Here is a 144,179-nt window from a genome sequence, read left to right on the forward strand (position 1 = left end):
GTACCCCTGAGCAGGGTTAGTTATTTCTTGGGAATTTTTCTAGGAACTTCCCGGGAAAAACGTAAGTGTGAAAAGAGCTGTATTCTAGGTACATACCGCAATCTCACTTGGAAAATTTGTTTCTTCACTGATTAACACCAACAAATGAAAAATCAAACTAAAACCTATGACGGCATGAGGGGTAACATTGGTAAGCATTTATTCTGAAAATAACTGGAATTTACTATTAATTTTGCTTTTACCCATACACCTGTGTGTGTTGGCATTGTACTCTCAATACTTTCCCGAGCTCTGTGAACAAAATCACAGAAATGTAATACTCGGGTGGGATTCGAACCTACGACCTTTGCGATTCAAGAGTAGTGTCTTACCAACCAGACATGACTAGATTTGGTTATTTCCCCCAAAATATAAATTATTGAAATGTTTTAGTTCTCGTAATAATATGGTTCCAAGGCAACAGACTTCAACAGACGGAAAATGCATTTACTTTATTGATTAAAGACTTTGGACACCTTTGGTAATATTGTCAAACACCAGTCATCCTACTGCAGTGTATCTCAACGATATGCACAAAATAACAAACCTGTGAAAGTTTGAACTAAATTGGTTGTCGAAGTTGCGAGATATTAATGGAAGAAAAAACACCCCTATCACACGAAGTTGTGTGCTTTCAGATGCTTGAATTCGAAACCTCAAAAGCAAATTGTGAGGTCTCGATATCAAAATCCAATGTTTTACATGAAAAGTACTTCTTTCTCGAAAACTACGTTACTTCAGAGGGAGCCGTTTCTCACAGTGTTTTATACCATCAAAAGCTCTCCGTTGATCGTTAACAAGTAAGTTTTTATTCTGACAGTTATTACCAAGTGTCCAGTGTTTTTAAACATACCCGTCGTTTCAAAGTTTAAAATATCAATGTGTTTACACCCAGATGATTCCCCTCTGCCAACCCTCGCCAATTCTTTCAAGTTTTTCTATCCCAGGGTTTAGCAACAGACAACCTTGTTACCCCGCATATAGAGATAGCTTCACAAAAGGGCAAGAGGTTATCATGCTTTTCATCTGTTAGGTCAATGGTTAACAAGAAGCCAACTTACGGTGGGACATTTTATCTTCGTGTAATGCATCGATATCTCAGCCACATACTCCAACCACTTCATGTAATGTTGTCCAAAGTTTAATTAATTTGCAAACTGAAGAATACTTCGAAATGATCTTCAGTTCCCGAAATCATGTACGGACATGTTGACAAACTGAGTTCCTTATTCACTGTTCACTAGGTACACTCTGGACAATGGTGAACCTATGAAACCCCCTGCTCCGTCCAAACAGCTCGATGTTTAGTTATAGACCTTATGCTCATGACGTCATTTCAGTAGGGCGCCCTCACCTAGAGGTCAAAAGGAGGTTGTTCATGGGTCAATCCTGTGCGCCGCGCGTACAAATCTGTGCGTTGTGATTGTTTCGTCACCGTTTTTCCACTAAGATGGCCGCTGGATGACGTCAATGCATAAGGTCTAAAGTTATCTGAACTATTATAATATGTGTATATGGAAAGGATATGTGTGGCAACAACAAGTAATGATTATCTCTAAATAAGTTGGACTGGTTTTGAAAAGAGCCGTTGGTTTCAACTCGACGTTTCGTCCAGTATACTCTGATCGTCTTCTGGAGGAAACTATTTTTTTCTCAGCTATTTCCATCAAGTTTCAAATCCTACTTATTATATAATCTAAATTCACTGATTAGTACCTTCGTCTCAACGTTTAATACATGACTTAAAGTAACGAATATAAAGATTTTGTTACTAGGAAGTCTGATTTATCGTTGATACAATTTCCATTTGGTGTGAACAAAATATTGTTATTACGTCAGTGATAATGCTTTAAAGTCATTGGACACTTTCGGTAAACAGTATTGTCCAAAGGCCCACACTTCGTGTATCGCAACTTATATATAAAATAACAAACCTGTGAAAATTTAGGCGTAATCGGTCATCGGAGTCGGGAGAAAATAACGGGAAAACCCACTCTTGTTTCTGCACGTTTCACGGTGTAATGGAGGTGTTTTAAACAAATTAGTAATTCTCGCTATCGAGAATTGATAATCGTTTAAATGTTTTCTCAAAAAGTAAAGCATTTCATGGAATAATATTTCAAGAGAAGTCTTTCACCATTACCTTCTGTAAACCCTGTATAAGTCATTTGTAAATCTGTGAACTTTTTTTTTTTTTTTTTTCTGTTCCGAAAGTGTATAATGGCTTTAAGGAAGTGCCACCAACTTAGTTTTGATTTGTTGATAATAGAATAATGTGCTCGGGAATAACCCCTGACGAAATAAAACCCAAATGAACTAAATTACCCATTCACTTTATATACGAATGTAAAATATATTATATTTGGAAGATTGTCTTCAATGTTTCCTGACTGGATACTTCAAACTTAATTTTGATCAGGCTGCATATAGTGTTGTTTTGACAATTTGCTATTTTTCACAGTGCTGCGGCTTAAAGGCAGTGGACACTCTTGGTAATTACTCAAAATAGTTATTAGCATAAAACCTTTCTTGGTGACGAGTAATGGGGAGAGGTTGATGGTATAAAACATTGTGAAAAACCGCTCCCTCTGAAGTGTCATAGTTTCCGAGAAAGAAGTAATTTTCTACGAATTTGATTTCGAGACCTCAGATTTAGAACTTGAGGTCTCGAAATCAACCATCTAAACGCACACAACTCTGTGTGACAAGGGTGTTTTTTTCTCTCATTATTATTTCGCAAATTCGATGACCGATTAAGCTCAAACTTTCACAGGGATGTTATTTTATGCATAATGTTGAACTACACCAACTGTGAAGGCTAGTCTTTGACAATTACCAATAGTGTCCACTGCCTTTAATTTTGATAGGGTTGCCTATAGTGTTGTTTTGACAATTTGCCTTTTTTTCACAGTGCTGCGGCTTGAGAAAAAGCCCCAATTTTGAGCCTTTTTCCGCCACCTTTTCTGCTTGTTTACAAAGTCATCTTTCAAACTTTAGATAAGCGTTGGAACCAATTGTGACAAGTCTTTTGTGTGTTTTATCGCTCCGCAATCTGAGTGAAGAGCCCACTTCGATATATTCTGAAAAATGGTGGCACTAGCTTTTACTTTGAGTGACAACTTTTGGACTTTTATACCACTCCTCCTGTTTGGAAATGCCCCCCCCCAAAAAAAAAAAAAAAAAAAAAAAAAAAACACAAAACAACACCAACAACATTGTGCTTCCTTTAAATGCAAATATGAAAGAAAGCAAATTATTTCCTTCGGTGTACTTGTTTGACTATAATGAATAAAATATGAAAAGTACCGGTGGTTTAAACCAACTTGAATGACATAATTTAGTCATAAACAAAAGGTTTGGTTATACATATAGTTCGTTGAAGCAGTATTCTAAATAGAATATGCCTCTAGCTACCTGGCCACCTCGGTGGTTTAGTTGACCATGGGCAATGCTCTAGTACTGCATGGGTCGTGGGTTTGAATCCCGTCGAGTAATATTTCTGTGATTTTGTTTTCAAAGAATTCTGAAAGGTACTGAGTAGTGCTAACAGACACATAAGTGTAAGGGTAAACCCTTAATTAATTCGTTATCCCAGGTGCAAATTTGACATATTTTATTGAGTATTGTTAATAGTTTACGATGTGTACAACGGTTTGGCAACGTACATTAAACTCGTCACATGTGACGGAACTTTACTCCAAACTCCCTTCACCGAAAGATGTCAGTAACGCATTGGGTGAATGGGAGAGGCTATTGCTTTCCATACAGCAAAACTCATGTCAAATACCGTCTATTGATTCAATTTCAATTCAATTCGATTCATTAAGGTTTATTAAAAATATCACAAAATACACGACAGAAGTTAAAAAGACTTAAATTGGCGTGTTTATACATTCATTATCGTTAAAAATTACAAAAAACAACAAACTCTGACTTAAAGAGAGAGAGGAAAAGCTCCAGGCATGAATGCACAAAAAATATAAAAATTTGATTAAATCTGATAACAATTTGATAAAACTGATAATTCATTATTATTAAAAATTACAAAGAAAACAAGCTCTGACTTAACAAGGAGAAGAAACTGTAGGCATGAATACACAAATGTAAAAAAAATTGATAAAATTTTGATAAAAATTTGATAAAACTTAATCCAACTGTTAGAGATACTTGTTGATGAAATCACCGATTATTATACAGTCTCACTAATGCTGGAACACTAGACATTTTATAACTCTGGGTTCTCATTAGGGGCAAGTGAATGTTGTGTGAGTTTCTCAGTCCAGTGCAGGAGAGTGTTTGGCGTTCAGGGGGGAACAAATCTCGGTGTCGTGTTGAGTATGTGATAGATTTGGCAAAGTCTGTAAGTATTTCAGTTCTTCTTGATGCAAGGGAGGGAATACCAATATCTATCAGGAGATCCTCATTATGATGCCGGTCAGGAAACATGACGATTCGAAGAGCTCTTCGTTGTACCCTTTCAATACTAACAAACTGGTGACTTGTTGGATTACTGCTCCACACAGGAGCGCACAACTCAAGTAGACGACGGATGTACGCAGTATATATGTAGATAAGATCACTAAGAGGGACACCGTTCCGCTTCAATTTGCTTAAGATGCACAATCGGCGAGATGCACGCGAGATCATTTGTTGCACTTGAAGATCCCACTTAAGATCAGATTGGACTATCACACCAAGCAGCCGCATTGAAGACACAGATTCTAAAACTTGATTATCCATTGTGATCACAGGAGTAGGGATGTCACTGTGCAGCCTTGGGTTTCATAGAGTTAGTATGGCTCCACTATGACACAGCATCCATATGGGTTTGTAAATCAGTGGTACGTGACTTGTGGGTGATGTAGTCTGGGTCAACCGACAAGCAAACGGCCCGGTGTTCTCACACGTGGTCTGGATTGCTCAAAGTACACTTGATTCCTAACTCCACCATGTTTTCGTGCAGCGACATGACTGACGTTATATTGGTGTAAACCATCAATGAAATACAAAAAATGTGTTGCAGTTATTCTTGGAACAGTTTGGGCTTTTGATCGATGGCGAAGCCACTGAACTTGTGATAGATATTTGTTGCGATGATGGCGTCCGGAACGACCGGAACGAAGCTGATCTGTGTCGCCGTGTGTTTGGGGTTGTGGTGTACTACCAGGCAGGTAGCTTCATCGTTGAGCGGAACGTCCGCTATTGTTGTCAATGAGAATGGATACGATAACGTAGCTGTAGCAATTAAGCCAGGAGTTACTCCAAACAATGAACTCATCGAAAAAATAAAGGTATCGTATATTTTGGTTGGTTCAAACTTTATTTCTCTGAAAAAAACCTTAGGTAGGCTTTATTGTTAAAGGCACTTCAGCCGATTTCACGAAACGCTAGGATTAACCCATCCTAACTTTTATAAAAGTTAGGATGGGTTACTCCTATAGGATGGGTTCAATGCATCCAAATGTATATGGTTACTGAACAACCTAATTAAGTCGTCCTAAGTCGTAAGATTAATCATTAGGTTAAGTCGACGGCTGGACACATTTTGTAATAGTCAAAGATGAGTGTTCTCACTTGGTGTATCCCAACATATGTATTAAATAACAAATCGGTGAAAAATTTGGACCCAATTGGTCATCGAAGTTGCAAGAGAATAATGAAAGTAAAACGCACTGGTTGCACACATTTGTGTGATGTCAGATGCCCAAGAAAATGCTTCAGCTGAAGTCTTTTAGAATTTGAGTGAGAAGTTACCTCTGTCAAAAAAAAAAAAAAAACATACGTCACTTCAAAGGGATCTGTTTCTCCGGCACGTTAATCCGGAGGTCGTTGGTTCGAATCCCACTCTAGTCAATTCTTTGTTCAACCCCAAAAATCATTTACAAATTTACCTAGTCAGTTTCCCTTGTGGTTTATATTGATAACGTTTTATATCAACAACAGCACCCCATTGCTCATTACAAAGTAAGTTATTGTGCTAATAATATTTGGAGAAATTACCCGTAGTGTCTAGTGCCTTTATAGAGAAGGTACAGAATGTTGCGAGGACAATTCTTTACGACCATAATATGGCATATTATTCGATGATAATTTGAGCCCAAATTTTCACAGATTTTTGTGTGTGTACATGGTGGGATACACCAGGTATGATTACTGGTTTTTGACAATATTATCAAAGGTGTCCAGTGCCTTTATTTTGAAAACGTCTGAGTGATGGAGACAATTTTCAGGATATTGAATTTTAAATTATGTCAATTTAAAGTAAAAACGCTCGCAATAAATTAAACCCAAGGTCATTGATAGTAATACTGACGGGAATCATGGCGTACACACGAATCTTTGTCGTTCGCGTGTGACTGCAATAACGCGCTCCTCGTGGGGTAGGGCGACCTTGCATGCAGTAAACTGTCATCACCCATCGGTCCATTAAAGACACTGGATACCATTGGTAATTGTTAAAGACCAGTCTTCTCACTTGGTGTATCTCAACGTATGCATAAAATAACAAACCTGTGAAAATTTGAGCTCAATTGGTCGTCGAAGTTGCGAAATAAAAATGGAAGAACACCCTTGTCACACGAAGTTGCGTGTTTACAGATGCGTGAATTCGAGACCCCAAAATCAAATTATGAGATCTCCAAATCAAATTCAAATGTATTAGTGAGAAATTACTTCTTTCTCAAAAGCTATACGTTACTTCATAGGGAGGCGTTTCTCATAATGTTTTATACTATCAACCTATCCCCATTACTCGTAGTCAAGAAAGGTTTTATGCTAATCATTATTTTGAGCATTTACCAATAGTGTCCAGTGCCTTTAATTCACGTGTAGGTGGAGCAGGTCGTCAATTTGTAACTTCATATCCCTTGTGACTTTTATAATCTTCAAAACATGCGGCTTACATTAGGTCAAGTTCGAATACACCGTAATTTATACATTTATGGCACAATAATGTAATTTTTAAAGCTATAATTTGGGAAATGTTTATAAAATACCAGGGGATTGGTCCCGCAGAACTAGATGTTAGATTAACGTTATATAGTTCGACACGGCAATCGAATCAGCTGTTGCAAACTGCTTACCAATCAAAAGGACATATGGTACAAATGCAACAAGTAGTTAATGGCCCGACATTTCGGCCCATCAAAGTCTTTTTTCGTGAGTAAACTTCGTTAGTTTTCTAGAAAGAACAGTAATTTATATGTTCGCTTTGTCAGATACCATTAAAATCTGCTTTTCAATAAAACGGGAAAAATTGTTTTTGAGAAAAGTAAACTGGTGACCATCCTCTAAGAGATTTTACACGGTGTAAGGAAAAGAAGAGAGGGGGGGGGGACAACCTTGAGAAGATCTTTACGCAAGGATGTGTTGCAGGTAGTCCCCGACGTGGCCGTCAAAAACTTCGTTGGACAGACGGAATCAAAGAACTCACGGGCTTATCAATAAACGTTGCTTATCGATCTGCACTGGATAGACAGAAGTGGAACTACATCATAAACAGGGTCACAAAGGGTCAGCCATGACTCATAGGACGACGACGAAGGAAAAGAGGGGCGCCATAAACTGTTATAATTATATACTTTTGAGAATGTGTCTAGGTTTATACTCTACTATGTACCGAGGAGTAAATTTTCGGAATTCTGGAGACTGTTCAGTTCGGAAAACTATACTACCTGGGCGGAACTTAGGAAATCAGCCGGTATATCATAGTAGATCGAGGGGGGGGGGAACTTTATTACTCGTTATTAACGAGTAATTTATTAACTATTACTTTTTTATGGCCAAATAGACATCGTATGATACCGGTTATTAACCATTGTGCTCTCAAAATTTGCGTTTAGTAATAAATTACTCGAGTCAAAAATGCACCTGGCCGCGCGGCTTTTTCAGCCGAGAGTCAAAACGGCTTGTCTATTATAATAACCCCTTGACGCCCGTGACGATATTCCCCTAATTGAATTTGAACACAGTTCTTCAGCTTTGGCAAACTGTGGGCGCTATTTTCCACATCAAATAGCCGCCACTGACGTCACGATTCCTTTGTCGCGCGGGTTTGTTTGACCCCGCGTTTATTCAGGGAGAAAAACAATTTTTACCATGTTTTAACGTGAGGTAAGAGACTCGTTATGTTTTTTGTATGTTTCCTATGGACTCCAGCTATAAGAAAACTGTAATATTTATATTTGAGATCATCCTTTATTGGCTGTTTAAAGTCACCTGGAAGTGGTATTTTTTCAAAATATAGCTTTTGTCACTAATATACGTGTTTTGATGAGTGGAATGTGAATAAACAGTTAACTAAGGTTTTAAAAAATCGTTTCTTATGTTATTTACAAATTTAAGAGTAGACCCCGACCCGAGAGGGCGCTGTTCGTGACGTCAATCGAGGCAGACTTTGCCTGTAATGCGTAGAGTAAACACAATTGCAAAGTACATGTACGGACCAAGTCGTGAGTTTGTACGTTTAAAAAAATTAATGTTTTTTGTTTTTCCGGCAATGCCGACCAGGTGTATTGCTGCTGAATGCAGAAAAACACTTTTTGAAATGTACCAACTCACGACTTGGACGTACATGTACTTTGCACGTGTGTTTACTATACGCATTGCAGGCAAAGTCTGCCTCGATTGACGTCACAAAAGGGGTGACGGAGTCAGCCACCCAAACACTTTAATATATTTTTTAAACATATAAATCGTGACAAACAATTACTAAAACAAATTGTTTTATTGTTCGTAAGCATAAACTCTTATGTTTGAAAGTAAAAAAATTCTATTTCCAGGTGACTTTAACCTCACTGGTTTGCTTGGAAGCCACTATACCCAGCAGCACGTCGTTGTTCGTTCCTATATGGACAGGGTTCTTGTCATTGTTCTGAAACGGCATTTATTGGTTCTCGTTTCATTGTACAAACGATAGCAAAGGGTATAATGTTCTATAATTGGTAACCTGTACACACTCTTATCAATAACGGTTAGCTGGAAATGAGCGTGTATTTACTTTATCATGTCATTAAGGACATCATTATTAAAAAAAAAACCATGTTGACGAGATGAGATAAAGCATGATAAACAAAACTGTACATATTAACTACAATTTGACAAACGGTAAAAAATACTAAGAAAAACTGTAAAAGTAAACTCGTGCAATACCGCGGAGTCAGTTCTTAAACTGGTATCAACGTTTCGACTAGCTTGCTGTAGTCATCGTCAGGAGACTAGTCATTACGCAGCATGCGTTTCTTATTATTAACACCATTAAAAGCCTCAGGCTCCTGTCTCAATTACCCAAGCGTTTTCAAGTTAAAGGCACTCAACACTATTGGTTATTACTCACAATGCCCGTTAGCGTAAGAAGTGACTTTGGTAACGAGCAACGGAGAGCTGTTGATAGTGTAACACATTGTGATAAACATGATGTATCTGTGATGTATCTCAACATATACATAAAATAACAAACCTGTGAAAATTTGAGCTCAATTGGTCGTCGAATTATGAGGTAATAATGAACGAAAAAAAACACCCTTGTCACACGAAGTTGTGTGCGTTTAGATAGTTGATTTCGAGACCTCAAGTTCTAAATCTGAGGTCTCGAAATCAAATTCGTGGAAAATTACTTCTTTCTCAAAACCTTTGTCACTTCAGAGGGAGCCGTGTCTTACAGTGTTTTATACTATCAACCTCTTCCCATTACTTGTCACCAATTAAGGTATTATGCTAATAATTAGTTTGAGTGATTACTTATAGTGTCCACTCCTTTAAAGACTTCAGGCCTGAAGCCTTTTATTAGGCATTAGGCACACAAATATGTGTAATTATTAAAGGTGTCCAGTGCCTTTAAGCCCAGGTTGCATAGACCTTGACAAACTTCACGATTGCTCAAACAGTAGTGTTTGAACACCCTCAACTGGATGGGTTCAAACATCCACATTAATCAAAATTATAACAACAACCATTTTCATGAGGCGCCTGACACTAAAAAGTATCAAAGTCGGCCCAGTTTTCTGGCAGACACATTTTGCTGATATTAACTCTAGTTATTTTACTCAACAAAATGGCGTACCTTATATTCCACTCATTGTATTTCACTTAAGTCACTATTCATTAACTTCAATATTTCTTCTAAAATTCTATTGCATGAAAAGGTGTTAAGGATAAGTGGCACTTGAATAGAAACTGTCAAATTTTGCGATATTTGAAGCATAATAACTTACTTGGTAACAAGCGATGGAGATCTGTTGATAGCATAAAACATTGTGAGAAACGGCTTCCACTAAAGTAACTTTCCACTAAAATATTTGATTCCACAACCTCAGATTTAGATTTTGAGGTCCCGAAATCAAGCATCTGAAAGCAGACAACTTCGTGTGACAAGGGTGGTTTTCTTCCATTATTATCTCGCAACTTTGACGACCAATTGAATTCAAATTTTCACAGTTTTTTTTTAGTGCGTATGCATTCAATCACCAATGGTGTTCAGTGTCTTCAACCAACTTTATATGAAAATATTTTTTTTCATGCATCAGTTGATGTTTAGTGAGGCATCCGTCCTTCTTTACCGAGCAACCCACCACCGTCTGTTCTTTCGCAATGTCACCATCTTCGTACCCAAGACCTGGCCACACCACTCCAGCTACCATTCCCAAAGCAAGTTGGTCTACGCAAACTCAGACGTCGTCATCGAATCATCAAGCGGTCGCAGTGCATCGCCACCTTACACTAGACAGCACAGAGGGTGTGGCAAAGAAGGATCCAATGTAAACTTCATGGATTCGTTTCTACTGGATCCTAACCTCAGAAATAATTATGCATCGCTTGGTAAGGATTTTATTTGATCAAAGTGCTTTAATAAGTTCTACCGAAGTATGTTGTTGTTCCCAAAATAAATTTAATAAGTTAACAAAATAGTGTTGGGTATAATTATTTCGTTTCCTTGAAACAATAATATTTCGACAACTTAAAACAGTGTTTTGCTCCCTAGTAATGATTATTATTTTGTAATCCCGAACTAAAAAATCTCATACATTTCCATCGGTGATGCTCAGATAGCTCCCTTAGGGGTTATTTTTTATTCATCAATGACACTTCAACCACACATCAACAACATCGTTCGTCTGTCATCATACCACATCAGGAATTGTGTTTGTTTTTCTTTGTTTTGTTTTTTGTTTTGTTTTGTTTTGTTTGTTGTTGGTTTGAACAGCAGGTTGGATACGTGCACATTACAAGTCTTATTATTATTATTATTATTATTATTATTATTATTATTATTATTATTATTATTATTATTATTATTATATTATTATTATTATTATTATTATTATTATATTATTATTATTATTATTATTATTATTATTATTATTATTATTATTATTATTATTATTATTATTATTATTATTATTATTATTATTATTATTATTATTATTATTAGTATTATTATTATTATTATTATTATTATTATTATTATTATTATTATTATTATTATTATTATTATTATTATTATTATTATTATTATTATTATTATTATTATTATTATTATTATTATTATTATTATTATTATTATTATTATTATTATTATTATTATTATTATTATTATTATTATTATTATTATTATTATTATTATTATTTAACAACATGATTTCCAGTAAATGAAATACCATTTTGGTAGATTTAGTGTTACCTTCTGTTAGTTCACTTTGCTGTTGGGTCTTCTATATTCATGGAGTCGTTTCTTCTAAAAGAAATGTCATTTGCCTCCGTTAGACATGTCACAATGGAGTGTTCATTGTTTATTTTGGTTACTTTGGGTGTTTTCTTTTGGCGGGTGGGGTTTAAAATTCAACAGTTTAGTATCTCAAACATTGAAAACTTATTGATTTTGTTTAGGTCACATTTTGCTGCACGAATGGGGCCATTACCGATGGGGTCTATTCGACGAGATCCCAACAGATGTAAATGACCACTTCTTCTTCTCCAGTCTCACCAAGCAATTTGAAGGCTCAAGGTAACCAGCATCTTAGAAATAGTCAAAGCATTTAAAGGCAGTGAACACTATTGGTAATTACCCAAAACAATTATTAGCATTCAACCTTACTTGGTAACGAGTAAGGGGGTAGAGGTTGATAGCATAAAACAATTTGAGAAACGGCTCCCTATGAAGTGACGTAGTTTTCGAGAAGAAAAAAAAAGTAATTTTCATCTAATTTAAATTTAGAGACTTCAGACTAAGAAAATAAGGTTTCGAAATCAAGCATCTGAAAGCACACAACTTCGTGTGACAATGTTTTTCTTTCTTTCATTATTCTCTCGCAACTTCGACGACCGATTGAGCTCAAGTTTTCCCAGGTTTTATTTGTTATTTTATGCATATGTTGAGATACACCAAGTGAGAAGACTGGGCTTTGAGAATTATCAATAGTGTTCAGTGTCTTTAATTGTACAACCTACATAAGGCTGGTTTAAAGCAGAAATAAATTCAGTACAGTATCGTTATCTGCGGTGCAAACTCCAATAAGTTAATCAGATATAACCTATGAATTATGCATAATGAATAACTGCATACAAACTAGAGGAAGGGAATCCTGCCTAAGGGAATAGCATACCTTTGATTTCGAAAAAAAAAAACGTTTCGATCGCTTAAATCCTCTACAAATGTATAGTACAAATAACATTTGGACCTTTCACTTCAAAGTGGTTGCATTTGTTGAGATATCGCCGAAATACATAGCGGTTAAAGCAATCGCACAACATCGATAAACAGTACAGTCCAAGGCCCACACTTCGTCTATCGCAACTTATATATGAAATAACAAACCTGTGAAAATTTAGGCTCAATCGGTCATCGGAGTCGGGAGAAAATAACGGGAAAACCCACCCTTGTTTCAGCACGTTTCGCCGTGTCATGACATGTGTTTAACAAATAAATCTGTTATTCTCGATATCGAGAATTGATATTGTTTTAATGTTTTCTCAACAAGTAAAGCATTTCATGGAATAATTTTTTTTAAGGGTAGTCTTTCACCAATACCTTCTGTAAATTTTTGTTTTGTTCAGAAAGTGTCCAATGGCTTTAAGTCCACGCAGAAAGAATAATCTTGCAGTAACGCTTCTCAGATTCAAATGTTAGAACATACCAACTTATATATATTTTAAATAATAACCAAATTACTTCGAAGTGAAATGTTTTATACTGGAAAGCTGATGTGAGCTTCTTATAACCAAATGTTTTTATTGCCATTTGTTTTAAGAGTGATAACACAACGTTTACTTTCTTCAGCAAGGAACTGGCCAAAAGCATTAACATAATTAATAGGATTTGAAACTTTGCATGGTGGAAAAACGATATGGAAAGGTTTGCGGTAACACCATGTATTGACTATCTCTATAAATGAGTTCTGAAAAGAACCACTGCTTTCAAGTGGTTCTGAAAAGAACCGTTGGTTTCAAGTCGTTCTGAAAAGAACCGTTGGTTTCAACTCGACGTTTCGATCAAAATGCTCTGTCCTATCCCGGAGAAAGTGCACTCTTCAAATTCCGTGTTTTATTATGGATTGTTTTGTTTTGCTCACAAACTTATCGTTAATCCATCGTTCTCAGATGCTCTGCTAACATCACAGGCAATTCTATGAAGTTAGACGGAATATCACAACGGGAGTGTTACGGTAACTCTAGTGTTGGGTACGAGGTTGACTGTCGCTTCGTCCCCACAGAAAGTCAGCACGAAGCCACGTCATCCGTCATGTACGGACTGGGAAAATATGACACTGTAAGTAAGGGAAGGGGCCTGCGATACATTTAGCTGGGAGGTTAAAGCACTGGACACTGTTGGTAATTACTCAAAATAATTCCTAGCAAAACAACTTACCTGGTAACGAGCAATGGGGAGCTATGATTGTATAAAACATGGTGAGCTATAAACGCCTCCCTCTGAAGGAACGTAGTATTTGAGAAAGAAGTAATTTATCAGTAAAATATTTGAATTGATTTCGAGACCTCACGCGTGAGGTCTCGTAATCAAGCATCTGAAAACACACAACCTCGTGTGAATAGTGAGTCATTTTTCTAAGCAATAATTATTTGTACACACTTACTGATCATTATTATCTTTTGTGAAATCGTGCCTATATTTTTGACATTAAATAGATCACAGATTTCTGCGATTCAGACCCGACAAATGTGTCAACCTTACACAACCACGAGGCATCCAACCAGCACAATCGACTCTGCGACCGGCAAAGCAACTGGGATGTGATGAAGAAACACACCGATCTCAAGGGTAAAACAAAATAAACTACGCGGCGCTGTATGATTTTTAGATGTCAGTAATTTGTGTGATTTTTCATAATGTTATACTTTTAAAATACATCAAATGACAAGGATCTATATGTCAGTTATATAAAACAAGTATTGAGTGGCTTTAATTCGTGAAATGGAAGGAATATTATCGCTCGGTAAAACTTGGACTGTTCTATTTCACTCGGCTTCGCCTCGTGAAATAGAACAGTCCAAATTTTGCCTTGCGATAATATTCCTCCCATTTCACTCTGAGCCACTCAATATTTGTGTACTATCAACCTCTTTCCATTATTCGTAATAACCAAGTAAGGTTTTATGTTCATAACTATTTTGTGTAATTACCAGTAGTGTCCACTACCTTCAATAGTCTGAGGGCCTTCTTCTTACGAAGTTCACTATGGTAAAAGTAGGAAAATATTAGTCACAGATGAAGTTATATTTGAAAAAAGTATGGAAACATATCGAAACAAACGAATTTCAGCTTTCAATTCAAATAATTGAAAATAAAACAGTTTTTCGAGGACAAACTCACTGCAGCCATGTCTGTAAAATCTCCCCTATTGTTGAATTGGTGTTGGAAACATATTTCAAAAACTCGACTCACGTCTTTATATAGGAAGTCCGTTTATACTTACATACGATGCGAATATTGACGGCATAACTTTGCAACGAATTATTCGTTGAGCTGTGTTTTTCTACTTTTTGTTCGTTTTAGATGGCAGCAACCCCCCGCGTGAGTTTAGAGATGAAAGTGAATTGCTGCCCACATTTAACATCGTACAACAAAACGACAGCAAGTTGGTCCTCTTGTTGGAAACATCTCGGCAGATGCTGGTATAACTTTACTTTATTTAACCTTTAAAGACAATTGCAATATTGATTTGATTTGAAGTGTCTTGGCCCAGCGTGTGACCGCACCGGATCCAAACTATGGTGTTTCTGATCAGCAGAGTGTGGGTTCGAATCTCCCAGTCTTGACATAATATGTGTTTTTAAGTAAGTTAACCATTACTTCATCTTTCGGATGGGATGTACAACCGTTGGTCACGTGTGTTGTGTAACGCATGGGAAAGAACAAAGTGTACACATCGAAAAGAGAAGGGGATCGCCCCGGTGTTCCTGACTGTGGCTGCTGTATGCGCCGTAGCAACTTGTAAACCCTTTATTTAAGATGTTACATAAACTGGGTTTCAGAATTAATCACATCATTAACCCAATTTTCTGAAAGTTTGTATATACTCAGCGCCTTGAGTACTTTGTTTGGTAGATACGTGCGCTATATAAGACTTCAATATTACTATCTTTAGTATTGAAGGTGGTGTCACTGATTGGTAAATACTTCAAATACCGATTACCAAAAAACTTACTTGGTGAGACGCCCTGCAGTTGCTGATAGTATAAACTATTTTGAGTTGGGATTCCTTTCGAAGAAGTTGGCATGGATAATCTATTGCGGCATATGTTTGTTTAGTATCGAGTAATAAACTGCAACTGAGCACAAGGAAAATATGACTGGGTATTAGTTATTTGGGATTGAACATAGACAGATTTGCTTCAGCGGGACTAGAACTAACGACCTCCTGATATTGCGTGTCGTGGTCGAGCGGATATGAGCACCGAACTCAGGTTCTGTTGTTTATGTTCAGCAGAGTGTGATATTCTTGGTGAATATTTTTTTTTTCAGGGAGAGCCATTGGAGAGAATGATGAGTGCAGTGACTGCTTTCATCATGCAGGAGGCCCCTATCGGTGCCTCAATCGCTATCATGCGCTACCACAACGTGGCTGACCGTCTTATTGATGGCTTCGTGAGAATACAGTCGGACGAAGACCGTCACACTCTAGTCAGTGTACTACCAACCCATACGTATGGAGCCACGTCTGTAGGGGACGCGCTATTCAAAGCAACTGTGGTAAGACTAGGTTCTTTTAGACTGGTGCCTTTCCTTATCCGCAAGACAGGTACTTGCTTTTCATAACCAGTGATTTCATTGGATACAATGATGTCATTGGATAGACGTGCAGTGACGTAAAACTTTACGTATTATCTGTGTTTTGATTGGTCAGAGGTGATGGTGGTGCAGCTTACAAACATCACCTCGGACCAATCAAAACGCAGAAGCTTACTTTCGGTCGTCTGCATGCAGTGTCCACATGTGTATTATGTACAGTATACTTGCATTAAAATGGGTGCGTTCGATAAGCTTCCCTGGGTCGACCCCACAGTGATCACTCGGGTGAGCCCCTGACAAGGGCTAATCAAACGATCACACGCGCCATCTCGTGGTGACGGCATGCACCTCAGATCACCCCCAAGTGACCCACTCCACAAGCAGGGCACTGGGGGCTGACCCGGGTGAGCCCCGCCAAAGCTATTCGGACGTACCGGGGCAGACTGGGGTCGACCCAGGGAAGCTAAACGAACGCACCCAATGTTGTAATTTAGGATTCGGACTGGTTGTGCAATGAATGTAGGTGAAAGGTGATTATGGATGGGGATTGAACTAGGCTACATGCCACTCTCGGGCGTTATACCCGAGCCTCGCAGTGTGACGTCAGATGTATAGGCTACAGTTTTTATGCTGTGGTCAAAATCTGAAACAAATGTCATGTGGTGACGCACTCGGGCCTTTTGCTTCTTTTGGATCCGATTTTGATGTTATTTTGAAACTTATAGAAGGGATTCTTACAACAAATACCTAATTTTATAAAACAAATTTGGGAGACTTTGGAACGCTATAGGTGGCTGCAAGCTTACAAGGTAAACTTCCATTGTTTACGTATATAGGTCTGAGCATGTGCACATGACCGGGAATAATGGAATTTACCTTGTAATAAGTCTGCTGCCACCAATCGTCGTAAAAGTCGCCCATTGACGTAATTATCTAAGTTCAATTACCACTAAGGGCCACCATACTTTTTAATAAATATCTGTACTAAAATTTAAAATGTTGTCCATTATGTTTTATTTTACAGATGTTGGAAGATTATAGCGTCGATACGACCGGTGACCGCATTCTTATTATAAATGCTAACGCAGGGAACCAATTCCCGAGTATTGATTATACCAAATCTAAAGTCTTGTCAGCCAATGTCATTGTGGACGCAGTGGTCATAACGCAGAACGCTGAACCGGAGCTGTTTACAATAACCGAACTAACAGGTGAGTTTCACAAATTAAAGGCAGTGGACACTATTGGTAATTGTCAAAGACCAGTCTTCTCACTTGGTGTATCTCAACATATGCATAAATTAACAAACCTGTGCAAATTTGAGCTCAATTGGTCGTTGGGGTTGCGAGATAACTATGAAAGAAAAAAACACCCTTGTCACAAGAAGTTGTGTGCTTTTTATATGCTTGATTTCGAGACATCAAACTTTAAACTTGAGGTCTCGAAATCAAATTCGTGGAAAATTACTTCTTTCTCGAAAACTACATCACTTCAGAGAGAGCCGATTCTCACAATGTTTTATACTACCAACCTCTCCCCATTACTCATTACCAAGTGATAAATAATTATTTTGAGTAATTACAATAGTGTCCACTGCCTTTAAGGATAGTCTACGGTGTAGTGATCCCTGTTTCTCATTGTGTTTGATGGCAATACCAGAGCTCCGTAGAAAACAAACATAATCGTGTTGATACAAGTTTTTGATCACGTTTTTGGCCATGACATGAATCCCTACTCATAGTGAATTAAGATGTATGTAGTATAACTTACATGTAAACGTTTCAGCTATATTAGTCGTCATGTTTTTAAGAAATAAGTTGAAATCACAGAGCAGTGTTTTCAGGAGAGTTGCGTCAATCCATTTCTCATGCTTAAATAAATTGGGTGACATTGTTTCACTCAGTTATCACTATAAACTATAGCACCTCATCAAGTACTATTTGAAGAGAAGCGCTCTACCATTATTATATCCAAACCGTGTAAGCTTAAAGGCAGTGGACACTATTGTTAATTACTCAAAAATCATTATTAGCATGAAACCTTACTTGGTAACGAGTAATGGGGAGAGGTTGATGGTATAAAACATTGTGAGAAACAGCTCCCTCTGAAGTAACATAGTTTCGAAGAAGTAATTTTCCACGAATTTGATTTCAGAACCTCAGACTTAGATTTTGAGGTCTCGAAATCAAGCATCTGAAAGCACACAAATTCGTGTGACAATGGTGTTTTTTCTTTCAGTGTTATCTTGCAACTTCGACGACCAATATTGAGTTCAAGTTATCACAGATTTGTTATTTTATGCATATGTTAAGTGAGAAGACTGGTCTTTGACAATTACCATTATAGTGTCCAGTGTCTTTAACGTAAATCTCTAGTTGTTTGTAGTTTTTATCGTACAATACCTTTAAAACCTTTTACTATATGGGAAGGAGGAACTGTTTACTACGACACACCTGACTCGGGCTCAGTCGGATCCATGGTGGAGGCAATGAAAAGATCCCTCGACCGGTATGACGTCAGTGATGACGAGAAACGGTTCCAGGTAAGAGTTGCCTGTTTCATTTTTTTTTTTCCTGAAGAGGTTTAAAAACTTGCTGAAAACTAATTTATTTAAATCATCATACACTTAGCTTGTTACAAGTCTTGACTTAGAATATTCATTGTATATTTTCTTTATTTTGTTCTATATTTCTTTTTTGTTGTATCGGCCTATGTTTTGTTTTTGTTCTGCGCCTCGGAATGGGGGTCTTGTTCACTAGATAGATAGCGCATTATAAATGCATTATTATTATTATTATTATTACAATTGAGAGGTTTCTCTTTAAATCACAAAGCAAATACAAACATGTGGGAAGGTTCCATTAGTTACTCGCTCCTCGGTAAGCCAAAAAAAAAAAAAATGCAGGGAGGGGTGTAAAAAAGCCTTCTGCCGTTAAGACACCCGGAAGCTCCAACGAGCAGATACCGCTGTTGCAGGAGATTCTGTGTCCAGGATGATCTCTCCCCCATTATGGCGAACTGGGCACAAACTTTTTCTGGTAGCGCCCTCTTTTGAATTCTCCTCTAACCCATATTTTCTTTTGATACGGGGGGGGGGCAATAATTGTTTGTTTCGTACCACTTGCTGGCCACGGGGTCTACGGTGAAGGGATCCGGGAAGGCGCCCTTAATATGCGTGTCTACGATGGCCAGCGTGTAGTACGAAACAAATAAATTCACACGGGGGACAGAGTCTCCGGTGACATAATTTCCTGGGACACCGCCACGTTGTTGAGAAGGGTTTACTGGATGTAACATTTTGTGCCTCAGATAAATTTATATTAAAATATATGCCAGCACCTTAAAGACACTGGACACTATTGGTAATTGTCAAAGACTAGTCTTCACAGTTGGTGTATCTCAACATTATGCACATTCAAAATAACAAACCCGTGAAAATTTGAGCTCAATCGGTCGTCGAAGTTTCGAGATAATAATCAAAGAAAAAACACTCATGTTACACGAAATTGTGTGCTTTCAGATGCTTGATTTCGAACTCATTTCAAATATTTCGGTGAGAAATTGTTTCTTTCTCAAAAACTACGTAACTTCAGAGGGAGCCGTTTTTCACGATGTTTTGTACTGTTAACAGCTTCCCAATGCTCGGTACCAAGCTTTTATGCTAATAATTATTTTGAGTAATAACCAATAGTTTCCAATGCCTTTAAAGCCATTGGACCCTTTCGGTTCAGAAAAACAAATAAAAGTTCACAGATTTACAAATAACTTACAGGGTTTACAGAAGGCAATGGTGAAAGACTTCTCTTGAAGTATTATTCCATGAAATGCTTTACTTTTTGAGAAAACAGCAAAACAATATAAATTCTCGCTAACGAGAATGACGGATTTATTTTAAACACATGTCATTACACGGCGAAACGCGCGGAAACAAGGGTGGGTTTTTCCGTTGTTTTCTCCCGACTCCGATGACCGATTGAGCCTAAATTTTCACAGGTTTGTTATTTGATATAGAAGTTGTGGTACACAAAGTGTGTGCCTTGGACAACACTGTTCACCAAAAGGGTCCAATGGCTTTAAAACATAATTAATACTCTGGGACACAACCCGTTCCCCCTCTTAGATAATTTGGACTGATCCAGTCTAGGATATCAAGGTGAAATTGGAGAAATGACAAGAATGCGCCATGAATTGGTGTTACCAGCCGTCATTCAAGGGTTTTAAACATTAAACAATTCTGCAATTGTCGATTTTTAGGTTTTGGGAGCTTCTCTGACGGTGCTTCCTGAGGGGTCTGAAGAGAAACTTGTTTACATTGATTCTACGATTGGGAGAGACACACGGTTTGCAGTGTCGTGGATTCTTGATTCACCGGGTAAGCAGATCGCTATTGCCCCCGCAGAGTAGTAGGGGCCAACTTTCATAGAGCTGCTTAAGCTTACAAGGAGCCTAAGCACAACCAAATTCTGCTTACCAGAATAAGATTACCAGTCAAACTGCTTTTTCACATGTACAATTTATGACTGGTATCCTGCTCATTTGTGCTTAGCAGAACATTCTTAAGCAATATCGTCTGCTTAAGCAGCTCTATGAAATTGGGCCCAGATGTTTTTTGTAAGAGTGTGTTAATTTGTTTTGACGGTTAATTGTACGCATTATAAACATTGCCACTTGAGGCTTAACAAAATAAATCACTGAAGAAGGAGTTTTGCCGCATTGAATGGTACTTTTAATTAAAGTGCAATTAAGTCTTTTTGTGTGGTTCCAAGGTTAAACCCTTGCTAGAAAGACTTTTTAGTATAGCCTGATGGTAGAAAAATTACATTATCTTGGCTGCAGACGTTATCTCTAAACAAAATTAAATTTTCAAATTGCATAAGCGGAAGACTTACTATGTAAATTTCCATTGTTCACGTAGTTCTGGGCATGCGCACGTTACCTGTAACAATGGATGTCTGCTGCCACCTTGCGTTCCAAAAGTACCAAAATTGAAGACACTAACAAGGCTTATGTCATCTCATTCAGTCGCTGTTTGATTCCAAAGAAGATTAAAACAATTCAGATGTCCTGCTTCTTAAAACAACTAATGTTTACTTTTTCTGTGTCATAAACAGTCGTTGCTCCCGTCGTTACGTTGATCGACCCCAGTGGAAGTAGTTTGACCGACTCGTACCCTGGGTATTCTAATAATACCGAGCTAGGACTGTCTTCGTATCACGTTCAGGGACATGCATTGGTGAGATACAATTAAAAAATTATATGAATTAATGAAATATAATTGTAATTCTATGAATAATAATGAAGTACAAGTCGAAGAGGGTCCCGCCCGCTGCTTGGTTTTGAACCCTCCCAATACTGTTTGGTCAAAAAACTGTATGACCTCAAAAAAGATGGCCAGGACTTGTGTCCGGGCCTTTATATACGGGCATCGCCCCATGGACTTATTTGAATAACAATACAACCTTTGCATGTATTGTGTGATCCGCATGCCATCACGTAGGAAGGAATGCAATCCCACTGAAGACAATGTTATGAAACAGAATACACGTTTGCCATTATGATGTATAGACGATGTGACCTGTGGCATCACATGTATACAAAAGAGCCACGTAACCTGGACTTTCTACAGGCACGATTTGTACACAGCCTAATGGAAGAAAACATATACTCTTATATTTTATGGAGATTGCACTGTCTAATTCTTATCAACTTTTGATATGATGAAAGGGGGCACATCTCAAAACTTGTCCAGCTTTTACTTTCATAACTCTTGGATTTATGTGGAAATTATGACACAAAATTCAAACTTTCCCATATGACCAGTGCAGTATCTTGCCTGCCTGAAATGCCAAAGAGTGTACAAGGTCACACTTCTTGTAAACAACGGTCACTTGCCTATAGCTTATAACGTTGTCGGTGCATTGAAAAGCAATCCGTAAATACTAACTTTAATGTCCTTGTTAAAAAACAATATTATTGGAGGCATTTTGCATGGTGAGGTATCAATATTGTGTTTGCGGTAACACCATGTGTATTTCTACTCGCCAGGTAGAGTTTGTTCTTTAGAGAACTGTCTTTCTATATTATATATTGATAGGTATAGAAAACTGGCTTATAAGCTTGTAGGATCTTTACTGCAATACCACGGAGTGAGTTCTTAAATTGGTCTCAACGTTTCGACTAGCTTGCTCTAGTCATCGCCAGTAGACTGTAGAGATAGAGAGAAGAGGGCCTACTTATGCTAAAATAGTTCTGCTATTGGTTATCCTTCATACGGATGAGAAAATGGTCGCAAGGGAAACAAGTTTGTTTTCGCTTTTTGGTGGCGTTTGACCATAAGAATATACACATACCTACACCATCGTACTGTTTCCAGCAGACCGTTTTGTATTGTATTGTGTCATTGTTTGTTCACAATCACTTGAGACAAAGAAGTTTCGTGAACAGACTTTTGTGCAAGTAAGAAACTTGGAAGTCTTAACCAATCACAAACCCTTGTATTCCAATATCGAATACTATGGGTTCGTTCGATAGTTTCGCTGGGTCGACCCCGGTCTGTCCCCGGTGCGTTCGAATACCTTCGACGTCATTCCTTTTAACTTTTACTTCTCGTTTGTTTTCATCTCAAAGCGCATATAGGGACTTCTCTGTGATTGTGATATGCGCTCTACAAAAAATGGTTCATTATTCTAGGGGCTCACCCGGGTCAGCCCCCAGTGCCCTGTTTGTGGAGTGGGTCACTTGGGGTGACCCGAGGTGCATGACGTCACCACGAGAGGGCAAGTGTGATCGTTCGATTAGCTCATTGCAGAGGCTCACCGAGTGGGCACCGCGGGGTAGACACAGGGAAGCTAATCGAACGCACCCCATAACGGCCATTTAGTGGGAGATACTGTCAGAAAATGTAACATGAACTAACATTGCCAGAGCGCTCTCTGTGTGTGAGTAACTTTAGTGACGCCTTGAAAATACTTGACCATAATATACCCACAACTATTTCATCTCTATCAGAACTTAACTATTTTGTTCTTCATCTACCTGACAGGAAGGTCCATGGAAGGTTGTTATTGGGAACTCAGACGCCTCCCGGTCTGTCGAAATTCACCTTTCCGTGACGTCAGCCACAATAAATCCTGACGTGCCGCCTATAACCCTGACGTCAGCTATGAATGAGCTTAGCAACAACTTTCAAGTCACTAATGAACCGTTGACGATTTATGCAGAGGTCAAGCAAGGTTACCGGGCAGTGGTTAACGCTGACGTTACTGCCTTGGTATCGATACCGAAATTACTCGATCCAGTCGAAGTTCGGTTACTCGACAATGGAGCGGGTAAGTTTTCAAGATGTAGTGTCAACATAATTTCTCCAGTTGATCGCTTTGTAGTGTTTGTGTTTCGCATTGGTTTAATTTTTTAGATATTATATTTGGTTTGGATGATTCCTTTACTGTCATGGAATAGAAAGAGCATGGGTACTAACGTCTAAGTATTCCTGTTAAATAATCAGGAAACAAAAACGTGATAATAACATGGACTTTCCTCGCCAGTCGGCTACCCTATTAAAAGTAGATCAAAATCACCAGATTTTGTGAAAACAAATTGTAACCAAATATTGTTTGTATAGTCTTTCATTATCTAAACGAAAACAAACAAAGCAAACAGGTCATTTTGTTTGAAAAAATCCTTCAGCCGTGTACATTATTTCAGCTGCGTAGTAAACACTTCATACGTCAATTTGGATGGGTTTTTATAGGTTTGTTTTTATACAAATTCCCTGTGTCAAAATATGCTAATCAAAACAAGCAAATAAATGTTGTAAGGATTTGTTTTGAAAAAAAATAACGGCAGACCCTCAGGTGACAAAAATAATTCAAACAGGTATGAAAAGTTTTTCGAACCTTGTTTCATCCTTTGAATTTTTTTGTGTACCTCCTTCGCAACCAGGTGCGGATATAACAAAGCATGACGGCATTTATTCCGGATGTTTCACGAACTACACGGTGGATGGTTTGTATGGCGTGGGGTTAAAGGTCGAGAATGACGGTGCGGCTGAACTTATTGACTTTCCGGCATCGCTGTCCCCACCACGCACTGTCGGTTCTGACAGCAACAGTGGTGAGTCTACGGGTAAAGCACCTTCATGTTATCCTACACGTTTCTGTTTTTGCTGGTCAAACTGAAAACACGCCAAAGTATAGTGGTCACTAATAATAGGTTCTTAGTGCTTTATCACATCCCCACAGGGGCGTATCAAAGTGCTCATTATCTTTTTTCTGCAAGGTTGAGCCAAGTTTGAAAGTATGAAACCTTTTCTTTTTAAGCACCATGTAATGGTTTACAAGCTGTTGTTCCACAATATGCTGCCGATCAAACAAGAACACCAGGTCGAACCCTATAATCTCTTTTCGATGAGTGCACTGTTTTTTTTTACGTGCGTTACACAGCACACTGGACCAACGGCTTTACGTACCATCCGAAGGACGAAGCATTATACTTGCTTCAGGACACAGGTATCACAACTGGGACTCGAACCCACACTCCTGATAAGAAACACCAGAGCTTGATTCCGGTTCTCCTTAATCGATAGGCCACGACATGGCCAGTAATTTTTTGTTCTCCTACTCGCCAGTTTCGTATACATTTCGAAAACAATGCTGTTTTTTCAAAAACGTTTTACACTGTAAAACTGCAGCATTTCGTGCACATAAACCTGTGCATAAATGGTATTCTAACTGGAGATTCCGAGCTCATGAGTCATACTGCCTCAAAGGTCAAAGGTCATGTCGAGACAGAACTCGAAAAATCCCGCATGTGTTTTTGGTCTACTGGCTGCAGATTAACCAAGGCGCACGCGGCACACCCGAATGACACCACCCGTAATGTACAATACTAAGTAGAACAAAAAGCGCGAGGGGTAGCAGGTCTTTTTCGTGCGTGAAATCTGGGGGCCGCCACTCTGTGCGCCTTGGCTGACGGCTTGCTGCAGACCAACAGGGCAGCGGAGATATTAACCTTATACCCATCACAAAGACTCCCTTTTAATTGTTGTATTTCAGCTCAATCTGAAAGTACGTTACAAAGGCTCAGGGCTCGTGCCGTTGGCAATCCAGCGCCAATTTTCAAGCGTTTGGTTTCAGCTGGTGCCATTAGGATGACCGGTGTTCCACCCAACGGCACAGACGAACTACCCCCTGGAAAAATAACAGATCTTAGAGTTGTCGGTACATCGTATAAAGATAAGACTGTTGAGCTTGAATGGACTGCGACTGGGGATGACTTTGATAGTGGGAAAGGTTTGTAGTTTTTTTTTTTTTTTTGAAGTCGCCAGACACACAAGGCCTGAAGGCTACTACAAGGTGTGGGCTACAACCTTATTTTACGGTAGCGTTGCCGCCAACTCGTGGACCGAATTAGGGTTCTTGACCAACTTTGCAATCCCTATACGGATATAGGCTTGGGTATAAAAGGAAACCTCCCCAATTTTGTGAAGCAATCATGGTTTAAGGACACAATTGCTGTCACGACCGGGACTCCAACCAACACTATACTGATCATAGAGGCCCTTTTCGAAACCATGGCTAGGGTTTGGGCTTTGTTTAGGCTCAGCCAGTTATTTAGAAGACGTGTGCTTTTCCAACGGGGTTTCAATCACAAGCTAAAGCTCAAAGCCTTGGTTTTTGAAAAGGGCCATAGCTTGTTTGACCAATAGATGGATTGCACATGACGTCATTGACCACCACCTTTGACCAAACGTACACGCATGCAAGGCTATCATTGGATAAGAGTCATCCATTTATACTCTGCTCTCTTGCTATCATGGAACAATTTCAATGAGCTGAAATAGATTGTGCTTTACCAGAGAAGGTTACCAGTCAAACTGCTGTGTCACATGTACAACTTGTGACTGGTATCCTGCCCATTCCTGCTAAAAGCAGAATACTCTCAAGCAATATATTTTGCTTAAGCAGCTCTATGAAATTGGGCCCCGAGCGAAATCAAATTTTTCAGTCAAGATGACATCAGTTCGCTTTTATAGCGCGTCAGCCCCTTCAATTCAATGGGAGGTCTGAGGCCCTCGGTGGCAGCAGACTTGCCAGGTAAACTTCCATTGTTTACGCAGTTCTATAACGTGCGCATACTTCTGAGAACAATGACTTAACCTGGTAAGTCTGCTGCCACCAAGTGTCCCATAAAGCCTCCTGATGATATTTATAAATCATTGCCTTGATTTTTCTCTCCCTGCAGCCAAGCTGTACGAACTTACCCGTGGGGCTAATGTAGATGCATTCCTCGCAGGCACGGGGACGGTTCCTATCCTGCAATCAGACATTAAATATGGTAACCTCGTCGACCCTAAACCATCGGGTTCGACGGAAACATTTACCGTCCTCGTACCCATCGACGCTGGAGTATCGTCATTTGCGTTTTCCGTCGCTGCTGAAGATGACGTCGGCCTGAAATCTCCCCCGTCTAACGTTGTGTTCGTCACAGTCCGAGAATACATTCCCACAGCTCCGTTCCCAACTACGCCTGCGCAAGACGCCTCGAGCCCGATGACGACCGAGCCAACAGTCACAATATCGATACCGTATACAACCGTCAAACCGATACTCACTCGAACCGAAGTAATTGTTATAGGTGTAATCAGCAGTGCCGGGATTCTATCAGCAATAATCATCTCAGCGGTATCGATTACCAAATATTTGTTGAACTCAAAAGTTGTTCCTTCACGACCGGTATCGAAGGCATCAATTGACAGTACTCGTCGATTTCTTGATAAAAAGGATTGGGAGGGTGGTTCGATGAAGATTGTTGATTTAGAGGCGCAGGGTATGGAGTCAGAAATCTGATTTATTTTATGGGTTTTGCTAAATTCTATTGAAAAATGTTTGTGTGTGCAATGAATACCAAAAAAGACAAGTTTGAAGTGAAAATGTTTTGTGTTTGATGGTCTTTTTTAAACTTCCACGATTTGGCAATTACCAAAACGTTGCCATTAAAATGTTTTGTTTACTATAAGGCAATTTGGTGTTTTTTTTCGTGTCAGTGTTTGGAATTTCATTAATTTTGACTGTGTGGCGATTGCTGCTTATCTACCTGCTTAGTAATTAGATTAAAGAACGCGCTTAAAGGTGCTATAAACAAGTTATCAATTATTAATAAATTATAATACATTAACTAAAATCATTCCACATTGTGACTGCAACATACTCTATTTGTATTTATTTTACTAATTTAATCGGAATGTACATTTTGTAGTATACAAATTATCTCTATCAAGTAATATATGTGCTTGTCAATTACTGCGCGCTGCGGTCAGTGTTAAAACTTGAAAACTTGTCTACGTTAATATTAATAACAATGGAAAATTAAGCCATTTTTGAGTGTACGAAGTGACTTATAAGTTAAAGTAGAAATGCGGAATAAATGTCAGTGACTTCAGTGTTCATCTGAATAGGGGACTATCGGGACGCTTGGTGGCAGCAGACTTACTATGTAAAAGCCATTGTTCTCGGTAATGTGCGCGTGCTCAGATCTAACATAAACAATGGACATTTACCGAGTATGTCTGCTGCCACCTAGCGTACCAAAGTCTCCTATTACAATGTATTATAGATATTTCCTCTGTTACTATAGTCTTAAATGGTTAAATAAAAGTAATAATACTGTACATTATGTCGCGCTTTGTGTAGTGACTACGTTTGTAAGTGTCAAGCAAGGCAAACGGAGCTAGGTTTTGAATGATGAGACCTATTCCTTTTACATAGTTTCATAAATGTTTAAAGACACTGGACACTATTGGTAATTGTCAAAGACCAGTCTTCCTACTTGCTGTATCTCAACAAATGCATAAAATAACAAACTTGTGAAAATTTGAGCTCAATCGGTCGTCGAAGTTGCGAGATAATAATATAAGAAGAAAAAAAAACTTGTCACACAAAGTTGTGTGCTTTCAGATGCTTGAGTTCGAGACCTCAAATTCGAAATCTGAGGTCTCTAAATCAAATTCGTGGAAAAATACTAAGTTACTTTGAAGGGAGCCATTTTTTACAATGTTTTATACGATCAAGCTCTCCCTATTACTCGTCACAAGTAAGGTTTTATGCTTCCTAAAAATTATTTTGAGTAATTACCAATAGTGTACAGTGCATTTAAATAGCTAGGCAATGAAACCAGGAACACCGGGGCGAACCCGTTCTCGTTACGATAAGGAATCTGGGTTCTTGTACGTGCATTATATACAACGCACGGGACCTACGGTGCCACGTCTCATCTGAAGGACGTTTTGCAGCTATACTGGTTTAGTGTCTGCGGACACAAGTGCCACGACCGGGGCTAGAACCCACACTTTACAATACCTTAACATTTGTTATAATTACACGACCCACTGTAGGCTACCACCCACAAGCTATCACAAATAGAGGGCGCTATATCAAGACAAACAGCTGGTTGGCTGAATTGATGGATGTCGCTATACAGGTACGGCTGAAGCTCCGCGCCATCATGCGTTGAACCATAGTACGTCCTTAGCAATACCGTAGCAACAGCTGTAGCCGGAGCTGTAACCGCCATAGACTGGGCCCCTGCCTTTACCCGCAAGGATAAAGACAAGTCCCTGCCGCTAAATCCATAAACGTGCAGTGACATAGATGCCCAAACAGTCACCGCTGTGACGTCTGCAATGGAATTTGACTGCGTATCTCTGGGTGCGTTCGTTTAGCTTGCCTTCCCTGGGTCGACCCCGGTCTGCCCCGGTACGTCCGAATAGCTTTGACCGGGCTCACCCGGGTCAGCCCCCAGTGCCCTACTTGTGGAGTGGGTCACTTTGGGTGACCTGAGGTGCATCGTTCGATTAGCTCTTGTCAGGGGCTCACCCGTGTGAGCACTGCGGGGTCGACCCAGGGAAGCTTATCTAACGCACCCTGTATGTGAAATGAGGGTGGGTCATACACGCTAATTCTTGATGCAAGTCTATAGCGTTATTCACGAGCCTCGAATGTGACGTCAGATGTTCAGACTATAGCCGCCATAATTGCAATAAACGTCATTGGCCGCCATCTTTGATGAATTTTGAACGCGTGAAGAGATCATTGGCTGCGAGTCTTGCGCAGTGAAAACATGCCTGCACTTTTCTGTTGTTTTACATCAAAGATGGCGGTCGATTACGCGTATTGCAATCCATCTATTGATATGAACATACTTTTTACTCTGTATCGTGACTGGATAACTGAATATAATTTATTGGAATGTACATAACACATAATTAAATAAACTTTTTGTTATACATGAACATTTTGCACATGAAAGCATTATTGTGCACATAATTAAAATAGTCATAATGAACAAATACTTCAAAATTTACCATTTAGGGTGATTGCATAATGTACAAGATTAAATGCATTTTTGTATTTAACAATATACTTTTTGTTCACGAAACTAATTCCATTGGGTTCAATGTAAATCTACCAAAGAAAGCACCTTTATTTTGAGAAGTGGCTAATCCCAAAAAAGTTCTCTCTCAAAGTAAATTCACTTTTAATGTGACTTGGAGATTTTCGATAAACTGTAGTATGAATTTCATATGAGTAATTGTACTCAGTATGGAACTTAATCAGACAAATTGTTAACAACTGTTTTTGTGTCCTATCTCGAATATGTACAGGGTTCAAATAAAGGACCTGGACACTATTGGTAATTACTAAAAATAATTATTAGCATAAAACCTTTCTTGGTTAGGAGTAAATGCATTATTATCTCGCAAGTTCGATTACCGATTGAGCTCAAATTTTCACAGGTTTGTTATGTTATGCATATGTTGAGATACCCCAACTGTGAAGGCTAGTCTTTGACAATTACCAAAAGTGTTCGCTGCCTTTAAAGACACTAGACACCATTGGTTATTGAAAGACCAGTCTTCTCACTTGGTGTATCTCAACATAATTATGCAAAAAATAAAATCCTGTACAAATTTGAACTCAATTGGTCGTCGAAGTTGCGAGATAGTAATTGAAGAAAATACAACTTTGTCACACGAAATTGTGTGCTTTCAGATGCTTGATTTCGGGACCTCAATCCGAGGTCTCGATATCAAATGCGAGGGAATTACGTCTTTCTCGAAAACTACAATACTTCGGTGGAGCTGTTTCTCACAGTGTTTTATACATTCAACAGCTCCGCATTGCTTGTTACCAAGTAAGTTTGTTTTCTTACAATTATTTTGAGTTGAGTAACAAATAGTGTCCACTGCCTTTAGAAAACGGCCTTTTAGTTATAAATTTTAACAGTTCATTCGATGGTAACTCTTACGAACAACGTGTAGAGCTCTAAAACAGAAATCACTTTAATGCATGATATCTGACTAAATGATTTGATAAATGCATACAATAAAAAGTATAATTGTATTCCCATACACATGTGTGTTTGCTACGCTGAGAAAAATATACACACAAAAACCCAAACAGTTCATTATTCGAATTGGTGCATTGATCGTTATTTTCACAAGTACAGAAGCACAGAGCTTGATTAAATCTTCACAAGTCAACAGCTGTGTAGACTTGTGGACAAGTCGTTAAAATTCTGTCGCGGTGATAGCGTTCCGACTCTATTCCGAACCTCCCCGCGAGTTTCTCACGAGACTGCTGGCCCGCGAGACTACGTCTCTCACGACAACACGTCGGCAACCAACAGGGCCCAATTTCATGGCACTGCTTACCGTAAGCACAGAATCGGCGCTTACGGAAGCAGGGGATTCTGTGCTAACGGCAAGCGTATTTCACGGGTTAGCAGCGAATTTTGGCTTCTGCGCTTGCGTAGTCCACGTTACTAGGCATTCTACGCTTACAAGGCTAGCGCAGAAATTCGGCGCTTGCACGTAATCATGATCGTTTGTAAGCGCAGAATTCGGCGGTAAGCAGAGCCATGAAATTGGGCCCAGTTCGTGCTAGAGCAGTGATCTCGCGAGAGCAGTATTCGATCGAATTGACAGGTGTGTGGTAGGTTTTGGAAACAAGAGGGTATAAATTAAACTGCTTATTGTGTATTATTTCAAGGACACTGGACGCTATTGGTAATTGTCAAAGACCAGTCTTCTCACTTGGTGTATCCCAACATAAGCATACAGTAATAAGCCTGTGAAAATTTGGGCCCATTTGGTCTTCGAAGTTGCGAGAAAATTATGAAAGAAAAAACGAATGTTGAACGAAATTGTGTGCTTACAGATAGGAATAAAAGACTTCTGGTTAGAAGTCTTTTATTATCTGAGTGAGAAATTATCTTATTCTCAAAACCTAAGCTACTTCAGAGGGAGCCGTTTCTCACAATGTTTTGTACTATCAACAGCTCTCCATTACTCGTCCAAGTAAGTTTTGTTATGATAAAATTTGTTTCGAGTAATTACCAAACGTGTACCTTCCCTTTAAAGGCAGTGGACACTATTGGTAATTACTCAAAGCAATTATTAGCATAAAACCTTTCTTGGTGACGAGTCTAATGGGGAGAGGTTGATGGTATAAAACATTGTGAGAAACGGCTCCCTCTGAAGTGCCATAGTTTTCGAGAAAGAAGTATTTTCAACGAATTTGATTTCGAGACCTCAATCTTAGAACTTGAGGTCTCGAAATCAACTATCTAAACGCACACAACTTCGTGTGACAAGGGTGTTTTTTTCTTTCATTACTATCTTGCAAGTTCGATGACCTATTGAGCTCAAATTTTCACAGGTTTGTTATTTTATGCATGTGTTGAGATATACCAACTGTGATGAAGGCTAGTCTTTGACAATTACCAATAGTGTCCACTGCCTTCCAAGTTCCTTAAAAAAAAGCCATTTTCCCAGGACGAACGTGTGCGGATAATTACCCACGTTCGTCCTGAAAAAAAAACCCGCCACACACCGGGTTCGACCCAGGGAAGCTAACCGAACGCACCCATTGACTCGGGGCCGGGTCTACCAGTAAGATTTGACGCATTCGATATCATTGATGAGTGACTTAGTGAGGCAGATGACCAGACATTCCAATACGATCAGTATACCTCCAGCTATACCAAGCGCAATGGCGTTGGTAATGAACCAACTCTTCATTCCTTCTACACACCCAGTGGTAAACACTTGCTGCCGGATGACGTCAGCCGAGGCATCCGGGGAAAGAGCCTGGAACCCACACTGGTAATTGACCACGCCATCATCGTCTGGCATACAACACGAGTAAGGCACGCTACAACGTGAGATAGCCGGAGAATCACAACTGAAATATCTGTGTAGAATGAAAATCAAAGGTAATATATATATGTTAATTTTTACAGAAGATATTGATAAATTTGTGACATCAATAATCATTAAGTTGCACAGGTCCTTTTCGAAACCACGGCCGAGGCTCCAGATTCCAGTCTAGCATGGCCCAGCGGTTGTTTTGACAAATTATTGCGCGTGCTTTGCGTACGTGCTCAGGGCTCCAGACGAGAGGAAAACGGAGCCTGAAGCCGAATCCAAAGCCAAAGCCGTGTGTTCAAAAAGCGCCATATACATGTAGTGGCTTCTTATCGTGCGCTTAAATTCGTCATTCGGTGACGCTCATGCACTCAATCATACATTATTATTTTTAATTTCAAGTATTAACTTGTAGCTTCGAGACTGTTTTCCTTATAGCACCATCGGCCAACCAAACCACCAGGGCCCAGTTTCATAGCGCTGCTTAGCGGCCGATTTTGTGCTTACTGTGCAATTTATATTTCATAGCGCTGCTAATCGTAAGCACACGAAAAGGCATGCTAAAAAAAACTTTCGGTGCTTACCGCACGAAAACAAATGACGTCACAATAAAAATTCACGGTAAACACGCAACATGGCCGCCCAATTTTGTCTGCGAACCTGTGAAATACACTAAGGCTTTAAGCAATTTTTTCTGCCACAGTAAGCCTGCAAATTTGCTTACCGTTAAGCAGCGCTATGAAATTGGGCCCAGGAACGTCGGGGCGAAACCCTTCTCTTTACACAATTAAGTGCACTGAGTTCTTTCAAAGTGCATTACACAATCCACGGGACATGGAAGCGGCAATAATAGTTAAAAGGTCTCTCCAAAGGTCTGTACCGACAAGGAATCAAACCCAGAGGCTCGAGTAGTAGTGTCAACCACACGAGTAGAAAGTTGAGTTCTATTGTTGTGCTACTCACATGTTTTGCTCCCAGTCTTCCGGTCCCTTTGCCGACCCACAGCATTGAAGACTTTCTTGTAGGGAATCCATAATAAACTGCGTGTCAGGATCATCTGAATTGAACAACAAATGAATATTATTAAGCACAGTCAAAGATTATAGAGCGCCGCAAGGCGCAAGATGCGGAACTGAAGCTCTATCTATTGTTGGAACGTGAAATGCGCATGGGCGCCATTTCAGCAAGTGGATGTGTTGTTTCCCATTGATAGGAATGGTCATTGTCTGCACTGATCTGCACTGATCTTTTGTTGTATCAAAATGGTGTCCAGTGGGATTTGTGGGTGCGTTCGTTTAGCTTCCCTGTGTCGACCCCGGTGTGTGGCGTTTTTTTTTTCCCAGGACGAACGTGGGTAATTATCTGCACACGTTCGTCCTGGAAAAACAAAACGCCGCACACCGGGGTCGACCCGGGGAAGCTAAACGAACGCACCCTCACATTTCTGCCCGAGTTCCGCATCTTGCGCCTTGCGGCGCTCTATTATCTTTGGCACAGTGTACTCAGTGAGTTAGTACATTGTGTTTGACACATAAGTTTTAAATATTTAAATGGGTACCTGCGAGGGTAGAGGTTTATATTGTGTGTGGAAAAGGCTTTCGAGCGCCACGGCAGCTCGGGTTGTATTCTCCCCAAGGGAGCTGAGAAAAATGAAAGGGATGTTATTGGCCCTATGACCAGGCACTAATGTAAAGCCGCATTGATACGGTTATTGTGAAATGCGCTATATAAGAATTTGTTGTTATTTAATATTTTTATTGGAAAGCCGTAATTTTGGAAACGGCCGTAGATTAAAAAGGAAACATAACGAGAGGGCTGACCTTTAGAAAATACAATGCCATGTCCGAATTGGCGGCTACAGCTACTGTAAATTGTCAGTCTTGGTGCAAGACGTCTTGGTGTATAACAGCGCCCACATCGACCGCCCCTGTCACTCACCTGACTTGCCCCGCGAAAAACGTATCCTTGGGCCAAGGAAAATGAGAAACATCTTGCACCAAGACTACCTAAAACCGCGTGTTTCGTGAATTCTCACCGTCTCTCTTTTTGCAAGACAAACAAGTAATTTGAAGTTAAAAACCAGAGGAACACTGTACCATAATATTCCTCTATCGATTTATCCAGCCACTTCTCCAAGATTTGAAACACTGCGTCCTGGTAGAAGTACGCCAAGACACCGAGCGTGATCTCAGCCAGGAAGATGAGGATGAGGGAGTAGACGAAGAACTTGAGCATGCACGTATTCTCTCTCAGTGCACCGATACAACCACTGGTCGCTAGAATAAAGATTATGGCACCCACGATGATAAACCCGTACATGGGATCGAAACCAATACCTGCAACCTGTGGTAATAAAATAGAGTAGAAGGGACATTTTCCAAATGATAGTCTAAACCAGATTTTAAAAGGGGCTCTATTTAAAGCCAGTGGACACTATTGGTAATTGTCAAAGATTAGCCTTCACAGTTGGTGTATCTCAACATATGCATAAAGTAACAAACCTGTGAAAATTTCAGCTCAATCGGTCATCGAACTTGCGAGATAATAATGAAAGAAAAAAACACCCTTGTCACACGAAGTTGTGTGCGTTTAGATGGTTGATTTCGAGACCTCAAGTTCTAAACTTGAGGTCTCGAAATCATACTATCAACCTCTCCCCATTACTCGTCACCAAGAAAGGATCCATGCTAAGGTTTATTTTGAGTAATTACCAATAGTGTCCACTGCCTTTAAGGGGGTGGACGGCATTTTTGAGTAAGTCAAGTTAAGTCAAGTCAAGGCTCTTTTAAAGTTACAGGGGCTATGTCGTCATGACCAAATCAGGCATGTGGCTGTATGAAGAGCGCCCGCAAACGTGCAGCAACTAGGTGAGAGTTCATAATTCCATACAGCAACAGGCATAATTTGATCAAGACGACACAGCCCTTTAATAAATTAAATTTGCTACGTACCTCAGCTATGACCTCGATACTGGCTAACGCTTTCGAGACCACTCCCCATATTCCGAAGCCCAGCAAAAAAACACCCAACAACCAGAAGATGAAATTTAGAAAGAAGATGGTGTATTTGATGCAATGGCTGACTTCGACGCCGGGTGGGGCGCGTCGAAAACGCCGGAAGGACTGCTTCTTGGGCTGGCTTCTCTGTTGTTGTCCTTGTTTGCCAGCTGGCTGTTTGGATCTCTGTTGTTGTTGTTGTTGTTGTTGTTTTGGTTGTTGGGCGTTCTTTTGTTTCTGTTGCTTTGGTTGTTGACCTTGTTTAGGCTGTTGACGTTGTTCTTGTTGTTGTTGTTGTTGTTTCGGCTGTACTCTTTGTTGTTGTTGCTGTTGTTTTGGCTGTACTCTTTGTTGTTGCTGTTGCCGTTGCTGGGCGTGCTGCTGATTTGCATAGTGTTGTTGCGCATGTTGCTGTTGTGCATACTGCTGATTTGCATAATGCTGTTCCATTCGTTGTTGATTAGCATGCTGCGCTTGTGGCTGTTGGGTGAAAGACAAGTGATTAAGATTCCATCTAAATTAAAGGCAGTGGACACTGTTGGTAATTACTCAAGATAATTATTAACATAAAACCTATATTGGTGACGAGTAATGGGGAGAGGTTGATGGTATAAAACATTGTGAGAAACGGCTCCCTCTGAAGTGCCATCGTTTTCGAGAAAGAAGTAATTTTTCAACGAATTTGATTTCGAGACCTCAGATTTAAAACTTAAGGTCTCGAAATCAACCATCTTAACGCACACAACTTCGGGTGACTAGGTTGTTTTCTTCTTTCATTATTATTTCGCAACTTTGATGACCGATTGAGCTCAACTTTTCACATGTTTGTTATTTTATGCATATGTTGAGTAACACCAACTGTGGAGGCTAGTCTTTGACAATTACCAATAGTGTCCACTGCCTTTAAGGGTATTTTTTGATCCCCTCTTTGCCAAAGTCTTGTCGTTGCTGACAAAGTTGCATAGTATGCAACTTTGTTGTATGTCTATATATAACACTTTCGTACAACATAGTTAGCTGTGCTGATAATCTCACATTGGTTAAACAAATCAACATTATTCACATAGCCTAATAATTTCACAAGTTGCCTTATTTAAATATTCACATTTTCTCATTCAAATTTTAAACCCATTGTTTAAAAGGTTATTTCAAAGGAATAGCGATTAAGAGGACGATTCAAGCTCTGGTGATTCTGAACAGCAGAGTGTGGGTTCGAGTCCAGGTCGTGACACCTATATCCTTAAGCAAGACACTTAGCCATGATTGCTTCGTAAAGTTTGGGAGGCAGTGCTTTCTGCTCTACCAGCCAGGCTTCTGATGGATGATACCCAAGCTTACATCTGTATATGGACTGTAAATGGGGAACCTTGTTTCAGCCCATTGAGAGGGTGGCAACGGACCCGGACAAATAGTTGATTTGTAGCCCACACTATTAAGTGGCCTTCAGGCCTTGCGACTTGCATATCAACATGGGAGACGTTTGAACGCTAGGTGGCAGCAAACTTACCAGGTAACTTTCCATTTTTTACGTAGTTCTGAGCATGCGCACATTACCGAGAACAGTGGATTTACCAGGTAAGCTTGCTGCCACCTAGCGTCCAAAAAGTCCCCCATTATCCCAAAAGTCCCCCATTATTAAAGTCACCTGGAAGTGGTATTTTGTCAAAATAAAGCATTTGTCACTAAAATATGTGTTTTGATGAGTGAAATAACTAAGGTTTAAAAAAAAATTAGTTTCCATGTTATTTACAAATTTGAAAATAAGCCCGACCCGCTGTTCGTGACGTCAATCGAGGCGCGATGAATCGTATGCAGTGCCAACACAAGATAGTGACGCTTGGCGCAAGCTAAAAACATGCCCTCAAAGTTGAAACAATACCCGATTTTTTTTTCACGTTAGGCAAATGCTCCTTTAGGTTCGTTACGTCTTTCAGGTACCTTCTTCGACTTCCCCACTAGCTGGAAAAATTGTTGGGATGGCGTCATGTTTTAGAAAAGAACTTTCTCTTCATGTCAAAATGTGTAGTGTATTCCGGATTCTCGAAGCACGACGGCTCGAAGTGTTTGCTGCACAGCGCTGGAAAAGACTTGCAAACTGACCCCATCTTTAGTTGTTTTGCTTTATCCAGCAGCAATATACCTGGTCGACATTGCCGTAAAATGCAAGAACAAACCTTTTTCGAAACGTACACACTCACGACTAGGACTTGAATGTACTTGCACGTACGTGTTCGATGTTCGATCGAGGCGAAGTGTTCCTTGATTGACGTCACAAAAGGGGTAGGCAGAGTCACGCCCACACAACTTTTTTTTGTTGTTACATATAAATCGTTAAAACAATTACTCAAAAAAATTATTTTGTTGTTCAGAAACATATACTCGAATGTTTGAAGAATTTTTTTTATATTTCCAGGTGACTTTAAAATAAAATAAAAACAGAAACGGGAGTACCAACCGAGAGTTGAGACTGCTGAGGTGGACTCTGTAGATAGTAACCTTGCTGCTGCATTTCAGGGTATCGCATCTGTTGTTGTACGGTGAATGGAGCCAAGGCCCCATCATCATCACCCCTCGAAGGTTGCACAGAGTGTTTCATGTTGGGCCAAACTCCCTGTATACAGTCAACAAAAAAATACCAAGTAATAAAGAGTTGTAATGACATGATGCCACAATGACTTTTGTTAAAAGACCATTGTGAACTTCAGGGTCGCTAAGTGGCAGCATACTTACCAGGTAAGACTATTGTTCTTAGTTATGTGTGCGTGCTCTGAACAACGTAAACATATAGACCTTTTCGCAAAAACTCGATACGCGCATGGAATAAGGTGCATGCTGGTCTAGCTAGCGATCATGTTTAATCGCTAGCTACACCAGGGCCCAATTTCATGGCTTAGCTTACCGCCGAATTCTGCTTACGATCACGATTCCTCGCTTACGTGCAAGCACCGAATTTCTGCGCTAGCCTTGTAAGCGTAGAATGCCTAGTAACGTGTAGTACGCACGCTCAGAAGCCAAAACTCGCCTCTAACCCGTGAAATACGCTTGCCGTTAGCACGGAATTCCCTGCTTCCGTAAGCGCAGATTCTGTGCTAACGGTAAGCAGAGCCATGGAACTGGGCCCTGCATGCACCTCATTCAAAAGTAAGCGCTAACTTGCGCAATGGGTATTGTGAAAAGATCTGTTGTAAATTCAACTTGTGAGTCTGCCGCCACCTTGCGTTACAAAGTATCCCACTGCAAGAATAATGATTATTTAAACCGCCAAAAAGGTGAGAAATCTCAGAAATGTGTAGTCCCTTGTTGGGACCTACCCAAAGAGAATGGACACAATTCAATCACCCTGGGTTGATTCTTCGACTTAACAAAGTTCCAATAATTACCACGCCTATATAGAATTCCCGTGCACATAAATCATAAACATATCTTTTCCTCGAGGATGTAACGATATGTTTTTTTAAAGGCAATTGGTAATTACTCAAAATATTTATCATCATAAAACCTTTCTTGATTACGAGTAATGGGGAGACATGGATGGTATAAAACATTGTGAGAAACAGCTCTCTCTGAAGTGACGTAGTTTTTGAGAAAGAAGTAATTTTCCACGAATTTGATTTCGAGACCTCAAGTTTAGAATTTGAGGTCTCGAAATCAAGCATCAGAAAGCACACAACTTCGTGTGACAAGGGTGTTTTTTTCTTTCACTATTATCTCGCAAATTCGACGACCGATTGAGCTCAAGTTTTCACAGGTTTGTTATTGTATGCATATGTTCAGATACACCTACTGTGAAGACTAGTCTTTGACAATTACCAATAGTGTCCACTGCCTTTAACACGATTTTCAGTTCAAAACAAGTTTCTAAGCCATTTTATTTTTCACATAATAGGCTTTTAAATAATGATTTGTAACACGACGATATCCGGTATCCAACGCGGCGTATTACTGCATGTTTTAAGCATTTAAAGGGACACGTTGTCATGGACTAACACGGCACGCCATTTTGGGAATTTTTTTTTGATGCCACAAAATAGCCGACCTTGTTAGTTCGCAAAGTAAAACAAAACAACGTGAAATTTCGAGGCTAATATTGTGTGGATCACTGTATTCTACTTTTCAATCAACTTTCTAACCATATGCATTTCCCAACAAACGGTTACAAACACTTTTGTACAGACCAACTCGCCCTATCCAAGGCAACATGTCCCTTTAAATGCCTGATATGCAGTAATGTGTCGTGTGCTCAAAAGCTGTCATTTGCAGGTTTCGACCCGGATATGACGTATCTAGTATCTCACTGTATGCGCTGTGGGCGTATCATGTTTACCCATTATAAAAAGACTACACTGTAAAAAAAATCTTTGTTTAGAATTTCAAGTCTAAGCATAATTTTCGTAGGCCTACTCATCTTTTTCATGTATATATATATTACCTTAGGTCTAAACATGTTCAGGATCTTGTATGTGTTTTAGATGCTATAAACTATCTGTTTAGCAGGGTTACATGATAAGCATGTTAATCATTTCAACATGTTGAACAAATTGGTACAACATTCACTTGTGTTTAAAGGAACACGTTGCCTTGGAACGGTCGAGTTGGTCTTTGAAAAGCGTTTGAAACCGTTTGTTATAAAACGCATTTGGTTGGAAAGATTTTTTTTAAAGTAGAGTACCATGATATAAGCCTTGAAGTTGCGTGGTTTTCATTGTACCTCGTCAACTAACACGGTCAGCCATTTATGGGAGTCACACTTTTGACTCTCTTAATGACCGACCGTGTTATTCCAAAAAGCAAAAGGAAAACCATGCAATTTTTAGGCATGTTTGTGTGGATCATTGTATTCTACTTTTACAACATCTTTCCAACCATATGCATTTTATAAAAAAACAGTTACGAACGCTTTTCAAAGACCAACTCGTCCGATCCAAAGCAACGTGTTCCTAAAAGGGAAGGTACGCGTTTGGCAAAACAAATATTAACTTAAAAACTGACTTGGTAACTACCTTTGGAGAGCTGTTGAAAGTATAAAACATCGGAAACGACTTCATCTAAAAAAGTAACCTTAATTTCTCACTAAAATAATTAAAGACTTCTAGCTCGAAGTCTTTTAATCCCATCTGAAGCACACAAATTCGTCCAACAAGGATGTTTTTCTGTCATCATTTTCTCCCAACTCCGATCATCAATTGAGTTCTAATTTTCTCAGGTTTGTTATTTTATGCAAATGTTGAGATACACCAAGTGAGAACACTGGTCTTTGACAATTACCAATAGTGTATCTTCCCTTTAAGCTCCAAACAGAGTAACAGTGCAGTGTAATGACCGGCTTTGGTAAAGCCCTTTGCATTCGGATAGGGCATTTTGGGCTAAAAAAACATGAATATGGTTTGAAAGATGTTTAAAAAGTAGAATATATTGATTCACTGCACAAACAACCCTCGAACAGATTTTCCTCTTACTTTATTTACGAAATTACGGAACGTTTTAGTTCATGAAGTAAATGGCAAACCGAATGATCTCGAGGCGCATGTTTGGTTCAGGGAACACCTTTTTCTGCCTATTGAATCGACACTTTAAAGGCAGTGGACACTATTGGTAATTACTCAAAATAATTATTAGCACAAAACCTCACTTGGTGATGAGTAATGGGGAGAGGTTGATGGTATAAAACATTGTGAGAAACGGCAACCTCTGAAGTGCCATAGTTTTCGAGACAGAAGTAATTTTCCAATTTGATTTCGAGACCTCAGATTTAGAATTTGAGGTCTCGAAATCAACCATCTAAACGCACACAACTTCGTGTGACAATTTTTGTTCTTGCATTATTATCTCGCAAGTTCGATGACCGATTGAGCTCAAATTTTCACAGGTTTGTTATTTTATGCATATGTTGAGATATACCAACTGTGAAGGCTAGTCTTTGACAATTACCAATAGTGTCTACTGCCTTTAAATCAAGTCACGTGATCAGTACTGATTGCACTACTCAGATCATTTGACGACTTCACAATCGAGGTCGTTTTGTTTTGGGCGTATCCAAATAAATAAATAAACCATAAACTGTTATCGCTGGTTGTTATTTATTCCGTGAACCACCAGTGAGACAAACAAACGGTATCAGCTTGTTGACTGGTAACACATAGTCCACTCATCCAGGATGTTGAAACAGGAATAAACTATTAAATAGTGTCACGTTTCTATAAGGTATAGTTGGAAACAACTTGTTGATTTTTTTGTTTTATATTTTCGTTTAATGCAATTTCATCTCACCCAGGCTGCTTTTGGTAAGGAGATAACAAAAGGAGAAACATTATTAGATGTTAAGAATATCTCAGGATCAGAGGGTATGAGTTGATATTCCTCTTAGAAAGGCGAGTCGATCCGGTGAAGACGCAATTGAATGTTCAACACCATGGATTGAAGTGAATTTCAGGATATGTATAATACCGGAAGACCTTTACCACATCTCATTTTACAAATAATGATATAAGTATGACAATGTCATAATATATCTCTTAGTGGGTCAATCTAAATGGACCTTAATTTGAAGAAAAAAAAATCCCTTTAAAGGCAAGAACAAACCATACAAAAACAAAACTGAAAGTATAACAACGTGGAAATAATGACACAAATCAACTTTTCAAGGGATGGAAACAAAGAAAGTGAAATGTTCATATAATTACAACATAAATTATCATGGAGGTTTCCAGGTACAAAAACAACCTACATTGACAATCTTATCTTAGGATGACACACCATATTATGGTGACATGTTTTAAACATGTTGATTTTGTCATCCATTAATTATGCACGATAACTCAATATGAAACTAACTGCATAATGATCTCATTGTCAACATGTCAAAGCTTTTGAACAGATTGATTTGTCTTTTCCTTCCAGTATGGGAAAGTGATTGATCCCGAATGACGAAACCCGATCAAAAAGTCATTAAAGTGGCCGGTCAGTGGCACTGTGCATGGAAAAAAATGAACTCTTACCCAGTTACCGGAACTGCGTATAGATAGAGTTTTCAACACAAAGGAACAGGAGGTCTGTTTCACAAAGAGCTAGACATCTTAGAAACTTAAAATGACACATGGACACCTTTGTCAAAGACCAGTCTTCTCAGTTGGTGTATCTCAACATATGCACAAAACAATAAACCTGTGAAAAATTGAACTCAATTGGTCGTCTAAGTTGCGAGATAGTAACGGAAGAAACATACACCCTTGTCACACGGAGTTGTGTGCTTTCAGATGCTTGATTTCGAGACGTCACGCGTGAGGTCACGAAATCAAATTCAAATATTTTAGTGGAAAATTACTACTTTCTCGAAAACTACGTTACTTCAGAGAGTACTGTAGTCTTAACTCTCTCTTTTTTTTTACACAAAAAAGGCTTCTTCTTAAATTGTCACAAATCTTTCAAAATACGACTTTTCCATTTACTGTATTTTGGGGCCCTCCCTCTGTATGAGCGCGCGCATGCGTATGTTGTCCTTGAAGGTGAGTCCATTTTTGTCATGTAGTCGTACTTTGTACACTGCTCATGACCAAATTCACCCTTTAAATATTTGGTTCTAAAATCGCAATGAAGTCGAGGATAAGTCTCCTATTTTATTGAAGCGATCACAAATAAGTCAAATTTATAGTAACAGGTGTGAAAACTATTTAGTTCCGATCTCTAATAAAGAAACATGAAAGGTGGACTATTTTATTATTGATCATTCAAAATGTTAACCTTCTGATGAAAGCCCGGAGTGTGAGTATCATTATGTTGATGAACGTATGGTTGACTGGCCTTGTTTATTTCTTTGAGGATATTTATTCCTAACATCTACAAAGTTTTATAATGAGTTTAACTCATTGTCGGGTATTTGTTTGTTTATGTTTTTGGTTTGTTTGTTTGTTTGTTTATTTGTTTATTTATTGATTTACTAACTCAGTTCGTTTTATTAGTTCATTTACTTTTTCTTTCCAAACTCGACTTATATACCCAGTGGAAGATGTTTCTTTCAAGTCGAATAAAAAACAACTTAATGTCCAAAACCAATGTCTTCCTACACAACAACACCATGATTGAACAAATGGTAGGAAAACGTCCCCGAAAATATGTCTGCGTTTAAAAACACTATTTTTTGAGAACAAGAAATGAGTAATACAATTCGTTTAAGTACATACCCCGATGTTTGACAACAGTGAAAACATGAAAGGGGATAGTCCTTTTTTCCTCTAGTGTTTCCTGTGACTGATTGACCTTAAACTTTCACCCATTTGTCATTTCTTGTATTGTTTCAGATAAAGTGCAGAAACTGGGCCCAATTTAATTGAGCTGCTTATAAGGCACTGGGCACTATTGGTAAACTCAAAATAATTAGCATAAAAACTTTATGGTAACAAGCAATGGAGAGCTGTTAAATGGTTTGAAACATTATGGGAAAGGGCTCCCTCTGTAGTTTTCGAGAAAGAAGTAATTTTTCCACTAAAATATTTGAATTTGATTTTGAGACCTCAGAATAAGAGTTTGAGTTCCCGAAATCAAGCATCTGAAAGCACACAACTTTGTGTGATAAGGGTGTTTTTTCTTCTATTACTACTCGCAACTTCGACGACCAATTGAGTCCAAATTTTCACAAGTTTACTATTTTGTGCATGGATACACCAAGTGAAAAGGTGTCCAGTGGATTTAAAGACCCTGGACACTATTGGTAATTGTCAAAGACCTGTCTTTTCACTTGGTGTATCTCAACATATGCATAAAAAAACAAACCTGTGAAAATTTGAGCTCAATCAGTCGTCGAAGTTTTTTATTCAACAAAATGGCCTAGTTAGTTCGCAAAATAAAAGGAAAAAACACACAATTTTGAGGCATATTTGTGTGGAAAACATCTTTCCAACCATAGGCATATGCGTTTCGGTTTTTAAAAGCTTTTCATAGACCAACTCGCCCGATCCAAGGCATGGTGTCCCTTTAAGCAGAGTTCAGGATTCTTGATCAGTTCTGATCCAGGAATTTGTTTAGTGTGCTGAGTCAAAACACTCTCGTCTCATAAACGTTAGCACCTGACGCATTTACCAATGGTTGTTTTTTAAAAGATTATTGCATGACATTTGGTGTTAAAAAAGCCCATTGAATGAAATTGTCCAAATGCAGTAAAGGTTAACGTTTTGCCGTTCAAACAATATGCTTCGGCAAAATACGGAATTTCTACTACATAGTGTATGCTTCAAAGAATTAATTTCTAATGTTGACCTTTTATTAAACAAATTGCTCAGATGTCAACAATATTGTTCAAAATTTTAGTTGAAGCCCCCACCCCCTCCCACCCAAGTAGTCATTTGCTCGTCTACCACTAAGCAACAATGGCCCCTACCGGTTATACGGACCAGCTTTCATCACAATAATAAACCCCTTTGTTTTTATGTGTAGGCCCTACACTCAGGCATACAATCGATTATAGAATTATGTAAAACAGCAGAACAAGTATGTTAGAGTGTCAATTACTAGAAATATGTTGCATTGTCTGTTTTTTATGTTAATATCATTATCCATTGTGTTTTAATTAACAAAACGGACTCAACTGAAAGTATGATAAAAGCTTACCTGTGTTAACAGTGTAGCACCCAGCACCAGCACCGACGAGGAAGTCTCTTCGTGAAATAAAACTCCAGACAACCGGAAAAAATAACCTGGTAACTGTAAACCGCTTACAGTACTGTTGTATAGGATACAAGGAACTGTTTGATTTTTAATAAGGCCACAGGTAATAAGGTTACATGTAGTACGACAGCGCCGTTCCTACCATATAACAGTGTACAACTCTACGTGTGTTTTACACCGTTGTTCTTACTGCTTGATGCCAGGGGTCAGTTTATTGCTCCATGGTTCAACATCGTTCCCATTCTACTTCACGCACCAGTTTGACCATAAAGCAAAAATGGTAGAATTATAACAAATGTCACGATGTACTCCTTGTGTACACGGATCATCATATTATTATAACAGTCCACTGTAATCAAGTCGATGTTGGGTTGAACAAACATAACGGGCAAAGTACAACACTTCTACCACGCAATACCAAGCCCCGCTGTTAATACGAATATCTTGATGGGTTAATAATTAACAATGGATGCCCGCAGAGGTGTGTGGTATTGCTATGCGTTGCCATGGCTACATAGATACGTTAGTATGCGTCTCGTGGAAACATCATTGGCGGTAGTTGGTAGAGTGTATGCGACGCTCATCGTCTAGTTTACAATACACACGCCATTAAACCTACTTAAAAAGAAGCAAATCTAAAGCGGTTCATGTGTTAAGGGGACTTTTTACACACTTGTTTTTTATGCTGGAACGTCGACAAAGGAGCCAGGGAAAGAGCTATATCGTGTTGGTTTCTTAAGTGCTACTCAACACCAAAACAAGCTTCTCTTTTGACTGAGATTTTGTCGTGAACTTGACAACAGGCAAGATGTGTTTAAACTTGTCAACTTAGTATTCATTACTTAAACCATCCATGTATAATATCTGTAAACACCAACGGTTGTCTTATTATCTAAAGGAATACAAGTATGAATTTGCGGTCAGTGAATATACATCTAATTAAAACAGATATGAACGGGACAAATTATTCAAGTTATTTAAGCAACTTATTGTTCAATATTATACTATCCATGTATAATGTCTTTAAACACCCAAGGTTGTCTTATTCTCTTAGAGGAATACCAGTATGAATTTGCGGTCAGTGAATTCACCTTTTAAAACAGATACAACTAAACTTTGAACGAGACAAAATACTTAAGTTAACACAATTGTTTTAAACAAAGAAAATAGTATATCAAGACTTTCCCAGTACATTATCAGCGCATACCCATGTCCAAATGCGCACGATTGGCTTACAGAGGCTATTATGAAAGCAAAGACCATGCAACACTGGTGAGCGATTTTTGTTCGTACCACACGCTAGCCATCGCATACACGCATAAGGTATGGGCGCTTTCCCGGACCCCTTCACTGTTAACCCCCGCAGCCAGCGTGTGATACAAAAACAAATCAAAAATTGCGACCGGTGTGATGGCCTAGGATGTGTTTCCCGCAGCTTTTCATTTTATGAAAATAAAATGGGCTGAAAAAAAGTTGATTCAAAAGAGGGCGCTAGTCACAGAGGAAATTGTCTTCACAGCCGTATGAATTATGTTCAAGCGGTTTCCAAGATGCATCGTGGTAATTTTGTTCCGATGGCTGTTGTGGATGCCCTATTTAATTGCAGCAAAGAACTGTCACTATGTTGTGTTTCTTGCGGATTTTCATTTGAAGAAAATAACATGGGATGAAATAGGTTGACTCAAAAGAGGGCGCTAATCACAGAGGAACTTTTGTTTACAGCCGTTTGTATTATGTACTAGTGGTTTCCATGATATTAATAATTGACCGTTCTAATATAGCGCTTTTCACGCCCGAGGGGTGTCTCAAAGCGCTTCCTATATTATTACCCCAGGGCCCAATTTCATAGAGCTGCTTAAGCACAACATTTTGATTAAGCAAAAAAATCCTTGCTTTGTAAAATCAGATTTTTGGCCAAGACCGCATTCAATTGTTACGCTAAGTAAACAACAGCCAAATACCACTCACAAGCAATGTATGTGGCATGAATTTTTGGCCAGTAACATGTGTAAAATAAGCGTGCTATTTTCGTGCTTAAGCAGTTTTGTTGCTTAAGCAGCTCTATGAAATTGGCCCCTGGTCACTGGGCCCCTTAAACCATTCCAGCTCCCTGGTGCGGAGTGTACAGCATGTGCGCAATATGGGGTACTCGGCTTAATCAATCACAAGAACCATCTCTGCCCTCACAGGTACCAATTTAACCCTGGGTGGAGAGAAGCAATTAAAGTTAAGTGTCTTGCTCGGGGACACAAGTGTCACGACCGGGACTCGAACCCACACTCCGCTGAACAGAAGCATCAGAACTTGAGTTCGGTGCTCTTATCCACACGGCCACGACACCCCATCGATGTTTTTGTGCATGGCCTATTTCATTGCAAAGAACTGTCATTATAATAAACCCACTCTAACATTATAATAATCAAAGAGTAATAATTGACGTCACTCCTCGAAAACGATCTTTCTTTTCTGTGTGAGTCTCTTACTTGTGCTTGTATGGTAACGTAATTGAAAACACGGTTAAAATCTGGATAATACAACTGCAAGGTTTTCGCTGCATAATAGGTAGCGAGCTTCCACAAATCAGAGAGCTGCATTCCAGTGCGTCACAGGTTGCTGTATTCACCTGATTGGCTTAAAACTACGTCACCTTCCTAGAAAACGGGGTAGTGGCATTTTGCCGTAGGTCTGTCTGAAATCCAGCAAAGGTTGTCAGTTCATTGCGTTTTTGAGAATGGATGGAGCAGTGCGTTTCATTTATCTGGCAGCTACAGTATCAGGTAAGATCTTTATTATTTATAAGAATGTTTAGAGATACACTTACAGACACTGGACACCTTTGGTATTTGTCAAAAAAACATTTATTCTCACTTTGTGAGCAAATTATTGAGGGTTTTCCGAGACAGATTAATTCCGTTTTAATTATAAGTTTTTTAAATTAACTTATCAATAATTTAAGATTTTAACTGAGTTTTAAACACTGACACAGACGCGCTGATATAGCCGTAGAGCTTGACTGTGCGATAACTTTACATTATTTATAGATGCTATGTCAGATTTTTGGCCGATTTGACATACAAATTTTGATTTAAAATTCAATAGGTATTTTGATGGGGGTCGAGAAAATTACAAACTTTCATTTGAGCCATTGCTCGAAAAAAGTCCGCCCATTATTAGTAGCAGTGAAATAAAGTGCTCAAAATGAGTTTTTGTCGGGATCCCGACAATATAACACGTGACCAATTCTTAAGTGTTTTATAAGAAACGTTTTCAATTTGTGTCATGGTTCCTGACCATTAAAAGTAAAAGTAAAAAGTAAAAGTTAAACTTGCTTTCGTTAGAGCGGGTGATACTCTTTGAAATACCGTTCACTCAAAAAAATCTATTTTTTAATGTTTGGGGCCAAAAATTTGACAATCATAGCATCTTTAGTTCATTTGAAAAACAATCCTATGAACAATAATTATTTAACTAGTAATCATGGACCTGTTACATGTTTATTGTGCAGTGTTGCAATTGATACTATTATGTCAGTCTGCCATAGTGTTACGATGCTGTTGAATGTCAGTTGATTCTCCCTTCAATCCTAGGTAGCAATGATTGTGAAGGTTTGAACATTATGTAGTGATTTTTGTAAAGGAATACGTTGCCTTGAATCGGTCGAGTTGGTATTTGAAAGGCGTTTGTCACCGTTCTTATGAAATACATATAGAAAGATGTTGTAAAAGTAGAATACAATGATCAAATTTTTGACCACCAAAATGGCCGACCGTGTTAGTTCGCAAAGTAAAAGGAAAACCACGCAATTTTGAGGCAAACTTGTGTGGATCATTGTATTCTACTTTTACAACATCTTTCCAACCATTATGCATTTTATAACAAAACGGTTACACAAGCTTTTTATAGACCAACTCTACCAAACCAAGTCATCGTGTTCCTTTAAAGGGTATATGTACCTTTTCCTAACAAAAAACACAATGTCCACAGATTTACATTAAACTTACACAGTTTGAAGATTATGATAGTAGAAAGCTTCCCTTAAAATTTTACTTACTGGGGTGCTGTAGTTTTTGAGAAATGAGTAAAAGTAATAATTTACGTCTCAGTTTTAGCATGTAAAAACGTATTAACCAGTTATGCTATGGTTTTGGTATAATATCATAACTGGTTAAGGGGATTTTACATGCTAACATAATTTTGGTCTCATGAGACCAACATTATTTTGTGACTTGTTTTACTCATTTCTCAAAAACTACACAACCTTTGTTAGTCTTTTTTTAAGGGAAGCTTTCCAATATCATTATCTTCAAACCCTGTAAGTTTAATGTAAATCTGTGGACATTTTGAAATAGTACCCGAATCCTTTAAGCTACAGTCCAATAGCTGCAAGAAGAAGGGTAAGAAAAAAAGAGAAAAAACACTCGTTTCATATTAATAGGAGGGTCTTATTATATGCCATTTAATGTAAACTGCTTCCAACTTGTACCGCTCGACGTAAACAAATGTAGTTTGCCTTTAATGCTGTGTACTGAGCGCAATGCTTCAGTAGGACATAAATTGCGTTAACGGTGAGGCGGTGTGCCCCTTTAAGTGCTCTGATTTTTCCAAAATCTTTTGCGCGCCGATAATGCGCATTCATCGAAGTAGAAGAGTGTCCTTATAACAGGCACAATAGGCATAATAGCGCAGAATTCGGCGATAACTAGAGCCATGGAATTGGGACACGCTCTTATTAAATCTGACCAATCAGCGACTAGCACTGGTATGCTTATTTATTAAAAGTAGTTACAAATAACAAACGGTTAGCTCGGAATCATCAGAAACACGTTTTTTTTGCTGCAAGGAAACTGATGGAGTTGAGATTAAGGATTGCGATCTTGGTTGTTTTTTTTTTTTTTTTTTTTTTTCTTCCTTTTTTTCGGGGGGGGGGGTATGAGCCATTACACAATGAAAAAGAAGAAATAATATTTGTCCCGGAGGTCTTAACTGTTTGTAAATTAAACCAGCACCAAGCCAGAACGTGGCTTCTGCAAATGATTGCCAAGAATGCTGATTAAAAAAAAGACACCACAATGGAGTCTATTGTTAATCTCAACTCCATCAGTTTCCTTGCAGCAAAAAAAACGTGTTTCTGATGATTCCGAGCTAACCGTTTGTTATTTGTAACTACTTTTAATAAATAAGCATACCAGTGCTAGTCGCTGATTGGTCAGATTTAATAAGAGCGTGTCCCAATTCCATGGCTCTAGTTATCGCCGAATTCTGCGCTATTATGCCTATTGTGCCTGTTATAAGGACACTCTTCTACTTCGATGAATGCGCATTATCGGCGCGCAAAAGATTTTGGAAAAATCAGAGCACTTAAAGGGGCACACCGCCTCACCGTTAACGCAATTTATGTCCTACTGAAGCATTGCGCTCAGTACACAGCATTAAAGGCAAACTACATTTGGTTTCTGTAGTCTTTAAAAATAAGGTTTGTATTGCCATTCATTTTAAGAGTTATATCAAACGCTTGCTATTCTGATGGTGTCTGCATTATCAGGTATGTAATCAAACTATTTCATACGTATAAGTTTAATAGAGGATACATTGATTTTAAACTATTGTAGAGGTTGTTCGCGCTTAACGACACAGTCGCAACATTGTGTCAATCTTGATGACACTTGACACTTTTGAGTACTGATCAATGTATACGTATTTCTTTTCAAATTTAAACTGTCGCGTCGGGCAGTTGAATTAAAGGCAATGAGACAATTACATTATTTCAATCAGAGTATCAAACAAGCGTAGCTCTTTATCAAATCGCTAACAATACAATGGTTCATCTTTCTGAGATATTTCCGCTTTAAGACATGTCTGTAGCATAAAGTTTGATTCCTAATAGAAGTAAACTATCACAAAATAAATACTTCTACAAATATTATTTTGTACTGTGATCATAGTCTGCTTCTTGCTCCCCATAATAGAAACACAATAATAAGTTCACCCGTAAAGGGTGACGACTTCGCTGGAGAACGCAACCCCCATTTCCTTGACGCAGGTGACCGCAATTATAAGTCGCTTGACGTTTCCATGCCGTGCGATTCCGTCTCTAGTCGTTTTGAGGTCGTCACAATTTTATACGACCCGCACACACACAGTTTTGATGTCGGCCGTTGAGTCACGTCATCGTCACCGCAACCCACCGCCAGCCGCCGTTCCTTGCGTCCAGCCAATCCGCTGCCAGCCGTCTGATCTCGTTTCTTGTTGCCGGGCTCCGCCGGGTTTTCCCTCTTTTGCCGTCGCTTTGCCGCCAACGTTTTGGGATGTTCAAGTTCGTCACCTTCCGTTGGTTCTCTTCCGCTACAGTGTGAGCCAGCCTTTATCACATAAACATACAAAGTATATTCAATTGAAAGAATTTGGGTACTTTTCACAGCACAAAACACAATGTCCACAGGTTTACACTAAACTTATGCGTTTAGTGTCTGAATAAACAATGAAGGAACGAAACATATTTTTGATGGAACGCAAAACGCATTAATTTCACCAGCCTGAACCAAGAGTGGATTACAACTTCAAATCTACGACACTGTTACATTTCAGGTGTTACTCTAGTCTCGTCTCATCAAGCTTGCTACAACGGATCGAAGTATGATGTCAACTCTAACAATCCACACCGCTGGGTCTTACCGTACGAAGATCCATGCGAGTATGCTGCTGTACTCGGCGGACTGACTGCTCCAAATGTGTCATACCAACAGGGGGCGCCCTACTACCTGAATAAGATCGCAGTTAGAATGCTTGAATTCTTCGGATGTCAAGATGATCGAAAAAGTAAGAAACGTTGTCGATTATGAGGGTAAATTTAGCCCACAATATCATCTATCTGTAAAGGTTTATTGGCATTAAGTATTTAATAGTCAATGCCAATAAACCTTTACAGAAACATAATGCAAAATGAGGAAATTGCCGACACTTGACACTATTGGTAATATTGTCAAAGACCAGTCTTCTCACTTTGTGTATCTCAACATATGCATGAATTAACAAACCTGTGACAAATTGAGCTCAATTGGTCGTCGAAGTTGCGAGATAATAATGAATGAAAAAACACCCTTGTTTCACGAAGTTGTGTGCTTTCATATGCGAGAGAGCTGTTTCTCACAATGTTTTGTACTAACAGAAGCTCTTCATACTCGTTACCAAGTAAGTTTTAAAGCCAACAATTATTTTGAGTAATTACCAATAGTGTCCGCTGCCTTCGTGCCTCAATTTTTACTTTGAAACTCGGGTACACTCAGATACGAAAACTCGAGACTTTCGTTCCGATTAAGGTTTGGCACCCTCGGCTATTAAATAAGGTCGTTCCTGCCAATATTGATTGACGTTTGTCCCTTCAAGCCATTATACACTTACGGGAAACAGTATTGTCCAAATGCCCACACTTCGTGTATCACAACTAATAATTAAATAACAAACCTGTGAAAGTTAAGGCTCAATCGGTTATCGGAGTCGGGAGAAAATAACGGGAAACCCACTCTTGTTTCCGCATGTTTCGCCGTGTCATGACATGTGTTTAAAATAAATCCGTAATTCTCGCTATCGAGAATTGATATTGTTTTAATTTTTTCTCAAAAAGTAAAGCATTTCATGGAATAATATTTCAAGAGAAGTCTTTCACCATTACCTTCTGTAAACCTTTTAATTTATTTGTAAATCTGTGACTTTTTTTTTAAGGACCGAAAGTGTATAATGGCTTTAAAATAAAACCTTTCTATGTTTCGTCTTTGCAAATAGTTTTTAAAAGAATTGAGGGAACAACGTCACTTGCTTACTTTGTTTGTCACGTGTCCCATTTGAGGGCTCCGTATATGGAAATAGTGAGCGTCATGAAAATGTCTATAATTCAGGTATGTTTTATTTACAATTTAATATGCCAGGTATTGAGTGTTCTACTCCAGAGCCTTTGGGTCTTGAAGATAGAACCATTCCTGATGAGAGCATCAGTGTATCGAGTTCGTATTTTGCCTGGAGCGGGCGTCTGAACGGAGTGGCTTGGGTTCCACGGTATGTATCAGTCGACATATTTTATTTACCAAGAACACTCTCAGGTCAACAACTAACTAAAAATCATGTCATTGATACACACTCAATTACATGATAGAACTGCTATAAAGCTGAACTAAATAGATCAACTTAAAAATAGCAACGACAGTTGGAAGGATTGAACTGCTTAAGTCTTCAATACACTTTTAAAGGCAGTGGGCACTATTGGTAATTACTCAAAATAATTATTAGCATAAAACCTTACTTGGTAACGATTAATGGGGAGAGGTTGATGGTATAAAACATTGTGAGAAACAGCTCCCTCTGAAGTGACCTAGCTTTGGAGAAAGAATAGTTTTCCATGAATTTGATTTCGAGACCTCAAGTTAAGAACTTGATCGGTCTCGAAATCAAGCATCTGAAAGCACACAACTTCGTGTGACAAGGGTGTTTTTTCTGTCATAGTTATCTCGCAACTCCGACGACCGATCGAGCTTAAATTTTCACAGGTTTGTCATTCTATGCATATGTTGAGATACACCAAGTGAGAAGACTGGTCTTTGACAATAACCAATAGTGTACACTGTCTTTAAAGGGAGTGTGGACACTATTGGTAATTACTCAAAATAATAATATCAGCATAAAACCTCACATGGTTAGGAGTAATGGAGAGAGGTTGTTGGTATAAAACGTTGTGAGAGACGGCTCCCTCTGAAGTAAAGTAGTTTCGTGAAATAAATAATTTTCCACGAATTTGACTTCGAGACCTCAAGTTTAGAATTTGAGGTATCGAAATCAAGCATCTGAAAGCACACAACTTCGTGTGACCAGGGTGTTTTTTTATTTCATTCATATTTCGCAACTTCGACGACCAATTGAGCTCAAATTTTCACAGGTTCGTTATTTTATGAATATGTTTTTGATACACCAAGTGAGAAGACTGGCTTTTGACAATTACCAATAGTGTCCACTGTCTTTTATCCTCAATAATATTCTTTGAGGATGAAAAGCACCTGCATTCACGCCACAACTTGTTCAAGTAGGTTTTAAAAAGGCAACATTTGGATACTATCTCGTCTTTTCGGTTTTAAGATACACCAATATTTTTATGAACAAGTCTGCCAGCATTATCTGAAAATTATTTTTATTTTGATAATATACTTTTTCATGTAACAAATCGAAGCTTTATTTTTGAATAAAAAATCCGTAATACATGTTTTTAAAGCTTGATTAATAACCACTAAGTGCTATTTTTATTTAAAATTTAGTTTTAAGTAACAATAATTGCATTATCATTTGGTGTACTTTATTGACATCCTTTGTTACAGTGGTTGTATTCTCTGTTGTGTTTTGAACAAAGGTTCGATGCTAATTGCTGGTTGGAGGTTGACCTTGGTGAGAGTACAGTGGTGTCTGGTCTCATCACACAGGGAGACGAAACTATTGAGAATTGGCGTGTGACTGAATATAAGGTGAAGTACAAGAAGATGTCGTCCTCTGACTATGAAGACGTCAAAGATAACAATGGAGCCATTCAGGTACATACACATTTGTTAGCAGCTTAGTGGTTTCTGAGTTAGATTTTTAAAAGAGACTTGATTTATGTTAAGATGTGCGACGGTATAAAGTGGACAAATTGGTGGCTTCCCAGTGTACAGCGAAATGAGATGGTTATTGTGAAATGGCTATAAAACTAATAAGAAATTGTTGTAATTATTATGGTTACTATTGTTTTCCCCCTGTTTATCAACTTAATTAAATTTATCAAAATAAAAAGCCTCTATTATAATTATTTTCTTACACTTTATACAACGTGAACTTAAGAAAACCCCATTAATTCTAGCAATCAAACATTATTTGTTTTACTCCTTTAAAAATTCAAGCACTCGAAACCAGCGAAACTACGCATGAAAGTACACTTAAAACTACTTCTTGATGGCCAGTTAATAAATAAATAAATAACTAATAGATAAATATCTTGCAACATTGCGCTTTGTTGTTGATTTTTTTTAATTTTATCTGATTTCTGTTTCGTTTGATAAACATGGAAATGGATGCTAGATTGGTCTGAACAGATTATTTTTATATAATTTCGAGTCGAAAGTGTAACACTCCATAACGTCTAAACACAAATATTACAAACTGTAATAAAAAACTAAACATACGTGGTGTAAAGTAATACTTCAATGTTTTCTAGAAATCCCGTCTATGTATCACTACACGTACATATTTATTACTTGCAGGTGTTTGAAGGTAACATTGAAGATAATGAGACCCCAGTCACCAATATGTTTGATCAGAGCATCATGGCAGTAATAGTGCGTATCGAGCCCGTAGCGTTTATTGACCTCGTTTCTCTACGGCTAGAGTTGCTTGGATGTCACATCAACTGAAATCAAATTGGGTATTTATAGCATTATAATAAAAAATACAATTTTTTCGTAGAGTATTGTTTCGCTTTTCATTTAATAATGCTCATTATAAAAAGTAATGTTGAAAACAGCACGTTCTCACCAAATCAAATAAGCCCATGGTGGCGCCAAGCAGGGTAAACATGGGTTGTGTGTAATTTGGCACAATTTGAGGGTAATTTTGACACAAATTCTTGGTTATATCGACCCAGAAATGGTTCAGGCACCACAGGAATCGAATTCGGGTTAATTGTGAAGTTTAATACAGAAACAGTAGCCTCGTACACATCTGGTACTGGTGTCTCTTGACGGAAATCTTTGGGATTATTTCAGTAAACGACACATTAAACGAAACATTTACACAGTTGTTGTTATTTACGTGGAAGGTATTCTTTTTAAATTGTTGTTTTATAACCATGTTTCAATGTTTAAACATTTTGTTTCGGGAATTATTCGCTTGCTGGAACTGTTTGCGTAATAAACTGCTCACAAAAAGTAAGGAAACTTTTTTCAATCCTGTGTATTTGTAATTATTTAATACTCTCTTGGTATATTATGGTATATATCAATGCAAAACTAAACTATTGTTCCTCTTTAAAATGATACCACATTTGCAATGATTACATGTTGCTGAACTTGTCTACACGAATAACAATGAGGCAAAGTCACAAACCAAATGTGCCAAAATTACCGTTGTCTGTGAATGGTCAATAGGTAATGCTCAATAATCAAACCGATCAAGCTTTTCAGAACCATATTATGGTTTACATAAAGATTTGCACCAGTGAGCTCATCAGACACAATTATTAACCCCCATCTCTTGAAAAACACCTTGTTTGATGGGTATTTGCAAGACGATATTCTGCAGCTGATTGCAGTCCCATACTTGCAGACACTTGGACCAAATGCCATCTTTCAAGATGACAACGCTCGCCCCCATCGAGCCCGACTGTTGACTGACTACCTGAAAAATGTTGGGGTGCACCGGATGGATTGGCCCATAACAGTCCAGACCTGAATCCCATGGAACATCTGTGGGACCAGCTTGGCCTTGCTGTCAGCGCTAGAACCACCAACACATCAACTGTGGCTGACCTAACCAGGTTCCTTAATGAAGAATGGAACGCCGTTCCTCATCATCAGCGCATCACAAGACTTGTGTGCAGCATGAGAAGAAGGTGCCAGACTGTCATCACACCCATCCACTCGTTACTGACCTTCTTGTATCAATAAAGTGTATTAAGATCAGTAAGTTGTCTTGCTCCATTCCAAACTTCTTGTCTCAATAAAGTGGATTAAGATCAGTAAGTTGCCTTGCTTGTTTGTTTGAATTACAGTGTCAATTTGATTGTTCACACAGTCACACCAAATTGCTAATTTTGGCACATTTGATTTGTGACCTTGTCTCATTCTCATTAACGTGGTCAAGTCCAGCAACATGTAATCATTGCAAATGTGGTATTATTTTAAAGAGAAACAGTTCAGCGTTGTAATGATTTGTACCATATACAAAGAGAGTATTAAATAATAACAAATATACTGGATTTAAAAAAGTTTCCTTTCTTTTTGTGAGCAGTTTAGTTAAACCGTTGCTTATATTTGATCATCTTCTATAGACTTTATGCATTGACGTCGTCCAGCCGCCATCTTTGAGGTCAAACGGTGACGAAACAATCGAAACGCACATATATTGGCCAATGAACAGCCTCCTTTTGACCCAATGCGGGGGCGCCGTACTGAAATGACGTCATGTGCATAAGATCTATTGTTGTTTCATGTCTTAGTTGTACTTCTTCGTCATTGGTTTGTGAGTCTACGTAAAGTCTTCGATATGAGTTGGGAAAAAATAAACATCAAATTAAAATCTTATAACTTTCCTTTAAGTTCAAAATCTTTACATGCAGTGCGAAATGTTTCAACTTTCAAAGCATCTCATGACATCATGTTGAAGAAAAATGGGTCTGTACCATTTTACATGGGGATGTTTTGGATCATGCCTTATTTTTCAATATATTATTTAGTCATAAAGACCTTGAAATTGACCTTTGAATGGACAACTGTATTGGTTGTTGAAATCAAAAGACGTCCTAAATGTCTCGTACTTTGAAAAGCAAGATCGAATAAAAACATTTCCGATATAACGATGTCGAGACCACTTTTGCTATTATTAGTTGTTTTGAATTTAGACAATCTTTGCAGTGGAAAAATGACAACTATACACAATTTAAAGGTTTCCCCCACTTTGGTAAGGACTCTGTTGCAATGTTATGTTCCCATATCAACACCAAAAAGGAAAACCAGTCAAAGTTTCTTCTTTGCTCACTGACCCCGAAAACCGAGTCGATTCTTACAAGGCTTTTGTTATGGTATTTAGAGTGTAATAGAAAGTTAATTATACAGTAAGGTTTGTTCTTGCCAGGTAGAGTTTGTCCTTAGAGAGCTAATTATATAGGTTTTCCCGGTCAAATTCGGCAAAAGAGCAGTCAATTTCATTTCCATGCGTTCGAATTAAAGCTGTTTTGCCTCTCCAGTTGTTACTGCGTTTCAAATTCAGAATTCGGCCATTCAATTTCGTTTTAGGTCGAGTCAAATTTCTTTAGCACTCTGTTCAATTTAGCGAAGCGTCATTCTTTTTCGTGACACACACGCCTCAAGAAGCGTCTGCGAATTTGAATGCTGCTTTGATGAATTGTTAAATTGAATGGTTATTTTGTTTAATCGAATGACGTAAAAGTAGATTTGACTAGTCTTAAAATTAAATCGAGTGACTCTTTTTTTAGTAGCATTCAATTTCGTGCGAAATAGAATAGGCTGGTGGTTAAATTGGCTGCTCATTTTCCGAAATTGACCGAGAAAACCTATATTACGCGGGCGGATGGTGTAGAAAGTTGTTCACTATCGCGTTGAGTATTATTGCACAGCACTTTGAAGCGGCCTTGGATTTTCAACATCTAGGTATCTTTTTCCCAAATAAGATTGTGTTGTACCTTAAGTACCTACAGCCGTTGTTTATTTTTGTATGACTATTATAACAATTGTTTTCCTCTCTAAGACCCAGTGCACAAAAACAGAGGGATAAAACACTTCACGAATAAGGTTGGCTACTGCAGCAGCGTGCAGTATTAAGTTGGAAAGAAATCATAACTTCTCTTACAATTTTAATATTGAGGTCATACTTTTTCAAAGCTAATAACCTTTGCAGACGTTGTTAGAGACTTCCGAGTCCGAGTCACACTGTGGTTTATCTGAGGATAGAAATTGAGAGTTTCAACTCTTCCGATGGTGGGCCATCGGAAGATTAAGGACAACTCTTACAAGCACTCCTTTTTTAGCTGATTGTGGTGTACTGTTGCTGTGCAATAAAATAATTATTGGATAAGAGATGCTTGACCGAGTGTTGGTTTTTATAATTACCGTAGGATCACGGAGGCCTGAATTCTTAAACCTCTTAAAGCCAAAATGCATATAGAGACTCGCCCCTGAAATCCATCAAAGGCTTTAAGTCAGGTTTGGGGGCATGAGCCAACACTTCAGTGTACATTGTTTAAAGGCAGTGGACACTATTGGTAATTACTCAAAATAATTTTCATCATAAAAACTTTCTTGATTACGAGAAATGGGGAGAGGTTGGTAGTATAAAACATGGTGAGAAACAGCTCCCTCCGAAGTGACGTAGTTTTCGAGAAAGCACACAACTTCGTGTGACAAAGGTGTTTTTTCTTCGATGACCGATTGAGCTCAAATTTTCACAGGTTTGTTATTTTATGCATATGTTGAGATACACCAAATTAGAAAACTGGATTTCGACAATTACCAATAGTGTCCACTGCATTTAATCTCCAACATTTAAAAAAAGAGGGTGCAACATAAAAATGTACGGAAGCCTCATCAATATTGTTTCTCTCTCTTATCGTGTGCATGTATTTTCTATTGCAAAGCTTTTTAATAACTAATGTAATATTTTTAATTATGTCGAAATTCAGCGGTATGCTGTGATGGCATTTTAAAATAAATAAACCAATTTATCGTGTGTGTACACAATAAGGGACAAAAACAATTATTCGTTTTGCGGGAATACGCTTCCTTAAAATGAGAAACAACTTCTCGTACCTTGAACCAAAATGCTTTTCTAGATCAAGAAATGAACCCAAATTAATCGAGTAGAGTTCAATATTCTTTACGTATTAAGGGTGTCCCTCTACGGACGAAGTTAATAAACCATTTCGTCAAAACAGTTAACTCGTTCGTCAACATGGTTAACGAAAAGCTAAAAACGTAAAACTTTGCCAAAGTGAACATTTATTCCCCCGCACCTCGACAGTTTTCAAACTGTTTCCTATGGTGGCTTTAAAGGGACATCGCAAATATATATTGGCGTCAATATTGGCGTCAATATATATTTGCGATGTCCCTTTAAAGCCACCATAGCTTCCCTTTACACAAAGTTCAGCTTGTTGATCTCACCATTTATGTTTCCGTATTTAACTAGAAATGTTGCCAATTAATAAACCATATTGGTACCGTAATAAGTCAACAAACTGAATTACGTCACCATGACGTCATTATTTGGAGCCCATGTATGTTGAGCAAGTGACACATTTCTTAGCCTACCCCTCTATAGTTTTATCCATGGCATACATTAATTGCACAATGCATTATTTCCGGTTAGCAACAGTTCTCTTGACAAGATCGATTCTGGAATTGACCTTCTTTACGATTGTTACAATCATATTACATAAACGAGTACCTTGACAACCTAAGAAGTCGCGCAGTCTGGTAACGACTTTATCCAGGTAGTATGGCGCCCCCTGTTGGTGACACATTTGGAGCAGTCAGTACGCCGAGTACAGCAGCATACTCGCATGGATCTTCGTACGGTAAGACCCAGCGGTGTGGATTGTTAGAGTTGACATCATACTTCAATCCGTTGTAGCAAGCTTGATGGGACGAGACTAGAGTAACACATGAAATGAAATAATACAAACGTGAGACCGGTGGTGTTGTAACAATTTCTTTTTACAGTCAATCATATCACACGAACCAATTATGTCCAGCAGCCACTGCGATTGGTTTCTTATGAGGCACTGTCAAAAAAGCTGGTGAGAAACTGGACTGCAAATGGATGGAACTAATAATTATGTTTTGCTGTTGCAGAAAAATGTTTCGTTCTTTGAAAATGCCAAGAAATTGTATTTCCTAGATCTCTGATAGAATTTCCAAAAGTGCGTTTTGCCGTCTTCTTTTCTTGTTTGTTTACTTCAATGGAGAATTTCGTCCGGAAGTTTAACGTCCTTGCATCATGACGTCTAAAACAAACAACAACAACAAAGTAGCAATAGTTTCCCCGATATTTTGAGCAAGTTTGCAAAACGATATTATGGTCCTCGGCAATTGATCTTAACTGCTACTGAAAACATGTGTTTGGGTCCAGAAAAAAATTATAATGGTGCTTTGGCGAACGAAGCTTTGTAGTGGCTACTTATACCAGCAAAGTATCTCCACGGTACAAGTAAAATTCTGTCTCGTCTGCTTGAACGGAAATGTTAAATGTTAACTTTGCTGATTTTCTTTTTAAAAGTTTTCAATAAAAAAGGAAATCGAGTCGTATGGCTATAAGTAGACTTCAATTAGGGACAAAATACTTATCCAGAATACCCCTATCCAGTGCTCTTCTGGATGTTACGTCATAGTTGGGAACTCCGATTTGCATAGCTGCTAAGTTGCAGGGTGGAGGTATAACAAAGCAAACTCCCAGACATGACGTCAAAGCATTGTCATTTTGACGCATGCCGTCAACGTCAGAGAGGTGTTTTTTTCAAAACCTTGATGTCGGGGCCTGATTTTTAATCGTAATTACGAAAAATTCAGACGTGTAGGCATATCCAAATTACATTTATTATGGTATATGCAAACACATAATCAACAAGTTAAAGTATCATTTCCGTTAAAGCAGCTGTTGAAGAACTCTGCAGCGTGTTCAGTGGCGCCATACAGGGCCATAAGGTGCAAATTTCATCTTCTTAGAGACAGTGGACACTATTGGTAATTGTCAAAGAGATAATAATGGAAGATGAAACACCCTTGTCTCACGAAGTTTTGTGCGTTAAGATGGTTGATTTCGAGACCTCAAATTCTAAACTTGAGATCTCGAAATTAAATTCCTGGAAAATTACTCCTTTCTCAAGAACTATGTCACTTCAGAGAGAGCCGTTTCTAACAATGTGTTATACCATCAACCTCTCCCCATTACTCGTCACCAAGTAAGGTTTTATGCTAATAATTATTTTGAGTAATTACAATAGTGTCCATTGCCTTTACAGGCAGTGGAAACACTTTTGGTTACTAGTCAAAATAATTGTTAGCATAAAAACTTATTTGATACCAAGCAACGGAGAGCTATTGATAGTATACAAACATTGTGTGAAACGGCCCCTCTGAAGGTTTTCAAAAAATAACTTGATTTAGAGACTTTAGAGAATTAGACTTGTAGGTCTCAAAATCAAGCCATCTAAAAGCACACAACTTCGTGTGACAAGGGTGTTTTTTCTTTCATAGTTATCTCGCAACTTCGACGACCAATTGAGTTCAAATTTTCACAGGTTTGTTATTAAATGCATATGCTCAGATACACTAAGTGCGAAGACTGGTCTTTGACATTATTTTACCAAATAGTGTCCAGTGTCTTTAATGACAATAATTTTAAAAACAGGAGGTCAACCCAGGTTAAGTAACTCCGAATGTCTACCAGTGCCTCAACTTGCAGGTAGCTTTTTTCATGGAAGTGTTCCGCGGTTAATTCTAGTCTGACGTCAAGCGATTATGAGTAGAGTCCCCTTTAATAATAAAAATAATTTGAGAGGCTAATCATCCTTACTCGCAGCTAAGAGCTGAATTGCGAAGGACGCGGCTACAACGTGTTCGAGAAGCAGGCGTGCAAGGGCGCCTTTGGCTGCCAGCCGCATCAACCCATTATGACCACGGAGCACAGCCAGGATCGAAAGTGTTTAATATTTCCCGAGGAAGGAAAACCAGATGGTATGGAAAACCCTCGCGGCGCAGAAGAGAACCAACGCACAAATCAACTCACATATTATGACCCTGGCTGGGAATCGAACCGGGGTCACATTGGTAATGCTACTCTCACACCTGGGCGAATATCTTGCGAATACGAATGTTTGAAATTCGCGATGAATTCGCCCAAAAGTTGCGATTTGATGTTCCCTGTCGTCCTTAACCTCTCCTTACCCATATCTTACGCATAATACGCACGCTTTACCAACAGTACCAATGGCTTACCAAATGCTTACGCAAATCGATGGCGAATAACCGTCTTCACAACATTCGCTGAATGTACGGAAGCGCTTCGCATTGCTGCTCTCACAGAGTGGCGAATGTTCTTGCGAACATGAACATTTGAACTGCGCGTATAATTCGTCCGAAATGGCGGTTGGATCGTGAATATTTTCATCTCGGTCTCACCCCTTGATCGTCCTCGGTCGGCCCTCTCCTTAATATCTTACGAATATATTACGAATGCTTACCAACGCTTGCCAATGCCTTTACGAACGTTGCAAACGCTTACGCACGCGTTACCAACATTACCAACGCTTACGAAGACACGGCGAATGCTGCGAAGTTTGAGCGATTGTCAAATATGTCATTCCGATAGCATATTCGCTAGCATATTCGCCGTGTGAGAGCAGCATAAAGTGACCGATCTTCGTAAGGAGGTGGAGAATGACTTGTGAACGTAGTGAATTTGTGGCAAATGTTGCGAAGTTTGAGCGATTGTTAAATATTTCCGTTCGTAAGCACGTTCGCTAGCACATTCTCCCTAGTGTGAGAGTAGCATTAGATGACAGCGCTTTACGCACAAGCCAACAATGCCACCCATGTCACGCATCTCTCCCCAAGCAAAAGCTCTTTGAATTCGGCGGTATTTTTTATATTTAAAAAACAACAACTACACCCTTTTCATAATTACCTGATAATGCAGTGACCATCAGAATAGCAAGCGTTGTTTCGTCCATCTCGGCAATGCAAAACACTTTAACTGTTCCGCAGAATGTACAAATGTTTATATACTATGCTACTATGCTTTGACTTCATCAGCAATTGAAAACATTTTGACATGTATTTTTTGTTTCGCCATCAAGTCGACTTTACGTCATCGAAGATAATTAAGTCCTGAAGCATTAATGAGGTAAATCTTAATCTGTATATAAAGAAATGTCTAAATAAGGACATTTGCATCTGATCAGAAGACAACTAGGCAAACTAATCTCACGGTAGCTCAGTTTAAAAAAATGAGTGAGCCGACGACGGGCCACAATGCTGTCTTAAACAGAAGGATAAAGAAGAATCTGTATTGAGTTTATTCTATTCTACAATGACCAGTACTTTAATAAGATTATTGACAATACATGAGTCCGATAGATGAATAGAGAGATGACATGACATAACCAGTGGCGCGGCCTAAAAATAGCACTGGATATCATCATATCCAACCACTGTTTAATTTTGTACTGCAACATTATTTGAATGGTCACCCACGGAGCCAGGCATTCCGTAGTGTCATCCATAAAGGCATGCTGGACACTATTGGTCATTGTCAAAGACCAGTCTTCTCATTTGGTGTATCTCAACATATGCACAAAATAACAAACCTCAATTGGTCGTCGATAATAATGAAAGAAAAAACACCCTCATCACACGAAGTTGTGTGCTTGCAGATGCTTGATTTCGATACCTCAAAATCTAATTCTGTGGTCTCGAAATCAAACACGTGGTAAATTACTTCTTTCTCGAAAACTACGTTACTTCAGAGGGAGCCGTTTCTCACAATGTTTTATACTACCAACAGCTCTCCTTCACTCGTTACCAAGTAGGTTTTTAGGCTTAAAATTATTTTGAGTAATTACCAATAATGTCTACTGCCTTTAATATGGACAGATTGCGGTTCCAATGTTTACAAGTGATCGCGTAACCTGAGATGGGTATAGATAAACACATCTACAAAGTAAAGACTTGGGAAGACTCGAACCGATGGATCATAATCGGCTGTAATTTCGATAAATGATCATTTTAACTCAAAACGAACCCCTTTTTTTAAAGTTGAATGTTGTGACACTGATTTAAATCATATTTTTTGTTTGATAAATTCAGTATTCTCATACAAAAGAGGTTTGTTTTGAGAGTATGGTTAGACTCGTAAACTACCGAGGTTTGCGAGAGCCCACGCGCCGTGGTTTTTGCGTTGTGCACTGTGTGAAGTCGGGTGTTCCAAAGGAGACCGCGAGGTTGTGGGACTCTAGCCGTGACAAGCAAGACACTTAACCATTGCTTCGTCATTTGGATGGGACGTAAAGCCGTTGGTCCCATGTGCACTTATCGAAAAGCGAAGGTGTTCGACCCGGTGTTTCCTGGTTGTGGCTGCTGTATGCGCCGTAGCACCTTGTAAACCCTTATTAGGAGCTAACTAATTGGGTCTCAAAATTCATCACTGCAATAACCTATGTTTCTGAAAGTTTGTATTTACTTAGCGCCTTTCGTACGTTGTTTGGTAGATACGTGTGCTATAAAAGACTTCGATATTATTATTATATTAGCTGACAGCTTCGCTTTCTGATAATTTCAAATAATTTAAGGGTGGAAATATTGAGATTTGCAACTTCTTCAGGAGATTTGTTTTAAATTATTGCCATCAAAATCATAACAACTAGGGCAATGTAAAAACCACACTTTCCGTGCTATTATTTTGTCGGAGGTCCGGACCTAACGGAAATTTTGACCTAGGACGAGGGCTACATCATCGTGTGAGAGCAACCAAAGATGACATCAACCCACTCCTTTCGATGGTTTGTACCCAAACGGTTAAAGGGTTGCCTCTATTGGTCTACTGATCATACACGCACTGACTGGGTTCTGACGCGGTTGGTTGGTCAAAATGGGGGTGTTCTCTCTGACGCATTTTGTGCACTGCAAGATATACAAACAATATCCATAAAGAGAAAATGATCTAACCCATGGGTTGTTATTATTGCCTTATAATCATATCAACGGTCGTTGTACTGTAGACTATTATTGAACACCAATCCAGCGAGCTTTTCAAACCACTTTTTAATTTCAGTCTTCATTGTTGTTTTCCCCTCTCAGTAGTTCAATTTCAACCAACCAATAATTGGTAGATAATTGTGAATGCGTTTTGTAGTATTTGTTAACCCAGACGTATACGTTCTTCATTAGACTCTCTTGATTTGCTTCTCCAATCATGGAGGTAGTATGAACAAGCAACAATGCGAGCTGCTATGATTGGCTGGCATGATGCATCAATCCCGTGTAATGATATCGAAGTCTTATATAGCGCACGTATCTACCAAACAAGGTACTCAAGGCGCTGATGAGTATATGCAAACTTTCAGAAAGATAGGTTACTGCATTGATGAATTCTGAGACCCAATTATTTAGCACATTGGGTTTACAAGGTGCTACGGCGCATACAGCAGCCACAGCCAGGAACACCGGGGCGAACCCCTTGTCTTTTCGATAAGTGCACTGGGTTCTTTAACATTACACATTTCCTTGTATAGAGCACGGGTATTTTGTTTTTTACCAAGCAATACACAGTGAACCGACATTATCAAAAGTTACCATCACATCTTCGCCATGCAACTTCACATAAACAATTCAAAAAACTACTTAAGACTCACTTGTACAGAAATACTTGACTCGTTTACTTTACTTTACATTGGAACATCTTGGGTTTGGATTTCTTTCTTTGTTGCATCTTCTGTAGGCGCTTTGTAACCTTGGGAAAAAGGCGCCTCATATAAATGCTGATATGTATGTATGTATGTATAGGACGAAATTCCCTCTGCATTTGTGCACAGTAAAGTACAACTGACTCGTTTTGTAACTGGGGGTTTGATTGCAAAAGTTACTCATAGAGCCAATTTTTAATTTTTCTTCTTCACAAGAGGCAAGACGGCCTGACAAAATTTGAAACATTTTAAAAGAGGCGTTAATAAGCAGGCTGCCCAATTTTACCAAAAATAGTTTTCGCAATATTGTATAGCTTTAGAAATGATTGATTAATTGGTACTCCGCCTCCCTTATTTAAAGACACTGGACACTATTGGTAATTGTCAAACACCAGTCTTCTCACTTGGTGTATATTGCATAAAATAACCAACATGTGAACATTTCAGCTCAATTTGTCGTCGAAGTTGCAAGATATGAGAGAAAAAAACACCCTTGTCACACCATGGATGTATAAATTATACGAAGGTGTTCTTGTCACACCATGGATGTATATACAAAGGTGTTCTTTCAAATGCTTGATTTCGAAACCTCAAAGAGGTCTCGAAATCAAATTCGTGGACAATTATTTCTTTCTCGAAAACTCCGTTACTTCAGAGGGAGCCGTTTCTCACAATGTTTTATACTATCAACAGCTCCAAATTACTGGTTACCAATTAACGTGTTATGCTAATAATTATATTGAATAATTAGCAATAGTGTCCTCTGCCTCTAAGCTGTGATTTTTATAACAAGTAACAACGTTTTATTTGATCATCAGTTACCTTTTGTTGTACCAAACAAGGCAAACAGTTACATAATCGCAATAATTTGGCGTTATTTAAACCAGTGTGACCAAGGCCCAATTTCAAAGCGCTGCTTAACGGTAAGCAAATTTGCGTGCTTGCGTGCTTGTGGCAGAAAAATCTGCTTAAGCCTTAGCGTATTTCACAGGTTTGTAGAAAAATAGGGCGGCCATATTGCATGTTTACCGTGGATTTGCATTGTGACGTCATTTATTTTCGTGCGGTAAAGCACCGGAAAGTTAGCATGCCTTTTCGTGTGCTTACGGTTAGCAGCGCTGTGAAATGGATATCGCACAATAAGCTCTAAATCGGCCGCTAAGCAGCGCTATTAAATTGGGACCAGGCTTTTGTTCCTACCAGGAGAAAAAAAGTGGGTGGTAGCTACCTAAACCCTCATTTCATGTTTTAAAACCATAGATGAACTGTAATGTCCATTCATAAACACCTAATACAGTTTATTCAATTCTAATTGGTCGAGATGGCATCACGTGGGGGTGTTTAAACAGATGATATAACACACAAGAGTTTAAACATGGACGTGACAGTCGTGCTAGCACGTGTGCTTATAAGACAGTTTTATTCATTCCTATCTTCGAGAGCATACGCCTCTCTTAATATTTATGCATGACGTCATAACTCGTACCCAAAATGAGGCTATGGGCGCACGTTCCCCATCACTGGCAGTGGCTGCGCCCATCGCCTCGTTTTGAGTTCGCATTGTGACGTACCTCATGCATAAATATTAAGAGAGGCGTATAGATGGTCGAGAGAAGCAACGTCTGGAACACCTGTGCCACATCACGCGATACGCGCAACGCGCACCTCAATCTCCTTAATATAAGGAGGTTTCACCCGAGGGCCTACCATTTCATAGCTAGAGGGGTGTTGTGTGGAAAGAAATCATTGAACAAATATAATTATTGTGATTTTTTTTTTTTTTTTTTTTTTTTTTTACTTTTGGACCAAAAAGTGTGATGTTTTTTGACCGAAAAGGTATTTATGAATGGGAATCAAAGTGTGTTGAATAGGTTTTAAACTAGTGGTTTAAACCCGCCGAGGCCTGGTTGTTGATAATTTTACCGAGACGAAGTCCTCTTCACCACACTTTGATTCCCTTTATTCAAACAAGCAGAGCGTTATCTGTAGAGTCCACCATGGTAAAAGATTAACAACATAGTATTACAGAAAAACATGAGCTGTTTTCATTATTTAACTTTAATTTGACACCCAAGCAACTCCAGACGTAGACCAACACCAATCTCGTACGCTACGGGCATAATACGCACTATGGTAGCCACGATGCTCTGATCAAACATATTGGTGACTGGGGTCCTAGCATCCTGAATGTTACCTTCGAACACCTGCAAGTAATATAAATTAATCATTATACAGTCAATCAATGGTGATTCCCAGGCAGGTTGGGAACGACACTTTTAATTGAGTACAGTTCTAAGTCGGCATCTATAAACAAAGAAATTTGAGCCAATAAAAACAAGCAGTTGTACAAACCCGTGTTGTTTGCCTCAATCATTAATGTTTTTTGTGTATGTGTGTGAGCATGGAGGAAGAAAGAGAAGGAGCTCGAGTGACCAGCAAAACCGCAGAGTAACAAAAGAATACACTGACAATGCCCCTGTCTGACCAGTGGAAAAAGATAGGAGACCTCCAGCTGGACGGCCTAATTACGAGTAGGATTAGATCTCTTTGTACAGAACGTGTGGTACCGCCGCTCTGCACCGTTGCCTTGAATTGTGAATGTACATGTTTTCATTTACCGTTTGTGGTGTTTCACTGAAACATCGTGGCATATTTTTACTTTTTTTTGAATTTCCGGTCACTAGCGGTGGTTAAAATTGTGGGTATTAGCACACGAGGGTGGTTGGTATTCAATTCTGTTTTTCGATTTGGTGGGCACAAGTGTACACAAATTTTATCAGGTTTCAAAAAAGTTGTTTTCTGTATTATATCCATACAAAATACGACACCATGGTTGAGTGAAGAACCAAGTGCGCACGCGCAAACTCACATACGCGAGGTCGCCCATTGTCTGTATAAGGTATGTGGGTGATTACGAGGGGGTAGTTAAACGACCGCGGTACCACGGGTTCGACTTTTGAAGTCCCTTCGTTGGAGCACCTTCTCTTCCTTCATCCATGGTGTGAGTAGGTAAACACATTCAAACCGGGCACCTATAACAAAAGAGGACAATAGGGTCCACGGTTTGGGAAAGGTCCACAGTTGGAAAAAAGGTCTACGAAACCAATGGGAGCTGTTTCAAAAAGGTGAAACACAAGAGGGACAATAGGCGGTCCGCGGTTGTGTGCGTGAAATCGATCCCAACTTATTTTAGGCGTTATAATATTTGTATGTACCTTAATGGATCCATTGCGATGTATGACGTCATAAAAGTCCGAGAAAGGTAGCTTCTTGTACCTGACTCTGTATCGAGTAACACGGTAGTTCACACCTCCCTGCGTGATGACACCAGACACCACTGTACTCACACCAATATCAACCTCAATCCAGATACTGCGTAGGTACCTTTTTTCAATTAGTATCAAACATAACGAGAATGAGTCAAACGATATTGTAAGGATTGATGTTTTGCTTCGGTATGCTGTTTAAACAAAGGGTGGACTAGACGCTGCTGTTGTTAAAGCCATTGTACACTTCGGAACAGAAAGAAAAATAAAAGTTTTACAGATTTACAAATAACTTACAGGGTTTACAACAGGTAATGGTGAAAGACTTGTTTTGAAATATTATTCCATGAAATGCTTTACTTTTTGAGAAAACATTAAAACAATATCAATTCTCGATATCGAGAATTACGGATTTACTTTAAACACATGTCATGACACGGCGAAACGTGCGGAAACAAGGGTGGGTTTTCCCATTATTTTCTCCCGACCCCGATGACCGATTGAGCCTAAATTTTCACAGGTTTGTTATTTTATAGCAAAGTTGTGATACACGAAGTGTGGGCCTTGGATAATACTGTTTACCGAAAGTGTCCATTGGCTTTAAAATATTAAACTGAAATTGGGAACAATTAGGTGGTACCAAACCTTTCTACTATTAGTTGATCAGACTTATTACTGTTTGATATATCCCTGCAAGTGTCGTGGCTGAGCGGTTAGTAATTCAAACTCTGCTGTTTCTGATCAGCAGAGTGTGGGTTCGAATCCCCCAGTTGTGACACTTGTGTCCTTAAGCAGGACCACTGCTTCATCCTTCTGATGGGACGTAAAGCCGTTGGTCCCATGTGGTGTGGTGTGTAATGCATGTACAAGAACCCGGTGCGCTTATCGAAAAGAGAAGGGGTTCGCCCCGGTGTTCCTGGCTGTGGCTGCTGAATGCGCCGTAGCACCTTGTAAACCCCTTTTTTTAAGGAACACGTTCCCTTGGATCGGTTGAGTTGGTATTTGAAAAGGGTTTGTAACCGTGTTTTATAAATTGCATATGATTAGAAAGATGTTTTAAAAGTAGAATACAATGATCCACACACTTTTGCCTCGAAATTGTGTGGTTTTCCTTTTACTTTGCGAACTAACACGGTCGGCCAATGGGAGTCAACAATTTGACTCCCAGAAACGACCAACCGTGTTTGTCGACGAGGTAATTAAAAAACCACGCAATTTCAAGTGATACTTATGTGGATCATTATATTCCACTTTTAAAATAACTTTCTAATTATATGCAATTTATAACAAACGGTTACAAACGCTTTTCAAAGACCAACTCGACCGATCCAAGGCAACGTGTTCCTTTAAGGTACTACATAAAAAATGGTCTCATAATTCATAACTTCAATAACCTATTTTTCTGTTGAGTGTAGCGCCTTGAGTACATTGTTGGTAGATACGCGCGCTATAGGGAACTTCGATTATTATCCCTGTTCGGATAATTTGGAATTTGGATTTGGTTGTCTTCGTTTGACTGATACTCACCGTGGCCACCAAATATCCCCATTCAAGCGCCCTCTCCCTACACCAAGCTCACTCGAGACCTTTATCCTAGAATCAGGAATGCTTCCATCTTCAAGACCTAAAGGCTCTGGATCAAAACACCCTTCATCTGGGAAACGCAATAAATAATGCATTTTGTTCAAAAAGAGTAAAGAAGAATGTCTGGAAATGACAGCTTTCTCCCGTACTGTTAAAAAAACAAGTCTGATATTTGTTTTGTCTTTCCCTCATTTTCCCCATTTGTATTCTGGCTCCTTTTGTTTTCCTTTCTATTTTTGATGAAGAGCGAGGGGACATGGACATCCAAAGCCCCCCCCCCCCCCCCCCCCCACCCCCGGAACAGCGTCTGGTGCCCCTTTAACTTTTAGACTGGTTTAGACTGTTGAATCAGTGCTACTCTATGGTTGCAAAGCATGGACATTAACGTTCGAGAAAAACAACTTGACGGTTGCTACACCAGAATGCTACGCCAGTTGCTTGGTGTCGGGAGCGAAGAACATAATCAAACCTCTATCTCGGGTTCCCCAAGCTTAGCGTCAAAAGCTACTAGAGTGAGGTTTGCAGGGCACTGCTATCGCCACCCTGAGCTTCCAGCCAGCAAGCTTGTGCTCTGGGAGCCCAAGCAAGGTCAAGCCCAAAGAGGTCGTGGCCGTCTGACCTATGTCGATCTGCTGAAAAAGGACACTGGTTTTGTGACAGCTGGGGAAGTGTCCACATGCATGGGGGACAGGAAGACCTGGAGAAACCTCAGCCGTAATATCATTGACCGAGGACACCACTCGAAATAGAAGAAGGTTTGCATGTTGGCCCTTTAAATACATTGCAAATCATCTCAGGATGGTATGCCTGGAACAAGCGGGTACAAGAACTTTAGGTGAAATCCAACGTGCTCCATTTCTTTTTACGGCAACCAAGTTAGCTAAATCCTTGAATAGAGTTAGCTGTGCTTGGCTTTACAAACAAAATAATTAACCTCTGTAGGGGTAAATTTACAGATCACTAACAGTTTATAATGAATATGCTTTTCTCACTGACAAGCATATTATTTTTAAACAGTTGAAGCAACTTCAGTAAATAATTTGCTAAAATTTTAGCGAAAGGCTTTTTCAGTGACATACTGCCATGTATGCAGACAACAGTATCGTGTATCAGTGTTATCGGTTCTAATAGGTTTGGCACACGCTGATTAGCGCACTGTGAAAGTTTTGGCCTCGGTGGATGATTTCAAGGTCATGTTGGGATGACCTCTACAATGGTCATGTTGGGATGACCTCTGCAAGGGTCATCACACTTGAAAAGCTTGAACAAACTTGGTTTAGAAATGCCGATGTGCTAAGCGGAAGAGTAAATGAATTAATCATGATTAACATAAATGATTACCTTCACAATTGAAAAACGCCCTCACTTCAACTGGGTCCTCGCTGAGGAAGAAGTAATCCAGACAGGGCGCCCTCTCTCGGTTATAAGATGTTGTCATACCACCAAGGCGTATAGCAGTACATTTACATGGATCGTTGAACAGTAAGACCCAACAGTGTCGGTTGTTAGAGGTGGGATGAAACGCCGATTCGATGTAGCAAACTTTATGGGACGTGATTAACGCAACACCTAGAAATAACACTCATATTATGCAGTAGGCCTACTGATAATAATAATAATAATAATAATAATAATAATAATAATAATAATACTATCGAGGTCTTATATAGCGCACGCATCAAACAAGGTACTCAAGGCGCTGAGTATGAACAAACTTTCAGAAAGATAGGTTATTGCAGTAATGAACCAATTATCTAGCACATTATAAGGGTTTACAAGGTGCTACGGCGCATACAGCAGCCACAACCAAGAACACCGGGGCGAACCCCTTCTCTTTTCGATAAGTGCACTGGGTTCTTTTACATGCATTACACAACCCATGGGACCAACGGCTTTACGTCCCATCCGAAGGACGAAGCAGTGTCTTGCTCAAGGACACAAGTGTCACGGCTGGGAATTCGAACCCACACCCTGCTGATCAGAAACATCAGAGTTTGAATTCGGAGCTCTTAACCGCTCGCCACAATTCCCATTGTTTAAAGGTGCTCTCAAAGGTGGTCTCAATAATTCGAAAACGTTTACCTGTTTTTTAAAATTAACCTCGTTTTGAGCGTGCCGACTGATAATATGTCAAATTCTGACATGAAAGCCAAGCCAGCACAATGTAATATACACCCAACAAACAAGGAGCAGTACCCGTAATAACCCATTATAATCACTTTTTCATACCCGTGGCAACATTAGTGAGGTTTAACTACGTTACGGGAGCAAATACGTGAACGTGAACGTAAACAAATTGTGTTGTTTCTATAGGTGACGTCACTACTTAAAGTCTTTCTCATGCTCACGTATGACGTCTACGTGTTAAATCCACGTATGCTTACAAACGTGAGATTTAAACAACACGTTTTCTGTGCAGCTAAACCTCCCTTATATATTCGCTACCCGCGACGCCACGAACTGATGAACACTTTGAACTGACGAACACTTTGAACTGACGAACACTTTGAACTGATGAACACTTTAACTGACGAACACTTTGAACTGACGAACACTTTGAACTGACGAACACTTTGAACTGACGAACACTTTGAACTGACGAACACTTTGAACTGACGAACATTGATATCAAAAGTTGCAAGCGAAGAAAATAGAGTTTTTTATTTGAAACGTTTTTTGAAACTCAAGCGTTTTTACTAAATTCCATGGTGTTTTCAACCATTTTTGTTTAATATTAGGACTTTAAAAAATTCAATGAAGTCAATTCAATTCAGATGTGGGGTTGATGCTTAAAAATGTTCAATGAAGTCAATTAAATTCAATTCAGATAATTCCACAACTTTATTCACTTCAGATTAGGCAAGATATTGGACAGCTTATAGGGCTTCATAAATGAAAATCACAACAAAATAAGGGTTATTTGCAACCATAAAAAAGCATTCATAAATACCCCAGACAGTTTCTACTCCTACTGGTGGAGAGCGCGTCACGTGGGGGTGTTTAAACGGTTGATAATGACCAGTGTTTATAACCGGCTGGCTTCCGCGTGTCAGGCGCGCAGATTAATATCACAAGGAACGCAATTGATAGCTATTAGTAACAGTGCGTAATCTACTTCTAAGCGCACGCGCGTAATCTATTTCTAAGCGCGCGGTTGTACACACAACCCACGCGCAACAGACTCTTCTCTAAGTTTTTGAAGAAAATATTTTAAACCTGGAATTTTCAACTGTGTCTGTAGTTGTATTTTGTTTTCGTTAACAAAAGGGCATTTATGAATGGGAATAAAAGAGTAGTGACTCGTTCTTAAACGTCCGTTTAAAACCTTGCAGGGTCGTTGCCGTGCGCTACAGGCCCTCACCTTCGGCTCGGGCCTTTATCACACGGCAATTCTACCCTGCCGGCTTTAAACGACCGTGTAAGAACTCGTCGCTACCCTTTTATTCCCTATTCACTATTACTCTACTTTTTGAGTTTTCGAAACTCTCATTGATTAACTCCCTTTTCCATGTATTCATGGCAGTTTATTACATCAATCTGCTAGGAATATTCACAAGTAATGTATACCTTTTCTAAGAAAAAAGACAAAGTATGGCCTACCTGACAAAGCAGTCACAATCAAGAAAGCCAGCGCTGCTCCGTCCATTCTCGTGAATCAAACTTGCTTGGATGCATATATCGTACTTGCTATATATCGTAGCCCGGTCTCTATCGTTTAATATTCAAGAGCCTCGAAGTGTGACGTCAGATGTTCAGGCTAGGTGTGTCTATGACGAGCGTACAGTGACATCGGACTAAAAAGATCTGATGTTTGTAATCAGCAGTGTTTGGTTCGTTTACTAAATTCTCTTAAGAACAGTTCTTCAGATACTCTAGGTTTACCTAATTAACGTTCCCATGCTTGATTACGATGATAACAAAACTGGAGTTATTATAAAAAAAAACATAATAACCTGGCCAACAAGACAATCAGAAATTTTTCTTGATTAGGAAATGGATAGTATATAAACAATGGTTCGTTAACTGCAAAACAGTTCGGGTGTTCACATTTCTCAGATGGATGGAACAACGCTTGCTATTTTGATGGTTTCTGCATTATCAGGTATTTATTTTTGTCAGGAGTTTGTGTGGTTTTTGTTTGGTTAAAAAGAAATCCCTTCGAATGATAATAGCAACTTCTTTGCTAAATACAAAGGAAACTTGACACTGCTTGTCTGAACTCTTATGTGTAGGCCTACAATTGTTTAGATGCTCCTAGAGCGCGGTGTGAGGCTCTGGTATACATTTTGGGGTTAACAATGGGTTGACATCTTTGTATGAAAAAATATTCAGGAGCCGCGATCCCTTTTGTGAAGGGTCGTACATACATTGGAAAACTCTCGACTTTTTATTACTCGTATAATAAGCCATTGGTTGTCATGGTAGTATTTTTTATCAAGAACGTCGAAAACATCCACGTTTAGTGAAAGATTAAAGCATGTACCTACCGCATCTCTGGTCATAGAGGGCGTAAGTCACATGAACTCAAGTGAAATATGTTAAGGCCGCCTGCTGGCGATCTGAGCAGATCACAATGTTGTTATATACTTTTAATGATTTCTAATAAACGGGTGAACTTCAGACGACTCAATTTCGAAAGTTTCCTTACTACTATATCTTTCTACAAGTACTCTCTTAATAAAAATGAGTGAAAATTTCACTCTCTTGTCCGAGTTGTGTCAGGTCCACTCTTTTGAGAGTTAAAGTCAATCTCTGTTACTCTTTTTGAGTGAAACTGGAACAAATTTCACTCTAAATCGAGTTGTAAGTATACCCGTCTTTCACTCTAAAAAGAGTTGGTCGCCATATGGCACTGCAAGAGTGGTATGGCGGACGAAAACGAGTGGTTTTCACACCTTTACATTTAAGATGCTATGTCAGACTTTTGCCCGATTTGATCTAAAATTCAATAGGTATTTTGATGGGGGTCGAGAAAGTTACAAGCTTTCATTTGAGCCATTGCTCGAAAAAGTCCGCCAATTATTAGTAGCAGTGAAATAAAGTGCTCAAAATTAGTTTTTGTCTGGATCCCGACAATATATCACGTGACCAATTCGTATGTGTTTTATAAGAAACGTTTTAAATTCTTGTCATGGTTCCTGACCATTAAAAGTAAAAGTTAAACTTGTTTTCGTATAGAGCGGGTGATACTCTTTGAAATTCCATTCACTAAAAAAAAATCAATTTTTTAATGTTTGGGGCCCTATTACCATAAGAGGTGTCACAAAAAGACACACTTGTTCGATCTGAGGCTGCGTTAAGGAATGTATTGTGAAATAAGTTCATTGAGATAGCCTGGTGCTAATCCATGAAGTACTTTACATGTTAGAAGTAAAATGTGAACTGAATATACGCCCTTGTACTGGCAACCAATGAAGTTTCAGTAAAACCGGTGAAATATGATCGAATTTTGAGGTCTTAGAGAGAACCCTATATAGCTGCCGCATTTATCAGGGCATTTTGGAGTTTATTAAGATTTTGTTTGGAAATAATTGGACAAAAGAGCATGTCAACTATCTAAACGAGATAAAACAAAGGCATGTACCTAGATAGAAGCTGATTTGTCACCAAGAGTTCTCCGAAAACTGTTTAAGTTTTGGAAAAAAGCTCCTTGCACTAATCAGAGATGCACGACTAGGCCTTTAAAGCCATTATACACTTTCGGTAAACAGTATTGTCAAAGTCCCACACTTCGTGTATCACAACTAATATATAAAATAACAAACCTGTGAGAATTAAGGTTCAATCGGTCATCGGAGTCGGGAGAAAATAACGGGAAAACCCATTCTTGTTTCCGCGCGTTTCGCCGTGTCATGACATGTGTTTAAAATAAATCCGCAATTCTCGCTAACGAGAATTTATATTGTTTTAATGTTTTCTCAAAAAGTAAAGCATTTCATGGAACAATATTTCAAGGGAAGTCTTTCACCATTACCCTCTGTAAACCCTGTAAATTATTTGTAAATCTGTGAACTTTTTTTTTCTCTGTACCGACAGGGTATAATGGCTTTGACTCATCAAGACATACCCAAAGCTCATCCGTTTCAGAAGGCGCACTATTCACCCACACCAAATTTTCACCTTGGTTGCTATTCAAGTGACTTTAATTAGATCGAGGAAAGAATAATTTGATTTGTTTCCAGATTGAAATGAACGTAACACTAAGCATAACCTGAGTCGAAACTACAACTACATCAAAGTAATACCCCACTTTTTGGACGCAGTCGAAAGATGAGGCCAAAAAGGATTGTATCCTGCGTTTTGAAAGCGATCGGACATTTTTAAAGTTGTCGTGCACCTACAAAAGTGAAAAACTAAAGTGACGAACTTGTCTCAAAAATACCTGCACTGCACAAAATTCGTTTCGGTTGTCTTTATAATGTCTGAGGAGACACCATTTCTCGATAATCAAAGAATTGTTTTCCAGATAAAAAAAAATCACCTGCCACCCAGTCCACTCACACCTCAGATTCTCAAACTAAGAAGCTTAATCGCAATGACCATTACTGCTGAAAATAGGTTCGTTTTATTTGATCGACTGTACGAAGAAAATGTATAAAAAACACAAATCTCAAGCTGTTTTAAAGCAATTGGACACTTTCGGTAAACAGTATTGTACAAAGGCCCACACTTCGTGTATCACAACTTATATATAAAAATAACAAACCCGTGACAATTTAGGCTCAATCGGTCATCGTAGTCGGGAGAAAATAACGGGAAAACCCACCCTTGTTTCCACACGTTTTGCCGTGTCATGACATGTATTTACTATAAATCCGTAATTCTCGATATCGAGAATTGATATTGTTTTAATGTTTTCTCAAAAAGTAAAGCATTTCATGGAATAATATTTCAAGAGAATTCTTTTATCATTACCTTCTGTGGACCCTGTAAGTTATTTGTATATCTGTGAACTTTTATTTTGTTTTCTGTTCCGAAAGTGTATAATGGCTCTAATAACGTTTCAGGGGTTATTGTGGTTTCATCCTATCAAATCTGCCATGACGGATTAGAGTGTGACATCACCTCTAACAATCCACACTGTTGGGTCTTACCGTCCATGGATCCATGCGAGTATGCTGCTGTACTCGGCGGATTGACCGCTCAAAATGTGTCGCACCGACGACAGGGGGCGCCCTACTACCTGGATAAAATCGTCGAAAGACTGCATGTGTTCTTCGGTTGTCAAGATAATCGTAAAGGTATGTTTTATTATGGATGCAATAATCGGCAAGAAAATCCTTCCCAGAACCAATCTTGTCAAGAGAAATGTTGCTGAAGGACGGAAATATTTAACTGAAAACTGTTGATTAATTCTTTTGGTCGCTACTAATGTGTACATTTTAGTTTGAGCTTCCGGATGAAAAATTGTGGTCATATGAGAGTATGAAATGTGACACTTTGACTGAGCTAAGTTGCAAAGACTGAATTTACATCATGCAGTTATAAGATTAAATTTGTTAATTATTATTCTTAATGTAAGTTCATGCCTGATTAAGTGTTTGCTTGCAGAGTAATTATTTGTGTAAATAGAAGTTTTAATGGAAACCTTTGCAAACTTAGTACATACTCGCTCGGAATACCAATAAATTCAATCAACTGCACGAAACGTTAACCAAAGCTCAAAATGCATTCGAGTACACTTTTACCGCGTGTGTTCAGTGGTAAGGATCTCGAAATTCGACGAATGATATGATGATGAGGCCACAAAACAATGGATTTATTCACAATTTCAAGCATAGTTTTTACTCTCTCTGAGTTGGTTGTTTTTCCCAGATGAAGAGTGTTTTGATCCAGAGCCTTTGGGTCTTGAAGATGGAAGCATTCCTGATTCTGGGATACGTGTATCAAGTACTCAAGGTGCCGGGAGAGGGCGTTTGAATGGATATGCTTGGTTGCCCTTGTGAGTATCAGTCGAACCTATGGTAACAATAGGGACTTTTCGTTTTCTGCGACGGATGGTTCTGCGACGGTTGTTCAGCTAAACGTTGTCGTTTTCAGCACAACGAAGATTCATCCCAAGTACTGTCGTAGAAATTGAGGGACGACCGTCCTCAAAGCCGACGCATGCGCGGATGACGCCAAATGTCATCTTTACCGTCGCAGAACCATCCGTCGTCGAAAACGAAAAGTCCCTAATAATAGCTACAAAGACAAACAAATCAACATTTTCCCGAACAGGGATATATTATCAAACAGTAATAAGTCAGGTCAACTATTGGGTAAAAGGTTTCGTTATTATGGCCTGCGTCTGTCTACTTGTTCTTAAATTCAGTTTAATATTCTGACAACAGAATCGTCTACCTACCCCACCTCTCTGCTGTCTATAAAAAGCAATAAGCCGAAGAAATACATGGTTTTGTCTATTCGAAACATTCCTTACAATAGATCTTTGTCATGCTGCCTCCATCTTGGTCATGCTCCTCAAATCAAATAAAAATAATGAATGCTAGTAATAATTTTGCAAATAGGAACCAGACTATTCTGTTCTTCAAGCCTCGGTTTGGTTACATTGATATCAATGGGAGAAGTTCAAGATGGCTGCGCCATGGGAGAAGTTCAAGATGGCTGCGCCATGATAAAGGTCTATACTGTTTGAATTATTTTCGTTATGTTTGATACCAATTAAATAAAGGTACGTAGCCTATTCCTGGATTGAGGTTGATCTTGGTGTGAGTACAGTGGTGTCTGGTGTCATGACGCAGGGAGGTATGTACTACCGTGTTACTCGATACAGAGTCAGGTACAAGAAGCTACAATCCTCAGACTTTAATGGAGTCAAAGATAGCTATGGAAACATTACGGTAAATACATTAATTTAGGCTTAAAACGTGTCTAGGCTTGATGTCACACACACAAACAAATTATCTTAAAGATGCAGCTTAATCTTAAAATGGTGTGAGCAAAGGTTTTGTGTCTGTAACAAATATTGTAAACAGAGAAGTAGAGACCAAACCGGCTCTTCTCAGAGCCAACACTCAAACAAAAGAGATTTACATATGGCTAGCTGTTCCCGCATATTTACTATTATACACATATTGACTGGCAATGAGTTAACTAGTATAAGTCTATTCCCCGAGGGACTTTGAGTGACCAGACGAGCGATCTATTTCCTGAGGCCGAAGGCCGAGGGAAATAGGTCGCTCTTCCGGTCACTCACAGGCCCGAGGGGGAATAGACGTACACTAGTGACCGAGTTATGCCAGTCAGTATGTGTTTTATAACACAGCTCGGTCTTAAATGTGAAACAAAAACAGAAATCTGGAAGAGAAAGGAAGTTTGTAGTTGCTGTTCACGGTTCAAGTCAAGAGAGGGTGCTGTAACCGGGCACTATTTTCAAAGACTAGTGCCCGCTATGGAACTAGTTCCCGCAAAACACGCGCGCGCGATCACTAGACTATATTATAACACACCTCTTGCTTGTTCTGTATTCTGGTTGGCTGAAACCAACCAGAGATGTTTGTTCTTATTTCACATTTAAGACCGAGGTGTGTTATAAAACACCTACTGACTAGCATTAAATTCGGTAACTAGTGTACCTCTATTTCCCCTCGGGCTTGTGAGTGACCAAAAGAGGGGCCTAATTTGGGCCCCTCTTCTGGTTACTCAAAGTCCCTCGGGGGAATAGACGTACACTAGTAACCTCATTGCCATTCAATATGTGTATATTAGTTCTCTCTATTACTCCACACAATGCAAACCTTCAAACAATACTAAGAAAAAGTATTAAAGAGTAAGCATCGACTCCCATATAGTGCAATTCCAAGAAATGCTCATATCGCTTCAAACATTATTACCTCTGGCCAACGGGCTATTTATATTATTCAATCTAATAGCTCCCTTGAGAGTACACAGCCTCTGCTGTCAAATTTGTAGCCCACTAAGCTGAATCAAATATCCGCCTCTGCCTTCACATCTACCCTTAACCTTAATGTCGCGACAGGGATTCGAACCCACACACTACTGATGACTCAGCTAGCAGAAGTTAAATCTGATGTAAAGACAACCCCACTTGGCCATTAAACACCACAAAAGCAAACTCAAAACAATCCCCAAACGATATCTGTATAATACAAAATAATTACAAGTTTATACACCTGCGGCCGATTTCACGAAACACTACGATTAATCCTATCTCGAGTTAGGATGAGTAACCCGTCCAAACTTAGGATGGGTTCAATGCGTCCTACGTCTTCAGATAGGGAACTTAACTCGTCCTTAGTCCTAAGATTAATCCGAAGTTAGGATGAGTTTGGTGAAAAACGATTCTGTGACCCCGATTCTGTATACACCAGATTTGACAACTGATCAAATTGCCAGTCTGTCTGATTTTGTTCTAATGCTTAATTTGTATTACATGCAGGTGTTCGACGGTAATATTGATGATGCTAAGATCCCAGTCACCAATATGTTTGATCAGAGCATCATGGCTACCATAGTGCGTATCGAGACTGTAGCGTACAAGCATGGCATTGCTCTACGGCTGGAGTTGCTTGGATGTTACACTGAAGTTGAATAATGAAAACAGCTAGTAATTGTATTGTTTAATTGCTATAGTATTTTAACTTTGTGGACACTGGCAAAACATCTTTACACGAAAGTATGATGATCAAAAGATTTGCCAGTCGTGATTAAAATACAATTATTCTTAAAAATATTTTATTTTTTGCATTTGGTGTTATTCATCACAGGACAGAAAGAACAAAACTCAAACCATGAAAACACCTTTATCGGCAAGAAGATACCACTCAATTTTACTCAATTAACAGCCCTCCTTCAACTTTACGGTGATGTATTCTTTGAAATCAACACATGAAGTATGGTACTGTTGAATGTGTATTTTTAACCCATATTGTTGCTATTTTGTTCAATGACATGTTTCTATGCTAGCATTTTAAAGACCTGCTTGAACGAAAATGTCAAGTCGTGAACTTTGCTGAATTCCATTTAAAATGTTTTCAATGAATAAGGAAATCGAGTCATATGATTATAAATAGATTTTGATTGTGTAAAAAAACAATCATTTTGAATACCCTTATCCAGTGCTTTTCTGAGAGATTTGCGAAAAGCCCCATTACGTAATCAATCTTAAAACGTCATAGTTGGGAGCTCCAATTTATAAAGCCGCTTTGTTGCAGCGTGGAGGTATAACAAAGCAAACTCCCACAAATGACGTCAGCGGCATTGTCCTTTGGCGCGCGCTCTCAACGGCAGAAGTGTTTTTAGTTTTTCAAAACCTTTAGGTTGGGGCCTGATTTTTTAATCGATAATTACGAAAAACAAGTGTCAACATATCAAAATTACACTAAAATGGTCAACAAGTGCATTGTAAACAAGTCTAAATACCATTTCCGTTTAAAACCTTCCGCTCAGGTAGCTGTTTAAGGTATAAGGTTTATGTTCCTCTTCATTTTTTTAACGGCAACACATCTTGGTTACATGGACTGTTGGTAACTAACGATTGCATTTACTGATTGTGTTGGTTGCACAAGACTGTTAGTTTCTGTTTTACGTTTCAGATAATTGTATAGATTTGTATACATTCATTGGCTTCTAAAGAAACAGAATGTGATTTAGGAAATTGCTTTGCAATGATAACATAGTTTAACTGAACATAAAAAGGTCTTGTGATAATTTCATCCGCAGTCGACTTGTCAAGTTGTTTGTGTTTTAGAGAACCTGTGTTTTTTCAGCCTAGTGATGTTAGGTTATTTTCTGATTTTAAAAGAAGAAAAAGGGAGATAGACTTTCGTTAGGCAATTAGCGGTGTATTTCATCCCCAGTGATCTAAAGGCAGTGTACACTATTGGTAATTACTCAAACAAATTATTAGCATAAAACCTTTCTTGGTAACGAGTAATGGGGAGAGGTTGATAGTGTAAAACATTGTGAGAAACGGCTCCCTCTGACGTGACGTAGTTTTCGAGAAAGAAGTAATTTTCCACGAATTTGATTTCGAGACCTCAGATTTAAAATTTGAGTTCTCGAAATCAAGCATCTGAAAGCACACAACTTTGTGTGACAAGGGTGTTTTTTCTTTTATTATTATCTCACAACTTCGACGACCGATTGAGCTCAAATTTTCACAGGTTTATTATTTTATGCATATGTTGAGATACACCAACTGTGAAGGCTAGTCTTTGTCAACTACCAATAGTGTCCGATGTCTTTAAAGCCCGAAGAATAACTAAGCCCATGATCCGTTGGTAATTATTGCAACCATGCAATAACTACAATTCCACTACACTACAATAGGCAGCGCTGCGCTTCATATTCGCTAACTCATTATATACTTTCTATCAGCTAATCAAGCATTCGAACCGGCCGGGTTCATCAACGTTGAAAACAAATTAGCTTTGTTAGCTTATCAAAGGAATAAGTGATTGGAACCTTTGGTTATTACACCTGCTAAACAATAATATCGTACGGTTGCGCTAACGGACGCGGTACCTTTATCACATTGTGCTAGCGTTATGAAGAGCTAAACACCTCATTATTGTATCGTTCTTTGGATGGGACGTAAAGCCGCAGGTTCCGTGTTTTGTGCAAACTACACGTATCAGAGCCCAGTGACACTTGACTCACACTCTGGTGGTTTCTAAAGGACAGAGTGTTGGTTCGAGTCCCAATTGTGACACTAGTGTCTTTATCTGTAAAGACAGGTACTTGCTTTTCAGAACCATGCTCCATCTTCCTCGAGGTTTCAGCTGTGATTGCTATAGCAAGTATGACAACGTTTTATCTGATGAGGTTTACCTTTTGTTTTACCAAACATGACAAACATTTACATAGTCGCCATAATTTGGCGCCAAAAAATAATTCCAGTGAGCTAAAAAAAGGTGACATTTCCATCCTTTGTTCCAACCACCAAGAGACAACAACTATTAAAGCCATTATACACTTTCGGTAAACAGTGTTGTCCAAGTCCCACATTTCGTGTATCATAACTTATATAAAAAAATAACAAATCTGTGAAAATTTAGGCTCAATCGGTCATCGGAGTCGGGAGAAAATATCAGGAAAACCCACTCTTGTTTTCGCGCGTTTCGCCGTGTCATGACATGTGTTTAAAATAAATCCGTAATTCTCGCTAACGAGAATTGATATTGTTTTAATGTTTTCTCAAAAAGTAAAGCATTCCATGGAATAATATTTCAAGAGAAGTCTTTCACCATAACCTTCTGTAAACCCTGTAAATTATTTGTAAATCTGTGATTTTTATTATTTTTCTGTACCGAAAGTGTTTAATGGCTTTAAAGTAGGTGGTAGCTTAACCTGCATTTCAACTATAACTTCCATTTTCCCATCAAACAAGCCAAGTGTTATCTGAAAAATCCACCATGACAAAAAGATTAGCACAAACAATCTGACTCTGAGAAGAACTATGTTTCTCAGATTGTGTTTTCTTCGGCGCAGACGTATAACCGTTCCGTATTTGGGGGGATACCACGCTTTGAAGTAAAATTTTGTAAACGTCTACATTACAGAAATAAACCAATAAAAAAAAAAAAAGGTATACACTCCTTTTAAAGGGTCTTTGTACTTTTTCCAAACACAAAACACAATGTCCACTGATTTACATTAAACTTACACAGTTTGAAGATTATGATAGTACAAAGCTTCCCTTGAATTTTTACTTACTGAGGTGCTGTAGTTTTTGAGAAATGAGTAAAACAAATAATTTTCGTCTCAGCTTTAGCATGTCAAATCGTATTAGGGTTTAATGCGTAACACAGTAAACCGAATTAACACCGGGAAATATGCATAATTATAGTCACGTTGCACAGTCGGGGCTAAGCGATTGGGATTGTCAGGGCGAATTCAGACGTGGTTCCATTGTTCTTTTCAACCAACGAAAGCAACGCATTTCGGGGAAAGGGTGCTTGTCATTCTGAGAACCGTCATTGAATATTCTGCCACCGAGGAGTTAAGATAGATTGTATAAGTGCGCAAAATTCGGTACCTTCTTGGCAACTCGCTGGAAGTGGGAACCGCATTGAAGAAATCTAAGGGATACCTGATGATGAGGGCGAAGATGGGCGGCTACAGAGAGTGGTGAAGCCGATGGCTTACTAGCCGGGCCAATCGGTCCATCGGGTGAGTCGCTACATTTTCAGACCTAATGCTGGGGCAAGTACAGCCCCAACAGTAACGCTAGTAGGTAACACGAGTACCGTGAATACGGAAAGGTTTCAAACATCTAGTGTGTATAAAGGGCCAATAATTGCGAACATCCCACAGATAAAATAGTCACGATATTTCACGGCCTTTGTAGGTTACTCAGGGTATAACGGGCCAACATTCTCAAAGCACGAGTACAGGTACACAAGGACATGAAAGGGCGAACAATCATAACTTTTCTGGCAGCTTGCCGTTTAATATGAAAGTTAGTCAGAGCTTGTGTTAGTCAGGCCAATCAGGAATAAGTAACCCTAGTAGTTTAGTGTACAAGTTGGCGAACTCTAGTCAATATTCAGGGTATTCCTTACATAACAGGGATGGGGCATGTAATAGGTTAGGAGGGACATCATCTTCAATAGAACTGGGTGGTGCCCAACTTTCAAATGCAGGGTGCAACATAAATACAGTAGGGAGCAGTAGCATGTAGGGGTCCATTGATTGCAGAGCGGGCTCTTGAAGCATACCGACGGTGAATAACATGCAGCATATGAATTAGCCATCAACTCCCTTTAATCCATTGATATCGGTTTGTAGCGAATTGGGCGAGGGCCTACCGCTAACCTTAACATCTTAAGATTATTCATAGCGAGTTTGTGGATTTCGCTGTGATCTTATAAAGAAGAGTGATCCTATAGTAGTACAAATAGCGGTCAAGACACAATAATTTTTTATGGCTGTTAACGAGGGGGTTCTATAATATGGAAGGAAAATAAACACAGGCGTGCAATTACTTCTATACATACATGGACCTCTGCATTTTTGACTTATGCAGCAGTGTATTTGCGAGCTCATCTCCATAGAACACCTAGAATTGTTGAAATATTGTCAGATTGTACGCACAGAGAGCAGCAGCTCGTCCAATAAAGGGGGATGGCGCACTTTTAGAATGAGGCAGCAATTAACACCAGTTAGATCATGGGCATTAATAATTGACGATGAATTATGGGCATTGCACGTCACAGCACCATGTGTTCATCAAGCTCTAGAACAAAGTGTACATACAGAATAGAAGGGCAATAGCAAGTTTCATTATAGCCTTTCGGAATGATTGATCATTATTAGGCACTAAATGGCCAGCTTCCATAAATCAAGTGGTAGCCTATTGCATAATATTAAATTAAAGACCTTTGCATCTTCTTCCATTGGTACATACGTATCGGGTATTTCATATGTTTAATGAATAGGGTATGATGGCCTTAGCTTTCGATCCAAACCGGACATAGTTCAGAGGAATAAAACAAGTACAAACAAATACATATCCATTTATAGAAAAATAGAGGGGAAAGGGATTAAGGGAAGAAAGAAGCGGGAAAGAAAATAGCGGGAAAATAACAGCCAATCAAAGTTTCTATTTCAGAAACAATTGGTGGCTATGAACCAATACGAGTAAAGTGGCGAGGACAGAGGATGTTTCGTATGAAAGGATGGATTACTGGACCATAAAAGTGGTAAATGCATTGTTCGTTAATAATGCAGGGAAACATGAAAGGGTAGAATTAGAGAACAAGTTGCATCATGATGCAACTAACAATGGTCAATTAATAGAGAAAAGCAAGATCAAAGGTACGATGGTATTTATAATAGGTATGAGGGACCTGTGGAAAAAAGAAGGGGGAGGGGTACTTACATGAGATATTTAATAGATGTTAAATTTGCATCGGGATAAAGAATATTAATTTTTGGTTTTACCCATATACACCGATGTGTGTAGCACTGTATACTCAGTACTTTCCCCGAGTCCTGTGAAAAAAAATCACAGGCATTTTACTCGGGTGGGATTCGAACCCACGACCCTTGCAATTCTAGAGCAGTGTCTTACCAACTAGACCACCGAGATTATGGGTAAAACCAAAAATTAATATTACATGAGATAGTTATAGTAACAAATATATAGGAACAACTTAAAAAAATTCATTTATACTTTATTTACAGAAAATAAACAACATACAGTTCTCAGGCAGAAGTGAAGTGGGGGGGGGGGGGGGGTAATGGGAAGTTATTTAACACCAGTGTTTATGTTTAGTCCAAAGGGTTTGACTGTCTTGAGTTGGTGAATCCAGTGTGATCCTCTATGCTTGCAGTTATATTTCATATGTTCATAAATTGCACAATTGGGAGGACCCACGGGTAGTTTCATTGTTTCTAAGATGAAAGAGTTTTGTAGACGCTTGGACCCTCGGCAAGATTCAAGATGTCCCATTACATTTCCAGTGCTGAGCAGTCTTGTTAGTATTTTACCACCAGTCTGCAAAATATTGAATTATTCGGTTGAGTCCCGGGGCGAATTAGAATAAATCTGCTTTATACTTGTTATGTATAAAGAGTTACACGGTTCAATGGTTCGGCGGGAACATTGAATAGGACTGGGTGCGGTACCCATGGTAAGGCTTAGCTTGCTATGCTATCAATATACACGTTAAAGTTTTGTAAATTTAGTCTTTTCTTAGTCGTTATATAGTTTAAGTATCATCGGTAACAGTAGATCAGGTGTACGTTTCCAATATCGGTTGGTTTTTCGTATCTGGCGGTCAACACAGCACTGATGTTCCATGGCAATGACACGTTGTGTCGTAAAAATGTCGGTACACAATGTAACGAACATTGTATGCGGGCTAAACCGTAAAGCTTCCGTATATGAAAAACAAAGACTCATGATTAAAAATGATCAGTTGATCCGGTATATAAGTTACAGGGTGTAATTATTGTCAGTGAAAACAAAAATTCGGTGGTTACAAAAAGTAACAAACATTATAATGTGGGACTAAACGTAACATAGTATGTACATGAGATGAGAAGACGCATGATTAAAAATGATCAGTTGATCCGGTTATTGAAGTTACAGGGTGTAATTATTGTCAGTTAAGACACAAATTCGTAAAGTGGTTACAAAAAGTAACAAACATCATTATGTTGGACTATAACGTAATAGAGTATGTACATGAGATGAGAAGACGCATGATTAAAAATGATCAGTTGATCCGGTTATTCAAGTAACATGTGTAATTATTGGCAGTGAAGACAACAACTCGTAAAGTGGTTACAAAAAGTAACAAACATTATAATGTTGGATTAAAATGTAACAGAGCATACACATGAAATGACAAGATGCATGATTGAAATAGGTTCAATTACAGGGTGTAAATTTTACAGTGAAGACAAAAATGTTCGATGCAAACGTAGAAGAGTGTGAAGATGAAAAGAGAAGATGAATGATTAAAAAGGGATCAGTTGATCCGGTTGCAGCATAGCTTGCAGTCATCTTCATCCGGTTGCAGCATAACTTGCAGACATACCATATTTGACTTATATGACCTTTATCAAAGTAGCATAATTATTGTTTAAAGTATAATCAGTATATGAAGCTCTGCTTTTCTTGGTTGCCCTTTTCGGTTATTCCGAGGGTGAGTGAGTTTACAACTCATGCTGGCAAATTCCCGGGCGTTGCGTATTGGTTATACTTCCTTTAATCAGGAAGGGAATTTGCAAGTAGTTCTAAGATATTCAAAAACGGATCAAGTGGGTAAAGTTCAATCATTTCTATTGACAGGAATGCCAATACTTCACTGTTTGTACATTTAGGGGGGACCCTTTGTCAGCCAGACAAGTTTATCACATCTTAATGCAGGGATTAAGGCCATCAGGTAAACCCCACACGCTTTTTCAGTTCATAGTTGCAGGATATGTTTGGAGTTCGGGAGGAACCAATCAAAAGTATGGGGAGATGGAAGTCTGGGGCACTTGAATCCTACATTAGGCCAGACTTAATGTTTTCAATTGTCTAAAAGGGGTTAGCTAGTAGTAAGGTCATAAATAAGCAGTGTAGAGCAACCGCTTTTTTAAATAGCATATTGCTGTTTAAGATAAATCATCATTTACAAGATTGGTGAATGTTGAGTTGGTTGGTAACATTTTCAATTACATACAAGACTGTGACAAGATAAAATATTAGTCAGAACAGATTACCCAGGCTGTTTTTCTTTGATTTTTTTTTAATACAGATGTTTATCGGGGACAGTATCATTCGCCACAACAGCGGCACAGTGGTGGTACAGTGACATGGAAAGGCGTGTCTGGGGCACGTCTGGACGGCTGGGACTAGGCTCAGGAGATTCCTGGCAAAAGGCGAGGTCCCGACGACAATAGTGTTACATCTAAGGACCAAAGATATCTTGAAGGAAAATTCGGGACAGATAAGACAGGGTAAAAGGGAGCCTAAAAATGTTCATCAATCCGAAGCAAGAATCCTACCCTACGGTTAATTTGGTCAGACATTTTGCTAAGGGCGAAGTATCAAGGTAAAGTTAAAGGAGGGCAGACAAACGCTGCACTTGGGATTTTAATATGTATGCAAAGAAGATACTTCGGGAGATGCAAAACGCACATGTTATAAAACACCCCCATCTCATTAACCCTTCCCGGAAGGTGCGTACTGGCAAGACATGATTCATTTGGTCCATCAAAATTTATCAGACGGGTTGAGGTTCTCCACTACACACTCGGACAAAGTTTTGTAAAAAAAAAAAAAAAATGGGAAAATGTTTATATCAAAATTTGCTTAGGCGGTAAGTTTAGGTTGTTCCTATAAACAAGAAGCTAATAGGCATGGCAGCCTGTGAGGAAGTGGTAAATTAATTTATGTGAATTGATATGGATAAATATGGTGGTAATAAAATGATGTGATTGTATATAAAGAAGTAAATTAATTTGGTACCTTCTTGGCAACTCGCTGGAAGTGGGAACCTCATTGACCCGGAGTTTTCTCCAGTCAATGAGTGTATTTATAATTATAATAATTGTAATTGGTCTGGTACCTTCTTTGGCAAATCGCCGAGAAGTGGGAACCTTTTGCGGATTGGAAATTTACCGTTCGCAAAGTGAGGAATTGGGAACCTTTGCGAATTGGCTGCAAAGTATATTTATAATTGGAACTGGTATACTTCTTTATGAGTGGATATCACTGGATGGAATTAAATAAAGGGAAATCCCTTATATTATTATGAATTGGCGTTTTACCACGGAGTACGGAATAAGTACGGAATAAATTAACTCTTGGCAGAGTTCACTACAACAACAAATCCTTGTGTCTGTGTATATTTATCAGGTGGTAAGTCCGTTTAAAACCTTGCAGGGTCGTTGCCTTTTATCAGCTCGGGCCTTTATCACACGGTAATTCGACCCTGCCGGCTTTAAACGGCCGTGTAAGAACTTGTCGCTACCCTTTTATTCCCCTATTGGCAAGTTTGTTTCACTTTAACCTTGCGATGTCCCACCCATGACACTTCACGGCTGCCATCGGTTTCTGCAGCGTGAAGTACTTTTGGAAAACGTGTAAAACACATTTGCAATATTGATTTCATACTTTAACAAAGCTTTTAACATTTCAAGACGTGTAAAGACAGTAAATACAAACCTGTCAATTGTTTTTTGTTAACTCTTTTATGGTTCACAAGCGTACATCAACAGTACTTTCTAACCGGAGATTCCGAGTGTGAGTAATACAAAGGGTCATACACCATGTCAATCTGGCATGCATAGGGATATGTTAAAGGGATCATTGTTTATACTAAACTAATTAACGATTGTGTTTTCTGTCTACTGGCTGCAGTATCGGTGGGCCATCGGAAGAATAAGCAGAATCATTACAAGGACTCTTCTGCCGCTGTTTGCTTACCGAGTGTTGCTGTAAAATTAAAAGATTCACGTTCATTAAGAAGGCTTAAAAAGTGTGTTATTATGTTTGTTGGCATACTGATGCTTTATTTTAATCCCAAAACAGTTAGAGCTTTGCCTCTGGACCCCACCAGGGGAAGAAAGGCCGGAGACTATTTCTCCAATACGGCAAACTGTGTACAAACTACTTCTGATAACGCCCTCTTTTGAAACATACATGTATTCTTTCAGCCCACGTTGATTCTGTTGATGTGTCAGACTGGGCTCCTGTCTTTATCCGCAAGGAAGACAGGTCCCAGCTTCTCAGATCCAGTGATTCCATTGAGAACGGTTGAAGATAATGGTCATATAAAGCTTACTTTAAAATATTTCTTGCCGAGGCGCTGTTTGAGTAATGAGTAAAACAATGTTATGAAAGTGAATTTTTTTTTTTCAAGCTAAAATAATGTTGGTCTCTTGAGACGGAATTTATTTTGGTGACTTGTTTTACTCATTTTCAGTGCCCACAATGTTTCAATGATAAAAATACGGAGCCCCTAAAGGGACAGGTGAAATAAGTTTGTTCCCTCGAAATTATATTTCTTTCCCCTGAAATGCCATTTCTGTCCCCGAAATACTATTGCGTTCCCCTGAAATCACGCTCTGACCTCGCCTTTTTTTTGTTACTTTGGGGAACCAAATAACGGTCCGAGTGAACAAGTTAATTTGAGTAATTTGTTAACCAATAAAAAACAACTTTTTACCTCTTCCTTGAGAGCCTTTGTTTAACAAGCTGAGACATGCGTGCGGTTGTTTGGTGTGTGTCGGCCTTTGTACCCTAATTTGCCAATGTCTGATTGGGAGCTGGGAAAAACCACTCTTATACGAAAAACAAGACTTATTGAGGTATAATTGGGTTTCATTGATATGCGTTTAGTGTTTGAATAAACAATGAAGGAACGAAACATATTTTTTATGGAACGCAAAACGCATTAATTTCACCAGCCTGAACCAAGAGTGGATTACAACTTCAAACCTACGACACTGTTACATTTCATGTGTTACTCTAGTCTCGTCCCATCAAGCTTGCTACAACGGATTGAAGTATGATGTCAACTCGAACAATCCACACCGATGGGTCTTACCGTACGAAGATCCATGTGAGTATGCTGCGGTACTCGGCGGACTGACTGCTCAAAATGCGTCATACCAACAGGGGGCGCCCTACTACCTGAATAAGATCGCAATTAGAATGCTTGAATTCTTCGGATGCCAAGATGATCGAAAAGGTACAACACATACTGATAATGTGGCTAAATTAAGCCCACAAGATAAAACATAATAAGTTAATGCTATTATACCAAACTGAAATGAACTGCAAAATGAGGCAAAAAAATGCATTAGTGTAGGGGGCATATTTTGTTGGTGGTTGGGCTTTATAGACTGATGAATATGTTAGATTCGGCAGCATGTTATACCCTATCGGGAAACCATTCGCAGTAGATTCTTAAAATTCGCTTCACTCTGTTTGAATCCTTGGACGTTCCAGCCATCAGCGACAATTCAAGGAACGTGCTGACTGCATTCGAGGTGAATTCGAACGGCATTCTTATAAAGCTTGGTCAATTTGGAAGAATTCAGGGAACAAAATTAAATGTGTTCGTCACGTGTAGCCTCGGGCGCCGTACTCATGCGTGAAATGCGTCTCAATGCATAACAATTTTCTACCATTTATTATTTTAAATCCCAGGTATCGAGTGTTCTAAACCTGAGCCTTTGGGTCTTGAAGATGGAAGCATTCCTGATGAGAGCATCAGTGCATCGAGTTTGTATTTTGCCGGGAATGGGCGTCTGAACGGAGAGGCTTGGGATACAAAGTATGTATTACTCGAGACGTTTGTGTATTACCATACACAAATTTCGGTCACAAAAACAAATAAAAAACCTGCCAATGATATAAACATAATTAAGTTAAAGCTTAACTAAATAGAACAACCCCCACAATTACAACAGTACACTTTTCTTTTCTTTAATTAAAACATGTAATATTGCATAATCTGTTGCACCAACAAACTAAAATCTCCAAAAACTTAAGTTTACAATTATTGTTGCTGTGACGGGGTCCATGGCGTTTTGTACACTCGAGGGGGAAAATGGCACCCGAGGCGAAGCCGAGTGTGCCATTTCCCCTCGAGGGCGTACAATACCCATGGACCCCAGTCACAGCGTGCATCAATTGTTTTGTTATACCTTTGTATATTTGTTATTCCTCCTGAAGTTCTGTTGTCATCTTCAAACATTATTACGACGGACATTTCATTGTTTAATAGGCAGACGAACAAGAAACAATTCCTTCGAACCCGCGGTTAATTGTTTCGTACACAGCGCTGGAAATCGACCAACGCTGGGAACGATCAAGGTGATGTACACCGGTGTACGACACTTTTCATGTTACCCGGCCCGTCGAGCCATGTAACATGCGTTTTTGTTGCACGTCACATGATTTGTTCTCGACCAATTAAACTTCACAGTTTTTTTACCGAGGTATAACTATGTTGTTTGTTTAATTTCTTTGAGGATAAAAAACACTTGTATATTTTTTATAAACAAGTCTGTCAAAGACTAGTCTTCACAGTTGGTGTATCTTGACATGCATAAAAATAAAAACAAACCTGTGAAAATTTGAGCTCAATTGGTCGTCGAATTTGCGAGATAATAATGAAAGAAAAAATCACCCTTGTCACACGATGTTGTGTGCTTTCTGATGCTCAAGAGGTCTCGAAATCAAATTTGTGGAAAATTACTTTTTTTCAAAAACTACGTCACTTCAGAGGGAGCTGTTTTTTCACAATGTTTTATACCATCCATCTCTCCCCATTACTCGTAATCAAGAAAGGTTGTATGATGATAAATATTTTGAGTAATCACCAATAGTGTCCACTGCCTTTAAGTATTTCCATGGGAATATTGTTCAGTAAGTTTCTGTGTTGTTGACGTGGACTGGTTGACGTGGACTGGTTGCGTTTCTTTTGGCACGTCAGGTGAGCAGCAGATACGTTTCAGCTCTTGTCCACAGCACATAAAGCACAGCAAAAAGTATAACTCCACCAAGTCCACGTATGAAAGACGTGATAAAGGCAAACAAAACCACACACGACAAAAAAACCACAGGAAACCAATAAAAACTACGACGAAAAGACATCAACGGGAAGAAATAAAACAACAAACTGGGCAAGCTAACGTAAAACGTAAAACACTTTGACTGTCCGAACGAAAGTATTTGTTTTCATACTTGTTTCGTAAGTCCCAGAATACGATAAACAACAATTTGTTAAATCTCTCTCTCTCTCTCTCTCCATGAGAAAAAAAAATGTAGCTTGTATACTGCAAAAAAAACTTGTCTTTTAAATTGAACATAATTGGTATTTGTATGTGATATTTGTATGTGGTGTTGATTTTAACGTCAGTATCGTCACAAGAAGGTTACGAAAACGGGCACTGTCGTAGTGATTAAAGACTAAATTTCTGAAATCTAAATTGGAGAAGAAATACGTAATATTGATCGGTACTCAGAAGTAAAGTCAAGTGTCATTAACAATGACATAATGCTGAGTCTCTTCCTACCATTTTCTTCAACCAATCTAAAACAAATCCATATGCATTCTTATTACAGTTATCCGTAAGAAATAGTTTGAATTCATAGTTAGAATAGCCGCTCAAAACGGGAATCTGTCGCCATAGTACACGTAAAAAAACAACGAGTATATTTTGTTCATGTTTTTGTTGCGGATTGTTATTTTTTAATGTACCAGGTTTTCACCATGTCTATTAGAGGTATCATACATGGATGTAGTTGGACATTATTTTGTTAACCACCATGCTCCAAATTAAGAGAAATGGCGATTGTCCATGGGTGCAGCTATAGTTAATAGCGCCCTCTTGAGCATCAAGTTGAGGGTATTCGTATTTGTTTTGCGAAACAAAACTACAAAGCTCACTTGACGCGAACGCGTACGGTTCGATATCTGTATGCGTATTCTTATCTGCGACTCTGCGAAACCTCTCTATTGATTCACTTGCCCCGCCGCTTAGCGCACCAGCTCTTCATAACGGTCACCTTCGCAACGGTCACCCTTGCTCGTTTTCATGTTTTCAAGTGCGTGCAAATGGCTCAACAGCGTAAATGACAATATAGTCACATCGTTATAAACAATGCTTTAATTGTGGCAAAATAAGTCATTAAGTAAACAAGTAAACAAAAACAGCTATAGAGATACAGAAACACAGGAATGAGTTGGGTCCATTAACACCTTGCTGCCATTAAACAAGTCTAAAAGGAAGTAAACATTTCACAAGTGATAGTGATATCCAAGGAGCCTAAATAATGGATTTGGGAAGCATTGTTATGTATTTCTGATTGAATGCATTATTTCATATCCCAGGTGGTGAGTGTTTTGATCCAGAGCCTTTGGGTCTTGAAGACGGAAGCATTCCTGATTCTAGGATAAGAGTCTCGAGTGGTCTTGGTGCCGGGCGAGGGCACTTGAATGGATCCCCGTGGCTGCCACACTGAGTAGTATATACCTTTCATTTGTTGATAAACAAACCGCCTTGGTTGGCATGGTCGGCCGAATGTTAGTCAAACATAAAATCGTAAAAACAGATGTTTTTACAAAATAAATTTCCAACGTTCAATTAAATAAAATACCTCTCATAGTTGGTTGTTTGTTTTAAACAAAATCAAGAAATGTTGTTATGTTGTTACAAAAATAGCGATCTTTTCTTTATTTGCATTCATGGCTTTCCATAGTTTTCCAATCTGGGTTAGCAAAAACTTGGGCTGTGACATTGCAATATATACAAATCAATATCAATCGACAGACCTTATGCATTGACGTTATCAAGCCGCCATCTTAGAGGTAAAACAAGGACGTTACAAAAATCAACCTTCTTTTGACCTCTTAGTGAGGGCGCCCTACTCAAATGACATCAATACATAGAAATTGGTGATAACACAAAGACAACCAAATCATGTGTTATCAAACAGTTATCGGTTGGATCATCACTTATTAAAAAAAGGGGGTTTGTAAATGGCCTTGGGTCGGTAAGAATATTTATAAATTCAATGTAATATTTTAAAGGCAGTGGACACTATTGGTAATTACTCAAAATAATTATTAGCATAAAACCTTTCGTGGCGACAAGTAATAAGGAGAGGTTGATGGCATAAAACAATGTGAGAAACGGCTCCCTCTGAAGTGCCATAGTTTTTGAGAAACAAGTAATTTTCCACAAATTTGATTTCAAGACCTCAGATTTGGAATTTGAGGTCTCAAAATCAACCATCTAAACGCACACAACTTCGTGTGACAAGGGTGTTTTTTATTTCATTATTATCTCGCAACGTCGATCACACCATGCCACCAATTGAGCTCAATTTGTTATTTTATGGCATTATGTTGAACTACACCAGGTGAGAACACTGGTCTTTGACAATTCCCAATAGTGTCCAATGTCTTTAATAAGATCACTTTCTAATCTATATCTTTGTCTACTTATAATCATCCTGAAGGAAAGTGAGTTATAAGAAGCTACCATCTTCGGACTTTGAAGACATTCTAGATCGCAAAGGAGGATTCGGAAATGTACAAACCGTTACATGAGCTTGCATGGACTTGGTGTCACACACGTCTTGTGTACACGCCTGCTACAGTATAGACTTGTGGACAAGTCGTTTATGGTCCCACGCGGTGAGATAGTCGAGTTACAGCGGTGCTCTCCGCGCGAACTGCTGGTTACGCGACTACTGCGCACTGCCTCTCCTCAGCGAGTAGAAGTCGGCACCAGCAGTTCACGAGAGAGAGCAGTGACAACTCGTCTATCTCACCGCGTGGGACCATTAACGACTTGTCCACAAGTCTAGCTACCGTTACAGCTCCCATTGGTTTTTGTTCCAATCCTTTTAATTATGTAATGTTGTCAATTTTGATTGACTTTTTGTTCCAATGCTACTTCTATGTTTCTTGGTGTTGCAGGTTTTCGAAGGCAACATTGAGGATTCTAGCTAGGTTCCCAGTCACCAATATGTTTGAAGAGTGCATCGTGGCTACCATAGTTCGTATTGTGCCTGTAGCGTACAAGTATGGCGTTGCTCTGCGGCTGGAGTTACTTGGATGTTACAATGAAGTTGAATGATGCAAAAAACTAGGATGTAAAATAGTTGTGTTGTTTTACAGAACCATTGGTTTGTAATACAATCTGTTTGCACCATGTGAAAGTCTGACCCCGTTTGACCTTTACTTTTTAGAACTTCGATTTCGCATTTATCTTCAACAGCGCCCTCTCGCGAAAGGTTCTGATTAAAACCTGTTCGAGTTATGTTTAAAACAGTTGCACAAAATTTAGAAATATCAATATATATATAACTAGCTAGACGCCATGATAACGTCATAAGTTTTCAAATGATTATGCTTATTCAAATTTGTTTGGTTTCAAGCTAGAACATTATTACGAGATAATAGAGAAAACGATCACAGCATTATACCACGTGTTCTGACAGGGTTGCATGGCATATATTATAGCTCAGTTGGAAGAGTGCTGACACGTTAATTCGGGAGGTCATAGCTTCAAATTAATTTTAACTATAATAGAGCATTTTTCTTTGTAAACTCCCACTACACTAAGCATAAAACAAAGTAAACACATTTATTTATTTATTTATTTATTTATTTATGTCAAAACAAGCAAGAAGAAATGTGTTCCCATAACCTAACCTAAATTCCTTATTTCTGCGATTCCCCAAATACAATGAAAATTGGCAAAATTTTAAGCCTTTTATACACCAAACGCATTAGAGACGGCGGGAAACGGCATGACAGACGTTGTGAAACTGAATGGATTACCGCCCTCTATTGGCTCTCTTATCGTGTTGAGATGATCCACAAAAAAATAAGGCGTCTTATTAGACCTTGCCCTTGGCTACACAGCACACAACCTACCTATATCACACAACTGGAACTTGAACCTCTTCGTGTATAGGCAAGAGCAAATTTGCCGACATTTTATAACGACAGACTTTCGTGCTTCTCTCATCAGTTCTCTAACAGGGGTTTCTATACTCTGAGGGGTTACCACTGGGTATAGCCTACAACCTTCTCAATGCCACTTAGATCGAAATGCAACCTATAAGTTTAAATCTGATACAACTATGGTGTTAGGTAGCACTCCCAGAAACCAGGACAAGCCTTCACTTGAATTGATTTATTTACATTGTACTGCTATTTAAAGGCAGTGGACAATAATAATAATTGGTAATTACTCAAAACAATTATTAGCATAAAACCTTTCGTGGTGATGAGTAATGGGGACAGGTTGGTAGTATAAAACATTGTGAGAAACGGCTCCCTCTGCAGTGACATAGTTTTCGAGAAAGAAGTAATTTTCCACGAATTTGATTTCGAGACCTCAGATTTCGAACTTGAGGTCTCGAAATCAACCATCTAAACGCACACAACTTTGTGTGACAATGGTGTTTTTTCTTTCGTTTAATATTATCTCGCAAGTTCGATGACCGATTGAGCTTAAATTTTCGCAGGTTTGTTATTTAATGTATGTGTTGAGATACACCAATTGAGAAGACTGGTCTTTGACAATTACCACAGGGTCTTTAAGAAATGCCATATATAGTTCCTCAATGAAGCTTCACTAGTTGTGAAGGCTAGCCTTTGACAATTACCAATAGTGTCAACTGCCTTTAAACTGTAATTTGTATCAAAATTATAAATACAATGTTTTAAGAAAACTATAATTAACAATGCTAATGACTAAGTCGTTCAATTGACAACTATAGTGCAATCTTCTCCTTCCATTTTAACCTCGTTTCTGGTATGTTATTAAAACTATTAATTTCTTTGAAGTTTACTGTTAATAATAATAATTCATTATGTTTGGTTCAATATTATCGGCCATTTTTACATTATCTGCATACTTCTACAGTCTTACTGTCTCTTTTGGTGAATGTATTTATAAATATACTATTTTTTCTCTTTGTACCGTGTTTTTTAGTTGATATTTGTTAAATAGTAATAAATTATTATTGTAAATATAACTGATTCAGCCTTGCACGGCTGCAATGGGATTTTAGCATAAACGTACTATAAATCGTACCTCTATGTTCAAGATGCACAAAATAAATACTTGTACTACAACTATGTGTGATGTCGTAGTTAGTTTCTTGAAGCCATTGGACACTTTCGGAACAGAATGTGTTTTTTTTTAAGTTATTTGATTTTTGTTTTTAAGTTCACAGATTTACAAATAACAGTGACTTACAGGGTTTACAGAAGGTAACTACTTCCGCGAAAAGAAACAGTGCAAAAATAAAAAATGACGCTGTTGTTTTGTCACTCATAAAAATTCTACCTTCATGGTCAAAACAAGGACTATTGCGAAACATTTTCAGCAGGCCTTATTTCAAACGAAACTAGTTATATCAAAATTTACAACACTCACTATTGGGTTGCCAAAGTCAAAAATTATAAAGGCGAATTTACTATTATTAGTGAATTGCTGCCATTTGCATCTGCTTGACATTGACATTTTGTTTTTATGACATGATCATGTGACATAGGCATATTTATTAATAATATTGCGAACAAAATAATTGAATATACAAGCCCCTTGTATTTGCAAATAGGGGAATCAATGTGTGGTGAAATTTTTAACTAGTGGTTTAAACCCAACGAAAACAACTTTGCGATCCTGTAAATTATCTGGTTCAATAGACCCAGTAAGCATACTAAGTTATTAGTGCACACCTACCGGTATTTAAAGCCAGTGGACACCATTGGTAAATGTCAAAGACCAGTCTTCTCACTTGGTGTACCTTAACATATGCATAAAACAACAAACCTGTGAAAATTTGAGCTCGATTGGTCATCGGAGTTGCGAGATAACTATGAAAGAAAAAAACACCCTTGTCACACGAAGTTGTGTGCGTTTAGATGGTTGATTTCGATACCTCAAATTAATTCTAAACTTGAGGTCTCGAAGTCAAATTCGTGGAAAATTACTTCTTTCTCGAAAACTACTCCACTTCAGAGGGAGCCGTTTCTCACATTGTTTTATACTACCAACCTCTCCCCATTACTCGCTACCAATACCAAGTAAGGTTGTTATGCTAATAATTATTTTGAGTAATAACCAATAGGGTCCTCTGCCTTTAACTCTCTAATTCCGAGAAAATAAATGATGCAAACATAAAATGACGTTGTTGTTTTTGTTTTGTCAAAACAAGTACTATCGTGCGACACAATACCGAAAAGCCTTTTATTTTTAAAAACAAAGCTACCAATTAATTGGATCAAAATTCACAACTACTGTCTCCACCCGTAGGCCTACCCGCGAGACGCGCCCAGCCAATTATTTTCGCCTACCTTCTCTCCGAATCAGAAATAATTGCAGAAATATGCTACAGACGAACCTTGCCAGCCGCGATCGTTAAGCCATTTCATTTTCATTTCAGAGAACCTAAAATTTTTTTGTTTTTGTTAATTACACCGACTCAGAACCCACTGGGTGAAGATCACCTCGAAACGGACGGGCGAGAGTTGTTTACGAGTTTACCTCTATTGATCACTGCACTGACTGGGTTCAGCCAGTGTGTGTTGTTTTTCAGAGCAGCTAGCGGTGCATGACGGGTATTTTTGGGACGGGGAAAACATCGTACAAACAACACACACTGTGTGCATGCATGCAGTAGTCAGTCACAGAGCTCTAATATGTACGGACGATAATATGAAAGCGCTTGTCATCAGCTAACGCACGGGGAGCCCAGCGGTAAGATGGCCGACCACACCAACACGTTGCTCCAGTGTTCGCTCAAAATTCGACACGGCCGAAAGGTAAGTGTTCTCATATTTCTTCACGAATCCCGCATTTTTTGAAAGGTTTGGAATGTGGCATGGTAGTAGGTTGTTTTCTTGGCTTAAACTTACGCGGATGTCGTTCTGTTTTTAAAAATTGCAGTGGAAAACACGGTGGTGTGAGCTGACGAAACTAAGCCCTGTATCCGGTGAGTAACAAACAACTTTAAATTAGTCACACAACAAAAGCATGTTTTCGCTGTACCGGCTTTTCAGAAATCGGATCGTTAAAATGAAGGGGAAAAAAATTATCGTCTGTTTAAAAAACAAATACAGTTTGCTTTCCACTCTGATACTGTGATAGGGGCATTCTTTTAAACTTCTTGAAACTGAGTTTTTCGCTTGTCTTAAAAATAGGTCTACCTACACAGTCTTGTTTTGTTGTTGTGATGAAATGTGGCATTTAGCTTTCGGTTTGGCTTTATTTACCCAAATCACCTCTTTCTTTTTGTCAGTCACATTGTTATGTGTTTTATCTTGTTAGCTGATCTGCTGAAACCGTCTACAGTGGGTTTCTCAGCAAGTTGTTGTGTCGGACACTTTCCTCATTTTTGTTTTACATACAAAATAATGATGCTGCAGTTCTGGTAGTTGTATTTTCATGATGGATTTTCTTTGATAGAAAAATGATATTTGAAGGACTTTATGACAATGACTTGAGTTATTTTCAGTCATGGGACACAAAGCAACACCAAATAGTAGTCTATTTCCACACGCAGTGTGCAAGTTAGCGTTGATGTATCCGGCAGGATATTTTGCTGACTTAAAACCAATGGAGATGGAGATGGATGCATGAAAAGTTTTAGTAACAAAACAGACAAAATTATAAATAAGATAATTTTTTCTCTACAATTGTATCACAATGTAACACAAATTTGGTTGAAAGTCTACTGAAAAAAAAAAAAACTTCTTTTAGTTAAATTGTGGATTTCATAAAATGTCACTTCACCAAATGGAAGATCTAGTTTTGTTGATCCCAATCATTTTTCTAAATAGGGCAGCAATGTGTCATCCCCCAGTGGATTGATCTCTATCTGGAAATGACTGCAATATTTAGAATGGGGTTTAAAGAATTATCAGACGAGTAAACTAGTTTCCATAATGTGTCCATTTTGTGTTGATTTTGATCTTTTATGAAATGAAAGGTATTCAAAATGTCTAGTGTTAGCCTGAGGTTCATGCATATATATGGGTTATTGGTTTATCAAATTCTTAAGAAGCAAATAACACCACGGTTGTTTTTGTAAAGGTTAAATTATCACAAGATAAGTGATGTGAGTTACTCGTGGGTGGCGGCTTAATTAAATTAAGTTACACCCGGTAAACATTAAGCAATCAATTTAAGTATTATTGCGTCAAACCATATTCGAGACAGCTTTTGATGGACGTCAACTGTTGCATTGTTGACGTATGTATCTGCCAGAGTTCAATGGGAGATATGGTTAAAAGTTCAATCCATCTCGTTGTGGGTATATGTGTGTAGCAGGATATGAACATAGCTTTGCTGTAAATTAACACCTCACTAGTATTAAGTAATCCCATAACTTCAATATCAAACAACAGCATTGGTATTTTAGCCTGGTTATGGCACAATGACAATGTTACACAGATTATATTCATCAGTATTTATGAAGCTGTTTAGTTTCAATAACATAGAGTCTTTTAGAACTTGAAATTACAAATTGACCACTGGCCAGTAAAATTTTACTCCGGGCCAGGAACCACACCCACAGTAAACAAGTCAGACTGCAGTCTAGTGTTTCCAAACAGGTTTTTAGAGAGTTTTATTATAGCTTTTCTATACCAAACTTTCTCCCAATACTGAAGCAAAAAAAAAGTTCTTCCGAATCTGATCTGATACTTGAAATTCAGAACCCTAAACAGGTTTTTTTCTATGGACCAAATCATGGCATCAAAGTCCCTGCGTCAGTGCCCTGTAATTATACAATTAGGCTTTGTAGACCCGCCTTATAACGTGATTTCCAGAAATAATAACAATTGCAGGCTGGTTGTTATTACGATGTTTTTCCATCCAACCCCACATTTGTGATCCCCCCTTGTGTGGTCCACACCCGTACAGTTCCCCGCAAATCCTCTTCCGACATCAATAACAATAGGCATCTCAGAAGGCATTGGGGGGCAACTGCTCTGGAAGTTGTTGTTCACATTGCTGCACAGCATCTGCCGTAAACTACATGCCTTCTTCCCTTTTTTTTTACCCTGTTGTTTTTTGTGAGGAAGGCGGTTTCAATAATGTGTTTAAGTCTACACTATTAAATGGTGGTGAATTCACCAGACAAGGCAGTTTGTAATGGGGCAATTATTGCCTAGTATTTAGGTGAGGGTGAATGCACGCCGTAATGGCTACCATCCTGTGCCCCATCAGACTATACCACTTCATGGCCTGACCATGGGAGAGTTGTTTTTGTCGATAGTGTAAGCGGGGAACAATTGAGACCATTTCCTCACACCCTCGGACAAAAGAAACCCCAGAGCCGGTGTGTTTTTTGTGGACATTCGGACACAAACAACCTGCCCTAGACTTGCATGTGTCTTTCCAGCGTTGAGAATAGAGTCACTGGACTCATATTGAATTGTTTGAATGATAAGTGGAGGTCAAATTACCCGGAGGGACTGCATTTAGTTTACCTGACTTTCTTTACAAAGCAACATCAAAACAGATTTATGTATTTTGTGTGCACCATTTGGTTGTGTTGGTTTGCAAACAGTGTGCAATTTAATTTTTCATTTTTAATATCCTTAGCACTTACAGTACATACTGCAATAAATTTCAAATCAACAGTTGAAAACAGGAACATTTCTTTGCTTGGAAAAAAACAGATTGTGTCTAAGTGGAAAATAGCAAAAACTAATAAATAAAAATCTTGCAATGTTTTGTCTTTAAGAAATAGTTACCTTAAATTCTGCAACCCGTATTTTGAGAAAAGGTTTACCGTATTGACATAGAACAACTTTTATGAAGTTACTTTATTGATACTTGTCACCATATAAGTAGTTTTATATATTCCAAAATGTGAACCAATTTATTGCGCCATTTCATTATGACTCATTATGATTTGGCAATTTTAAAAATGTTTGTTTTTTGCTTTTTTTAAATTTATTTATAAACAATTATTGGCAATTATTTCACTCTTGGCTCTAATCCAAAAAGAAAATTTATGACACCAGAATAAAATGAAAAACCTCGGCTGTAAACTCAATTGGCTGATTTCCTAGTGGACTCGGCAATCCTTGATTTTCTCTTGGAAATAAGACAATATTCTTAGTTCCCTTCAGGCAAGATACATGTACTTCATTCTTGCAAGGGCAAGGAGTTTTTACCCTGCGTGAATAGTGTGTCAAAAAATTTAAATTTGTAGTGGGAGAACAAAAGGTACCACTGCAATGGCCAGCGGCAGAATAATAATTGTCTCTAGGAAGAAGAATGCTTGTTTAATATTACGAACCTGGCTGTTTGTTTGTTTGTAGAGTGTCATGGCCGAGTGGTTAAGAGCATCGAATTCAAGTTCTGGTGCGTTTTCACCGGAGTGTGGGTTCGAATCCCGGTCGTGACACTTGTGTCCTTGAGCAAGATACTTTACTATAATTGCTTCTCTTCACCCAGGGGAATAAATGGGTACCTGCGAGGGTAGAGGTTGATATTGTGAATGAAAAAGCCTTTGGAGCGATATAAACTGTTGCCCAGGTTGTATACTCCCAAGGGAGTTGAGAAACATTAAAAAGGGATGTTATTGGCCCTATGACCAGGGCACTAATGTAAAGCGCTTAGAGAATTAAGTGTTAGTTATTAGGCGCTATATAAATTGAATGTTATTAAGTTATTAAAGAGGATCTGAAATTGTTTTTAGGAAAGCAACATACATGTAGGCCTTCATGAGAGCATTTCATCAAGATTTTAAAGCACTTTTCACTACAAGGGGTCTTCAGTCATAACATGTTATTTTCAGTACGTACAATTATCGTCAATAAGCTTTCATTTGCGTTCCATGTTGCTGAAGAAAACATGTCTCAAGTATTCCACCTTTCTAGTGTGGCCCTGAAAGCCTTGTCTAAAATCAAAAGTACTAACAAAGAATTATGTATTTTCTGTCTACAACAGATTTTGTTTTTTAAAGTTGACTTTGTAAGCCTAGCCATGTGTTGTGGGAAGAAGAGTCAAGTGTTTTTCCCATGTTGGAGTAAAGCCCTCACAGATTTTATTTATTTATTTATGTTATTTTTTTCTTGTCAAGTGCAGTCGTCATTTATTGAGAAACTGTTTCACTTCTGGCGTGCTGGCACAGCAAATCGTTGACATTGAAAGCTTGTTTTTCTCTTTTGTTGATGATGGAACCTTTGTGTGCAGACTCTATTTGTGATGATTCGTAACGCAGTCAATGAATTGATGTGTGTAGCCTGTGAAACAATATCAATCATTAATTTCATATAACAGAATGCAAAATGCAGTATTTGTTCAACCAGGGAGCAAGTGATTAACTTTAAGTCTGACCCAATTTAATTGAATCCACATGCTTTGGGAATAAATGTAACATGCTTTAAAGATAATGTAACAATTTGTCGCATTGAAATTAATAGAATTATAATATAAAAAAAATTTACCTAGGAGGAAAAAAGATATTGACAAAACAGGGACATCACCAATTTAGGGCTAGATAGCTCAGTTGGTAGAGTGCCGGCACGCTTACCCCGGAGGTTGTTTTGTTTCAGTACAAAAACTGTTTACATTTATGCAGCAAATATGTTTTGAAAAAAATAAATATTTTTTGAGAAAAATACTGTTAACCTGCTAAGCCCATTCCCAACAAGAAATAGTAAAACAAGAAAACAGTGTTCTGTTTTTCAATTATTGAATATTTTTGGGTGACTTTAGCAGTCACTTACAACCATTGAAAAACTTGTGTAGAAAACACTTAGTTGTTTCGTTTCCTTAATGGTGGCCATGAAACACATGAGATGTAATCATTACTAGTGTTGTGAAACAAACACTTGTTGTTGAGCATAACGAGGGTTATAGTGTTTCCCCCTGTGTACACCTAAGTCCTTTTGTTCTGAATCAGACCCTGTCATAGAATAACAATCAAAATTGGATTCCAGTTAGACATTCCAACCTTAAAGGGCATGTACACCAATGTTTTGAACTAATAAATGTACACTAGTTGGATTCGACAGCAAGATGCGTAATGTTCAATTAAGATATAACGTTTTGTGAAAAGGACCCTTAAAAAATTAACTTGGTTGAATGGGTTGGTGTATTTAAGTTTGAAATAAATAATAAACAACTGAGACTGAAGTATAGGCCCTACATTACACATTCATGTTGGACTTGTGCCTGCTTGCTGTACATACTTCTGTCATGTGAAAATAATTTTTTTTTTAAACAACAAACAGCTACCCTATCCACAATGATTCGTTTTCAAAGTCCTTTTCATGTTTTTTTTTTAATAATAATAAAAAAATTGATACAGAAAAGATGCAAAGATGCTGTTAAAACCTAAACACATCCACAGTGTTGCAACGAAGTGGTTGTACTCTGCAAAAAAAAAGCTTTCATCCAAAATGAGATGCTCCATATTTTTAAGTGGGCAATTATTCAACTCGGTTTATTATGCACAAGAATTACCAGACAATAATGGCCACACCATTCCTCACAAACCTGATATGGTTCCATAAGCAGGGGTAGTTCCTTTTAAGAGAAACCTAGTCCAGTTGCAAGTGTAAATAAAAAACAGTCTTAATTTCCAGTAAGGAAGTGACAAACAAGTGGAAGCGATTCCAGCAACAGAGGCAATAATGGACTATCAATTACGGAGTTCCCATTTTGGATTAACCAAAACAAGTGGCTAGGGGTCAGCCAGGCAGGAAGGAATGAATGAAGTCTACAGAGAGTTTCACTGCGGATTAGGAAATAAATCCAATTACTGTTAATTAATGGATAAGAATTAGGAAGATAACTCAATTTTAGAAGATCTGTATAGAGGAATAGACAATCGGGCAAGTCGGGTTTTAATCGTTATTTCGTCAACGAGAAGTTTTCACGCTGGTTCTGAGGAGGAAATACCCAGATTGACTTGCGCGATGGATAACTCACAGTGGTTTGTGTTCTTGTTTTCAAATGAGGGAAATTGTGACCTACAAATTAATGTATTACTTATTGAGCTTTATCCCACAACCATGACCCAGCTGAATTTAAACAGCCGTTTAAGATCTGGTTGCTACCTTTTATTCCCTTAAGAACACCAAGTTTTTATTGATGGTTTATCATTTTTATTTTCCTACAGTTTCAGTTGTGCTTAGAGAACCATTTAGGCTCAATGTTTTAGCTTCAAAAATCAAACTGTGTACCTCATTCACCTCGTATGTAAAAAAATACGAGATGACTTAAGAAGGGTCAATAATGTTTTTCTGTTTACAATCAAAACGTCTTTGACAATATTATACCGAATTACTAGAGTTTCCTAAGTCTGCCCGTCGAGGTCCCAAGGGAGGGCTAATGTACTGCTTGCATTCGAATCACATGAAATCCTCTTGCCTCTATCTCGTCCCCAAGCTCTTCAAAGATCTGAGCACACTCCCACTGTGTCTGTCGGAATTGTAAACAGGTTCGCAAGGTGTTCACACAGGGACACTAGCAAACACACAGATAGCAGTCAATACTATGTCAATAGGCAGCCAGCATTCAGCTTTCAAAACAGCCTTGTTGACAACAGCGATATTTGATATTATGGTCAGGGCAGACACAAAGGTGTTTTAGCAGGGTTGGCAGGCAGAAGCAATGTGAAACTTTTGTCTTTTTTTGCAACAGAGTTTTTTCTTTTTTTCTCTCCTTTTTTTGTCATTAATACCACATTCCTATTGTATTGCTGGGTTCTGGGTGTCGAAATTCATGACATTGTGTTGTGATTTGTATGTTTCATTTTCATTTTCTGATGATGAACTATTAAATTATCTTGAAACCATGATAGATCAACCATTCAAATCCACAACAGCAATGAATAGTCTCGTAAACATTATGAAAGAAATCAGTACGAAGTTCAGACGAAGCATTGACATTATGTTATTTCCCAATTGGCCAAGCAGCATTTGTAATATTTCCTTGGAGGATTGCAGATACTGCAAAGACTTTTTTTCTTGATGCATCTGTCATTAGATAGGTGTATGGATGCCTTGTATGTCTCCTCCATGTATGACTGTTAAGTGGTAGTGGTGCAGAAAGCCTAGCAAGGGGGAGGAACGTAGCTGCATATATTTGAGTGCTTCCCCTCTCGGTTCGTCAGAGCATGGTCAGAGTGATCTCAATGTCTGGGTGACAGTGATTTTTTTATTGCATTGGTGAGGATTGTAAACATGTCAAAGAAAGGAGAGAAGGGGGGGGGGGTGCAGAAGACTTTTGTCGGTCTGCAGATGGTAAAAACAAGTTAGTCTGTCGATCCTGTCTTGTCATGGAGATTTGATGATGACAATCGCATTTTTTAAGATCCACGTATTTAGATACTGTCAGATTAAAATACTGTCAAAGACCTGAGTAATGTCATAACAACTGTATAGCTCTTACAGAGCTTAAGAAATCTGAGGAGTGGATTTGATAAGAATTTATTGTGTATATATTATACTCACAAAATGCTCAGTTTTCATTGATTCTTTTGTCCACTTCGAATTGTTCAGTAGACTTTTCAAGGTGTTACCATTTTAATTTACTTCCCGTATTGAAAACAGTTTAAATATTCAATTAGTGTAGGTATTATTGAGCACGTTCAAAACACACATATTACTCACAGTATTTTTTGTTTTGCACTACAACAGCATATGCCTGCCCCATTGTACTGCTCTGTCTTCAGCACAAAGGAAACCCCTGGCGTTGTACCCTGAAAAAGCATAAACCAAAAACACTGAATGGACAACATCGTTCATGTTCAGATGGCGTAGGGAGGCTCATTCCCGCTGTGTGTGTTTTTTTCCCCGTTACAAAAGAACTGTCCTTGTAGATATCTATTAGGCAAAGAGGAAACGACAAGGCTTTAGTGTCAACAGAGCCTGCGCGAAGGTGACCAAGCGAAATAATTTTGTATATTGAAGATTAAACAATATTGTGCATCAGTTGGGGTTTGTTTTTGAATCACCTCATCTCAAGTCTTTAATTAAGGTATCTTGGGCTACGGGACAAAAAATTCTTACAGGGGACAGGAGTGGGTGGACTCTTTCCTCCATGAGGAAGTACCTTGAAGGCTTATTGGAATGCAACCGAGAAATAAGGAAGAAAACATAGAGTACATCATTGGTTATTTGTGTCCTCGAGCATATCTTGATATTTGCTTTCTGTGGATGTGTAAGCTCTCTGTGATTTTTGAGTCGTTAAAAGCCTTGGGTATTAGCACAAGATCTTTTGTGAGGTTTGAGGATAAATATTATTTGTTGTTGATGCAAAAGTTGAAGTTGACTCAAATTAAAACATTCAGATTTTGTTGTTTTCCAGGCACACTTTTTTGAATGGATAGTCCATAGTGTTGGAGTCAGGTGTAATAAAAGAAGCTTTTTATAAACCAACCAGTCCTAGATTGTTGTCGGATGCTTAGAACAAACCAGCTGATTTTTTTCCTGATATTTTATTGTTATGGTTCCACTTGAGGGTGTTGCACTTAGAATCAACAACTAGACACTCTGCACACACACACACAGCTAAAAAAATCCAGTGTTGACACGTGAGATGCTGATAGGTTGGCAAACAATGTTCAGCGCACAAATACTTTATTGACAAGTTTTTTTCCCTGCATTTAAAGAGTTTGGGAAGCCAAGCGGTGTAAACAGAAAATTATTTTAATACAAAATGTTAGTAGCTGTGGAAGTTAATGTTAATAGAATGTTAATAAAAGTGTGCATCTGTTATTTTTTTTTACGCTGTGTCACACTAGCAACTTTATTTGCAAGTTCATACTTGGACCATTTGCCGTTGATCATAAACAGTTACAAAAACGGATGGGATTGAAGCAAAGGTACAGATAACGCTTACTTAAAAAATAAAGACGGAGGTATAGGCCTATCAGGGTCTTTTTAATTTTATTTTGACACGTTGCTTTATCTATTGTTTTTACCTGTAAATTATTAAAATAAGCAATGTTGACACACTGTTTTGCCTACAGCAAAATTATACCCCTTTTTCAATTTTGGCACAATAGTTTCTCTGTAGCATTAAAAGTTATACATTAATTGAGCATTGTTTCAACTCATGTACAGAAAGATAGTTGCCCATAAACCTCATAGTGAATGTTGCAACATGTGTGCATCAATAAACAACTTCTGAAAAACAAACAAATGGATTATTTATTTTTTTAGACAATGGACGGTTTCCGCGTTAACAAACAAACAGTAAAAATTCTGCAAGTCAATTGTACTTAGTTTCAGCCCAGACACGCGGCAAAAATGTAGACTTGGCATTGTACCAAGATAATGAACAGGTTGAGAATAAAAGCGTAAACAACTATCCAGCCATCGCTCGTGCTCGGCCAGTTGGAAAAATTGAGGCCATTACTATTGTCAACTTCGGAGAATGTTGTTTTCAATATATGGTAATTTTCACCATCTGTGGTTCCTTAAATTTTATGCATTGGGGGGGGGGATCATTGATTTAAAGACACTGGACACTGTTGGTAAATACTTAAAATATTTATTAGCATAAAACCTTACTTGGTAATGAGTAATGGGGAGAGGTTGATAGTATATTATAAAAAGAGTGTGAGAAACGGCTCCCTCTGAAGTGGCGTAGTTTTCGAAAAAGAAGTAATTTTCCACGAATTTGATTTCAAGACCTGAGATTTAGAATTTGAGGTCTCAAAATCAAACATCTGAAAGCACACAACTTCGTGTGACAAGGATGTTTTTTTTTTCATAGTTATCTCGCAACTTCGACGACCAAATGAGCTCAAATTTTCACAAGTTTGTTAGTTTCTGCATTGTTGGAAATGGGAAGACTGGTTTGACAATTACCAAAAGTGTCCAGTGTCTTTAAAAAATGCTGATTGTCAAGGTGAGGCCTTTGCAAACAGTGTCATAGAGAAAACATTTACCATGGACACACTCCAGAGTTTGTGTCTCTGGCTGCAATCAGTAATTTTGATACTAATGTGGCAATTGCAAACAATAGTGTTTTCTCTTAATTAAACTGTTGTTTGCAACAGACTGTGCAAGTCTCGCGCGGATTTGAACTTCCGGGACCATTGTGGTCCCAACCTTATGGAGTTTTACGCTGGGGAGATTTTGTTTCGTCCATTACTTGAGTTTAATGTAGTTTATGACCATAAAAATGACATGTTGTTAAAAATGTAACACTAATTAACATTATATATAAAAGTAAAAATAAAGTCAACATAATAACGAAGAAAAACCAATATTAAAACTTGACCTCAGGTCAGGTTACTTGGTAAAAAATTCAGAATTTGTGCCCATCTCGATCACGAAACTTACGCAGACGCTTGTTTTGGTCGCGCAGGGTGAAAAGCTTTTTCATTGGTCATTTAGGCGTCGGCTTCCTCTTTAAACTGCGCCACGCGTTTATCTAACGCCCTTGCGACCATCGTGCGTCCGCGTATAAACCAGCTTTGAGTAGTTTCACATTCGGGCGTAGATTTACAAAAGGGGTTTCAAAACATTTAAGATCAAACAAACAGCCTTGTCCCAGAGTTTTACTTTTATCCATACATAGACTTTAACCGATAATTGTGTGTTTGGTTAAAAAGCAAAAACTAATTTAAACAAGCTCTATAGGGTATTTTTGTTGTTCAGATCAAGAATAAATTAAAGCAAAGATTTGGTTCATAAAAAAAATTAAGTTCTTTCGTTGTCGTGTTTTCTCGCTCCGGTGCGCGCGAGACTTGCACAGTCTATTGCCACATTAGTAAACAGTAAACAACTAAACAACTACAGTTTGCATCCCTGGCTGCAATCAGTAATTTTGTACTAATATGTGGTATTTGCAAACAATAATATTCTTGCATAAATTGAGTATTTTATTAAGTACTCAAATTTTGTTGCATTCTGAGTTTAAGTAAACAATTATTTGTTGTTTTCTTATTTGCAACCCTAAATTTGGGAACTGCAGTCAGTACTTTTGTACTAATGTGGCAAGTCCAAACGACAGGATTCCCACATAATTAAGTATGTTATCAGTACATAAAATTTGGTTGCATTCTGAGTAAACAACTACACGTATAAAAAGTTGTTTACTTGTTAGCAATCCTAAATTTGTGAACTGGAGGTTGTTTCCTACAGCACGTACTTTGCTTATTGTTTTTACATATTTTTATTCTTCTTAAAACTATTGTGTTGCTATTTTGTTAATGTGATTTTTCATGTTTGCTGGCAAATGAAATGAAATGAAACTGCATAGAATTTGATCTCTGAACTTTAGACAGAAAGATTGGATGAGAGACTTTCGAAGGTTCAACCAGCGCCTGAAAATAACTCCCTCTGCAATCAAAAGCTTCCTTCCCAAACTTGTTGTTGCCAAAAAAAACTAGTACCACTCTGGTTTGCCCTGGGTTTATCAACAATAGACATGTTTGTGCTAAAGTCCAAGCCTCTCAGAGCCATTGTGTTGGGGAGAAAACATCGCCCAGTGATAAAAATAAAGCTCCATTCATGGGAATTGAAGCTCATACTCATAGGAGCTCCCTTTACAGTCATGCAAACGAAACCGTCCAATTGGAGCAGGCAAACCCTATGGTGAATGGAATCACCCGCTTTACTGTGTTTCCTTGCACTTTGCGTTGCTAGCCTGAACTCCAATAAACATGTGTAACACACACGAATTGCGGGACCCTGACTGGGCTATGCAAATGTTTTTCACAAACAGCCACTCATACGCATAGAATTTTTTTCTTTTTTTTCTCGCTGTCTCTCTCGATCTCCTGACACTCTGTGGTTGCACGCCACAACCCAGCATCGAGCCTCGGGACAGTGTGGCGTGATGGCCTGATGGGTGTGGACTAGAGGGGGGGGGGGGGGGCGAGAATATACGACAACAACTTCTTTTAATAACGCTGGATTTAGCACGACTGAGTCTGGAGTGGCTGCATATTTATAATGCTGAGTTTGCCGCTAATTTTAGAGTAGAAGTGGGGGTCGGGCAAGAAGAATTGAATGTCAATTGAAATGACACTGGCTCTGGTTTAAAATGTTGGACTGCATCGAAATTAGCTGAATGCATGTTGGCATTATTGACATACAGAACATCAAACACGAGACTTGCATTTCGTAAAGGTCATACTACAAGTTATTCGTGCACCTGTCTGGTTAAAAGAGCAAAAGAGTGCCCCCCGGCCCCCTCAAACCATTTACCAATTCTCACCCTGCCCTTCTAAACTCTATCTTTGCCCCCTTCCTCATTTCCTTGTCTTTTAGTAGTTCGCTAAGGAAGTATTCCCTGTTAGTTAGAGAAAAAAAGATAACTTGCAGTTTTTCATCACTAACAGACCTGACTTTTATGCTGAATACTTATCGCGCCCTTCTGTTTTAGGGCCCCCCCCCACACACACATACACGCACGCACTTTGGTTTAATTCGGGAGTTACCTGTGTCTTTGAGGGAAACCCACTTCATCACCTTAAATGTGAATCGACCCAGTACTACTCATTTAACATATCATTGCGGCACTCGCTGCCAAAATATACATGTTGTAGCTACCGGGCAATCTTGGTAGTCTAGTTGGTAATTAGAGACTGCTCTAGAATTGCAAGGGTCGTGGGTTCGAATCCTACCCAAGTAATATGCCTGTGATTTTTGTTCGCACAGGACTCAGGAAAATACTGGGTATACAGTGCTACATGTACCACACGTGGGTGTATGAGTAAAAACCCAAAATAATATTCTTTATCCCCGATGCAAATTTAAAATCTGTTATATACCAGCACTAGTTTTACCGCCAGACATCTCACTAGTTTTTGTTGTTGAAATATTCCCTTTTGAACCCTAGTTCAACCGTCAACTGCAGCAAATTCAATCGTCAACTGCAGCAAAAAACAATAACAAGTCTTGTTGACGATGATTACTGGAGTTTTTTATTTGGTGGACTCGTTTCACAATGACTTGAGTCAATATTGACTCACAGAACACGATATTTATAGTTCAAAGGCTATTATACACGTATGCTGAGCACAGTCCGGTCTTGGCTCTAGTCCGTTCACCTTTGTCCAAGATACCTTGTTTGAGTTTAGTTGCTTCACGTGAATAGCAAATTAGTTCAGCACCAAATCTTTTCCTGTTGAATATGTTGTTTTAAGGTAAAGCTGTGTTCACACTGGATTTGAGTGTGGGCTGGAGAGGCTGCTGCCCAATGTTCTCCTGTAACTTTCTTGTGTTTGACCATTAATTCAACAAGCAGTTTATGTAGGAGTGCGTTTTGGCGACCCCACTGCCTTTAAGATTTATCAAAGGGAGTCCCTTTTGCAAAATAACGACCTTGCCCTCTCAAAGATGCAATTCCCCGCCAGTATTATAAAATAATTATTCAACTATCTAGTGAAATATTCCCTTGTGGAATTCAGTCACTCAAGAAAAGTGTGTTGAATAATTTGATGTAATTTCTCATGCATGGCAAGGCAAGAGGATTGAGTTTCTAGACAAAATTAAAAAATAAAAGTAAAATAACCAAGAACAGGTACATGTACATGTACATGTAGTTAATAAGGGATTAGAAATTTCAGTATCTGAATTCAGACTTGTTTGTGTTTGCCTGTTTAAAAACAGTACCCCCCTTTTTCAGATAAAAATAAATCTTACTGCTCTTTAAAGATGCTATGTCAGATTTGTAACCGATTTGACCCACAAATTTTGATTTAAAATTCATTAGGTATTTTGATGGGGGTCTAGAAAGTTACAAGCTTTCATTTGAGCCATTGCTCAAAAAAGTCCGCCATTTAGTACCAGTGAAATAAAGTGCTCGAAATTAGTTTTTGTCGGGATACCAACAATGTATCACGTGACCAATTCTTATGTGTTTTATAAGAAATGTTTTGAATTTTTGTCATGGTTCCTGACCATTAATAGTAAAAGTTAAACTTTTTTTCGTTAGAGCAGGTGATAGGGGGCCTACTCTTTAAAATACCTTTCACTAAAAAAAAAATTTTTTTTTAAATGTTTGGGGCCAAAAATCTTACATAGCATCCACCTGGTCCTGGGGCAGTATCCAAAAGCTCCATAAAATCTGTAAACCAAGGGGGTTATCAAAAAAGTTGAAATGCCATCGTTAAAACACGTACATGTAGGCCTTACCTTCTGACATTTAGATCCTATAGTCTCAACGTGCCAACTCTTTTGTAATGCTATAATGAGCGTAAGATTAAGTTAACCCTATGTAATTAGCTGGGTTATGTTTGTAAGCACTGTCTATTGACATGTGGAGCAGGGCCCCAGGTGCATGTCAATGAACTAGTAATATATTCTGTCTTAGCTACACACGTAATGGACAAATTAAAAAAAAAAAAAAAACTGTAAAATATCCTACTATGTCATCATTAAAAAAAACCACTTCTGTCTACATGCATTTTTAGCATGACTTTCATTTAAGCACCTACAGTTGAATTATCTACATTTTTGCAGAAAGAAATATTTCTTTCTTTAGTTGTTTTCCTTTGAACAAATTAGGTCAACAAGCTGTTGTTTTCAAAATGGCAAAATACAGAAACTTGGGGGGGGGGGTTGGACAAGATAAAAGGACTTAAATGTCATGTTAACTCATTTTTGGAAAGCTTATTTCTTCATAAAAGAGATAGACTTGGCATGTTTTACCGAGCATCTTTCACTAATTTACAATTAGTCACCATTTTAATTGTTCCCAAAGGGGGACACTTGCCTCTTCATTTATTTTACACACTGAGTAAGTGGACAGTGTACTGTATTGTTCTATTAACAACACATGTAAAACCATTCGTGTTCTACTTGGTTAAAAGGTTCTGGGTTAGTATGATGATGTACATTGATTGATTATTGACATTCTAGAGGGAAAGGATGAAGGGCTGGACATCAATGTCACAAAGTGCTGTTTGGGTGTGCTGCTATTGTACAGGGTAATTTCAGATTTGTAAAACTACCAGAGCTGTGGAGATCTTGTATTGTGAGATACCAAGTTGTCAGGAATTTAACAAAAAATGGAATCCGTATTTTCAGTATTATTTTTATAGTAACATGCAAAATAAAAACCTGCACCACTGCAGAAGACAGGTTGTTTGTTGACAATGAATTTCATTTGTGTTGGTCTTGGCATTTTCAGTTGTATTGATTTGTCTATTTTCTCAAAACCACAGCTTAGTTAAAAGACTGAGATTACGCCCTGTTTTTAATATTGTTTATCTATAATTTTTATTCACAGCCTTCTTGGGATTTGAAGGTGCCATGCTGCCTAACAGGATTCAAAGAAAGATTTCCTTACGAGTGGGCTGCATATAAAACATTAAAGCGTTGCACTTATACCTCCTACTACTTAAGATTTGTATTTAAAACATGGGTCATATATATACAGTGTATTAATCCTAACTGACACAAAAACAAACACTGCACACAAAATACAAGCTTAGCTCGAATTATGCACACATATTTCAACATGTTTTATTTATAATAAAGTGAAAGCATGGAGTATTATTCTACAATATTATCAAAGGCCTGGATGGAAAATTGTCAGACTGCCAGATCCCCCCCCCCCCAACCAACAAAATTTTGTGACAAACATGTTGTTTATATTCAGCCAGCGTCTCGCTCGAAATCCGATTAGGGCCTGCAAGCCTTGAACTTCTGTGGGTGCGAGTCGCGTAGCGTGGAAAATATTATTTCCATGGACACGTTCGCTCCTTGCTGACATGGAATCGAACACCACGCCCGGACGGCTTTAGGTTACTGAACCCAGTCAATACATTCAGAACCACTCAAGCGAGCTACTTTACCTTCAGAATTCTGGCAAACATGTTTATTCCCGCACGGTATTCCCGTATTATTCTTAACACCAGCGCACTCTTAAATAAGGATGGCATGCTATTGTGCTGCGGCTTGTGTATGGGGGGGGGGGGAAGGAGAAGGGATTCTCGACCACCTTTGAGGTGTACATAGAAACAAGGTCTAGGAAGGAAATAATAGACTTAGTGTTAAGGGGGTCGGCTATTTTGTACCACTTTCGTGTGCGGATGACTAGGCATTGCTTTGGAAAGGGAGGGTCTGATTCATACTTCTTGTATGTGTTAGACACAAAAGGGAATCTTACACCAAGCCAGAGGTTAAGCAGTTTACCTGAACAGTTTTTAGGGGAAAAAATTGTAATTCGAAACACATAGAATTCGTTACCCTTGCAGTCCTCTTGTTTGTTTAAAGGCAGTGGATGTACTATTGGTAACTACTCAAAATAATTATTAGCATAAAACCTCATTAAGTGACGAGTAATGGAGAGCTATTGATAGTATAAAACATTGTCAGAAACGGCTCCCTCTGAACTAACGTCGTTATCAAAAAAGAGGAAATTGTCCACGAATTTGATTTAGAGACCTCAGAATTAGATTTTTAGGTCTCGAAATCAAGCATCTGAAAGCACACTACTTTACAATGTATGTGACAACAGCGTTTTTTCTTTCATTATTTCTCGCAACTTCGGCGACCAACTGAACTCAAATTTTCACAGGTTTGTTATTTTAAATGCATGTTGAGGTACACCGAGTGAGAAGACTGGTCTTTGACAATTACCAATAGTGTCCAGTGTCTTTAAGAAGACTCTGCTTATATAAGTGGATCATGCTAATTGAATGCAAAGTTTGGTGATTATAATTTGCAAGTATTACACTGCCATTACACAGTTGTAAAAACATCAAATGGCAGTTGGGTAAAATGCTGATATTGTAGCCTCTTGCTACACCTGAATGCACCGTTGCCTCGCCCTGCTGGCCATCAGGTTTTCTCCTGTTTGCTGATTATAGGGAGGTACCCTGTTTTTTTTTTTTTTTAGAAAAACTAATGGGCGAGCCGGGGTATTTTTGTCTGTTGGCATGCATGAGGAGTTTTGCAATTTAGATGAGCTACACAAATGTAGTCGGTTTTAAAGAAAAACGGGCAGGTTGTAATGCTTCACTTACATGTCATCACATTCATGTAGCCTCGGGAAAACAATATTCTGGGGTCTCTTTCAAGGCCGTTTAGAGATTAAAGAGATAGAAATGAATAAATCCAATTTGGACTAAGTGGAAAGTGAATAGTTGCGTTGCTTATTTGCTAGAAATGTTTATAACACCCCTTGCAAGTATTCTGCCTGCTCATTGGTTTAGAGCGCGTCACATGACATGTCTTAGTTTTGCTAGACGACGGCCGTGTGATAGTGCGTCGGTTTGCCGTGCGCTAGTCCGAAGACTAGCACACGGCGTGCAGTACCCAGACGTCCGTTGCGTGTACGAGAATGATTAATTAATAGTCTGTAACCATTTCGGATTGCACGACACTACATGCAGCACAGTAAAAGTGTTTGCAATCTGTATTCGCGTCGTCCGTGGATTGTAGCATTCAGGTCTGTAACTTAATAATAGTACAGTATTTAGAAATGTTTGGGGTGTTATAAAACAAATATTGACTGCTTTTACTCGTGCAATGGTTAAAAACTATGACTCCCTCGGTGATCCCCGTAGCGTTCTATTTTCCCTCGGCTTCGCCTCGGAAATAGAACGCTCCCGGGGATCACCTCGGGAGTCATAGTTTTAACCATAGCACTCGAAGCAGTCAATATTTGTATAATATTCACTGGATCATATGTAACCATGGTCCAGTGGTACAGGACTCTCAATCGCAAGGTTGTGGGTTCAAATCTTACCAAGCTAACCGCTGATTTCACAAAGACTATAGCCTAATAGGTTTTTGTTCTAGGTATGGGATTGGAATCACAATTTCTTCATTTGTGCAATTCATAATTTTATAGACGTTAAAGGAACACGTTGCCTTCTATCGGTCAAGTTGGTCTTTGAAAAGCGTTCTGTAACCGTTTGTTATAAAATGGATATGGGTAGAAAGATGTTGTAAAAGTAGAATACAATGATCTACACAAATATGCCTCTAAATTGCGTGGTAATTTCTTTTAACCTCATCGACTAACACGGTCGGCCATTTATGGGAGTCAAATTTTTGACTCCCATAAATGGCTGACCGTGTTAGTTCATAAAGCAAAAGGAAAACCGTGCGTTTTTGAGTGACACTTGTGTGGATCATTATATTCTACTTTTAAAACATCTTTCTAATTATATGCATTTCATAACAAAAGGTTTCAAACGCTTTTTATAGACCAACACGTCCGATCCAAGGCAATGTGTTCCTTTAAACTATAGTTGCAATGTTGCAGCTTGGTGTTTTGTTCCCTTGAGTTTGCAAAGTTCCCTTTTTGGAAAGATCATCTTAACGCAACAACAAACAAACAAGCAAACAAACCCATTAAGCTGTCTTTTTCATGTCATAAACTTAATCAACTTAGTTTTGTATCGCAAACAACATGAAAAGTATTTTGTATAATATAACTTTAAATTATAAACATGTAAAAAAAAAAAGTTAATTTGCCAAAAATGCGTGTTTGCAACTTTGCATATAGGGTTTGTTACTGCTGCAGTGCGATATGATGTTAATCAATTACAGCCAACGCTAATATTTTCAGTCAATGTAGAAAATCCAATATTTTACGAGCGCAACATTACAATTCACACGTCGTCGTCTGAATGTTTTTGTCATTGTGCACCTTGCGTTATTTATTTCCCCCCTCCTCTGTTTGGCAATTATCTTTTAATGGACTGCAATAAACCGAGTGGATTTTTGATGTTTACTCCCTGACTGCATGTGTGTCAGCGCCGTGTGGCATCAGCCCATATGGTATGACATAGTCTTGTTTACCCAGACTTCATAAAGGCTTGTTTGTTTGATGTCCCAGTATCGTTATAATATCGTCAATCACGTTGCTGCGTATAATTCTCCCTCTGCGCGGGCTGAACTTACATGTGCACCTACAGCTCACCCTAGGTTTTGTGTAATCAAACTTTAGACTTGCTGCGGAATTAAAATTGTTTCGTAAGGAGATGAGTATATTTTTCACTTTACCTCAGTTCGATCAATCAATGGTTTCCTGTCACTTAAAGCAATGGTGGATTGGCCAATCCAGTCTACAATGTAAGTTCTCAGCGGGGCAATTAGAGTGGCAGTACCAGGGTTTCTAATGGTCAGACAACCACGTGTTCTCTGTCCAGGTACCGGTGAAAGAGCCTGTGAAAATACTCCCTGATGCTTTTTGGAAAAAGGTAATCTGTCAACTCAACTTTGTAAATTGTGGCGGAAATCGTGAAAAAAAACTTCATAGACATGCTGGTTGTTTTTATGTTTGCAATGTTTAGTTTTATTTTATAGGGTTGCTGTACTAAAAGCAATGCAATCTGATTGTCAGCTTGGAAGGTTCAAATAAAAAAGGAAAAGTTCGATTCTAGAGTTGGTTTTTTAAACTTTGTCCTGAAAATTCTGGTGTACTAAATTGCAAAGGGGATGTGCACCCAGCCTCTGACGTACTTGTCCTTTAAATATTTGTTTACTCTTTTCTAAAAACAAATTATGCAATAATAACAAAAATTACTTTTGAAATCGTGATTTAAGTTTTGCTTCCTCCTAAAACTGAAGTAAATATTTGGTTATTTGGATTTGGTAAAGTGTAGAAACCTTTGATTAAGCATATTGTACAATAAAGAAATTAAGTTCCGATTCACAATAATTCTTGGTTCCTTGGACATTGAATTAGATTAGAATAATCCTTTGAGAAGTTCTGGAGATAAATCCCTAAGGGATTGGTGAAAGATCATGTACATTAGAGTCTTCCCATGGACCAATCTGAGCCATAGGAGGTTGTGCTATTTTGCTTCAGCTCAAATTTTTCCCAAGTGCTGTCATTGTTGGTATTACATGTAGGTGCAGGTGAAAGCATCATCGATACACGTTCATAAAACTGGCATCTGGACCTAGTCAGTGAGTGGGGCCACCTCCTTACCAGTCTTTCTTTCTTTTTGTTTGGGATCATATTATTCCTGAGAATAACCCTTCTGTGACATCAGCTGAGGCCAAGACTTTGCCACTCTCCATTTTTGAGGAAAAATGCCACGAAAATAACCTAGAAAGAAAATAACCTAGAAACATGGTTTTGTTTTTTGAGTTGATGTTTACATATGAATAATGAGAATTGAATTCGGTCCCATAGGCCTACATGTATTGTGTACATAAATGTCTCTAAAACATTAAATCCTGTATTGTATGCCAAAATGTACTTCTTTGCTATACAAACAAAGAATTCGCATAGCAGTTTCGCTACGTAAGCAAAAATTTGGAAAAAATTGTTCCCTGCCCATCACGGAAATACTGAAAAATAAGTCTGAGGATTTTTTTAGTATATCTTTTGATTGGGAGTTTTTCCCATTTAACATGTCCTCGTTGTCTCATCTTCATCCTGTTATTGGTTCTGATGGATGTGCAATTAAATTTTGTTTTAGTGTTTTTGTTGAGTTTGAACAGTTCTTACAAATCATGAATGTCGTAATGTGCATTTGCAAGTAATCCCCAATACAAAGACGATATCTTGAGAAGTGTTATTTCATTAACGGAAAAAAAACAAGAAAATAAAAACCACTCTACTGCAAATCACCTGCAGTTATGTACACGAGCCAAATCTATGCGATTGCCGAGATCCATTATGGAAAATTCAATCTCATTAGATGCTGTGCTCATACGAACTATGCGGTCTGACTCCGTGATGTGTTGTTATTGAGGCTGGCTGCTACACAGTAGTGATGGTTTAAGAGTTTATACGACGATTGCTGACTGAAGTTTGATGGTAAATTAATCACAATAGTTTTTCATCTCGGGGAACAGGGATTGGCTGAAATATGAGAATTTGTTATCGGTCATTTTCTTAGATTTTGTGTGCAGATCAATTTACGGAAAGAGGGAGGGGGAATTTGAGAGCTTGCCTCAATTGCAAAATAATCTCTGGAAGTTCATTTTTCAAAATCTGTGCAAACAGAAACCATGAGTTTGTTGGTTGATTATGCAGGCCTGCCCTACTGCTTTTCAATCAGCATTAATATTTTGTCATGTATCATTATGACAAAAATCGGATGTTGTAGCTTTGAAACGGCTGTCAGTGTCGGTTAATTTTAAAGGGGCTTTGCACAAAGATCTGCTAAGCATGAAATTTCTCCCTTAATAAAAACAGGAATCCCAACCAAATTTCCATTTGTTGCATTGCTTGTTACTGGAACTCAGCTCAGTGTTGTTTGCTCCTGAAAATCATGTGGAAATTTTGTTGATAATCCTGTTTTTATCAGGGAAATTAATTGAAATTGGCCCCTGGTTAGTGCCTTTAAAACAAGGATGAGATATATCAAGAAATTTTGTCATTCCAAGAATTTTTTTTGTTCAAAGACTTTTTTATTTGTCATGTTCCCTACATGTACACCATGCAACTTTTTATTTTAAGAATGCACTTCCCCTCCTCGCCCATTTTTTTTTAAGGCCTGTCACAGGTTAATGTATCAATTCTGGAAGACTAGGATTTGAAGAGCTTTGACACATGCTACTGTACTTTAAAGCAAATGTTTTCCCTTTCCATTAGAATAGTTACATCAACAATAAATACTCTAGGAGTGGCATCAAATTCATAATTTGTACAATCTACATCACTCACTCAGTGGACCCAAGTTGTCGCGTTGCCGCATGTTTGAGTCGGCTAAATCTACAATCTACATGTAATATAACAAGCTTATTTTGCGTTTACCGTAAAGGAAAGAACCCTGGATGCATTTTCTAAAGACAAATGTCCTCGGTCGCACTGAACTGTAGAGTTGAACGCACTGATGAAGAGCCATAACTTTTTACTATCCAGGGATGTTTTTTTTTTGTAATCTTTTTACAAATTTTATTGCGCTTCTATTTTTAGCAGATACGCGTGTACATTGGATTCTGATCATATTGTTATTATTTCATTTCAAGGTTTTTCTTTTTTTATAAAGGTGGGAATGAGACTATTTTATCAAGCACGATATTCTTCCTACGTACTTTATTAGTAGTTTGAATTACGATTGTTTTTTTTTTTGCCCTTGGAACAAAATCTGGGAAAAATGGAATAGTCTGAAAAATCTATTTAAAGCCTACTGTACGACACCACGCGAACATGTCTGGTCATTGTCAACCAAGGTAATCAACATGCTGGTTTATGTTGAAACAAACAAGTGAAATATAAATTGATGTTATGTTGGTGTTTTTGTTTTGAACCAATAATTCAACCTAAAACAATAATTGAACATTGAAGAGATTTAGAGAATTACAATTCGTTTTTGTTTTCCTTTATCAATTTTTTTTTCTCCAAATCATATGATGATGAAATATTCATTTCAATATATAGATTTTTAACAAGCTTTTGCTGTGGTAAAAATTTCTTCAGTACAAAACAATTCTGCACTACACCATACCTTTATGTTTTCAAGTACCAGTCCATTTGTACATGTATTGAATTAAGTATAATTGTCAAGTTGTTATTGTCAGATCAGAGAATTCCCACAGTGGAAAACGACGACCTTCCCCTTCTCCCATCTTCCTTTTCACTCTCCCAGCGAGAAGGAATAGATCAATAATTCACAACTCGACAATCAAAGTGAATCTTCAGTTGAAGACATTGTCACAAATGAAAAGAGACAAAATGATAAATCAGTACTCCCTATCAATCTCATCTGTACAATATACTCTTTTGACTGGTTTGTTTTTTTCAAGTTTTTTTTCTTCTTTTTTTCGCTCTTCTTTTTCCTCTTCCGAGTCTTAAATGCAGCTGCTCTTGGCGGGCAAAACGCCCCTCCACTGGGGTCACTATACCGTTTATACATAAACCCTGGATGAGTCAGATCCCAGGCAAGTGCATAATAAACAACAATCTTCGGTTTCCGACGACGGACGGCGGGCGGCCGGGTGTATAAGGGGGGGGGGATTTATTCGAGAGATGCGACGAGGCAAGCTGTAGTCATCTGTGTCACATCGCGACTTAATAGATGAATCACCCAATGGGTTGTTTACCGGCCCTTGCAGGGGGGGGGGAGATGTTGTGGTCGGGATAATTTTCCATCTTTCATGGGGGATGCGGCATGAATATTTTAGTGTTTTGACATGTCGCGCTGCAGCGCAAGTCAAGTATTTACTTCCATGGTCGGACTCGATGTCAAAGCAACATTGAAAAACAACAGGGCTACATGGTGAAGAGCATGTTTCTGAAAGTAAGGCTATTACTCACAGGAAGATGTCACACTTTGTCTATATTTAGGGGAATTTCAAGGAATTTGTGCGGCGGTGGTGAATAATTTAAAATGTTAAGAGCGAAAAAGAGAAATAGAAGATAAGAAGAAAATCTGTAAATATTTTGGGTTCATTCACAAAGAAAATTATCAATTTGTAAATATTTCATGTACAGTTGTTTACAATGATGTGTGATTTACTCTGAACAAATAAGCCAGAATGAAGATCTTCAAATTAGAAATGTTCATGTAGGCAAGAGTCCATTTCTAGGTACACAAAAGAAATAACTAAAATAACAACTCGGGATATGTTTGCATTTTTAATATTTCAGATTAAATAAGCCATAACAAAATTACCTCCTCATCATCAACCAGCAAATAATGAGAGCGCCATAAACATTTAATTACATGTACACTGTACACACCAATATGAAGGACACTATAGTGCATTGCCGTTTCAGAATAGAAATAATCCATTCAATTTTCATGCTGGTACAATTAATTTCAAAAATACATTTGAACCAGCCACATGTAACTGAAGTAAATTTACTGTTGTCTATATGTCTTTGAAATATAAATACAATGAAACAGTTGAAACAAACTAAGTGTTTTTTGAGACAAGGAACATAAAGTGGAAAAGCAAATTCACAGCTGTACACTGCTGTTTGTTCATCCTTCAGACCTGTCCCTAAGGGACCTGTCTGGCATTAATTGTAGCAATTAGTAATTAGTCCCCGGGGGCATTTGGGCTGTAAAATGGCTGGTTCAGGGCAATATTGCCTGCTACTGTGTTACACCTCCATGGTTGCACACTGTGGCTAACTGTGTTACTTGTTTTTCTGCATTTGTTTAAGAATTGGCTATAATGTTTCCTAAACAACAGTGTAGGCCTATTTTGTTTTGAAATGCAAGCATGGACTTTCATAATAAAACTTTCAAATGAAGCAGGATTTTAATGCTGTGTACCAGCATACATGCACAGTATGCAGGTTTATGATGTATTGGCTCGAGTGGGACCCAATGCTTCAAATGTTATCTTCATCATAGAGCAAGGAACAGAGTCCTACATGTACACTGTACACATAGACCACATACATGTACAGTGAACATACATAGTACTCTTTACCACATTATTTTGGTTAAGTGACAATGTGATTTATAATCACTTGTTTTGGGCCTGCTGGTAGAAAGCTAGGTGGCAGCAGACTTACATGTATGTACCAGGGGACGCTTTCACAAAGAGTTAGGACTCATCTTATCTCGAGTTAGGACGAGCTCGTCTTAACTTAGGATGAATCTTAAGGTCTGCATGACGGTGCAGGGTTGGGACTCATCCTGCATAAGTCCCCAGATTAATCTTAAGTTAGGAACAGTTTTGTGAAATCGCAGCAGGTAAAATTGTCATCGTTTATGTAGTTCTGAGCATGCGTGCATTACTGAAAACAATGGATTCTACCTGGTTAGTCTGCTGCCACCATAGCGCGTCCCAAAAGTCCCCCATAATGAAGGATTTGGGGACTGGGTTTTAAAAGACCTTATACAGACATGACAGACAAGACAAATGCGGGGTTGCTAAAAATAGTAATCTGGTTTAGCTGGTAGGAAAATCCTTTCCTATTTTTCTCTGTAGTAGCTGCTATTCATGCAGCTGAAAACACTACACAGTTTTGGGTAAACAGATCTACTGTCTGTTTGAGTTGCTTTTCTTGTTCAAATACAATTTCTAGATAATAAAGACATTGGACACTATTGGTAATTGTCAAAGACTACTGTCTTCTCACTTGGTGTATCTCAACATACATAAAATAACAAAACCTGTGAAAATTTGAGCTCAATCGGGTCGTCGAGAGATCAAATGAAAGTAAAAACACCCTTGTCACACGAAGTTGTGTGCTTTCAGAAGCTTGATTTCGAGACCTCAAATTCTAAATCTGAGGTCTCGACATAAAATTTGTGGAAAAGTACTTTTTCTTGAAAACTACGCTACTTCAGAGGGAGCCTTTTCTCACAGTGTATTATACTATTAACAGCTCCCCATTACTCGTTATCAGGTCTGGTTTTATGCTAAAAATTATTTTGAGTAATTACCAATAGTGTCTACTATCCCAGAGGCACAGTTCCTTACAGATACATCATAGCATTAATTTTTGCTGTGCATAATTTGTTGAACATTTTGGTACTCCAAGCAAATTTAAAATGATCATACTTAAAATTTCAAGCAACAGTTTTTGGAATATTTGCTTGCTTTTCAAGATCTTCTTTCGGTCTTGTCAGTTTAAGTTTTTCAAAGCTTCTCACAAACTCTGACACCTTATTGATAGATAGGCCTAAATGTGGTTTGGCATTTTTACAAGATGGCCACAAAAACGTCTTTTTTTAATCTCGCCTCTTATTAAACGCAAACACAGACCCTTTCAAATCATCTGCAAATCCCCTGTAAACACTCCATTATTACAACCACCATGCGCAAGAGTGAGTGTTGTACAATCATGTACATTTTCCTCGGACATACACATGACTATTAATAATTAATAACGTGACAAAGGTATGCTGTTGGAACTTTATCAAAGCAGCTCAGTATCCCCCCCCCCTAACTTTAGGGCATTGATCGCAGGGGAAGTGGACAGGTCTTTACCCCTACGGCATCGGAAGACATGCTTGCCACTATATTATTTATGATAAATTCTAACCCCTCTACATTCCTAAGGCCCCCCCCCCTTTATTTGCAAGATTCTCACACACCTCAGTCTTCAATTGAAGTGTTTGTTGTAAATTGTTTGTTAGGAGCACAAATCTTTTAGATCTATGTACATCCATGCTGAAAGGAATGTCCGAATCATATAAACAAGTGAACAAAAGTCTGGCAATTTTAACATTAGTTGATACATTGACCAAGCATTTTGTAACCCCCTACTTAAGAACAAAAACATAGAAATGCTGCATCAATCTACCCTGAAAACATAAGATCTTCAGCACAATGACTTATCGTTCTCATAATTTTTTAAAACATTTTTCAGAGAAGATCTTTCCTCAGAGAAGATTTGCTTTCTCAAGAAGACGATAATCAAAGTAAACTGGCTGCCAAGTTTCAATTCCTACTAAGAGAAGATCTTACTTTCATTTTGTACGTATCTCAATTTTTAGATGGATGGCACTTAATACATTGTACCATGAAAGGATGAATAAACTCAAGGAAGTGAAACCTTTTATAGAGATCACTTGGGAGTAGACGCAATTTAGGAAATCAAACAAATATAATAAATAATTCAGAACCATGACTTAGTTTGCATGTGGTCCTGAATCTGGACTCGCAGTTTTTGAATTTCCCATCTATAGGCCTATCCTAAACATTTCGTAATGTCTAACAGGAGTGGCAACTCTCCCCTGCTGTTTACACCAAGAGTGCGCTCGGCGGCGCTGACAACCGTCAAACATCCTCATTTGTCTTGAAGTCTTTCCCTCTTAAACAAACTCCACCCAAAGACTAAACCCCCACTCCCCCCCCCCCCCAAAAAAAAAAAGGGAAAAAAAGAAAGACTGACAAAAGCGAAAGAGTGTCCCCACATTCCTTTCCTATAAGACAGGACTAGTGCTAAATCCTCTCAGAGCACTCCAACAAAAGTGTTCTAATTTACATGTGCATTGGGGGACTAGGTATAGACGGCGCAGTACTTTTTCATCACCGCAAACAACAACAACACTGTGTTGGTTGCAATCAATAGGTCCACAGGAACAAGAGTGGGGGCCATCGCACCCAAAAATTGCGTTTGTCACACTCTCACCTGTTAAAAATGTCGGTCGCAAAGAGAGAAATATTGATGAAATGCAAAATGCACTGTTTAGACACTAAGCCTCTTCCTCAATATATTACATACATGGTTTATTAAAACACTGCAATACAGCGGCTAAAAGCAGAAATGTACAGTTTACAAAAATAGACATTAAAATATTACTTTATTACAAAAAAAGAATGTCTTTATTGAACTGCAAGTTAATCATCCAGTCATCCCCCCTCCCCAAACGATTTCCCAATCAATTAGTAAATTGCAATTATCTCTAATGGACTGACCCAATCGATCATTTTGTCATCTACACTTTCCCAGTGTACTCCAAACTTCTAAATTAGCATTGGCGTTTGCTTTTAATTTTGTAATGCCTTCCCTAATGCTGTAGTACATGTACTTGGCTTTTTTTTATTTCTCTCAAACCCATGAGATTTTAATAACCAACCCTTCAATTCATTGCTTTTTTTTTCTCTTTTTCCCCGTTTTTTTTCTTTTCTTCAGATTTTATCATCTGAAACAAGTTGTTTGCTCATATTCTACATAGTAAAAAAAAAATACCAATATGTGTACATTGTCTGTTTTACCACAAAACATATAAATTCTAGTGTGTGTTAAGCATAAGTTGTGAAGAAGAGAAAAAGAACCTTGTTTCTTTCTTCTTTTGTGTTGCTGTAGCACTTTGAACCAAGCGTCATGTTTTCGCCCAGGGGTACAAAACTCACAAAGCGTTAGTAAATGCATATTTGAAGTGTTTTCTTTGCCTCCATGCAGCGTACATGCTCCTTTATTGTGAGGGTTTTTATCCTCAACGTTGGCACTATCAAGACCTCATCCAGGATCTCTCTTAAAGTCAGCGCCATTACAAACTAAAAATACGTTCAACACAATATTTGTTGTCCCGTCTCTAGAGCTGAAAAATGCCGGATGAAAACTTGAGGGTCATTCTTTATTTGTCCACTGTTTGTTTTTCATGTTAGTGACTTCTTTTGGCTACAACTCCTGTTTTATTGTTACTGCAAACGCTTCTTATATGCTTTCGTTTCTGAAGGTTTTTAGAAGCACAAGTCTTCTGGGAACTTCAAATGCTAAATCCTCCCTCGCGACAGAAGTGAAATATTTCTCTAAGGATTGGCTTTGGCATGTTTGGTGCTCTTGTAGTTTTAAATCGGTGCACTTTTAGTTACTTATAAATATTGTTTTGTTGGACCAACCAATCCAAACAAATGTTTGCACAAGGAGCATAACAACCACAGCAATACCTTTTTGACATGCTACGTGTACACCAAATTAGTGCATCACAGAAGTTTAAGCATGACATGGGTCCCCATAGATGACATCCACACCCCCACACTATCCAAAGATACAATACACCAAGATCTTCCTCTGAATAAAAAAAAGAAAAGAGATTGCAGAAAAAGATACTCGGTTTGTTTTTCCTTTTGGGACTAGGGATATTTCCTCCTCTTTTGTACTGGAAATACAAAGAGGGATGATACATTGTAAAGAGGATTTGCCAAAGGGGTGATTAAGGTGTTTATCGAAAAGGCAAATTCTTGGTTTAGCCGGGGCTCAACTGGTGGCTGTGTACACAGAATGAGGAGTGTACTGAGTGTAGGTGGCATTTTGGGTGCTTTGGGTGGGGGTGTTTTGGTTATAGGAGAAGTTTGTTTTTTAATCCACTGCTTGGCCTGTTGGATAAAACGAGCTTAATGGACAAGTCTACTGATACACATGATGAGGTTGTTTACATGGGATACAGTGGGTACATGTACATTGTAGTTGTCTCTTTTTTGTAAATTTGGAAGGGAGGAGGAGGGTGGGAGTAAATTTGATGGTGATTTGACTGATTAGTTTTTACACAATAAAATCAAATTGCTCCCTGTACAATTTACAGTGTGGGTGTTCCATTGTAACTCTTGATAGCTGGATTATTTGGTCCATTGCTGTACAAGTATCATAGCTTTATTCTTATGCCCATGTGGCTGAGTGGTGTGCACCAGACTCAAGTTCTGATGTTGTCTAATGTAAAGTGTGGGTTTGGATCCCGGTTTGTTTCCTTGAGCAAGTCACTTGACCATAGTAATTTTGACCGTAACCATAGTTCCATGGGCTGTATATCATGCACGAAAAAGAACCCAGTACACTTTTCAGAGTGTTTTCTGGTACGGGTGGCTATAGATTAACACTGTGCATCAGTTAGGTTGAGTGACAAAGTTCAAACAAATAGCTCTGCATCCATTACCACTAATATATTTATTTATTCCAATTTATGACGGCCTTAAAGGGTTATTGTTCTTTTTTTAGTAAACAGCTTATTGAATTTGTTTTCCCTCTTTATCAGATCAAATTGTATTGAAGTTCTACAAAGGCCAAGACCAACTGTTATCAGGCAAGGAGCTACGGCGGGAGCAGATTGTCATCTCGGCAGAGAACTTCTGTGGGGTGGAGTCGTGCATCCGGCATCCCAAGAACCCATTTGTGCTGACCATCGTATGCATTAATCAGATTGTGCTGCTGTCGTTTGCTTGTCATTCTGACCTTCTGGACTGGTTTTACAAGACACATAATACACTAGGAAGTGGTAAGGGATTTTCGTCTTAAAATATACATCTTTGACAAAGATGATAAAAAGGTCAGCCAAGAATATGCTAAGATTGTAGGGGGCCTATATCAAATGTGTCACCATTTGGGCAGAAGTTGGGGTTGCAAAGTTGCTTTTGTTTTCTTGATTGATCAAAATTAAGCTGTATCTCAAAACAATTTCGTCAGATACATTTGTGTTGTATTTGTTCTGAATTTTGCCTTTTTTTCTGCTACTATTCAAGTTTGATGTTGAAAATTATTGTGAACATGTTATTGGAGCCGACTATTAATTAAAATGATTTTTTAATTATTTTTATGTCCTTATAGTAACGACGATCAAATGCAAGATTAACATCCCAAACGGCAGTCGTCTACGAGCAGGCCCTGGCCTCTTGTACTTCCATGACAACCACTTTGCAATCACCGATGACGTGCCGTCACAACTTATCGGCGGTTGGAGTCTCGCTAACCTAACAAGATACGGTCTGATCGACGAAGGATTTGCATTTGAAGTCCGATCAGATAAAGGTGAGCAAATATTGTTGATTCTTTGAACGGTCGTATATCCCACCACTGCCACCGAAACACACTCCCAAGTGGAATGCCACCTGCTTGAATCATGAGATGGGAACAGTCAGTTCTCCAAATAGAACATGCCCTAAGTTATCAACCTAGTGTACACTATTACGGTATAATTTTAAGTTTAATTTTTTACTTGGATCATTTGCCTGAAAAGATCAAAGCCCAAGTGGCGTGTAGTTAAACCACTTTGATATCCTTGTTTTTCTTGGCCGCAGTTGAACACAAAATTGTGTATCAGTGAAGCAATCATGCCTAAAAGGCTGATTCAAGCACAGAACCGACTATACTTAAACCAATGTAACCATTTTGTGTAATGTTTTATTTCCCAACGATTGCTGACATTGTATTTGTATTTTGGCTGATAGATGGCGGTGCCTTCGTGGTGCTCACAGAGCAGGGTGAGACGCTTAAGTCTCACTTTGATGCGGCTACCTACAGCAGTTCCAACAGGTGGTCCCACGTATCTAGCACAGGTGAGGCATCTAAACTATAACGCCTGTTATTGCTTTTCTCATAGAACCATTAACTCTTGGGCTGACTAAGGCCACGTAAATCAGCCCTATTTATTTCATTTTTTCCCCTTCATTATACAACATGCTACGTGACCAAATAAGGCTTAGAAAATTAATCAATTAATTTTGCCTTGACTGCGATCATGGTTTCTGGAATTGTAGTAATTACCAGATGAAAATGGATTGCATATATTATACATGAACGCACTTTTGGTTTGCACTCTGTAAAATTTAAAAGATTTCAGATTTCAATGTCTTTATTTTGTGCTGTGTTTCTGGTACTCGTCAATGAAATCTGTGCTAATGGGAAATGTAATGGCCTGTTTAATATAAATAAGTAACATTTTTAAATTGAATGATTTAAATTCCTTAATTTTACAGTTTCCATTCATGAGGAACTCATTCCAAGGAGGCGCAACTTCTCAGAAGAAGTTCGTCACCTCATCAGTGGTGTCCGGAAAGACGACAACACGTCAGATGATGCTGGGAATGGACATGGTGGATCCCAGGCAGGGAATAGTTGTACGGCACAGGCCAACAGTGCCGCATTCCTGGAACAATGTTCACATCGGAATAACACATGCAATAACCGTAACCAGACTATGTCGCATCTCCACAGAAATGACTCATTGGGACGCAATGTTGAAATGGTTGAGTTGGATCACTCGGGATTAGCCATGGCCCATGTCGGTTATGGTGGAGGCAGTAGCAGCGGCAGCAGTGTGGAAACGATATTTAATAACTGCGACAGTCTACGGTCTCCGAAGAAAACAACGCCGATCCGTGAGCAGAACTATGAGATCATGGCCTCATTTAATCATTTAAGAGAACATGAGGATACCTCCAATGGAAATGATCCTCACATGGGAGAGTTGCATGAGGCATGCTCCATTTGCCATGGAGGCAGAAAACCCCACGGGGTGGACAGCGATAAAGAAGAAAATGAATATGTGAATCTGCCACCTCCTAAAAACAAGAAGTTGAAGCCACAGGGTTCGGCTGATGGTTTAATGCAATTGTCCGAGGACAGACCGGAAGCGTCTAAGAGTCGGACGCCCAAATTTTCCAGTAACGCCGCACACGCGCGGACAATGAGCTTGCCACTTAATGAAGATTATCTACTTATGAAATATAACGAGAATGGAAACTCTAAGCCAGGAACAAGCAAGGCAAGTAAAGGCAGAAGCCTGTCAGTACATCCCTCCATGGAGCGTTCAGACTCCCTTCCCCCACCGTTTGACAATCTTGTCCCCGCTAGTACCCTCCACGGTATGCTGCAGGAACTACCCGATGCAGAGAAAGCAACAAATGAACGAGGGAATGACATCCCGGTTCCATTCCAACATGGAGACCTTGTGAAGCCTGTCGGACCCATCGCTATGCTGAGACTGAATAGTATTTCGAGTAGTAGTAATGAGTCAGTCAGCTCAGCTTGTGACTCGTTACTCGACGCTAGAACAAGCCGTGGTGCATCGTTCAGCCGGCCTCGACAATCCTCGATAGGGTCGACTTGCCAAAGGGCTTTCTGTAAGAGACAATCCCACAGTCAAGACGAGCGTTCCTCGTCCCCGCCTCTTCTTGCATCCACCATCTCATCTCGAAGTTCAGATCCTGACTTTCAAAGTAGGTTGTTGAGCCAGAAGGATGAGGACCCAGAGGCTTTTATTTATGTGAGGAAGGGATCGGTGGAGAGAAGACCAGAGAGCAGGCGACCAGAGAGTCCCATATCCAGTGCACCGTCTGTCACGTCTTACATCACCCGCAGGAGACAGTCACTTCAAAGGGCAGAAGGTTCAATAGGTAAGTCACGGTACACATGTATCTGACTATAATAAAGTCAATTTAAATTTGGTGTACATGTATGCTTTGAGTAAAACAAAGGTCATTAGATTTCATTGCAAAGGTCTTTTATTGAAACCGAAATGAAGAAACGGTCTAAACCCTAGTGCCCCTATGAAATAGTTATAAACGCTCAAAGATGTTTGCTCCTTTGCAAAATGAAAGTAGCCCTAATTATTCTTTTCAAAAGAAAAGTTCAACAAGTGGGCCTTCATGGACATTTTATAGACTGTGAGAAAACTTGTTACTTTGATCTTGTGTAAGATCAAGCTTTCTGATCTTTTATTCGAACCCTGTTCTTAGATTGAAGCCAACTTCCTCAAATCAATTTTTGTCACTTGATTTGCTTTATCCTCAAGAAATCTCAAAACGTTGTGATCTCATTCTTGTTTCAGATGATCCAAAAGTGAGTTTACCAGAAGACAAAAGTATTGACAGCTACACAAGGCGTAAGCGCTGTAACACGGATCCTTCCCTGTCATTCAGTGCTGTGACAGACGGGACAGTGTGGAGTCGCGACCCAAATGATGATGAAGATGACACTGACGGATACCTCATCATGAAACCAGTTTATGAGGAGAAACTCAAGCGGTTTCAAGCCAGGAAGTTCTCCAGCCCTGTGCTCCAGGGAGTCCCCCAGAGCCCTCTCCATTCCAACGATAAACTGCCCTTTGTCCAGGCCAAGTTGAAACGTTCTGCAACGGTCAGCGGAGAGGTGAGCTCGCTATCACCCCGCCCAAATCACAGGACGATGAGTCTCCGGGAACGCCCACCTAGAGTCACTGGAACCCCACCCAGGGATCGTAAGAGCAGCATGAGCTTCATGGAAAGGTTTATGCGCAAACGAGGAAACTCGGCGGGTGTGGTTAAGGTGGACTCGTCACGCCCCCGCCACAAGCATAACTACGCAAGTATTGATCCTGGGGACGTCGTTAGGCAGTCTCGACGAGCCAGCGCCCAGCCAAGGATGCAAAATCCCAGCTCTTCGACAGAGGTGGATATCCTTGACGACCCCGATTTCAACGACAGCGTGAGTAACTTCATCCAAGAGAATCCACCTTCTATGGATCAGGATGGTTATCTCGCTTCTACCTCTGCGCCGAGCAGCATGCAGTTCAACCAAATAGAAGCTAGCAAGAACACCAAGCCCAACAGGGGGCAGGATGGCGGTATCCACTTTACTGCGGACGTGGACACCGTTGTGTTCAGTCAGGACAGGAAGACGGAGAGTTCAGATGAGTACCGGAATCTTTGACAGATGCTACTATATTCTGTCCAGTATATTTCTCATTTTGAGGCTGTCATGATCAAATAAAATCTGATCAACCGTTTAAAGTGTGAAAGACATTCAGGTGGGAAACGTTAAACAAAACGAAATGACAAGATTTTTCTTTACAAAATCTGCACCACAAAATTTTAATTGTATCTCACACATTTATAACAACACTTTATTCACAAAATGTATTCGATGCCCAACTTAATCAAGCTACAGTATTTTTGTGCACACAAAGCCTGCACATTGTACTTTCTTCATAAAAATGTACTGTGTTGTGTTTGTAGTCTATAGGCTGACGTAAAAAGATTTTATATACACATGGATGAACTCCTATTTCAAAACAATCTTGCAATTTTTTATCGACAATTTGTCATTCGGTTGCACCGAGTACATGTACTCTTCCATGGACCAAGTGAATGTTTTTTTATGTACACAGAGATGTTCATGTGGTAACGTTTATGGAAAATTTAGCAGCCCGTGACAGTAAAACTTGTAAATCCAGTTGCCTGTGTGTGTGTGTGTGTGTACACGTAATGTTGTCTTTTGAATATTGCTGAAAATCGTATAGTGTGACTTGTGTGTGGATATTGTATTCAGATTTGTTGTGTAAAGCATTCATTGTGGAAAGCCATTCACTGCAGTACAGGGAAGAGGCTATGTATGCTAATGCGTCTAGACTGTGTTATACACAACTAAGTTTATAATCTAGTACCCTGGGGGCAAGGGTGAATATCACTATAGAATGGGCCACCACATTAAAGAGACCAGACTAACACCAGTTTAAATTTTGGGCAGAGTTTAAATTAAAAAAGAAAATTCTCTGCATGTTTTTGAAAGTTACCAACACATCATTTTTTAATGAAAATTCAAATTTGGTTTAGGTATTCAAGAATCTGTCAGTATGAGGTATCCATGCATAGCTAACAGCATTCACAGTCTATAGTATGTGTTTGCAAACATAGTTAAAATGCATGAAGTGATAAGTCCACGCCCGACTTAGTGCGAAATTGAGATGTTTCACCTGCGCTGAATTTGATGCGTTATTTTATCCCTCTCTTAAGAAGTAGTCTTTGAATTAACACTGACTGTTGACTCAGTAAGATTCTGTTTTGTTTTGATCTTTTGGATGAATGAGGCCTCCCACATCCGCCCCCCCCCCCCCCCCCCTTCTCTGCCCTCCACATGAGCTGTTATCGGGGCTTTATTATGCATACAGGCTCTCCTTTAGACAAAAGCAGCGTACGGACTCTCTGACTACACACAGCATGTGCACTGAGTTATTTGTGTTTACCACACGGCCGTGTAAGCAGGCAAATCCTTGATGGGAGGTTGGTCAAGGCAGTAAATTATATCCGCCTTTGACTTTGATTCCTTTGTCTGGCAATTGGCCCCAGGCCAACAGTTGTTTACGCTGTAATGTTTAAAGAGCATGGTGGTCACCACGGAGCATCTTATTTTTCATCCATTCAAGGCGAATTTTAATCAAGAGAGCAAGAATAGTCTCGAAGGCTGACTATAGATCCATCTTTCTCATATTTTGTTTTCCTCGGTTGATGGTGAAACCATCTGCTGGGAATTGTTCCCGTCCAAGGAGCAGAGGGAACACAAACTATTAGGGTTTCTGTCTTGAGAATCGCATCAAATTTGATTAACTTAAGTGATTTTGAAATTTTATATTTTGACGTGCGCGTAAGAGTTAAATCAGTGTTCAGTTTTAATTTTCATATATATGCCAGAAAAGGATGTTTTGAAAATGAAAGTCTAGGTTGCACTATCGTGTTACATGTGTGTGAAACTTAAGCTCCTGAGTAAATTCAATCTAGCTGTTGTGTACTGGTTGAACCAGGATATGTAATGCAGTATGGGTTTGGGAAGATACAGTGTCCGCAACGAAAAACAAGAAGCTTATGGTAATTTTGCTGTCTAGAAATATGGCTGGTGACTTTGATTTATGTACATAATAAATGTCATTAACTTCTGGTAGAAAAGTTGCATACATTTGCATATACTTTTATGAGCATTTCCGTTTTCTGTCTCAAATCTTCCTGAGAAGTAAAATGGTTTTACTTAATGTATGCCATCCACATTTTACCACAATACTGTGTGTAAACATTTCACCGCTGGTTCGATGTCACTAAACTGAAATGTGTCCAGCAGCTGCTTATAATTATCGGCATTGGCTCATCCAGCACACAAATATACAAGACCAAAATAGCCTTTTGAAATTTTACAACAACAGGTCACCTGTGTATATAGAGTACAATGGCAAAGTTAACGTCTTCTTTTTGGTTGTCTGTAGAAATCCAGCCAAACATTTATTGTATGGAAAGCTTTCACATGAAATTATCTACAGGAAGAGTGCATTAATATCAGTTTCCTAATGTTAAAGGAACACGTTGCCTTGGATCGGACGAGTTAGTCTTTTAAAAGCAGTTGAAACCGTTTGTTATGAAATACATATGGTTAGAAAGATATTTTAAAAGTAGAATATAATAATCCACACAAGTATCACTCGAAATTGCACGGTTTTCCTTTTACGTCGCGCACTAACACGGTCGGCCATTTATATAAATGGCCGAACGTGTTTCTTCGCGACGTATAAGGAAAACCGTGCAATTTCGAGGCATGTTTGTGTGGATCACTGCTCTAGAATTGCAGGGGTCGTGGGTTCGAATCCCACCCGAGTAACATGCCTGTGATATTTTTTCACAGGACTCGGGAAAGTACTGAGTATACAGTGCTAACACACATCGGTGTATGGGTAAAAACCAAAATTAATATTCTTTATCCCCGATGCAAATTTAACATCTATTATGTGGATCATTATATTCTACTTTTAAATTATCTATCTAACCATTTGCAATTCGTAACAAACGGTTTCAAACGCTTTTCAAAGACCAACTCGACCGATCCAAGGCAACGTGTTCCTTTAACAACCCAACTTAAGATGATTTTTTAGTAATGATTTTGTTTTGATACATTAACACGATAATCGATATGCACCTTAACTTTCTAAGTGTAACCCTGCTAATGCTCAAACTTGTGTTTTTCTCAATTTTGATGGATTCAGTACTGCATACCTAAATTAACCATATTCCCAGCAAAGGGCTTATTTACTAGAGTACTCTTTGCTCCTTTTTGTCAATACTTGATTTTGATGGATTCATTTCTGCATGGATAATAATATAATATAATAATAATATCGAAGTCTTTATAGCGCACGTATCTACCAAACCAGGTACTCAAGGCGCTGAGTATATACAAACTTTCAGAAAGATAGGTAATTGCAGTGATGAATTTTGTGACCCAATTATGGATAAGCCATGTACCCATGCTTGCCATTGGACAATTTCTTTACTCGGGTTAAGTATAACTGTTTTGGGCTGTACTCTTTGATTCATAACAAATCCTAAAACATCATGACCATGTTTTCTGAGTTTGATGGATACAGTACTAATAGCCCAAACTATCGATACTTGTCATGTATTCATGGTTTAGGTTTTTTTAATTTTCCAGAATTGGAGTATTCTATTAAACAGGTAAAGGATCCGTTTAGAATGGAAGGAAAAACTGCTACATAATCTATACAGGGTTGAACCCCCACGCACTTCCCTCAGTGAAGGACAGACGGTACTTGGCATAATTCCTCTGCCTTAAGACACTAACACTGACCCTTGCTATTATGGTGTCAAAATATATCTCAACATCAATATTAATGATTTTTGGCAACAGCTAGAGTAATCTAAATGTATCACATGGTGATAAGAGATAACTAGGTGAAGTACGGCCGCTATAGGACAACAAAATTCAGTGCATTTTTTACTAACTTTATAGCCTTGTTAAAATCAGCTAAAATATCAGACAAGGAACTTTGTTTTTCCTGTCCGTTTTTGTGGTCATCCTGTACTCAATTATTATGTACCTTGTTTATTTGACATTAATTATTATGTATGCCTACGCCATTTTGATGTACCATTTAATCAATGGAGAACATGTTTTGTGGTTTCCAAGATTGAATTTAAACAAAACAAATAGTTGGCTTAAATGCAGAACATCAAAGAACATGTAGAACCTCAATGACAAAAATACCATAGAAAGCCTAATGGCCCAAGTCCATATAGCTATATGTTTAAGCCAAAAAACTGGCTAATAACAATAAAACAATACTTAACACACTGAGGTTTGCTTTGAGTTTTTGCTTAGAAGCGTTTTCAGCAAAGTTTTATGCTTAATAACTGTGTTAATGACTTAGTGTTTCAACCCTTTAATAACGGAGAAAGTCTTTGAAAAAGTCTCTGTTATGTTAAATGTTTTGCATTTATACCTCAATTGGTTGGTAAGCATTTTCAAACTGTAACTCCTTTCCTTTTTTGTTCATATCTGCTTTGTTAACCTAAGTAAATAATCAAGTAAATCACTTTTATGCAGAGAATATAATATGCAGATAATGCAAACATTACTCAGACATGGATATATTTTATGCAGATATAAAACAAAAAAAACATCTTCTTCCTTATGAAATTTAAGTCAATGTTTTCCTTCCGAAATTATTTTTCCAATGCAATGTTTCTCCTTTGCCAGTGGTTTGCATTTGATATCCTGCATATCTGAGATTAAAATTTCTTTTCTTGTATATTGAACTCCTTTTTACTAGAAGTGAATCTCAACACAAGATTGAGCGAAAAAACAGTCCACTCAAGTTCCAAACATGTATTTATTAAAGACAACAATTCTGTGACAAGTTGAGCAATTGGCATTATCAATATGTTGCCATGGTGATTGCTTGTTTTTGTTTATATTCACAGATGTCAGATATTTTTGTATTTTTCATAGAAGCACACAATGTGGGATCAAAAATTACTTAAGGTGTTTTTTTAACTGAAGATGTTCATAAAACAGTATTTTAAAATTTATTTTAGGATAAATTATTGATTCGTGTCATTCCAAGAATACTGTACAAAGAGAGCAGATGAGCCAAAAACAGTCTAATTGTATTCAACTTGTTTTTCAATGTCGTTACCAAAGTAATGGATAAATAGTGGAACCTGTTACTCACTGCATTGTAAGAGAATACATTGTCATCTTCAATTGGCTTTGCCTATGGCTATGAACAAAGGCAGCAGTAGCGACAGTACGGTATTTCAGTGATCTGATCTTGGCCAGCAGCATCAAGCCTTTCCAGCGATTTGATCATAGCCACATTCAAAGCTATCAATTTGGTCAAGGCCTTTAAGTTCTATTCACATGACAGCAACTTAACTGGGGTCCTTTGCTTAATTTTATCATGGTTGTAAAATGTAGCAATGTTGACAAGATTATTAAAATAATAATAATAATAATAATAATAATAATAATAATAATAATAATAATAATAATAATAATATAGGTTTTCTTGGTCAATTTCAAAAAAAGAGCAGCCAATTTAACCACCAAGCTATTCTATTTCGCGCAAAATCGAACGCTACTCAAAAGGGTCATTAGATTTCGTTTTGGGATTAGTCAATTGTAATGTTGCGTCATTCGAATTAACCAAATAATCATATAATTTAACAATTCATCAAAGCAGCATTCGAATTCAGAGACGCTTAGTGAGGCGTGTGTGTCACGAAAAAGAATGACGCTACGCTAAATTGAACAGAGTGCTTAAGGAATTTGACTCGACCCAAAACGAAATTGATTGGCCGAATTCTGAATTTGAAACGCAGTAACAACTGGAAAAGCAAAACAGCTTTAATTCGAACGCATGAAAATTAAATTGACTGCTCATTTGCCGAATTTGACCGAGAAAACCTATAATACACAGTTTTCATATAGCGCTTCACACAAAAAGCCTCTAAGCGCTTTACAAGAAAAAACAATATTGCAAATTATACACAGTAGAACAAGTTGTTGTACTTTCTCTCGAGGTACATTTTGTAAAATTTTACAACCATGCTACAATTTAGCAAGGGGCCTTTTGCTAATTTGCTCTCATGTGTGAAAGGGGCTTAATAAAAAGAATTTATACAGTTTACCTAATGCTCAACCACAAGTGGGTGCTTGATTTATGACATTACTGAGTACAACACAAAATATATATTCAACAAACTAAAATTAAATTTAATAATGGGAAGTAACACTTTAACCTTTCCCCAAATAAATCTTGCAATGTGTAACTTTTATTGTAGCACCTTCTTGCAGTCTTACATGAGGACTATTAAAGCCACTAAACACTATTTCCAATTAAAACCTAAGTAATGTCATATTTTACTTTTGGAGACCTGCAGATGGTTTCTGATGTCTTTTGAGACCATTTTGGCAAGGGTGCTATAACTGAAGTAAAAAATGTCAAGGGTATCTCCAAGTCAGTTTTAATCTTTGTAGGAAACTACTGTCAACTAAAGTAGTAGTTCAGATGAAAATATTTCCCCGGAGTATTGACATTGCTATGAACTTTTATAACAAGTCATTCCTTAGTTTGTTGTCTGTCATTTTTGAAATTATGTGCATGAAAAGCTCACATGTGTATTTGAAAATGCTGATTTTGCATAAAGCCACACATGGATCCAATTCTAAACAGATAATTGAAACACACAAATTTGCAGAGTATGTATGCAAAAATGATAAACAGAAACTCGTAACTTGTTTAGTTTAAATGTTTCTACCTGAAAAGTCCTGTCAATCTTTCTAAAATCCTAAAAGCAAGGGTGCATTTTTATTGGCTAAGTGTTTATTGGCTTTATGACTAGGATATGTTTGAGTTAAGGGTCTCTCTGGCTATGGCTTTTGGCTTAAGCAGCAATATTAAAGTATAGGGAAATGCAAGCTGCAGCCATAGCCGTGTCTTAGACACAACCACCTAGAGTAAAAATGTGTCATATAAGTTGTCGTCAAAACACCAAAATGAGTAAACCTGTCTTTCAGTGAATCATGTTTGTATATTTTTGTTGGTTGTGAATAACAAAAGGAAAAAAAGCTATATTATGCAATATTATTTAGATTCATTTGTACATTATGAAGCAAGACTATTGAGTGGACATTTGTTCCTGTCGTTGTATAGTTTAATAATTCAGTTAATTATATTTGTACATATATTATATGTGAATTCCACTTGCAAGTTTTTGTACAATAAAGCAAATAAATATTTAATTTTCAAAGACTTATTACGTGTCAAATGTTTGAATTGTAGTTGAAAATACCGTACTGTACAAAAGTACCCCCACAACCCTAAAACCAGCTGCCTAAAACCCTTTAAAGAATTCCCGAGAATCCAAAAACACAATGAAGGTACAAATTGGAGGGGGCGGGGGCGGACCACGACACGTCCTCTCAACAAACACCAATGTCAAAGAACACTCTTATAAGGCCGTGTCCGAAACGACGACTTCGGCTACAGCTACGTCTAGATCAGCGCGTCTACCAGTGTTGAAGAATAGGCAGACGCGCGCGATCTAGCCGTAGCTGTAGCCGAAGTTGCCGTTTCGGACACGGCCTTAGACACGCTCTCAGTCCTTCCGGCGGAGAGATATTCTCAACAGAGGGCCTTCATATACTGTGGAGATGGAAATGTTCTGGATGGAGAGAGAGGAAGGAGCCCACCACAACTTCCCTTCTTCTAGAAACTAAAGGAGTAACAAATTCCCTGGGTGCATAAACAAAGAGGTAAGAAGAATTGTGTTCAAGTTAACAACAATTCAATTAAAAGCTACTTTTTGTTGTGTAGTCTTTGAAATGAGGATGGGGTACTTCTAGAAATTATAAGGCTCAGGGGAGCCTTTTACTTAGTTTCTACAAGTACAAGTAAGGATGGGGTAACTTTCCGTATAACGCCATCGCCTTTTCACAAATTTTTACAAAAGGGATATCTTTTCTCATCCATGAGGTAAATTAGATAATATCCTTAGTTCATATCGAATGAGAAAGTGGTGGCGTGGTACGGAAACTTTTCCACTTAATTAATAATTTAACTTCAATTTATCCCAATATCATATTCACTAATTAATGGATGGAACAAGCATTTTATTCCAGGAACATTCATTGCTGCTTTCCTGATCACTTGATCATGATTCATGTGAAAACAAGCTCAGGGCCCAATTTCATAGCGCTGCTTAACGGTAAGCAAATTTGCGTGCTTACTGTAGCAGAAAAAATTTGCGTAAGCCTTAGCGTATTTCACAGGTTAGCAGAAAAATTGGGCGACCATATTACGTTTTTACCGTGGATTTGCATTGTGACGTCATTTATTTTCGTGCGGTAAGCACCTTCGTGTGCTAACGGTTAGCAGCGCTATGAAATAGAAATTGCACAGTAAGCACAAAATCGGCCGCTAAGCAGCGCTATGAAACTGGGCCCAGGTCAACTACTTTATTTAGTTGATTGCATAATGATCTTATCATTAGCAGAGACCATTACAATTGCCTTTGGCTTCCACATCACTCCATCTTGATAAGGTCCGTGCTTTTTATTTCCCTTTAGGCCACTAACACATTGTATTTACCCTAAGGGTCTCATTGACGACTGTGGCTACACCCCTCAAAATCCATTTTAACCAAACAGATCTTGACATACAGTGGTGTGACCAATTAATGGAGGCTGTTTTAACACCGGCAAGGTTTTAGTAATAAAGCCTGTCAGTTTGAATTAATCAGATGTTCTATCTAACTTTGTTGTCTGATAGGGCGCATCTATTATTATTGCCGGGACAATAATTAATCACTCTATAATGAGGCAAATTGCTTCACTTTAATAATGAACAGCTTACAGGTACTTAAAACTGCAGCCAAGAATCGTATTATGTGTAGATGGAAACGTTGCTGTGTTTGGGTATAATTCTCATAAATAAACTGCTTATTACAAGTTTATTTGTGCTGATCACAACTCGGGCAAACAGTTGAACAGTTTGCTAAAGTAACATTTTTAAGCTGCTCACATTTAAGGAAAACAATTAGAACAAAACGATAAACAAAATGTATTCGAAGCTGCTCACATTTCAGGAAAAGCAATACAAGAACAAAACAAACAAAATGGTTTCCCATACCAGGCGTAAAGGTATGTAGATTTTGGCAATCAAAATAAGCAACTTTGAATAACAGTTTAAGTTGCTTTCAAATTTAAATTGATTGGAAACGGTATTCTCCAATTTTAAGTTTTATTTATTTATTTATTCAAATTCTAATTTAATACATGAAGTACTCTTCAGATAAAAAACAACTCAACCCTAAAACAACCTCGTCCTAACAGACAGCCACAGGAATGAAATTCTATCAGCATTCTGTTTTGAATTTGCCCTGCAGTAAAAAACGCAAAATTAGTTATTAAAGGA

The 144,179-nt window shown here is 38.5% G+C and overlaps 5 protein-coding genes across 5 annotated transcripts; 4 read left to right on the forward strand and 1 right to left on the reverse strand.

Moving 5' to 3' along the window:
- The first annotated feature begins 5,135 nt into the window (after window positions 1-5,135).
- On the forward strand, window positions 5,136-27,129 carry LOC117303956 (calcium-activated chloride channel regulator 1-like). Its single transcript, XM_033788425.1, has 15 exons — window positions 5,136-5,330; window positions 10,563-10,854; window positions 11,923-12,040; window positions 13,633-13,801; window positions 14,179-14,311; window positions 15,047-15,165; window positions 16,016-16,243; window positions 17,307-17,493; window positions 18,712-18,824; window positions 20,537-20,654; window positions 21,394-21,515; window positions 23,325-23,610; window positions 24,224-24,394; window positions 25,336-25,572; window positions 26,525-27,129. Exons 1-15 carry the CDS (start codon window positions 5,136-5,138, stop codon window positions 27,127-27,129), a joined length of 3,093 nt encoding a protein of 1,030 aa, XP_033644316.1.
- A 5,017-nt stretch (window positions 27,130-32,146) lies between these two features.
- Window positions 32,147-45,435, reverse strand: LOC117303856 (tetraspanin-5-like). Its single transcript, XM_033788250.1, has 6 exons — window positions 45,083-45,435; window positions 37,938-38,093; window positions 35,438-35,962; window positions 34,583-34,829; window positions 33,450-33,543; window positions 32,147-32,532 (listed from the first exon to the last, which is right to left on the reverse strand). Exons 2-6 carry the CDS (start codon window positions 38,076-38,078, stop codon window positions 32,226-32,228), a joined length of 1,314 nt encoding a protein of 437 aa, XP_033644141.1. The 5' UTR covers window positions 38,079-38,093; window positions 45,083-45,435; the 3' UTR covers window positions 32,147-32,225.
- Window positions 45,436-47,870: 2,435 nt separating this feature from the next.
- LOC117303957 (lactadherin-like) lies at window positions 47,871-55,560 on the forward strand. The gene is made up of 5 exons (XM_033788426.1): window positions 47,871-47,916; window positions 51,725-51,955; window positions 53,062-53,188; window positions 54,528-54,705; window positions 55,411-55,560. Exons 1-5 carry the CDS (start codon window positions 47,871-47,873, stop codon window positions 55,558-55,560), a joined length of 732 nt encoding a protein of 243 aa, XP_033644317.1.
- A 16,002-nt stretch (window positions 55,561-71,562) lies between these two features.
- Window positions 71,563-81,843, forward strand: LOC117303959. Its single transcript, XM_033788427.1, has 5 exons — window positions 71,563-71,902; window positions 78,169-78,429; window positions 79,004-79,130; window positions 79,863-80,031; window positions 81,591-81,843. The coding sequence occupies exons 1-5, from the start codon at window positions 71,563-71,565 to the stop codon at window positions 81,744-81,746; spliced, it is 1,053 nt and encodes a 350-aa protein (XP_033644318.1). The 3' UTR covers window positions 81,747-81,843.
- A 47,952-nt stretch (window positions 81,844-129,795) lies between these two features.
- Window positions 129,796-137,322, forward strand: LOC117303960. The gene is made up of 6 exons (XM_033788428.1): window positions 129,796-129,844; window positions 130,428-130,667; window positions 130,997-131,197; window positions 131,617-131,724; window positions 132,145-133,563; window positions 133,998-137,322. The coding sequence occupies exons 1-6, from the start codon at window positions 129,796-129,798 to the stop codon at window positions 134,855-134,857; spliced, it is 2,877 nt and encodes a 958-aa protein (XP_033644319.1). The 3' UTR covers window positions 134,858-137,322.
- The last annotated feature ends 6,857 nt before the right edge of the window (window positions 137,323-144,179 follow it).

Source organism: Asterias rubens, chromosome 20 (assembly GCF_902459465.1).
Source record: "Asterias rubens chromosome 20, eAstRub1.3, whole genome shotgun sequence".
Taxonomy (NCBI): Eukaryota; Metazoa; Echinodermata; class Asteroidea; order Forcipulatida; family Asteriidae; genus Asterias; species Asterias rubens.

Coding starts and splice junctions, on each gene's coding strand:
- LOC117303856 (XM_033788250.1), bottom strand. CDS start 38,078: ATGAAACACTCTGTGCAACCTTCGAGGGGTGATGATGATGGGGCCTTG. Junction 35,963..37,937: donor CTCAGCAGTCTCAACTCTCG/GTTGGTACTCCC, acceptor TTCACCCAACAG/CCACAAGCGCAGCATGCTAA. Junction 32,533..33,449: donor GAAGACTGGGAGCAAAACAT/GTGAGTAGCACA, acceptor CATTCTACACAG/ATATTTCAGTTGTGATTCTC.
- LOC117303960 (XM_033788428.1), top strand. CDS start 129,796: ATGGACAAGTCTACTGATACACATGATGAGGTTGTTTACATGGGATAC. Junction 131,198..131,616: donor TGAAGTCCGATCAGATAAAG/GTGAGCAAATAT, acceptor TTTGGCTGATAG/ATGGCGGTGCCTTCGTGGTG. Junction 131,725..132,144: donor GTCCCACGTATCTAGCACAG/GTGAGGCATCTA, acceptor TTAATTTTACAG/TTTCCATTCATGAGGAACTC.
- LOC117303959 (XM_033788427.1), top strand. CDS start 71,563: ATGGACATTAACGTTCGAGAAAAACAACTTGACGGTTGCTACACCAGA. Junction 71,903..78,168: donor GACCTGGAGAAACCTCAGCC/GTAATATCATTG, acceptor CTGTTCCGAAAG/TGTATAATGGCTCTAATAAC. Junction 79,131..79,862: donor GGATATGCTTGGTTGCCCTT/GTGAGTATCAGT, acceptor AATTAAATAAAG/GTACGTAGCCTATTCCTGGA.
- LOC117303956 (XM_033788425.1), top strand. CDS start 5,136: ATGGCGTCCGGAACGACCGGAACGAAGCTGATCTGTGTCGCCGTGTGT. Junction 5,331..10,562: donor AACTCATCGAAAAAATAAAG/GTATCGTATATT, acceptor TTCATGCATCAG/TTGATGTTTAGTGAGGCATC. Junction 12,041..13,632: donor AAGCAATTTGAAGGCTCAAG/GTAACCAGCATC, acceptor CATCGTTCTCAG/ATGCTCTGCTAACATCACAG.
- LOC117303957 (XM_033788426.1), top strand. CDS start 47,871: ATGGATGGAGCAGTGCGTTTCATTTATCTGGCAGCTACAGTATCAG. Junction 53,189..54,527: donor GGAGTGGCTTGGGTTCCACG/GTATGTATCAGT, acceptor TTTTGAACAAAG/GTTCGATGCTAATTGCTGGT. Junction 54,706..55,410: donor ATAACAATGGAGCCATTCAG/GTACATACACAT, acceptor TATTACTTGCAG/GTGTTTGAAGGTAACATTGA.